The sequence below is a fragment of the Ammospiza caudacuta genome, chromosome 1, assembly GCF_027887145.1.
Source record: "Ammospiza caudacuta isolate bAmmCau1 chromosome 1, bAmmCau1.pri, whole genome shotgun sequence".
Lineage (NCBI taxonomy): Eukaryota > Metazoa > Chordata > Aves > Passeriformes > Passerellidae > Ammospiza > Ammospiza caudacuta.
In genome coordinates this window covers 90005-229459 of record NC_080593.1, presented here as the reverse complement: position 1 = coordinate 229459, position 139455 = coordinate 90005, and the positions used below count along the sequence as shown (strand labels likewise).

Here is a 139455-nt window from a genome sequence, read left to right as displayed (position 1 = left end):
CCGCTCTCCCGCCGCTCCCGCCCCGCGGCCCGGCCGAGGCAGGCGGAGTTTGACTGCAGCCCGGGAACGCTGCGGACCGGGGCTGGGACAGAGTCGGTTCGGCGCTCAGAGCCGGGCCGGGAGCGCCGCCGAGGGCAGGTCCCGCCGGCTGCCCCGCCGTCCTGCCCGCCGCGCCCGGCCCCAGCGCTCGGCTCCGCGGCTGCCGTCCTGCCGAGCTCCGGTGCCGCCGGGACGGCGGAGAGGAGCCGGCAGCTCTCCCCGGGCTGCGGGTGAGGCGGGGCGGGCGCTCCCCGCCGGGCAGGACGGGCCCGCGCCGCTCTTACCTGCCAGGCCGGGGAAGGGCTCCGGGAAGTGCAGCGGCGGCTCGGGCGGGCCCTTGTCGCGGCCCGGGGGCAGCTCCTCCGCGTCCAGCCCGTCGGTGCCGCGCCGGCAGCCCGCGTCGGGGGCGGCGCGCGGCGGGGGCAGCTCCTGCGGGGGGTAGAAGCCGTCGGGGGGCTCGGAGAAACTGGGCAGGGCGGTGGTGAGCGCCACCATGGAGGGCACGGCCTGGCCCAGGCTGGCGCAGAAGGTGTTGGTGAGGCGGCCGGCGAAGGAAGCGAGCGGGGCCAGCGGCGGCAGCCCCGACTGCAGCGGGGCGTGGGACAGCGCCTGCGGGAGCACCAGCGGCCGGTACGGCATGAACATGGGGTACCCGGTGTAGAGCAGGTGCCCGGAGCGCGGCGGCGGCGTCCCGATGAGCGAGTCGATGGAGAAGGCGGTCCCCTGGCCGCCGGGTCTCTGCATGGCGAGCGGGCGCCTCCGGCTCAGCCGGCACCAACTTTCCGGCGAGCTCGGGCCGCCGCCAACTCGCCGCGATCCCGCCGCCGCCGGGCCCCGCCGCCGCCGCCGCCGCGGCCCCGGCCCCGGCCCGCGCCCTCCGGCTCCCGTGGGCTCCGGCGCCCGGCGAGAGCTGCCGCCCGCTCGCTGTCTCGGCGCGGCGGAGTGGATGGAGGCGCGCTCGGAGCCGCCCGCCCGCCCCGCCGCGGGGGGGCCGGGCCGGGCCGCCGAGGGGAGGGAAGGGAGGAGGGGAGGGGAGGCGGGCGGGGGTGTCGCCCTCTGCTCTCATCCATCTTCTGCACATCACGGTCGAGTTCCTCCTTCAGCGCCCGCTCCGGCGGGGCAAGGCGCCCCGCTCCCCCGGCGCGGCCGGCCCCTGGGAAGGCGCCTCCCCCTCCCGCCTCATCAGCTGTTATTAATGGTGATTGATGATTAGCAATTACGGGGCCAGGACAAGGGTGCTTTTGTGGGGACGGGACGGGGCCGCGCTCTCCGCACGGCCCTCTCCGGGCCCACGGACGGGGCGGACCGGCTCCGCTCTGCCTGCACCACCGGGGCTCCCGCAACCGGAGCCGAGCGGGCCCTCCCGGCAGCTCCAGATGGCCGAGCCCGCGGGGACGGGTCCGGGGGCAGCAGCGAAGGGCGGGCTCCAGCGCCCCGACGGACCGGCCCTGGCCAGGCACCGGTAGCGCCGTTCCGTGCCGTTCCGTGCCATGCCGTGCCGTGCCCGCAGACCGCCCGAACAGGGCGCGGAGAGAGCAGCCCCGGGGCAGGGTCAGGAGTGCGCCCTTCTCGTCCCTGGAGCGCTGTCGGCTCGGAGCGGGGTCTCGGTGAGACCGGCGGGCTCGGGCGTCGCGGGGCCGGGCAGACAGCGGGGCCGCCCGCAGCCGCACCGGCGTCGGGGTGGGATTGGGGGTGTATCTGCAGTGCCCCCTCTCGCTGCTCCCCCGCGGCACCGGCACCGCTCGCCCCCGCGCTCCGGGTGCTGGACGCGTCCCCCGGTGGAGGCCCCGGTGCGATCGTTCCATCCGCAGAGCGGGCGGGAGCCGTGCGAGCCGAAAGCTCCCGAGCCGCGTGCTCGCTGTGTCCGGAGGAACATCGCCTGCCCCTTGTGGGGAGTCCCCACGCTAAAACAGAGAACTTTCTGCCCACAGCTCGGCATTCGGGCTGTCCTGTCTATAGAGAGCTGCTCACCAGACCTGCAGGAGGCAAACTGAAGCCCGGCTTCAGAAGAGGATCAGGATTTTTAAAGTGCTTGGAAGCCAAGAAATGCAAGCTGGAGTCATGTCTATGCTCACTCCAGCTGTAGTTTCAGTGGCACAGTGACACTCCAGAACTCTAGCTCTCACCTATGGATATTCCTCTTCTCAAGTGCCCTGTGTGCTCCTGCCTGCATCTCCCCTTTGACCACGGATGCAGCACCCCTGGCTGCTTAGCTACCCAGGCTCCTGGTGGCATCAATATCTGTGTAAATACATGGATTTCTCTACCTTCACCTTCTGCTTTGTCCCTGAGGATGTCTGGAATACCACTCGGAAGTGTGTGTTTTCTGTGGGACATGACAGTCCAGCCACGGAGTTGGACGCTTGGACCCTGTGTGGAGCATTTAAGTGAGGCAAAAATGGGCCCGCTGTGCTCAAAGCGGGATACTCAGCCTTCCTCCACTAAACAGGCACAATCTGAATCCCCAGGGCCCAGATATGACATCACACAGCCTCCTCTTTCTTTCTTGTCTTCTGTGCCTTTTTTCTGTGGCACATCCTTGTGGTCTCAAAGAGTCATCTTTCCACAGCAAGAAAAGCCCTGCTCCAAGTCAGGGTGTGGAGAAGGTAATGGTAAAATAATCATCCAGGCTCAGATATTGAATCATAAAACTGAGGCCAGGCATAGGGAATCCCTGTCTCTGATGCAGACACCCCCTGCCCTTGGATTGCTGAGAGAGTGAGAGATGCTCATCTTTGCAGGTCATTGACCAGCTGTGGCCCCCAGTCCAGGATTAGGGCCCAGATTCCATGGTGGGAAGGAATATGGCAGTGACAGGCATTTGGGTGAATCCCGCCGCAGAGACCAGCAGTGACACCATGAGGGACGTGGCTCCAGAACTGTGACACAATGAGGGACATGGCTCCAGGTCTGTGACACAATGGGGGACATGGCTCCAGAACTGTGACACCATGAGGGACGTGGCTCCAGGTCTGTGACACAATGAGGGACATGGCTCCAGGTCTGTGACACAATGAGGGACATGGCTCCTGGTCTATGAAACCATGAGGGACATGGCTCCAGGTCTGTGACACAATGAGGGACATGGCTCCAGGCCTGTGACACAATAGGGGACATGGCTCCAGGTCTGTGACACAATAAAGGATATGGCTCCAGGTCTGTGACACAATGGGGGACATGGCTCCAGGTCTGTGACACAATGAGGGACATGGCTCCAGAACTGTGACAAAATGAAGGACATGGCTCCAGGTCTGTGACACAATAAAGGACATGGCTCCTGGTCTATGAAACCATGAGGGACATGGCTCCAGGTCTGTGACACAATGAGGGACATGGCTCCAGGTCTGTGACACAATGAAGGATATGGCTCCAGGTCTGTGACACAATAAGGGACGTGGCTCCAGGTCTGTGACACGATAGGGGACATGGCTCCAGATCTGTGACACAATGAGAGACACAGCTCCAGATCTGTGACACAATAAAGGACATGGCTCCAGGTTTTTGTCACAATGAGGGACATGGCTCCAGGCCTGTGACACCATAAGCAACCTGGCTCCAGGCCTGTGACACAATAGGGGACATGGCTCCAGGTCTGTGACACAATAAAGGATACGGCTCCAGATATGTGACACAATGAGGGACATGGCTCCTGTGACACCATAAGGGACACACCTCCAGATCTGCTGGTCAGCATCCAAGTTCTGTCTGTCCTTGCCCCATCTCTCCTGCCTCATCCACGAGATGTCTATGGTAAAGGAACCTCCAGGTTGGAGTCACCTTCAATGCACATAGCTTGGGTCCATTCCCTGCCATGAAAGCACCTTAGACCATGGAGAAAGTGAAAGCACAGCCCTGTGTCACTGGATCTCGCGGCTGCGCTCCAAAGGGCCCAGACCAGGCTGTGCAAGCAGCTTTCTGACTCCTGAGCAAATACAACTTGATCACTTGTTCAATGGGTCTTTTCTGTGTAACCAACCCACAGCCCACACCTGCAGACAGGTTAGCAAGGTGTTTGAGAGCAATGGGAAGCTGCTCTCTTTAGTGACCTTGCTGGAGACCTGAATGAGCTGGGGGTGGGCTGTGTCTCGCAGGGAGGGAGGATGGCAGCCTGTGCCCCATGTAGCAGCAGGTCCTGCCTGGAGTCCACAGAGCAGGCTCAGTTCTGCCCTCTGCACAGCAGAGCTGCACCCTGCCAGTCCCTACTGGTGTCTCCGAGGTTAAGGTTCTGCTTCCCTGGTCATACACTGGCATCCTGCAGCCCCATCTCCCTTCAAACACTGAGTCTGTTCCATGCTGGGAGCAGCAAGGAAAGGCTGATTCCAGAGAGGGGGAAGCCAGGCAGGAAGGGCTGTAGCAAGGCAGGGGCCTCAGTGACCAGGGTGCATTCCCACAGGACCTGAGGAAGGTGAGCAGAGCAGATCTGATGAGAGATGGCTTCATCATATGAGTTGGCCCTGACCCTGGAGAGTCAAACCTCCCCCAAGGAGGGGGGATGCACTCAGGGCCCCAGCAATTTACTCCACTTTGGTTTACTTTGTCTCATGAGACTTTGTAGTAGAGGTAGAAACTCATGTGCACATCATGAAACAAAGATTCAGAGAAGGATATGTTGAAGGATTACAGAAAAAAAAAAAAGGTTGTAAGAATAATAAAGCAAAGATGTGCTGCTATACTCTCATGTGTACATCAGATGGGACAGAGCTCCCTCATCCACCATCCTCACAGGGTGAGCCAGCTTGGAATGAGGGTCTAGGCTGCACGTCCACCCAGTGGACTTCCATGGGCTTTCCCAGTTTCAGTTGTGTGACCTATGTTGAATCTCCCACAGCTTCTTGCTGCCTAGTGAAATGCAGTTTCCATGGCTTCCACTTGAGGCTCAGACCTCCGCTGCTCAGAGGGTTCCTGGGCATCTTTCCCTCTCCACTCACCTCTGCAGAAAGCCCCTCGACTCCAGTTTAAAGGGCTCCGTGCCTCCCTCTCAAGGAATCAGTGTATTTCCTTAATGTTCCTGAAGACAGAGTGTCCAACACACCAGGTACAGCAGAAATATTAATTGTGTGTGCAGCTTGTAAAGCCCCATGTCTCATTGCACTTTCAGCTGTTGATGGAGATCCCTCAGGACCTTGACAGGTACATTACCAGACACTGAGTTTAAACAGTCTCAGGAGGAGACCTGCTCTCTCCTGTTTTGAGGTCACTGTGCCATGGCTCGTGTTTTTCAGTCTCAGCAGGTGATCCTGAGTCTCACCAAGCTGGGCCCTGAGTGCTGAATTCAAGTCCAGCCTCTGCCTTCAGCAATCACAGACCAGCCTGGCCCATCTCTTCATCCTCAGTCTGCCTTTGCTTACCACCTCTCCTCTCTGTTTTCTGCATTAGAACTTTAGAACTGCTCAAGCTTCTTCCTCCTCCTCATTCCTTGCTGCAGACATGTGAACATGGACAAGTCTTTTTGCCTGCTTTTCTGGAGTCAGCAGGAAAGCCTGGGGAGTGTCCTGCTCAACACTTGGCATGTGGAACAGTGTCTGTAGTGAAGGCAGTGCATGACCTGTCTGATCAGCACAGAGAACTCCAGGAGAAAACCTTCAGCCTTTAGAAATGTCCTTGCTCAGAACCTGCACAGTGGGATCCTCAGAGGCTGTTCATTAAGGAAAATTCGGTCCCCTGCTACTGGGCAGGAAAAGAACCACCCAGGCCATCTCTCCCCTCTGAGGTGGAGAGTCTGGACTGTGTTCCTGATGCACCAGCTGCTGGCCAAAACTGGCCAATTAATTTTTGCTATATCTGTAATGGGTAAAGTTCTGAGTAACACAGCACAGCAACCACAACTGCAACAGTTAAAGCGTAATGACAGACTGGGAAATGAAAGCAGGTCTTCCTAATGGAAACTGCTATGCAGTCTTAACTTTATGCCTCTACCTGCTCCACTTACTATCTCTGCATGGAATCTAGCACAACAGGACTAAATCTAGTCACAGCCTCTAGGCATTCCTGCAAAATAGCTGCTAAACATATTAAAATCAAGGGTAACGTTGTAAAATTATTTACTCCAAGTTTGGGGAGTCTAGAGAGCAGGCTGTCTGTGGCCATGGTGCTGTTTGACCGAAGCTGGGCTCCCTCCAGGCACAGACCCTGCTACTGGGGGTGCCCTTGGCATGGTCCCTCAGGCTCTGCAGCCCCACACTTCCCGAGGTGGGCAACACCTCCTGGGCATGGGGCACCCAGGAGGCCCCCGCTGCCTTGTACAGGGTCCCTCAGGCTCCCCCTGGCTGCAGAGCTGCCCCGTGTCCTTCTGTCCTCAGCTTCTGGCAGTGAAACCTGTCTGTGTGTCCCTGCCTGGGGAAGGGACCTCAGAGCTACCCCTGGCAGGGCCGGAGCTGGGGCAAGGAGAGTTCAGGATCCTCGGTAACAGCAGCAAGAGCATCCCCAGGTGCATGGGTTGGTTTGCTGCTGACAAGATCTCAGACCAGAATTTTTTGTTTCTGTAGTCCTGGACAAGGCTCACATATTCCTTTCACATATTTCTCTGAGGATTGTTCTGCTTAGAAGAGCCAAGCCCTCCCTCACTCCCGTGTTTGGATGCTGCTCAGGGAGAGCGATGTTAAACAATTCTTTAGATAATTTATGGGGCTTCCAAGGCACAGGGCTGGTACCTCTTGCATGTTTAGCCCAGAAGCAGCTCTCTCCACGTGCACTGCTCTGCCCCAGCAGTTATGTGAGCATGGCACTCCAGAACTGTTCATTCAGGAGACATCCATCATCTGCAGGTCACCATGCAGACATACATCTCATGGCTCTGTGAGAGCCTATAAGCAAAGCTGGTGTTCTCAGAGTGCAGGATGCAGGATTCAGAACAAAATGGGTTATGCAACACCATGCATGAACATGAACATCGTTTCTGCAGCTGGGAGCACAGCCCAGTCAAAGGCACCTCTGAGAACACCCTGCCTCCATCACCTTCGTGTCCTCCCCTCAGGTATTTATTTATCCACACTGATGACATCCCTGGTGCCTTCCCTTCTCTGGGCTGAACTGTTCCAGCTCCCTCAGCCTTTCCTCAGAGGAGAGGTGCTCAGGTAATTTCTCCATGTTGAGATATTGTTATTTTGTCACTGCTCAGGTTCTGTCTTTGAGGTGGCTTTTGTTGTCTTCTGACCATTCTTGCTGTCTTCTGCTGCTACTGCAAAGTTATACCAGACCAGCTTTTGTTGAAACCTTTGCTGGGGATTCTTTTAGTGACCTGAAGCACCCAGCCCTTGTAAGCAGCTGCAGGTGACTCTGCTGAGGTGGGGAATGAGCCAGAGAACAGAGGGGGCTGACAGCCAGAGAGCACCAGCGTGCAAAAGGGGTCTGCTCCCTGGGGTTCCCCTGTGCAGCATGGCACCTCAGGAGATCAGCATGGAAATATCTGCATGGAAACAGAGGTGCAGGAAGTGGGAGAGCTGCTGTGGGGGCACAGCCCCCAGCATGGCCCAGCAAGGCTCAGCTCAGGGGCACTGTGCTGCTGCTCTGGTGGGGGGGCACAGCCCCCAGCAAGGCCCAGCTCAGAGGGGCTGTGCTGCTGCTCTGGGGACCACGGCCCCAGCAAGGCCCAGCAAGGCCCAGCTCAGGGGGCTGTGCTGCTATAGGGGAGGGGGGCACAGCCCCAGCAAGGCCCAGCAAGGCTCAGCTCAGGGGCACTGTGCTGCTGCTCTGGTGGGGGGGCACAGCCCCCAGCAAGGCCCAGCTCAGAGGGGCTGTGCTGCTGCTCTGGGGACCACGGCCCCAGCAAGGCCCAGCAAGGCCCAGCTCAGGGGGCTGTGCTGCTATAGGGGAGGGGGGCACAGCCCCAGCAAGGCCCAGCAAGGCTCAGCTCAGGGGCACTGTGCTGCTGCTCTGGTGGGGGGGCACAGCCCCCAGCAAGGCCCAGCTCAGAGGGGCTGTGCTGCTGCTCTGGGGACCACGGCCCCAGCAAGGCCCAGCAAGGCCCAGCTCAGGGGGCTGTGCTGCTATAGGGGAGGGGGGCACAGCCCCAGCAAGGCCCAGCATGGCCCAGCTCACGGGACTGTGCTGCTGCTCTGGGAGGCACGGCCCCAGCAAGGCCCAGCAAGACCCAGCTCAAAGGGGCTGTGCTGCTGTATGGGCACAGCTTGAGAAGGGCACTGAGGCTCCCACTGCCCCAGGTCAGGGCACTTTGCAGGGCCTCCTCAGGGGGATCACAGCCAGGGCTGCCCCCGAGGTGCTCCTGTGATGGGGAAGGGATGGGGTTTGCTTCTGTGGGTCACACCCAGTCCTGGGGTCCTTCATAACTCCTGAGCACTGTCCATCTCACACAAGTGAAACATGCTTGGTACTGCCAAAAAGCTGAGACGTCAAAGATAAAGCTTGTGAGAGAAGTGGTGTAAGACCAAATATTTAAATAACTTAATAAAAGCCGTATCCCCATTTATTTCAGACTTTCTCAGAAACCGCTGCAGCCAGCACATTCAGAGCAAGGAATCTGATAGAACCAGTACAGACCAGTGGGGTCAAAATGAAGGAAACAGGTTAAGTCAGAGCTGTCCATGAGGTGTGAGTGGAGTTAGCAGAAACTAGAACTTATTGTCCTGGAGCCAAACACAGTCCCAGTGGTGACAGCAGCTTGTGGCAGCCAAGTGAAGGTTGAGAGATCTGTAATTAATCGGCCTGATCTCTTTGGGACTGGGCTGAGCTCCATGCAGATGAACCCTGGTCTGGGTTAGGGCAGATCCCCATGCGATTTAAAAACAACCCCTGAGAAAAGAAATCTACATCAACCATGATAACCTATTCTAAGATGCAATTAACTAGAAGATTAATTGTCCTTGCTATTAAAATTGTCTCATTTTTAGTATGTGTTTGCCCAGCTTCAGTTTCCAGCCCCTGTATCTGGTTTTACCTCCAAATGCCCCTAGGAAGGCCTGACAGTGCTGAAGGAGCCCTCAGGGAGGCTGAGCAAGGGGGCACAGTGGGGTCCACAGTGGGCGTCAGGGGACAATGAAGGGGTCCCTGGCACTCTTTGGGGGGTGGCTCTCAGCCCCTCCTGCCCTGTGACCCCTGTAATGGCGAACAGGCACCCACAGCTGCACACAGGGCTGAGGAGCAGCTCTGGTGTGTCCAACCCCCTCAGCTGCACAGGACCCACTGCAGCAGCCCCTGCAGCCTATCTCCCTGCAGCCCATCTGCCTGCAGCCCAGCTCCCTGCAGCCCAGCTCCCTCTCCCGGTGCTGCTCTGACCCTCCTCTCTCTCAGCCTTTCTGAAATCCCCACCCCTGAGCAGAGAAGAGAGACCTGCAGCACTGGGCACCTGCCCCAGGTGTCTGTGTGCAGCACACATTCTGCATAATGAAATCCAGTAACTCAGTAAATATTTCTGCTCTGCATTTGAAACAACTGTGTGCAGTATTCATATTTTACAGTGGTAATGAAATACTTTCTATTCCATCAGTAATTAAGGAAGATGCTAAACTGTGTAAGTAACAATTTTTATAATGTGCAGAAGAAGAGCTTACATCCAAGAGTATTTAATTGGCTAATGAGTTCACTGAACCATTTATTTTTTTTCTTTATAACAAATCATGGCACACTGGGGAACTTAAGATTACTACGGGGAAAAATACCAATGTCTTGTCAGTATTTAAATGTGTTCACATGGATATCCAAGAAACTACAAAGCAGTTAGTTCAACATACCTCCCAAGCAATCACAGACAAGCATTCAAAGGATGTCCTGGGTAAGTCAGTGAAAACTAGAATCCAATTTAATGTAATTTGAAGGAGGTACTTTCAAATTATTTTACGTAACTTTTTTTATAAGCGTACAAGTTTGATAGAGCAAATGAGAGAGATGGGGCATGCTTAGAAATCTGTAAGTCATTTGACTAAGTTCTGCATGGCATTCTAATAAGAAAAATTAGCTGTATGCTGCAGTTGGTGTCCTCAGTATGAACAGATCCAAAAGAACTGGGTGGCTGAGGAGACTTATCTTGCACAGCCTTTGACAGGTGTCTCTCTAGTGCTATTCTCTGCACATATCAGTGCTGTATGCTATCAGCAATCAGGGAGAAATAAAAAACAATTGCTGATAAAATTATTGGAATGGATAAAAGTGAATTGTTGGGATGGTAAAAGTAAGAGGTGCACTTGCTCAAGAGAACCTGATCTGGGTTGCTGCAAACACCAGGCTGGGGAACAGCCGGGTTGGTTGCGTTGCAGTGTAAGGTGCAGTATGTACATAGGAATGGGGCTTCACTGTAATTCAGGGACAGTATCAGGGGTGTAACAGGTCTAAGCAACATCAGAGGCTGCAACATCTGCCATGGAGCACACACTGGCTGGAGGGCATCGCTGCCCAGGCCTCCAGCTGGGCTGTGAAATGGGCAAATCCCATCAAATATGGGCAAATCCCATCAAATACGGGCAAACCCCATCAAATACGGACCCAGGGCTCCTGAGCATTTGTGTGATCTCAAGTGCCCAGCAGAACGGCCCCCACACAAACACTGTGCACAGCTGTGCACAGCTGTCCTCCCTCCATCTCAGGGGATGCAATGCAACAAGGAAAGCCCAGGGAACCCCTGTGTGTGGAGTCAGGGCTGGGTGACAGCTTCCACACAGGAACAGCTCAGCTGAACACAATTCCAGCCCAAATAAGGGGAGAAATAGCACAGATCTGTGTAGTTTTAAGTTGTATGATGAAGAGAAACAGAAAATTGTTGCCCATATGTTCTTACATGGCATCAAATGAAACATAACAGTGACAGCAGAAAGATAAAGAGAGGGAGGTGATCAATGCACTGTGCAATTCTTCTCTCCTTCCCATAAGGACATCAGAATGATCAAAGCTCCAAAAAGTGACTGGTCAAATTTGTGGCAGAAAAAAAAAATCTCTCCACAGCCAAAAATTACAGAGATGCTTCTTGGACTCAAAACTACCTAAGAAGCAGGTTACAACTCAGGGTGAGTACAGACATGCTGGGAAAGAGCTTTTCTCTGCTGGCTTTGCCTGTAAGTACCTTACTGTTAGCCCTCATGACGGCCTCTCATGCTCTTTACTGAGGAACAGGAAAAACTGAGTGAGAGTCAAGCAGGTGCTTGAGGCTGGGCAGCCTGCAGTGTGCTGGCTGTCTGTCAGAAGGGATCCCAGGGATGGGCAGGGCTTTGGCTGCACAGGGAGGGTCACAGCAGGACCCAGTGGCTGCAGCTGGGTTGGAAACTCCTGTCTGGAGCTGGGATGGCTCTTTCCAGAGCACACCACTGGAATCGCTGCGCTGAAAATGCAGCAGTGGACTCACATCTCCCCAGCCACTCCTAAGGGTCCATCCTGCCATGACTGCTCCGCTGACAAACCCGGGTGGATGCTGGAGCAGGAGCACCAGCCTGTGCCCAAGAGACATTTCTAGCAAACCCAGGGCACAGAAGGGACTGGCAGCTGCCCGTGCCTGCAGCACACTGATAAAAACACACCAGAACCATGTGTCCCTGTGCTAACAACCCCCTAGGTTCAGTGTGCTCAGCAGACACCACAGCCCTCCCACTCAGGATGGTTAAATTTCCTTGGCAAAATTGTCCCCTCGAGTACATCCAAAGCTGCATTAGGAATTTCCCCTTCAGAAACCTGAGAAAATAGCAAAGCTTGTTGAGTTGCCAGAATGTGCTCTGGAACATTAAATCTTTTTAAATCTGTTATTGTAAATGTTTTTGAAAATCAATTGCTAATCAATTAGCATAACTGAGTTGAAGTCAGAGCATTTGCAGTCAGCCTGCATCTTAGCTTGAACCTTTCTGATTGTTTCCATTTGCCAAAGGGCTGGAGTTCCCAGAAGCTTTTCTGGTGGATTGGTTTGATTCAGTTCAGTTTTTTCCCACCAGTTGCATTGGTCATGCGGTAAAAGGTTCTCCCTTTTTCCTACCAGCCTCACATTCCTTGAAGAATGTTATCCAGGAGTATCCTTATGCATAATGAACTCAGGCCCCTTTCAATTTTGGTAGGAGCACAGACAAACCTCAGTTTCTGGAGATATGTGGCCAGGGATGGCCTATTCCTCTCTCCACCCACCTGACCTCAGCCCTCCCAGGCACACCAGCATGCTCTGTCTGCAAATCTGATGGCTCTGGAAGGAGGAGGAGCCCTGGAAATGTACCTGCAGCCCCACGGTGTGTCCTCCATTGCAGCAGGTGCCTGTCTGGGCCACCTCCATGCAGGAAGGACCAGGGAGTGCCAGAGCTCCGTCTGCCCCTGCCTTTGCAGAAACCAGACCCTGTGTGTTCACCTCTTCCCACTGGAGGAGCTGGAGCTGCCTCCATCAGCCTCAAAACTGGCAAAGCAACCAGCGAGACCCAGGAAGCAGCTGTAAGCCTGACAGCCACAAGTAACAACTGCAAAATAAAGCCAACTGTGAAATTCAACTCTTCCCTGTTCTGAGGAGGTAGTACTATGGCTGAGCATGCATTACTGAGCACAAGTTGATGCAGGCATAGGGACAGTGTTGGAGAGAGGGGTGGTGTACCTGTCCAGGTGTGCAGGCTGCCTTCAGAGCAGGACACCAGGCCAGGCTGAGGCAATCCCAAATTGTGCTGCCACCAGAAAGGGCAGACCTTCCTGTTTCTGTTCGTCCTTTGCTCACAGACATCATCTGGCTAAAAATGAACTCTCTAAAGTGGTGATTAGACTTTGGGAACAAGATCTCCAACCCTGATCACATAAACAGATGACCTGAGCAGACAAGCAGGTTCAGCCAGTAGGAAGGAGGTAACTTCAGACTCCCTCCCCACACTGGTGCAAGGGAGATGCACCACTGGCCCATGGTGAGAGGGCAGGCCATCATCCACGTATTTCAGAAACTTTGGCTCCCCTGTACATTTCATGCCAGTTTTGCAGATGGTTGTGGTCACCCCAAGCCAACACCTCACCTCTCTGACCCTGTGTGTCATAAAGCACATATCCTGAGATAAACCATCTCTATGCTGCAATAGCACCTACATAAAGGCAGGCACAAGTGCTTCCAGGCACCTTGTGTGCACCTGTAGCACATGAACACATCCCTGTTGGCATTCCTGCTGTGACACACCAGCAGTGCAGGCACATTAGGAACAGCAGGATCAACCTCTCAGTGTGGTTTGGGGCTCACATCACCAGAGCAGCAGGGCTGAGGGCACAGAGCTACAGCCCCTGTGCCCAGAGAGGCAGGAGCAGAGAGCACCTCTGGGTCTGTCACACAGCTTTCCCCTCAGAGCAGCATGTTGCAGAGTCCTGCTGTGGCCGTGGCCGTGGAGAGAGGCCCGGCAGAGCAAGTGCAGCAGGAGGAGGGACCCACTGCCCTGCACACCTGTGCCAGCCACAGCCCTGGTGCTCGGGCATTCCTTGAGCCAGAGGCAGTAATGCAGCTTACAGCAGATCTTAAAGGAGGGATAGTGCCTCCTTTTCTTCATAACTGTGTCTTATGTCTTATGGCGCAGGACAAAACATTTCCCTTCACCTTGTCGAGGGAGTGGTGCAGCCCAGGCAGTGTGACCCTGCACAGTGTGACCATGCACTGTGCCCTGGCTGGGAGCAGCAGTCCCAGGACACATTCCTTCCCACCACCAGCAAGGTCCTCAGTGCTGCACAAGCACAGCCACCCTGCCCCAAGCTCCTGAGCCAGGTAACCCAGACATTGCACCTTCATGAAAGGGGCTTGACTGAACACCCACCACACATTTCCCTCTGAGAAGCAGGTGGGTGCACAGCTCTGAGTGCACATGCCACCCCCCCTTGGCATGTCAGGTGAGCTCTGTCAGGACAATCTTAAAATAAATGAATTCATGCTCAGGTTGGTTTGGTATAAAGAACAGGATTTATTCCAAACACCTTTGGTTACAGACCAAGCAACTTGACTAAAGACAGGACCACAGCAATCATCCAGGGCACCAGAGTTGCCTAGTACAGTCTAGGGTATTTGGATTTGGGATAGGGAATCTGGAAACCTGCTACTAAGCCTGTGATCCTTGCAGTGTCTTTGCTCCTTGTACCACAAAATTCCCTGATTCCCATACCTCCTTTTGTTAGTCTGGAGTCTGTCTGGATTAGCATGGACAAACAGAACACTCCCAAATAGGTGCATGATGCCGAGCACAAGGCTGGCTGGGACTGGGACCCAGCAGCAGGCCTGGCACAGGGTGCTGATGTGGCCAGGCAGGATGGATTGAGGGGAAGGGGGGAGCTGCAAAAGCACAGACTGCACTGGCAGGTGGAACATGTGCACAGAAAGGCACAGCAGGACTGGAATTGCCACCCCTAGTAGAGAACATCCTCGAAGCCGAGCAGCAGGAACTGGTGCAAGGCACTGGGCAGATGCAGCTGGGACAGGACCAGCAGCAGCCGGCCCTCCAGGAGGCTCCTGAGCGCGCAGCGAGCCAGGTGCTGCAGGGAGCGAGGTCTGTGCCCCAGGGAGAAAAGGGACTGGTAGAAACATGGGTATTTCTACAGAGAGAAAAAAGAAGCAGAGGCATGCACTGCTGAAGATATCACCCTGGGAGCAGAGGTAGAACCAGACATCCACTTGCCTCACTATGGAGCATCCTCCCCATCGCCAACAGCCCCATCCCTGTGCCTGCAACCCCCCTGGCCAGCCCCAGCTCCACCCAACCCTCCCTGGCAGAACCCACCAGGGCCTGGACACGCGTTCCTCAGCAGCAGCCAGCACTGGGTCCCTTACCTGCACCACCTCTGCTGGAACTGCTGCCAGCCAGTCCTCGGAGACGCGCACATGGCTGTAGCTGTTCACCAGGGCCTCGATGACACGCGGGCAGCTGTGGCAGCACCGCAGCACCTGGCATGGACAGACAGACGCCTTGAGAGGCCACCTGGAACAGGGGCTGGACAGTGCTCAAGGAATATAGCAGGGATTGATTAAAAGGCCTTCAAAGGATGCACCTTGGGCAGTACAAGAGCCTGCCTGAGCCTACACCCAAGATGGACTCCGAGTCACAGGTTGTCATATTTTTATAAGTTTTGGTCCATTTACATATTGGGGTTAATTGTCCAATTCCAGCTCTAGGTTATGCAGCCCCATCCTCCCAGTTTGCTCTCCTCAATTCACTGTTGTTTACAGGTTTTGGGCCTGAAGCTGGAATGGTATCCTTGGTTCTGGGGCTGGAAAGGGATTGTTTTGTCTGACTAAGCTGTGAAGAGAGCTTGCTAACACTTTATGTAAAGTTCAGAGTTATACACTAATGCAGTACAGAGTCTGGAAAATATGAAAGCTAAAACTTAAGGCATCAAGAGCAGGTGATCATCATCATTTGGCAAGATCCTGCAAGTCCCACTCACCTCCTAAAGTACTGCTCAACCAGATATAGTAAATCTGGTGAACTCCTGTCCTTCCCTCATTGTGACCCAGGAGAGAAAAACCAGTGCAGGTATGGAGCACCAGAGCATCCCTCCTTGCAAAGAGGAGGGCTGAGCCATCACTCAACATGCACAGCACGGCTGCCTTCAGCACAACCCACAGCTCCTCCTGAGACACAGAGACCATCGTGCATGGCTGGGGTGATGAACCCCACCAGCTTCACTGCTGCAAGGAGCTCATAAACACCAACACTGCTTTGAACCAGACTCCTTACCTCACACTGCAGTAGTTAGAGCATGAGCCATTCCAGGGCAGGGACGGGCATTCACTTTGTGATCAGACAGAGCACAGCACACCATGCCTCTTTTGAGGGCCACACCAGGGCTCAGGGATGCAGGATTGTGCCTCTTTGGCTGCAGAGACATCTGTACCTGTGTCTAGAGCAGTGCTGGGCCCACGTCAAGGGTGGCACAGAACCGCAGAGGACTTCACAGGTATTTGTACATCATCTCTGGTGTGTTCCACACTGGTGTAGGTGCAGGTGACACACCAGTGCCGTGTACCTAGCAACATTTCAGCCTTTGGAGAGCACCCCACCCAGGCAAAGCTGCACAGAGGCAGATTTCCCTGGCTCCGGGCTGCCACTCCCCATGGCCCAGGCCAGCAGTAGCTGTCAGAGTCTATTCTGGCTGTACCAGTGATCCTCATTATCTGGCGTTAATAGGAGATTAATTAGTGTTAATTGTTGATTTTCCTGTATTTTCCCAAAGGGGAGAGCAATCTGCTGATCTCCGGGCTGGGTAATTATGCAGTGCTCAGGAATTAAGACAGGAAATTAACCCTTTGTCTGCGGGTGTTTTGCAGAGACAGCAGGAGCTGGAGGGTGTGCCCCCGAGAAGAAACGCCTCCAGAGGAAAAGGACCAACAATTTCTAGAGCAAGTAATTATGGAAACTGGGGTGAGTGCTGTCTACACAGCTTAGCAGACAAGCAGGAGAGTAATACAGCAAAACACACCCCAGGAGAAAGCATCAGGGATTCCCATGCCAATACCGGCAGTTCTCCCGGACAGGGCAGGGCAGCGAACAGGCTGCCTTGGAACAAGCCCGGCTGTGACAGGAGGGCCCAGGGGGCCCTGGTGCTGCTCACAGCCTTCCCCTCCCGCCCAGTCCCCGCACCTTGAGGAGGGAGCCCGGCCAGACGCGCACGGCGCCGTGGTTGAGCAGCGCTCGCACCACGAGCTCCGGGCGGTGCTCCCGCCGGTAGGCAGCCACCTGCAGGATGTTGTGCAGGGCCGTGTTGCCGCCGTAGTTCATGACATTGACATTGGCACCACGGGCCAGCAGTAGCTCCGCGATTTGAGCGTTGGCATTCTTGCAGGCCAGGTGCAGCGGGTGCTGCCGGTCGCGGTCCTCGGCGTTGACACTGGCACCGCTCTCCACCAGCAGCTGGCACACGCGGTAGTAGCGGTCCATGTCCTGGGGCTGGTGCTGCTGGGCACAGGCAGCATTCAGCGGCGTTTGCCCCTCCTTGTTCCTCAGCTCCAGCTGAGCCCCGTGGCGCAGGAGCAGCTGGACGTGCTCTGCCAGGCCGTGCCGCGATGCCACATGCAGCGCTGTGTCCTGCTCCTCCTCCGTCTGGCTGTTCACACTGGCACCGTGCTGCAGCAGTTCCTGGACACACCTGTGTGGGCCAAGGCGACTTGCTGGCCATTCCTCATCTCCACCTCCCAGCAGCTCCCACAGCTGTACCATCCCAGCTTTTCCCCAGAGTCCGAAAATCCCTGCTCCTCGTGCCCTGGAGCAGTGTTTTTAAGCCGGGATGACTGGTGAGCAGAGATGCTGCCCACCCTGTGCAGCTAACTTTGCACAGACCTCCCAAGTGTTGTCACACCTGTGCCTGCTCACACGCACAGCGGATCTGCGCAGGAACACCCTGAACATTACAGTGAGACCACTGGCTCCTCAGCTGCGCCCGCTAGGGACATGAGCTTGCAGTCACCTGCTGGAGCTCAGGGCCGATCCCGCTGCAGGAGCAGGCACCAGGGCCAGCCCGCTCTGCACCCACCAGCCCACCCTTAGGGGTGAGGAGGGACCCTCCCACACGGGACTAGCCTTGAGGGGCGGGAGGCTGGCTGTTCCCCGGCAGGCAGGACTCACCCGATGGAGCCGGAGCTCTTGCAGAGGTGCAGGGGCCGGTGGCCCTGCTCAGACACGGCCTCGGGGTCGGCCCCGGCGCGGAGCAGCAGCCGCGCGCAGGCCGCGCTGGCGGCCGCGCAGGCCTCGTGCAGGGCCGTCCTGCCGCCCGGGGCCAGGTCCACGGCGGCGCCGCGCAGCAGCAGCAGCCGCAGGCACTCCGTGTAGCCCCGGCCCGCCGTGATGTGCAGCGGCGTGGTCAGCTCCTGCTCGTAGCTCAGCGACCACAGTCCTGCGGGGAAACAGAGCTCAGGCAGCCACGTCCAGCCGCGGTGCACAAACACGTGCCCTTTTCCCTGAGGTACATCCCCTGAGAGACGGGTGTTTCCCCTCAGGGAACATCAAGGCCCTTCCCTGCAAGATGCTGCACTGGGACTGGCCCCAAGGCAGAGATCCCTGGAAGGCGCTCAGGCCACACAGCCGTGCAGACAGGGAGCTCCAGGGAGCCGCAGAGGCTGCTCTGGGCAGCGTGCCCTTCACCTGTGCCTCAGGGGGGACACGGGGCTGTTCTTCTCAGGGGTGCAGCAGATGGAGGGTCTGGGGCACGAGCAGGGCTGATGGCAATGAGGTGGCTGGGCCACACACTGTGTGTGAAGCACCACAAGCACAAGGAACCAGGCTGTAGAGATGTGTCAGAGCCAACTACCACACACACAGGGATTCAAACAAGCCCTGAGCAGGGTGCAGACAACAAGCTACAGCAGAGCTGGACATCTAGAGCCTAGGAGAGAGCAAGGGGCTGAAATGTGCCAGCTCTCAAAGATGCTGACCCAGCACAACCCACAGCTGAGCCAGTGCTTTCTGCTGGCTGACAGCCTGCAGATGCTACAGGGAAAATTCTCCTTAAACTGTGCTTCTTACTGCCTACCCAAACTGAGCTGGAGATATCCCAGACTGCATGGTGTGTTCCACACTGCATCCTCTCAGCTCCTTCTTGCAGAGGTAGTACGTCACCTGTGTTTTCCAGGGCCAGGTTCAAACTGCACCGTCTCAAAGGTCTAACTCCTGTTGTGATAGCCATCACAGGCTGTCCTGTTGTGACAGGACCATTTCAAAGGTCTAAACCATGTTGTGTCAGTCTGGCACAACCCGCAGTGGGAGCCCACAGCTCCCAAGCACTCAAGACAATCCCTGTGGCAGGGACCAGGGTTCCTGGATGCACCCTGTGCTCTCAGAAACAGGAACCCCTTTCCACAAGGAACAATGGGGAACCTGACCACACCTCCATGCTCTTGTTCCTGTTCCCACTGCTCTGCAAGCCAAGGAGCACCCGTAACCCAGAACCCCAGCAGCAGTGCCCTGCAGCACACAGCCCAGGCTGAGCCCCACTGCAGCCATGCCCCACTGCACACATCCCAGGCTGAGCCCCACTGCAGCCCTGCCCCACAGCACACAGCTCAGGCTGAGCCCCACAGCCCAGGCTGAGCCCCGCTGCTCCCCGTACTCAGCCCGCGGGGGTTGAAGCGGTAATTCTTCCACTCTTCCAGGTCGCTGCTGTCAAACACAGTGCTGGCGCTCAGGTTGTTCTGAGGATCTCCGAGGATCTCGGCTATGGTGCCCTGATCCCCAGCCAGCAGGGCCTGCCAGAACACCTGGGCAGGGCCATGTGCCTGCCGTGTGCGGATGGGCTCCTGGCTCTTGTCTCTTCTGCCTGTGGTGCTGCCCATAGCACCCGAGCAGGCTCTCCCCAGAGAGCAGGACAGGAGCTGCCGGTGCACCCAGCCAGGCTCTGAGGCACAGCCCCACCGGCAGCCTTGTTTGGGCTGAGAGTCTGCCTGCCTGCCAGACAGCCCAGGGCATTCACAGGGAGGGGAACACATCACACCCCTCTCTGGCTCAGGCTGGGCACAGCTGAAGTCTCAGCTGTTCTATTCCAGGAAACCTTGTGACCAAATGCTGGGGCCAAGAGGCTGATAAAGGCTCTCCACTCAGGCAGCAGTACCTCATCAGTGCCCTGCTGTGAAGGGGAGACCATCAGGGAGGGCAGGGGAGCTTGACGGGTAGAAATGGGGACGAAACATTGCTAAGACGACAGAGATGGAAATGGTTTCATGCCTACTCAGTGTATTGCCCAGTGCTGCCCAGACCACAACAGCATGACCCCAGCAGCTCCATACACATCTCCAAGCCTTTGTTCACCTCTTGGCTCCGCATATGTCTCCAGCACTGCCACCCATCTACCAGTTGCACCTGAGCCATTGGCACTAGGAAGATTTTAAAATAAGCTACAGGACAGCTAGTTTTAATCAAAGCCAAATAAATGGTAGAAATAGGTAAAAGGATGGGAAAAGTTGGAGGTAATTATCTTTTAGACCCTCCCCACTTCCTCCTCTTTCTTGATATCCAGCCTTGCACAGAGCCCCTGCACAGCTTTAGTGCTCCCTTTCAGCCCTCAGACACTCCCCTGGCTTGGCTGCTCACTGCAGTGCTGTCACCTGAGCTGGTGCTTTCCTCTGAGCCCACTCGGCTCGCACAGCCAGCCTGCCCACCCGGCTCACAGCAGAGCGTGCCCTGCTCACTGTCATCAGCACCGTGCACATACCGGCCACACCATGCGATCCAGAGAACATGTCAAACTGCATGCAAGGCTAGTGGAGTTCAGTCTAATTTTGTGTCATGGAACTACTCAGATCATGCAGCTAAACACCAGTTAAGTGACCCCAACAGACCACCAAGCAACAATTACCAAAAGACCAGAGTTGAGTGTAAGACAGGGAACTTTACCCTTCTCAGTAAATGAGCAAGTCCTATGCTGACAGCATCCAGTTTGCTCTGTGTGTGCAAACTTCACCTTGTCTGACTGAAACGTACCTACAAAAAGGTAAAGAAAGGGAAGCACCTGGCAGATGTTCGCACCTGATAGGACCCTCTATTTACACAAGGATATAAGAAGGTATCCCATGGGAGCCTGAGATTCCCAGTCACACACCAGGGAGGCAGCAAGTGGTGTAAGTATCAGTGACACCAGACAGTTTACACTTCCTCTGGGCACCTTAAAATGCCAGCAAGGTGATCTAGGAAGGACAAGGTCACTAGAACCTACCGTTAAGGTCACTGAGTTCTGGGAACCTGTCCCTGCATGGTCAGTGAGATACAGAGACAAGCCTCAGGTAGCATGAAGGTTTGGTTTGGTTTTTGTTATGTATTCTTATCTGACAAATTTGGCAGCACATTTTTGCTCTGTGCTTGAGGAATAATCTTGTTTGGTTGAGTTTTTCACGTCTTGAAACTTTGTTGGTTAGAGAAATTTCTGCATGAGGTTGTTTCATGTTGTTCCATTTTCTCTGGGACACAAACTTTTACCAGCAGAGAGCCTGGCTGCTCCAGTGCCTGCCAGCCTGGCACAAGACAGGAGTTACCACACTCAGTCTGTATTTTACTGACTAATTATCTCACTTACACAAAAGTGATTGTGATTTCAGTGATTTCATTTCTAAATAGACTGTAACAATTCAAAACCCGGGTCTTACAAATCTTGCAACTCAGTCAATAATCTTCCCCACTCTCCAGTAGCAGCATGTGCATTGGCAAGCCCACGCACCCCGTTTGTCTCTTGCTGCAGTGGATCCCCACAGAATGCTGTTGTCTGTCTCAGCACCAGGACATTTGGCCTGCTCCCCTGGGAAAGCAGAGCTTTCATTTCAGCTTTGTCAACAGCTCTTCCATTCTCCTATGGGTGGCTTTTGCCACCAGCCTTCTGTTGAGGAGGCTCTCCACCAGATTTGCCCTAAACCAGGACAAATACAGTTAAAGGCCTTCCCCACTTGACGCTCTTAAATTCTGGGAGTCTGCCTGCACCAGCTCACCAGGTGACAGCAGCAAGAGCAAGGGCACACCCAGGCTGCCCAGCGCACCTCTGCCTTGGACACACACACCAGCTGCACTGCTTACTGAGGAGCTTACAGACCATACTGATGAGAAGGCAAGTAAAAGTAGCCCCAAGATGTGCCTGGACAAGGTAGAGATGGACAAGTGAGATGTACAGATGGAAAGAAACACCAAGAATGATCAGCTCCTGCCTCCTGTCACTGAGGAAAGCTTGCTTCCACCATCTTTCTCATAGACTGGACTTCTGCTCCCCTTGTAAAATCTGTGTCACAGAACAGAGCAGCATTCTGGTGCCTCTCCACCCATGCACACTCCCCACTCACAGGTATTTCACATCCGTCCCAGCAATCTCTAACAGGACAGTCCTGAGGATGCGCTTCTCCAGCAACTCTTCCAGGGGCCCCATTCTCATTATTTCCCAGTAGATCTGCCTCATGCCACCTTCAACAAGCCTGCTACTACCTGTTGTACAGCCTTGGAGACTTCCTTCCTCACACTAAAGCTGTTCTTCTCAAGTCCTTCTTCCACCACTGGGGATTCCTTTCAATATTTTTCTCAGGTGCCTGAGCCCTATCCTTGGACCACATCCTGGGCATTTTCTATCCCCACCATGTCCCAGTCCCTCCTACCCACCACATTTGCTGCTGGTCCAGCGCAGCACATCGCCCCTGGTCTCGATGATGAGATTGATGGCGGAGCTCTTGGTGAAGTACTTCTGCACCATGTCCAGGTCTCCAGTGAAGAGTGCATTCTGGACCAGCAGGTCCTGGCACTGCAGTGGCTCCAGGCGGCCGAGCTGGTGCCCCCAGCCATGTGGGCTCAGGCTGAGCTGGCTGTGCTGGGACCTCACACTGCAGGAATCCTTCCAGGGAGCCGGCTGCAGCCGACGCTGAGGGGCAGGGCGGAGAGGAGAGGTGCAGTCCATCACAGGTAACTCACCAGAGGAGGCTGAGCCACACAGTGAACGAGCTATTACAGCAAAGACCCTCTTGCTCAAGGGTTTGTCCTCTGCAGGCTGCTCCTGGGTTCCAGCTCCCCTGCATCTGGCTGGACTCAGGCAGAGGCCTGAATCACCCAGTATAAATAGCCTGGCTTGGCAGCTCCTCATCACCACCTCCCCTTCTTCCAAGAGCTTATTTTCAGCTGCTGGGTGCAATCACCAGCACGGACTAGGTGCAGAGAGGGGTGGCAGGCAGCCTGGAATGCTCTTTGTGCTTGCTGGCTCTGCAGAGAGCCCCTGCTCCACATAGTGCTCCTACTGAGAGACAGGCAGAGCAAGGTGGGGCAACCATGGCAGGGAGGCAGGTGGGAGAGGGCACTTGGGAAAGGCCTGGATCAGACTCGGGCTCAGAAGTCATAAAGTCCTAAGGACAGAGCTCTTCCCCACAGGGACCAAAAGAGCCTGACCAGTACCACACACCGCTCTGGAATCAGCCCCTTCCTGGGCAGCAAGGCTGGCTGCCCACAGGGCTGGGCAGGATACAGAAGGGCAGAGGGGGGAGCCCTGAGAAAAACGCCTTGTGCAACACTGTCACATTGGTTCCAAACTGTAGCCAAGTTCTTCATGGTGTGGCTGGAGGTGCTGGTCAAACAGGGAGCCAGACTGCTTGTGTTCCTGTTGGCAGCTGTTTCCAGACCAGAGCAAAGAGAGCCTTGAAGCTGAAGAGGGTCCATGAACCAGTCCCAGGACTGGGATCATGCCAAACATTCCCATTGCCACAGCACAGCTGCTCTGTGCCAGTGCAGCATGCCCTGGTGCTGGGCTGGGAGCACATTCTTCTCCTGAAGGACGCAGTGGCTGCATGTCCAGCTCCACTCTGGAACCCACACTCGAGCTTCGGTCTCCTCCAGCCACGTGAGGGCTCATAGCAGCAGCCCTGACTGGGGGAACTCTGAGCACAGGAAGTCTGGATTCCCTAAGACATGAGGAAGAGGACAAACTAAGAACTCCTAGTTCCTCTCCAACTGTCCTTACAACTTGTGCTGTTCCTGGAACCAATGCCATCATTTTCACCCAGCTAGGGGCTTGGGACCAGAATCCCAAACAAGCCCCTCTCACTCAGCACTGTTCCCACACCCAAGGCCATCCAGGAAAGGTCCCTGGGAGGAGCTCCCCCACCCATTACCCCTGCTCACACTCAGCATTTCACACTCCTGGGTCTGCACGTCCTTGACTGCACCAGCTACCCTGGACATTTTCTCCCATTCCCATGGCTAACAACAAAAAAATCCCTAAAACCACTTCAAACAAACCAATCAACACAAAACTACATACAAAAAACTCACACAGAAAGGAAAAAACAAAAAAAAACCACCGAAGCCACAAAACACAAGCAGACTCCTTCAGCATGTCCAAGCCCTGCACCCACAGGTGCCAAGCAGGAAAGTCCACAGGGACACTGAGGCCACTGAGGGTCCTCAGCTGCTGGCAGAGAAAAGGGTGCCAGCAGATCATTTCCAGCAGAGCCATCCATTTCCTAGCGAGAAGAACAGCCAGCTGGGTCACTGAGAAAGAGACAAATGTCAGAATACAACATCTGTAAGTACACCTGGGGCTTTCATCCTCACCCCACTAATGTTTGGTCACAAGGCAGCACTGAGAAAAACCACAGTGGAGACCCTGGCTAGGAGAGTCTGAAGATGGTCAGGAGGAAGAGGATAAGGACTGAATACTGCCCTGTCCTCCCACAGAGGATTTCCATCCTGCATGGCTTGAGGGTGCCCACACAGCAGTCAGAGAGAAACAGAAAGAGCAGCAAGGCCACTCTCCCAGCCAGCACTAACCAGCACCCACAGAACCACTGCTGCTGCTCCATCAGCTCCTTCACACCAGTCCCTCTAGCTCATGCATGGACATTCAGGGACACAGGCTTGTCCTCAGCTTCAGAGCCAGCCCAGGACAGCTGACACAACTCCAACAGTGCCCTGAGCACCCCAGCTGAAAGCCCTGCGGCTTCAGGGTCAGGAACCTGCAGTGACACAAGTCAAGGGCTGGTCAGAAAGCGATCACAGGTGAAGGCCAGGAGCCCTGAACAAGAGTTCCATCACCAGGCATGGCCCACACACCTCCATTCCCATGGACAGCACCCAGGTGCCGTGACCTGGCTGTGCCTCATCCCTCACCCCAGAGGACACCACATCTATCTTGTCACATAAATGTCTCCATAGGGCCAAGCACTGCAGCCATGGTGGAGGAGAGGCATGCAGAGCCTCGGAAGGAGGCTGTGGGGAGGGAGCAGCGTGCGTGGAGACGAGCCTGTAACGAGTTTGTAATATGCATGTGTGGCACGGCCCGCGCAGCGTCATCACAATGGCACAGGCACTTTCCTGCCTCATTGCCTCCCAAATGGATTTTAAATATCATTCCGAGGACACAATTATTTAAAACGCTGAACTAAACACTCACTAATGGGAAAACGGCGTGTGGCCTGCAGCAGCCATTCCTCATGGGGCCACTCTGCCCATGTCATCCTCTCCTCCAGCCCTACACCCGGCATGGGGCCACATGGCAGCTTCCTCCTCCTCTTCCTCAGAGGCCAAACAGGGCACCAGTGGTACCTGTGCTGAGCCCAGGCCAGCCCATTGCTCATGTGAGAGCACACCTGGTGTCCCCATCCCAGTGACCTGCAGCCGCAGAGCAGCTTCCAGGCACCAGGGACACTGTGAGTCACCCCAGGGCTCCAGGTCAGGGTCACCTCACCAGACAGCAGGTCTTCCTGTCTCTGCCCAGTATGGCATCAGGTAAGGCAGGGCTGCACTGGGAGAGGACAAGGATGAGAGCAAGGATGCCTCCTGACCCCCTTTATATGGCCCTGGAAGTTGTGGTTTGTGGTTACAACATAAGATTTACCTTTTCACTTAGTCTGAATACCTCCCACACCCCAGGCACAATCCTGAGCAGGGGAGATGAAGAAAGCAGCATTATTGTGGGAATCCAGAGCACACAGAGCATGAAAAAAAGAAAAATCCCAAGGAAACAAACTTTTTGTAGCAACCCTTGCTGGGGAGAACACAGGTGGAGACAGCTCCAAGGATGCTCGGTGCCCTTACAGCACTGGCAGCATCAGGGGTGACAGAGCTTCAGGCAACAGTGCATTGGTGATGAGGGAGTGCCTGCCTGACCTTGGAGTATGCCCCCTCTCCTTTCCTCTATGCAGGGATTCCAAGGCCACCACAAGCTGCCAGCCCTCAGAGACAGCAGCCAAGCCCAGCCTGAACAGAAGGGAAGTGACCCAGAGCAGCAGCATTCCCAACACAAGCAGCTGAGCACACAGAGGCTGATAGTCCATCCCTGGAACCCCGGCTGTACATCAGAGGTTCATATTTTAACAGCTTTGGCATCACCAGGGCTATCCATCACCAGCTCATTTTCCTCCTGTGCTGTTTGGAGCAGTGTCTGATGAGACACCAGAGCACCACCTGGCAGCACGGCTGCCAAGGGACACTACATGGCAAGGGGAATGCACACAGGTCTGCTCACTGCTGCCAGTGAGCAGTGAAAAAAGCTCCCTCCCCCCAAACCTGCTGCCCTCCTGACAGACCTCAGGGATGCTCTGCCTCCTGCTCCTCCTCTGTGTGAGAGAAAGAGCACATGCTCTTAAGCCACTGCTGTCTCAGAGAACAAAAAACAGAGCACAGGCACTGGGGATATTTTCATGAACACTCATTCAGCACTATAGTGCTCTTTTTGAGAGGTTGAAGAAAGGGACAAAGGAAAAAAAATGTTTCTAGCCCACAGACACGCACAGCTTAGTCAGAACACAGACATGGGGCCAGGGACATGCAACATCAGAGTGATTAAGTGTTGCAGCACTAAAAACTTGCTGTGAGATCTGCGAGGACACAGGCAGATCTGGACAAAGACAGACTCTGTGGAGCAAGGCAGCCCCAGCACACTTTGGAAGAGAACCTGCACAGGCTCCAAGTTTTGTTTGTAGTGTAACCTGAGTACTTCTGAGTTGTTCTCACAGTGACCAGTGCTCTGTCACCGGGCAGCAGAGCCTAAAAGCAGCTTTGCCCACATCTCACGGGAGCCACAAGCCCGGTGTGAAAGCAGCTGAGCTGAGGCATGGCTCTCAGCAAAGCTCATCAGCTAAACACAGGGTGAGGCTTCAGGGAAAGGCAGCCTGTGTGACATCCTGTGCAGCTCCAGGGGGACTAACTGTGGGGAAACGAGCAGGATTCCTGCACAGCAAGAGAGAAACCCCTCACACGGGAAATGTGAAAAGGACAGTGTGGCCAGGTTCAGCGCTGAACTCCCTCATTGCAGGAGCAACCTCCTCCTCCTCCTTCTGCCCCTCCGTGCATCTGCACTCCCTGCCGCATCTCCGAGGAATGCAGGGATCTAGTAAGAGGAACGCGAGCTCAATCTCCAGCTCCATCCTTCAGGTCTTTGTTGGGAGTGGGAGGAAGAGGGGGACGTGACACGAAGCAGGATGCAAAAGTAGAGCACTGGAGAACGAAGCACCTATAGCTTTAAATCCTCACTCCTCCAGGGCTCACCCGGTGCTCGATATTCTATCAGACATCTGCAGGAGACAGCCTCTGACTTCTCATAAACCAGCACCTTATCCACAGAGCCAGCCAGGCACCTGCCGAGCGAGCTGGGCTGCCGGCAGAGGAACGAGCACGGTCCCCGGGCAGTGCTCCGAGCTGGGCTCGGGCAGAGGGACCCGGGGAACCTGCTCCGAGCTGGGCTCGGGCAGTCACAGACAGCCGGGCAGGGCTCCGATCCGGGCTCCCGCTCCCTCGGCAGGGATGGATCCCAGCTCAGGCAGGCAGAGGGACCCATCTCCAGGGCAGGAGCAGAACTGCAGCTCCGGGCTCCTCAGCGCTGCCCGTCCCTCAGAGCGCGGCTGAGCAGCTGCTGCAAAGGGAAAGAAGCTGTAGTGAATGCGTCAAAACTAAGGAATGTTTCTCCGTTGTCTCCTCAAAGGTAAAGGTTTGTAAGTTAAAGTTTTGAACTGCCTCCAATAATGAACAGAAACTGGTTTATTTTAGAAAATGAGGCACCCCCTTTACTGGTCATTAAAAGAGCTTGTAGGTGATACATGAGGCAAGCAAGTAATAGACTTTTCATACATCAGGCAAACTTGGCCAGATGCTAAGGAGCAGCCAAGGACATTTTGGCAAGCAAAGATGAGGATCTCAATATTCCTGCTGTTGATAGGAGGTGGCTGTGACCTTGCACGTTCAACATCCTCTGTAAGCAAGTACCTTACCTGCCACAGGGGCTGCAAAATCTACAAAATGATAAAGTCTTTGCTGTCCTGGCTGCTCGTATGAGGCTTTTCGTGCCTCACCCTGCTGGTCTGGCTCTGCTCCCTCTCTGGCTTGCTTGCCAGCTCTCAGAGGGAACCCAACAGGCAAAGACCCATCACACCAACACAGATCTCCCCCACTGCACTCTATAAGCCAGCTCTGGACCCGTGGTGGTGCTCACCCCTTTCCTGTGCCTTTCAAAATTATTCTTGGGATTTCCTTCTTTTTTTCTTTGCTTTTCTCTTTTATGAAGAAAAAAAAAAGTTGAATTATTGCTTTGCTTACCAACATGTAACCTCATTCATGTTTTAATCTCACTTTCAGGTATGTTTAGAGCCCAGTTCCTTTCCACAATTATGGATCAAGGCAAAACTTGCCTGTCCTCACCTTAGGCCTCCCACTCTTGGGCTGGACTCTCACAGGCCTGCCTCCAAGCCACGCATGCAGCTGAGCATCCCCACAGCTCTCTGCCCCTGGTGCCAGCACGCAGCCTCTCCCACAGCACAGCCACCGCCAGGGCTGGAGGGAGGAAAACAGATCCCTCTCCACTGCTGTCCTGCAGCCAAAAGGAAGCAGAGCCCCCAGCAGAGCCCTTGGCTCTCTCGCAGCCAGCCCCACTCCGCAGCAGCAGGGTCAGAGCTGCAGGGAGATGCTCAGTGCTGCTGCTGCCTCCTGTGCCCTCCCCAGAAGCATCATGCACACCCAGGCTGGCCCCCACCAGAGATCAGCATCTGTCACAGGTCATGAGACCCAGCAGCACCTCACAGGCTGGGGAAATCCAGGATTGCCCCATTTGCTGTCACCTTGACACTTCACACAGCTCTGGTTCCTCCTGGTACTCCCACCCTGATAGTGGCTGTGAAGATAGGACATTAGAACCAGGCATCCAGTCCCACCCTGGAGCTGACAAAGGTCACTGCAGCAGGTTGTCTAGAGAAGTTATGGATGCCCAAGCCTCCAAAGCCAGGCCGGACAGGCTTGGAGCAACTTGGTCTAGCAGAAGGTGTCCCTGCCTGTGGCAGGGAGGGGGACCTGGAGGGGCTTTAAGGGCCCTTTCAACTGAAACTATTGCATGATCTGCACCCAGAACATGGAGCACGCCTTTTCTTCACTGCAGCACAGACCCTGAGGCAGCAGCTCTGTGTGGGAATCCCCACACACCCCAGGAAGGTGCTGTGCTTACAGGGCAGCCAAGCAGCCACCACAGGGCAATGGCCCTGGACACAGCACTCAGCCCTGTGGGCTCCATGTGGACAGACAGAAGTGCGCCCATGCTCCCTTCAGGGCCCTGCATCCCTCCTGTGAGAAGCACTTGGGGATCAAGGAAAGGCAGTGAGGGTCAGTCATGATATGATGGTCCAAGGCAGAACACAGGACACCCAGCCCTAGCTCAGTTTAGAGCCCTGCAAGATAAAGCTCTCTTAAAAGGCACTGGAAGCAAGTAGAGATGATGGCCACATGTCTAGAAAGAAAAGTGTGTTTTTTTCCTGTCAGTGAGCTCATTTTTCTTCAGTTCTGCCTATGCCAGAAAATGAGAAAGTTTTCACCAGAAGGAAAAAAAAAAAAAACCCAACAAAAGCCCCCACAAAACCAGCAAAACTCAAACTAAACAACAGCAATAACAATACACAAAAACAGCTAACAAGGAACAATTCTCATTTGCACAACCCACCAGAAAAAAAAAAACCCAGACAAAGGACAACAGCTTTGAAAATAGTTTATAAACATTAGAAGAACCCTTTATCCAGTGGTAATTTGATCCTATTGACCCAGAGAGATTTAGCATCTATTCTGACCGGTATAAACTGATAACTTGGGCAGAAAGACCCACCACAGTTAGGAAGCAGTTGAAGAACAGCGGGACAGTCAAAGGCAGCAGAGGTTTTTAGCAGTCAGGAATCTGAAAGCCATAGTAAGGATTTTGGAGAACTGCAGAGAACCCACTATGCTTCCCACAACGACCCCAGCTTTGCCCAGGCACACCCTGTGGTCCCTGCTCCTGGTTGCACATGGTTGTTGTCAAACAGCAGCTGCTCTTCCAGCCCTCCCAAGCAATCCCCACGGCCACAGTTTAAAGTGTCTCACAATTTGTGATGCCAAGATTAAAGCCACGCCCTGTATTTCTATGCATTTTTTATTTGCAGGCAGACAACGCGAGGTTCCTCTTTCTGAGCTGAGAAAGAGCCAAGGCCTTTCCCGCAGGAGGCGGCGCGCCTGGGGTCACTGGCCGCTGGTGTACTTGGTGACGGCCTTGGTGCCCTCGGACACGGCGTGCCGGGCCAGCTCCCCGGGCAGCAGCAGGCGCGCGGCCGCCTGCACCTCGCGGCTGCTGAGGGTGGCACGGCGCCCACACTGCGCCAGGCGCGCCGCCTCCGCCGCCAGCCGCTCCAGCATGTCGCTCACAAACGAGTTCATGATGCTCATGGCCTTGGACGAGATGGCCAGGTCGGGGTGCACCTGTGGGACACAAACCGCGGCTCAGGGTCCCCCCCAGCACCTGCAGGGAGCGGCAGCTCCGTCCCCTTTGCTCCAACTCCAAAGGCACCCGCAGCTGCCACCCCGAGGGTTTCAAACCGTGGGCCACTACAAACTCAGGACAGGCTCCCATAGTGCTGTAGGAGTTTGGGGATTGCACTGGAAGGAGCCTTCTTACAATCCCTGTGAAAAACATGGCTGTGAGGGATGGAAATACTCCCACCTACAAGTCCTGTCTACAGGCTCATGCTGACAACTGTGGCCTAGAAAACCCATGGCCACTTCCAAACATGCTCTCATATCCCCATCAAGAATCACCAGACATGTACTCACAGGGCCAGAAGCAGCTATTTCTACAGTACTGACTTTCATGAAATTACTTCTTCAGGCAGAGCTAAGCACCAGAGCTCATTCCCCCTAGGAAACAATTTCTGCTCTGGATCCACCTCTACTACCCCTAGAATCCACCCCCTCAAATTCTAAGCTTCAGCTGGGCCTCTCCTGTATCTGCAACCACACTGTTTTTTCTTTCCCCATCTCTCTAGAAACCCAGATTTTTCTTTTCCATGCTCTTTATGGCACTAACATACAAGAGGCAGAAGTTACCTTATGTACAAGGTAATTTCTAGCAGAAAACAAACATTTACTCACCTGCTTCAGTACTTTGTAAATGTAGACTGAAAATGCTTCCTTTCTCTTTGGCTTCCTCTTAGATCTTTTTTCCCCAGAGGCAGCAGCACGACCACGTTTCTTCAAAGGTTCTGGGCTCATCTTAATCCCCAACAGAACAGCCAGCAAGTGCTGTGGGGCTGGTTATATAGCACAGGACTTACCCTGCCTCAGTTGCAGCCCCCAAGAAACAGAACAGGTACACACCTGCGGCTGATGATTCCACTTTGCACTAAATGAAAAGCAGCTGGCCTGAGAGGAGCTTGGAAGTGACAGATTCAGCTAAACTTTCAGACCTGAGAAGTTTGAGTGTAACCGGGGCAAAGAGGGGCAAGAGGAGAAGCATCTGATTTACAGGGGACAGCATTACCAGAGAAGAGCCATGCCCAGGTAAAAAAGGAGCTTGGTGAAAGGAGGGATCTTGCTTTGGTGCAAGACTGTGAATTGGAGTACTCAAGGTACTCCAGAATCAAATGGAATCACATCTGTTCTATGGAACAAGTAATGCCATCAGGGGAAACGCAGTAACTGCAGGGAGCATAGGTCCAGAGATTAAAGGATGGCACTGTAAACATCCTCCCAGCCCAATTTCCCCTGCTACCTAGCCTGCTCTTGGGATCCCACCTGCTGCACACAACAGGCAATGTCAGGAGGGGGGCGGTGGAGGGCTGACACCCCAGGTGTGGATTGATCTGTCTTGGAAACCAATGATTACACTACTGAGGGTAAATGTGACACAGGATTTAGGCATTGCCAGGAAAAACGTGCAGCAGCATAGCAGGGACATGAACAAAACAGGGTTTTCTGTACGTTGGAGAGAAAAGGAAGCCTTTCAGCAGACACTACTGCAGCCATTTCATAAAGGGATGACACCAGTATGCTTGTGTGGTGGGGGAACACACTTTGTTTGGTGGGAGTCTCTGTGCTGGCAGGTGGAATCTCCTGCTCAGGTACACACATCATACTGGCACAGCCTGAGCAAACCACATCTGCCAAAGAGTGAGCCTGGGGGCCTAGTCATCAGTCAGTGCTCCTGCTGCTGCTTGTGCAGCCCACAGTGTTCCACTGAATCCCTTTACTCCCCCCTGTCCTCATGGGGAGGCACCTGATCACCCTCCCCTGGTGCGCGTGACTGTCACAGTGACAAGGGGGGCAGTGCCACAGTGGGGTTCTTGCTCCCAGACACTGAAACCTTAGTGATCAGGCAGTGCAGGCTGCAATGGTCGTGTCAGTGCATCTGTGAAGGAGAATGGGCTTGTGGAGATCTGGCATCCTCTTGAAACAGGAGTGACTAGTACTGGCAGTGAGGAGCAGGGGACATCACCACCTGTGCTTCCTAAGGGGCCCTGTGTTGTCAGGAGCAGTACAGGGCCCACCCTGGGAGGGACATTCCACCACTCCTTGCAATGGGAGCTGTGTTTCCTTGGCCACAGCACACAGGGAGGGACTCCTGTGCTGAAGGAGCTTGGGGCTGTTGTATCCCTCCCCAGCTACCGCCCTGTCTGTGACACACAGCCTTACACAGTGATAAACACACAGCTGTCTTTTCTGAAAAAAACCCATTTAGCTGGAAGGAGCCCGTGGGTGGAGGAACAGCACCTGGTCACTCAGCATTAGGCACAGGATGTCTTCACACATCAAGGGTGGAGGTGGTCCACAGAGCAGTACAGCCAGCCTCGGACCCTCAGGTTTGGGAATTACCCTCTGTTTCCCTGGACTGCATGGGCTGGAGGCTGTACAGGCTGCTGTGCTGGGCCTGCCTCATGCTGCTGCTGCTGGTTTATGGGATATGGATCCACCTGCAGCACACACACAAGGGAATCCCACAAGCCTGCACCTGCCCCCTCTGGCTGTGCTAGAGCCAACCTTGCTTGTGGACAAGAGGCAAGTGTGATTGTGCAGGCACTGGGTCACTTCTTTTACAGAAACGACCATCCTAGCACCTGAGGAGCAACTCTTGTAATTTATCAACAGTTTTTCTTTTCTGTAAAACCAGCAAATTCTCAGCTGAAACAGCCTGAAGTGGCACTGCCTCAGCTTATTGCTGTCTCTGAGATCAGCGCTCCAGGACATGTCACCCGCAGCTGCTCCAGCACAGCCCAACACACTATCACCACACAACAAAATGAGGTTAAACCAAGGCTGCTAAAGCACATTTATGGATTCCATTTCACAAGTCCTGCCCTACTGTCACCCCTAGTGCAGCTACAGCTGCTTTTGTTTCCAACATGTATCTGTGGCCCTTGTTTATACATCAGAGACGTGTAAGTTCCTCTCTTAGCAGCAGCAGAGAGGTGACAGAGCTCTTCCTGGCTCCATGAGCTACAACAATGCTCCAACTACTGCCCCTGTCATCCCAGCATCCCCCAGCCATTCTCAGGATTTACCATTCCCAAAGAACTCAGTGTAAGATTGTATTTTCCATTTATTACTACAGATCTGAAATGTACTGAAATTTATTGTTGCCAAATCTTCGGTAAGAAAAAGAAGTTCAGGACAAATAGCTCTAGCCTCAGTGAGGACTCTGACCTCACCATTCTCAGAGCTACTTCACAACCATTTCCAACTCACCAGCACCTCCTACAACCTAGAGAGGAGCACAAACAGACCTGTATTAATCTATTATTGTTAAACTTTGTGGCCCATCAGTCTTTTGAGTAATCACTTCTGTGAGTTTTCACACCCTCACTCTACCTGAAAACTTCCAAGTCCTCCACTGTGAGATATTAATCCAGGTGACATTTACTACCATCTAGACTTTTCTGCAGAACTAACTTGGAAGCGCTTATACTAACTGGCATTATTTTCCCAGAAAACATATTATTTTTGTCCTCTCAGGTCATTGCTAGAACCAGTAAAAACCTGAAGGGTGCTTTTTGATCTACTAGAAGCAGCTCACATTTGTCCTATGGATGACACTCAGTGCTTCCACAGCAGCAGTCACAACTTGGATGGGCCCTTTGGGAAAGAAAAATAAGGAAAGACTTATAAGTCAAAGTCAGTCAGTTGGCACCAAAGAATGCTCTGCATGGAAGCACAACTCCTTCATTTGTCCTGTCCTTCCACTCACCCAGGCTCTGGTGCTGCCACATGGGCTGCTGGGCTACACGAGCCTCTCCTGGGACCAGGGCTGTCACTCTCATGGGTCAGAAGTAATTCAAATGATGACCCATGATCAAAACCTATTAGGTTCAATTTGCTACCTACCTTTCTCTTTAGTACTTTTTATTCTAGTACTAAATTAAAAATGTGTTTTATTCAAGCTTCTGTGGCTCAGGGTGAGGTTTGAACACCAACTTTTCCAAAAATCTGTTACTGACACCAAAAATTACAATTAAACAATTAAACTTCAGCTGATTAGTCTTTAGTTAAACCTGCAAGGAATGAGGAACTAGTTCAGAGTCCAAAATCCCTACATTATTTAGTCTTATTATTAGACAATTCAAGGTGAAGCAAAACGCCACACCTGAGCCAGTGGTGTTCTGCCTCTAACAATGATCTGTGGAACACTTTTGGGTTGTGTCTGTCACTGTCCGTGACAGAGGCATCCGTGGCCTGTTCAGGGACTCACTGGAAATGCAGCGTTCAGTGTGAGAACCCTGTTCAGTGCCTGCACAGCTCAGGACTCCCCACCCACATCTCTCAGGTTCTGGCCACAGCTTTGGTTCCACTGAGGAACTGAGCACTTTCAGGCAGAGCTGCTCCCACTCAAAGCTCAGGACTTGCTCACTCACCCCAGCACAACCCAACTACCATGGCTCACAAAACAAGACAAGACTGTTTTTCTCTCTTTATTGACTGATGGATTCTCAGGCAGATCTGTTAATTACACTGTTAAATAATAGTTAAAAACAAACCAAGGCCAGAGGAGTTTGAAGTGAAGTATCTAAACTGAAGCAGAAATTGGGAAGGAAAAGGCAGGAGAAGCTGGGCTGGGGTCTCCACTTGTGTATCACTGCAGCTCGGACACCCCAATGGCCACTGTTGTGACCCCAAGCCAACAGATTCCAAGGCCTGGCTCAGATGGGACGTTGTCTAGGTAAGGAAACAGTTGCCCAAATGTAGCCAGACCAGAAGAGAACAGCTCTGTCCAGACATAGAGGTGCAAGGCAAGTCGAGGGGAAGCAGTATTGCAGCAATCCTAGAACACAGCCAGAGGGAGCAGCAGCTGTGCCCCGCCGTGGCCAGGCCTGGGGCTCCTCAGCTCACACGTTGTGGGTCCGTTTGGTGAGCTGCGGGTCCTCATCCACCAGCTTCGACTTGAGATGCTCCTTGTAGGCAAGGATGTCCCCTTGCCACTTGGTGATTGTCTGCTTCTCACAGACCCAGATCTCCTGTGCCACCTGACAGACAACACACCATGATGAGGAGAGAGGTTTGCAGTACAAATTTTTATAATCTTACCAAAAGTATAAAGTTAACTAAAAACTACTCTCTGAAGTCTTGCAAGAAAAGTTTGTTAACTTTCACATGTAGACTATCAAAGAAAAGTATCTACAGGGAAATATTTTCCCTGGTGTTTTCTGCATAATTTGTACAAGATTTTAGAACTGAAAGTCCCAGGCCCCTCTGTATTTCTGGTTTTGTTCATGGACTAAGATGAAAAGCCTTTCTTGCTAAATTGGTATTGAAACAAAAGTAGTTCTTGACCTGAACTACTTGGATCTATCACAGTGAAAAATAAAATCATATCTGAACATGCAGCCAAAGCTATAGGGGATCGATCAGCACTTCACATTTGTGGTGGTTTTTATTTTATTTTAAGTACCTAATGTTTTCCTGGGCTAGCTCAGCAATTGTTTAACATTGCAGTAAGGGAGTCACGATTTCTTTTTCACCCACCCATCTTTTTGGGATGAGTAAGAGCCAGCCAGTTGAAAACACCTTGTTTTCATGACTAAAATGTTAGAAAGGTGCTCTGACAAAACTCACAACTGTCCTTACCTGTTGGATGAGTCTGAAGTCATGGCTGACAAGCATCATTCCTCCCTCGAACTCATTGATAGCATCTGCCAGTGCATCTATGGTTTCTATGTCCAGGTGGTTGGTGGGCTCGTCCAGGAAGAGCATGTGAGGGTTCTGCCAGGCCAGCCAGGCAAAGCATACACGGCACTTCTGCCCATCAGAAAGGTTCCTGATGGGGCTCACCTGCCCAACACACACATGGCTTGCAGCTCTGCAGGGACCTGACAGCTTGCCACCCTGCCCCAAACCACCTGGGTCTCACCTTGGGCTCCCAGCAGCTCCACGACACAAGAGTTAGCCTTATACCTGCATCAACCTCAGTTAGCCTTATACTCACACCAGCCTCAGCCTTACAGCTACACCAACCTCAGTCTTATACCCACACCAGCCCCAGCCTTACACCTGCACCAGCCTCAGCCTTACACCTGCACCAGCCTCAGCCTTACACCTGCACCAGCCTCAGTTAGCCTTATACCCACACCAGCCTCAGTTAGCCTTATACCCACACCAGCTTCAGTTAGCCTTATAGCTACACCAACCTTCTCCCACCCTGGGAAAAAGGGAATTCCAGGGGTTTCTGAAGGACTGTACACAGCAAGACCCAGCTTGTGCCAAAGGTGTGTAAGGACAGTTAATTGGTATGACTGGTATTCACCGACACAACAATCAAACTACTCTCAACTTCTGCAGTGATAAATGGGCAAAACCAATGTAAAAATCAATGCTGAGCTGCAGCAGCAGTGTGGACAACTGTCACACATAGGACGTGTCATGTACAGGAGCGTGTCATGCTGGGCCTTGGAGCACCATAGGGGAGCCCACCCTCTTGCCTGAGCCAAGTGGACCCTACAAACAGCTGAGAATCTTCTAGCACTTCTGCCTGGCATTCATCTCGGAAATAAGAGAAGCAAAATAGTTCAAATTATAATTAAACATGCTCAGATCTAGCAATATACCAGAACTTGCTTTCTTTTCACCTGGAGTGTGAGGGAGTCACCCCTTCCAACCCACACACTGCTGTGATCCAAAGAAAGTTTCCATAAGCTGTGAGTTAATTTTTTCTGTAATTTCAAAGGCAGAGATGGAAAAAGCATTTTGATGCTGTGGTGTGGCATACTGCATACTGAATCACACTGTCAGGTATCAGTAAAGTAACAGAAAACACAGAACCTCTGCTCCCCTAATGAACAAAAAGCAAACCTCAACAGCTAATACTCACCTGCTGCTTCCCTGTCAAACCATATCTGCCAATGATTTTCCTCATCTCCTCCTTCTCCTTGATCTCTGGGTAGCATTTCAGCATGTACTCCAATGGTGAGAGGTCTAAGTCCAACTGCTCTTGCAAGTGCTGACAGAAAGGAAAAGTCAGCTTCAGGCTGTGCAGGCCAACCACTCCATGGCCCTAAGCACTCCCCCCCTGCACCCCTCTGGTACCAGGTGAGCAGCTGAAGGCATGAGCCAATAATCCCACCCACAGCCTCTGTGCCCAACTACTAGGGAATAATTTAATAACTGCCATTTGAGGAACAGGAGTCTGCTCCAGAACAGGAGGCTTGTTCACCACCAAACCCAAGGCACCACCTCTGCTGCAGCAGGTGGGAGACTGAACAGGAAGGACCACAGCCAGGCTCTCTGCAGGGTGAGAACACGAGCTGGAGCCCATTCCATGGAACAGCTCCTTCCCCCATCTCCAGACACAGAAAGGCAGCACTGGGAGAGGCCTTAGAAGCAGAACTGGAGGGACAAGGTTCCTCATTCCTGACAGCTTTTTCCTCAGGATTCCCTGTCCCCTGGGGCTGCTGTAGGGAGTACCTGGTGGTATCTACCGATCTTCACATGTGAGTGCTTGCGAATCATCCCATCTGTGGGCAGCAGCTAGAAGGGGAAGATAAAATCATTTCAGCAGGAAAGCCCTTCTCTTGTAATATGCCAGAAATACAGAATCCAGCCATCTCCAGTCTGGCACAGGGGAGACAGTCCGAACAGGTAATATGAGAGAAAAAGCTCTATGTTTCACAAGACCACAGGACTTCTAAGGCCTGACCAGGGTGTTCTGGCAAACAAGTGCACTTTGCTGAAGACTCTTCCAAAAGCAAAGGCCCAGAGCAGGGTAGACAATGCACAGAGCAAACCTCTCCTGTGAGCAGCTTCAGCAGTGTTGACTTTCCAGCTCCATTGGGTCCAACAAGAGCTACACGAGTATCCAGGTCAATCCCAAACTCCAGGTTATTATAGATCCACGGCTGCGAACCACAAAAACCACAAAACATTTTCAGTGCTCTCCAGAATGTCCCCGCTGCACCTGTAATGCTCTGTCCCCCAGCAGGCCCAGCATTAGCACTGCCAAGATCTTTGCTCCACTAGCCATATACTGCAGCCCCCTCAGGAAGCTCAGCCAAAAGTCTCCCACTCCCAAAGAAGCAGGAATACAAGTGATCTCTGTATGCATAGTCCCATACTCACCCCATCCTTGGTGTATCTGAAGCTGACATTCTGCACCATGATGACGGGAGGGGGAATTTTCCCACAGGGTGGAAAGTAGAATGACAAAGTCTGTTAACACAGAATATCCACCTGTGAGACACCCACATCATGGGACAGCCCACTCATTCCAGTATAACCATGCCTCACTACCAACATCAGCTGTAGACAAAGGCACCAGATTGTGACTTTTTATAAGCCCTTCTTGCAACTCAGATTTATTCTGATGAGCTGCCTGCAAGCTCATCTGCTGGCCAATAAACCCCTATTTCTTTTCCTTTGAAACAAATGTGGGTCTGCATTCTTAACACAAGTAAAAGGTGCACTGAGCATCCTCTTCTATATCCTATGAGCCCTAGGCATTCCTTTCTGATTTTTGCAAAACAGCCTTATTAATAAGACAACTCCACTTCCCTCCCCTAGAAAACTCCTCCTTCTCATTGTTCAGCATTACTCCATGCTGAGTACAGCGATACTTGGCATCAAGGAGGGGTATCTTGTTCTTGCTACCAGCTCTGTCAGCCCTTCCCGCTGTCTGCTGAAGACCCTTCTCCTCCTGTAGTCTTTCAAATACAGATCTCTAGATGCAATTCCACGTCTGATCCTACCTTATCATTCACAACTCTCTCTGTCAAGCCAGAAGCCATCATTTTTTGAAGGGTCTTCTCCTTGCTCTGAGCTTGCCTGGCCAGCTTTGCGCTACCATGGCCAAACCGTGCAATGTAATTCTGCAAAAAGAGTCAGCCAAAAGGCACAGTGATAAGGCTGATGAGGGGCAGGAATGCCCACTGAAAGGGTAGGAGGGTGCTCGTGCAGCTAGGCAGGTACCTTCATATGAGCAATCTGGTCTTGCTCCCAGTGGAATCGCTTCATTTGATTTTCCTCTAGCTCTAAGCGGGTCTTTACATACTGATCATAATTTCCCTGGAAAGAGAGCATGGCACATCAGGTGTGTCCAGAGAACAGCCCCTGTTCCTGCTCTGGTTACGTGGGGCTCTGTTCACTCACCGTGTAGTACTTGAGTTTGCGGTTGTGCATGTGGATGATGTTGGTGCAGACGCCATTCAGGAAGTCCTGGGAGTGGGATATCAGCACAAGAATCCGCTTGAACCTGTGGCACCACGTAAGTTATTACAGACTCAATTAGGAAAAGAAATTCCGTTTGTTGGCCCTGATGGTGACAAAGGCTTTATATGCATGCTCTGGTAAATAGCAGTGAAGCAGCTACAACCAATTGCAGTGAGTAAATCCTGCCAACAGTTTTCACTGTAGTAAAACACCCCGGACCATTACATAGTCTTTGCCTGTTACCACAAGAAGTCCAGAGCTGATTGCCTTTGAGGCAAGTGACTTGTGTCACTGATGCAGCTGCCTCCACTGGCATCACATTTCTAAGAGGTTTCAACCCTGGCTGCTCACTGTCCCCTCAGTACAGACTCCCATCCACATGCACACCGCAGGTGGTTCTGCTCCAAATCCGTACAACGAAGCGTTAAAGCCTCACCAAAAGAGGTTCAAAGTTCTTTTCTAAAGCACCTCACTTCTAAAGCAAGGACACAAAAGGTTCAACTGACAGAGCTGATGGGAAAACCTCTGCAAAGGCAAAGCCCTTCTCACAATACAGTTCTTTTAATGCACACCCCATAACCTGAGCATCCTAACTGTTCTAAGCTTTTTGCCTTACACCTTAACATTTTACCTTTGTTATGAAAAGCAGGCACCTCACACACTAGCAAAAGATGAAACCAACACACTCAGATACTACAGTTCTGTGAAAACAGAGAAATGGTGGGGAGGAAGATGAGCTGAGAGCCAGGTCTGGAAAGGTCATTATGTACTAGTACAGTACATAATGCTGGTACACAGGCTGCCAAGGCCTGCTCCTGGCTTTCAAGGAAGCACCTTTAACCTGGGAGTACAAATCAGCATTTCTCATTTCTTCAGTGCCAGGGAGATAGGGAGTTGAACTGAATTCTTTATCCTTGTGTCAAAGAATCTCACACAGCAGCAAGCGGGTGTCACTGGTACTGCAACACAGTTTTGCACCCACAAGAACTATACAGTTACTCCTGCAGAACTTGCTTAGTGCTGACAAGATGTTAAAGCTCACACGCTGACAAGCAGAAAAGCACAACCCACAGAAGCACCCAACTCCTCCATGCTTACGTTTTCAGCTCTTCCTCCAACCACACACAGGCATCCAGGTCAAGGTGGTTTGTGGGCTCATCGAGCAGCAGCATGAAAGGCCGAATGAAGAGTGCTCTGCAAGGACAGGGGAGAGACAGCATAACATAAGTGCAGGGAACCCAAAGCCTCTCAACCTGCTCTGAGTCCTTACAACTGCCTGTGACTCTGCAGTCACAAGCAGGCACGCACTCTCACTCACCTGGCAAGTGCCACCCTCATTCGCCAGCCACCACTGAAGTCCTTCAGCTTCTTCCTCTGCATGGCTGGTGTGAACCCCAAGCCGTGAAGGATACGTGAGGCTCGTGCTTCTGCCTTATCAGCATCCAGCTCCTCCAGGCGTTCATATAACTCCAGGAGTTTCTCACACTCCGCTGAAAGAGAGCCTGCCAGTCTGCACCCCTGCCCACAGAGGGCTCTCAGCTGCACAGCTGGGAAACCTCACAGCCCCTCTGCTCTGCTCCTACTAAGCCCCCTCCACGGCAAAGCCTGAAACACTTCTTAAGACCGCACGGAATAATTCATCCAAAGAAGTGTCATCTGTGCCTATTAGTACAGGGCAGCTGGGGGAAACAGGTACCACAACATGTGAAATCTTTCCAAGGAACCCCAATTTCTTTGGTAGGGAAGGAAAGGGAGGAAATGTCTTTTGGGACTATGAGAAGCTTTACCGTCTTCATGAGCTAAACGCTCTGCTTCTCGCTCCAGCATGGCCCTCTCTGTATCCACCTCCATCACACACTGCAGAGGGGTCTTGTCACTGGGAGGCATCTCTCGGGTCAGGTGATAGATGTCAATGTGCTCTGGGATGGGCACTTCTCGCTTCCCAATAGCTGACAAAAGCATGGATTTCCCTGTGTGCAGATAATCACAATTAATTGCTCAGTCAGTGAGATACAATGTCAGTGAGAGTCAGTGAGATACAACGTCACAGTGAAACAGATGAGATACACTCATTTCCCACTGTGATTCCTTCTCTTTCCAACCTCAGAAAATCCTGGGGAATTTTTTTCCCAAGAGGCCAGAAGAACTGGAGGCACAGTAGAGCCCACTGTCTCGGTAGGACAGGCTGTCCTCCTCGCTAAGGCTCACCACCCCAAAGACAGAACTGAGACATGAAGAAGCTTTTTGGAAACCACTGCACTTCAGCCCTTACCCAGATTTTGGAAACTTTATCTCTGTTGTAGTTTCTGCTGTCTAACCAGGTCTGACAGCTGGTATCACAATCCCAGATTCCAGAGACTTCTAACACAGAGGAAAGTAATGCACTCATCCCTAAACAACCTGGGTTTTCCTGAAACTTAAACCAGATGGTCACTCTTACTAGCACTTCCCTAATCACAGCCATATTCTGCATCTCTCAGTGTAGCATCACTTTCGCCATGGACTGTACAGTTATTTCCCTAGTCAGGCCAAACCACACGTTTTCTACTTCTCCATACGGTACACCAACAGCACTGGGTTTACTGGCTCTACTAGGCTAATCAGGCAAACAGGAATCAGGCACATTAACAGCTCCCAGACAACTCTCCCAACTCTCCACAGAAACAAGATCAAAAGCACAGTCCAAATCTAGAATGCAATCTCAGACATCTATCAGCAATCCTAGTAATTCCCCCCCTGGGTGGAGATATGGGAGAACAGAAACTGCTGGGTCCCATCCATATATGCCTAACAGCCCTCCTTCTGGTTTCCAGCATGTCCCACCTGCACCTGCCCAGCTTCTCAGCAGAGACCTATGCTGAATTCCAGGGAGCCACGGTGCCTGCCCTCGGCTTACCAATGCCATTGAGTCCAATGAGGCCATAGCGTCTCCCAGAGTTCAGCTCCAGCTTGGTGTCACTCAGCAGCTCCTGGCCATGAAAGGTCAGGGAGAGGTTGATGATATGCACATCAGTGCTGTTGGGGTGGGAGGCCAGCACTCCTGTCACGGCTCGAGCAGCAGCTTTCTTTAACTCAAAATCCTCCAGCTCCTTCGTAAGAGCATCCACCTCTGTAAAGAAGACCAGAAGTGTTACTGATTTACAAACACAAGGGAAGCCATAAGCCCCTGCATCAAAAGGCCCAGGACCACGAAAACAACTCCCATTTCTACAGAAGAGCTAAGGAGACCAGGATGCAATGACACTCAGCTTTTCAGCTTAGCAGGAGGATATATACAGTCTAGTAGGAACTTTCACCAGCTAAATATCTAAATGTCATCTAAACAAAACCGGACCATCAGAACTAAGCGAGCAGACACAACAGTGAGCCGTTTTCTGAATGTGATGGGACTAACCCCAACTTGCAGGAAAGACTAGACTAGGAATAGAGTGTACAAAGTTTTGCCTGCAAGTGTAAGAAAAGGCTTGGACAAAAAATGAATTGACTAGAAAATAAACAAAGGGAAAGCTAAGAACAGAGAAGCAGCAGTGGAACAGTCCCTACTAATTTTCTGAGAAGCTACAATGCTCATCTGCATGTTCCCCCTTCCTTTCCTCCTACAGTACAAGAAAATCATAGAATCAAAGAATCCCAAAATGGTTTGGGTTACATCTTCCAGAGCATTTAATTCTAAACCTGCTGCCATGGAGAGGGACACCTTTTACTAGAGCAGGTTGCTCCAAGACCCGTTCAGCCTGGCCTTGGACACTTCTGCGGATGGGGCAGCCACAACTTCTCTGGGCCGCCTGTGCCAGAGGCTCGCTGCCATCCTTCCTGTCATGCTGACCTTCTGTCACAGGCCAACTTCATCCAGTGAGAGATGCTGCCCTTTGAAGCAGCCAATGGCACTGGGGATCCTGGCAGGCAGACCTGATTTCTGATTGTGCCAGCACAGAATGACACCCTGCCTGTCAGCATCCAGCACTCCGGGCGAAATCACCCACTCCGCAAAACCACTATTAACACCGTGGCAAACGTGCCTTAGCCAACGAGCAAAAAATATCACTGGCACTGATACAGGACTCCCTTGGGCAATGCCACAGAGCAGTGACCACAAAGAATGAAACAGGTGAGTGAAAATGGGTAGGGGAGTGTTACCCCGATGCATCAATAGCTCAGCAAGAAACACGCCGGTATTGATCCGCATAGAATCACATGATCTCCTGGGCCGGAAGGGACCCACAGGACCATGGAGCCCCAGTCCCGGCCCTGCAAGGACACCCCAGCACCGCACCCGTACCCGGGAGCGCCGTGCCAGGCCCCGAGCTCGGGCCCGCTCCCGGAGGGGCCGCCGGGGCAGCGAAGCCTTCCCGGGACCAGCGGGCCCCGCCCCGCCCGCGCTGCACCAATAGCAGCGCGCTATGCAAATGACCCGGCGGAGGCGGCGATTGGGCGGCTCGGGCCGGGCGGCCCCCGCGCGCCGGGGCCTCACGGAGCTCCGGCCCGCGCTGGGACCCGCGGCCCGCACCGGCCCCGCCGTTTGGCACGGCGCACCGCGGGTGAGCCCCACAGAACCCTGCGGGCTGCCAGCTGAGCTAAAGGAAGGCCTAAAAATGAACTCTTTGTAAGCGTTTCCAGCCCTATTTCCTTTAGGACCAACAGCTCCCTGCGGCAAAGCCTCTCTCTTTAACAGGCACCAAGCCTCTTTTAGAGGCAGGCTCTTAGTTTTGCAAACCAGGTACTTCTCAGAGAAACAGGTGAGCAGAGAGTCACAGCAAATAGCAGTAAGAGAATTGATTTAGACGCTACAGTGGTTTCCGCAGCAGGAAAGAAAACTCCAAACGAAACGAAAACCCGAGAAACCCCACACAGGTCTGGGCATCAAGTAGCAGAAGGTAGGGACAGTGACTGAGAGGGGGAAAACACCATCAGCCCCCTCCATCTTCACACTGCCGTGCCTCAAGCGAGGGCATCCTTCACACACACGGCCCATGCGGAGCCCCCGGGCCCGCGGCTGTCCTTCTGCCTCAGGGCAGAGCGGTCCCGACGGCAGCTACTGCAGCCGCCGGTTCCACGCAACCCACGCCGAGGCGTCTCATCAGAACATCACTGTCGCGGTTCGCCCACCCGGGACACAGCCGAGCGCACACGGTCCGCCGGAACGGCGCCGGCCAGGCCCCCGCCCTGCGATACGCGGGGCAGACACAGCACCGGCCGGCTTCTCACCTGGCAGCACCGTCCCGTTGGCCTCCGGGGGCCGGACTTCCTGCGGCTCCGGCCCGGCATCACCGTTCTCGTCCGGGACCCGGCGCGGCCGCTGCCGGGCCTTGGCCGCCTCCTTCTTCTTGGCCGCCTTCTTCTTGGCCAGGTCGGAGGGCATGGCACGGGTGGGAGCTACGCCAGAGGGGGCGACAGGCGCCGTTAGGCCGCGTCGATCCGGCCCGGCCCGGGTCGCCCCGCCTCTGCTCCCCGGCCCGGAGCACACGGCGCCGCCGGCTCCTGCCGAGGGCTCCTGCCCGCCTGCCGGGCTGCCCGCGCCGCGCTGCGCCGCCCACCCCGGCCCGGCCCTGCCCCGCTACTCCCCGCTCTCGGCTCCCCGGGCCCGCCCGCACCGGCCGCTCGCGCTTTCCTTCTGTCGCAACAGCCCCGCCGCGACCGCGTGCGAGCGCCCCGCCCCCTCGGCGCACCGGCCAATCGCAGCGCGGACCGTCACCGGCGCCGGGCGGCGCGCGGCCCTGGGCAGCGCCGTCCGCACGCCGCCGCGCCTCCCGGCATGCCGCGCGCCGGCCCGGCCCCGCCTCCGCAGGTACCATAGAGGCGCCGGCGGGGCGGGCCAGAGCGGCCCGCAGGCAGCAGCGAGGGCGGAAGCGGAAGCGCGCGGGGCGATGTGGCCGGTGAGGTGGCAGCGGCGGAGCGCGGCCCGGCCGAGGCCGCCGTCACTCCCCAAGCTCCCGTCCCGGAGCTGTGGCCCGCTCTCTGTCCTGTCACCGGCCTGCCGGTAACAGAGCCCGGGGGGCGCCGTCCCGCGGGACCGCTGCCGCCCGAGCGCCCCGCGCCCGCCATGTCCTGCGGCTGCCCCGGGAGCTCGGCCCGGCCGTAGCCGCCGCGATGCGCCTGGGCGCGGTGCTGGGCGCGCTGCGGCCCGCGCTGCCGCTCCTGCTCGGGCTGTCCCTGGGCTGCAGCCTGAGCCTCCTACGCGCCTCCTGGAGCCACGGCGCGGCTGAGGAGCGCTGCCTGGCGCCGGGCCCGCCCGCGCCGCCCGCTCTCGGCGATCCGCCCGAGGCGGCGGAGGGGAGGCCGGGCCCGGGCCACGAGGACTTCAGGCCGCGGATTGTGCCGTACTACAGAGACCCCAACAAGCCTTACAAAAAAGTGCTCAGGTAAGGCATGCTTTTTCTGGCCTGGATTTTCTTCAAGCAAAGTATTCTCGTTGGGAACTTTTAAGTCTGCGTGTAATTGAGCAGGTTCAAGGTGAAATCTGATGTTTGAAATGAGTTGTGTAGTGACGGTGTGGTGCACCAAGGTAACGGCCAAGGTTGTTGCCATAAGGGGTGTAAGAGATGCGTTCAGGAAATTATCCTGAGGGGAAAAAAAGGCCACAAAACTGCCTAAGAAGTGTAAGAATATTTCTTCTCAGTACAGGGAGGCTGATTCTGCCCTGCTCGGGTCAGACCCCACCTGCAATGCAGCATCTAGTCCTGGGGTCTCCAACACAAAAAGGACCTCAACCTGTTGGAGTGAATCCAGAGGAAGCCACCAAGATGATTGGAGGAGTGGAGGAAAGGCTGAGAGAATTTGAATTGTTCAGTCTGGAGAAAAGAAGCTTCACAGTGATCTAGCTGCAGCCTTACAGTACTGCAAAGGGAACAGCCAAGAAGGGTGGAGAGAGACTGCTTAACAAGGACATGGAGTGATGGGACAAGGGGGGATGACTTCACACTGAAGGGAAGTAGGTATAGATTAGATATTAGGGGGAAAGTCTTTCCTTTGAGGATGGCAAAGCACTGGCACAGGTTGCCCAGAGAAGCTGTGGCTGTCCCATCCCTGGAAGTGTCCCTGGCTGGGTTGGACAGGGCTTGGAGCATCTAGTGGAAGATGTCCCTGCCTGTGGCAGGATGTTGGGAGTAGATGATGTTAAAGATCTCTTCTGCCCCAAACCACTCTGGGATTTGGGGATTGTCTTGTTACTTGTGTTTAATAGAACACGTTAAATTATTCTTTAAAATTTGTTTTAACTGGTCTACTCATTAGGAAAATACTGGTCAATTAATCATAGTGTATGTGTTAAGGAAGTTTTCCTGCCTGACCATCCAGGAGCCACTCTGGGTATCATACTGCCCCTGTGCCCCCGGGACTGCCCCTGCCAGGACCAAGGCTCCTTTGCAGATACAGCTCTGGTGACCCAAGAGGTGCCCTGCTCAGCTCCTTCCACACACCACGCTCATACTGCCAGACAAGTTTCCTTGGCCCCAGGTTTCCTATAGCAGAGTCCCTGGTTTCTCTTAGTATTTCACTAATGGTGTAGCAACACCATAACAGCTCAGGCTGGTGCCTCTGCAGAGGGGCCCTGAGCAAAGGGACCCCTGGACTTTTGTACCCTCACAGTCTGTGTATTCTTTGCATGTTTCCTCATGTGCCCCTTGGTGCAGTGGTGGTTTTTGGTCTGGAATCCCCTCACTGTTCACTGGGTCCTGCAGGGCTTTGTGCAGGGGTTTGTGAGGCCAAAGAGCAGCACCCATTGCTGGCTCATGGCCTGGGTCTTCAGTGATCTCCCAGCACCCAGGGCCCCATGTGCAGCTGGTGTACCCCAGCACACCTCAGCCACCAGCACTAGAGACTCCTCAACAATCATTCCCGTGTTTTTGTTGAGCATACCTGCTAAGCTGCACCATGTACTAAGCTCCAAGTGGTTAGCTCTGTGCTATTTTAATTTTAATTGCAGTGGTACAGTTTTCTAGCTCAGATAGATAATGTGCGATTGTAGCTACCTTGAAAGAAGCAAGTGTTTTTACAAAACGGGATTTTCACTAGTGAGTCTTCTCTTCAACCTCTATGACCAGGCTTGACTTTTTCGCCCTGGGTAGATTCCAGCATTTAATGACGTGTACCAGGTTACCATAATTGTTTGATTTTTTTTCTCCTCCAGCTGTTTGTCACGTAGGTATGTACTTCCTTTACAGAACTCGCTACATTCAGACAGAATTGGGATTCCACGAGAGGCTGTTTGTGGCCGTGCTGACCTCCAAGGCCACACTGAACACACTGGCCGTGGCAGTGAACAAGACCGTGGCCCACCACTTCCCTCGCCTGCTGTACTTCACGGGGCTGCGCAGTGCCAAGGTGCCCCATGGCATGGTGCTGGTGGCCCACGGCGACGAGAGGCCCATTTGGCTCATGTATGAGACCATGAACTATATCCACCAGCATTTTGGTTCTGACTATGACTGGTTCTACATCATGCAGGATGACACCTATGCCCAAGCTGAGCAGGTCAAGGCTCTGGTGACACACCTGAGCATTAACCAAGATGTGTACCTGGGCCGAGCAGAGGAGTTCATTGGGGGAGACGAGCAGGCCCGGTACTGTCACGGGGGCTTTGGCTACCTGCTGTCCCGCAGTCTCCTGCTAAAGCTGCACCCACACCTGGACAGCTGCCGCAATGAGATCCTCAGTGTGCGCCCAGATGAGTGGCTAGGTCGTTGCATCATTGATTTCCTTGGCATCACTTGTGTTTCCCAGCTCCAGGTACTGCCTCCCTGCTCAAATTTTGTGTTAGCTGAGCCTGACAAAGCCCAGAATCTGATTTGTTCTCTACTGCATAGCCAAGAGGCTTTTTTGTGGGCTGCTGCTGTGAGTTCCAGAGGAAGGTAGGGCTCTGTGCTATGGCAGTGTTGGTGGGGGGGCCAGAATCACAGCTGGGATGTTGAGGAAGAGAGCACACACGGGATTTAATTTTCAGCCTTACTGGCAGGGCTGATTCACAGGTTTTTGAAGGCATGATAAAAGGTATGTTGGTACTGAAGCAAGTGCGAATGCAGTGCAGGGTGGGATGGACAACTTAGCCCTTTTTTTTTTGGGTATTGCAGTCAGTATGGAAAGAGGGGCAGGCGTGTGTATGGGGTGAGGAAAAGCTGCTCTATGAACTCAAGTTCCATGCCAGTCTTTCTGGCTTTTGTCTGCTTCAGGGCCAGCATTACCGCACTTATGAGCTAGCTAAGAATACTGAGCCGGAGAAGGAGGAGGAGGAGGACTTCCAAGCAGCTCTTGCCGTGCACCCTGTTTCTGACATGACTCTGATGTACCGGCTGCACAAGCAGTTCAGCAGGATCCAGCTGGACAGAGTCTATCAGGAGATCCAGGACCTCCAGGTATGTGGGGAGGGCTACCTGCAAAAACTCCTTGACCCAACGGAGGATTTCCTTCATTTTCAGCACTCTGGAGGAAGATCATTGTTTCTGTTTGTGGGCAACTGTCAATCAGACACAAGCTGTAGTCCCTTGTCTCAGAAACAGAACTTCTGATCCCACGTTACCCAAAACTCCTGGTGTGGCACTACCCATGTACAGTTGTAGGTGGGGAGGAGCTGGCCTAGATCTCTTTGAGAACATAGTGGCGATCAGTTTGTGCTCTCTCTTTGCACAGATGCAGATCAGGAACCTCACAGCATTGACCCCTGCCGGTGAGGCAGGTGTGACCTGGCCTGTGGGCATTAATGCCCCGTTCCTTCCAAAGTCTCGTTTTGAGGTGATCAGCTGGGACTACTTCACAGAACAGCACCTGTTCTCCTGTCCTGACGGCTCCCCAAAGTGTGAGCTCTCTGGAGCCAGTAAGGCAGATGTCAGTGAAATCATCGAGTCTGCGGTGGAGCAGCTGAACCGTCTCTATCAGCCCCTGCTCCGCTTCAGCAAGCGGCAGCTGCTGAACGGCTACCGGCGCTTCGACCCCACACGGGGCATGGAATACACCCTGGACCTGCTCCTGGAGGCTGCCACCCAGAAGGGTCACAGTCATGTTCTGGCCAAGCGAGTCAGCTTGGTCCGACCCTTAAGCAAGGTGGAAATTATTCCCATGCCATATGTGACAGAGGCCACACGAGTGCAATTGGTGCTTCCCTTGACAGTGCAGGACCTGGATTTTGTAGCAAACTTCCTGGATATGTTTGCTATGAACACACTGGACACACATGATAATGCCTTGCTGACTTTGCTTTTTATCTACCATCCCTATGATGCCCAGAGAGTTGGTCAGATGGATGTTTTTGCTGGAGTCAAAGCCATGGTAGGGGAGCTAGAGAAACGCTATGCAGACGTTAAAATCCCGTGGATTAGTGTTAAAACAGAGGTGCCATCGCAAGTGAAGCTCATGGATATAGTCTCAAAGAAGCACCCTGTGGACACTCTGTTTTTCTTGGCCAGTGTCTGGACCGAAATCAACATGGAGTTTCTGAACCGCTGCCGCATGAATACCATCAGCAATTGGCAAGTCTTCTTCCCTGTGCATTTCCAGGAGTTCAACCCTGCGCTGGTGTACCGTGGTGAGCAGACAGCATCCTCCAACACTGACTTCCTGAGAGACGGGCATTTTGACAGACATTCCTTTGCTGAGGCCTGCTTTTATAATTCTGACTATATGACAGCACGTACAAAGCTCGCAGCTGATATCCTGGACCGAGATGAGGTGCTGGAGAGCATGGAGGTATTTGATGTCTTCCTGCACTATTCTGGCCTGCACCTGTTCAGGGCTGTGGAGCCAGGGCTAGTGCAGAAATACACACTGAGAAGCTGCAATCCCCGGCTCAGCGAGGAGCTGTACCACCGCTGTGTGCTCAGTAACTTGGAAGGACTCGCATCCCGCTCACATTTAGCCATGGCCCTCTTTGAGCAGGAACAGGCCAACAGCACTTGAGAGATGAGAAACATCAAGAGCTTCTCAGCACCTTAACACTCGCCACTTTCCATCCCCTTCCCAGCCTTGCCATGGGTGAAGGGTATGTGAGGTCAAGGGAGGAGGAAGGCTTTCCCAGATCCTGAGGCACATGGGCTATGGAATGAGGCTTGGTTTGGGGGTTTGGTTTGTTTTGGGGTTTTTAAAAATAAATTTAATTTCCTTTCCAGGCAGAGTAATGTCATCACTTCTAAACTTTGCAGCCTCTGGGATGAGGGATGTAAACAAGCAGTAGAATGGACCTTACTTAAAGCTATGTAGTTCTGCTGAGCAGTGCAGGGAGAGAATGAGTATTAGCTGTGTACTTGGACAAAGTTACCTTGACTGTGCTGTTTTCAGGGCTGTTGCTGCACCCTCCTTTGTATTTATGCATTTCACTTTTTCAAGGGGTGTAAACACAGCTTGTCTGTGTTAACTGAACAAAGCTATTCAACCACTTTCACTTTGGTGGTTTTGGCTCTTCCAAAGGTACAGAGTGGTTCCAGTTTAAATATCTTGGGGATGGGGACTCCCAGCAGTAGAGTGGATTCACAGTAGAGTAACATTTACAGCTCAAAACTTCTTTCTCCTGTTTAAATGAAATTTTTTGCATTTTAATTTGTGCCCATTGCTTCTCTCAGCATCATAGGATGCCACTGAGCAGCAGCTGTTTGTGTCTTCCTTATACTTTCCCATTACTGACACACACACAGATGACAGATGTTTTGAGGCTGTTCCTCAGACAAAACAGTCCCAGTTCCCATTACTTAACATTTCCCTGTCCCTTTACTGGACTAACTCCAGTATGCCCATGTATGTCTTGTATTGGGAAGCCCAGACTGGACTCAGCACTCCTGGCATGTCTCACTTGTGCTGACGAGATGGGTCATTGTCCTTGACCTGCGTGCCGCAGTCCTGCTGCCGTGGCCCAGGGTGCTGTTGGCCACCTTTGTTCCGAGGGAATGCTGCTGGCTTATGTTTAGCTTGGTATCCACCAGGACCCCACTAATCCTTTTACTTTTCCAGCTTTCCAGCATCATTTCTCCAGCCAGCATCCCAGAAATCAAAGCCCTGATGTGAGCTTGTGAGTTTATGTAATAAGCTGGCAAGTGTGACTGACCCTGTTCAGCGCTGCAGGGTCACTGCTGAAGGAGAGAGGTTGTACGTGCTACACTCATCTCATGAGGTGAGCAAGGTGAACATCTGGTGTGGACAACAAAAGAGACGCTGAAAAATTAGAAAAGCTTGAAAGAAGTATTCAAAGTCAGGAACATTGGTTAAAATTGGGTAGAATTTTCAGATTTTCTTATTTAAGTAAGGCACGTCTCAGCTACATTTACATGGGAAGATCACAGATGTTTGCAGTGCCTTATGGGGATGAGTGTTTGTTGCTAAGCAAATGAAGCAGAGCAATGCAGAGTCTCCAGGCACGTGCAAAGGAGAGCCCTTTATTGCAAAAAAACAGGCCTTTTAAAGTAGTTAGGCTGTTATCAGTTACATTCCATTTTAGCATGCCAAATGTAATTCAGCTAACCAGCATTCACCACAATGTGAGCACGTAATGGTTATATAACTTGTTTTTCTATCTCCAGTTCAGATGAGTCACTTTCCCATAGTCCTCTTCTACTTAGCCAAAGTAGCAGGCCTGAGCCATGATTTTACAAGGTTAACAAGGCCCTTATTTTATAAAGCTTTACCTATATGCAACATGTAAGCACACATTCACAGAATGAGGACAAGGGCAATTTTCTGGGAAACCTTCTATTAATATAAGGGTTGTTCTGGATGAGGAGGTCCTGATCCATTATTATCCAAGTAGGAAAGGGACTTGGGCTGTGTAGGGTGCTATTTAAAATATAATGTGTTAGAGCAAACATGAAAGAATAGTGTACATTATCTCACATGCTTTAGATGTGGGAATCCCCAAGTGGGCCTCTGATCCACACCCAACATGCCCTGCAGACCCCACCTGCAGAGCTGGTTCTCTCTTTTTTGCAATTAGAGCCATTATAAGAGTGCAAGAAAACAACTCTTCCTCATTCCTGCTGTCACACAGAAAGGATGTGTGAATGAGAATTTCTTGCCTCACTGTTAGACAAAAGCCAGGCCATGTGAGTGGCAGAATGGCTGGGCATGACCAAGAGCTGCCCACGGGCATTTCTGTATGATGAGCTGGCTGAGACTGTCTTGTGGGCAAGGGGTTTGTGCAGCAAAGCCAGGTCTGACTTGCCCTGTGAGCAGCATGGGCCTGTGTGTGCTGAGGTTAATGTTCTCAATGGGATGCAGCGACTGCCAGGTGGGATCACGTGCCACAGCACAGATGGACAGAGTGGAAACTCCAGTGCTGCTCACCTTGGGGATGGTGTGCTCATCTTGAATGCAAAAGAGATTCTGGTGCATGAAAAATAACTTCCCAGTGTCACAAGGATACCGAGCTTGTAATTGCAGATTTCAGTGCAGTGTAATATTCAAGAATTCCTTGGATCATTGTTCTCCATAACACATCTGGAAGCACTGGCAGAGGACACGGTGCTGTAAGAAACTAAGCAAGCAGCAGATTTCTGCACTGGGACACAGCTGGTGCCATGTCACCAAGCTGAGCATTAACCTGGGAGAGATGCAGGAACTGGCTGTCAGGAATTGCTGACTGAGAGCTGTAGGGGATGTGACAGGTGGGGATGTCTGGGATGTAAAACAAGCTGCTAAAGGAAAGGATTTAAAATGACATGGGGCAAGCAAGAATCGTTAGTGAGTCCTCATTAGAGAAGAAACAGAATCATGGAAAACAGGATAGTGAGATTTGATGGATGTAACCCAAAAGCCAGGAATGTTGTTGCCAACTTGTTGTTGTAAGTCCCTACCTGTGTTCAGGGTATATCAGATGATGGTGCAATGCTACACAAAACTTAAAATTCTTAAGAGCATCTTGTATCTTGGGAGAAAGCTGAGGGAAGCTGGAAGCTGATTTTTCTATTTTTTACAATCCAGCTCCATGGGAAAGACAGGAAATACTGCCAGAAAACTGCCCAATCCATAAGCTGGGGATTCTGGTTTTTATCTGCGGGACAGTTCTCCAGCCAGTTGTTTTATACTTAATTGATTATTTGGAAACAAATGTACGATCTCTACAAATAAAATCAGCAGATACGTAAAAATATGCAAAAAAGTAATGAAGAGAGGATAATAGTGAAAAGAGTGTATAGCCGAGTAAGGCCCTTCATATAGACTTTTATCTTAGAACAGTCAAATGCAAACTTAAGCGTTTGGGGAAGATGGTGTATCACTCTTCCAGAGAGACTCCATGTTAAAAAAAGGTAAGTCTGTAAAGAAATTGACTGTATTAAAGTGTATATTAAGTGTATATTATTTTTCTTGGACCCTCTGTTTCAGACACTAATACCCAGGCTCTGTCCCAGCCCTATAAAGTATAGATTTAAGACATAACAGATCTTTACAGGTAGACAATCTGGGGGAAACAGATGCTGTTGATGTGAGACAGCAAGAAGGGCCCTGGTGGCATATAGTACACAGCCTATTTTTAGGGCTTCTGGGGAACAAAGAAGAATGTTTGAGGTTCACAAAACGTACTTCAAGATTGTAAGAAGTATTTTACAATGTGAGATGCAGAACTCTTGTAAGACAAGGGGTAATGACTTTAAACTAGGTTTAATTTTAAAATTTTAAATTAATTTTAAAATAAAAGAGGGTGGATGCAGACTAGATAAGAGACCATTTTTAAAATGAGGCTGGAAAGCGCTGGCGTAGATTGCCCAAAGAACCTCATCCATGGAGGTCTCCGAGGCTGGTTGGACAGGACGTGGAGTGACCTGATTATGAGTTGGAAATGTCCCTGTCCATGGCCGGGTCCCTAGAGGGCCCTTGAAAGTCCTTCCCAACCCAAAGCTTCCTATGAGTCTATGGACTCTTAGAAGGTTTGTGAGTGATCTGATCAGGGTGTGTGAGTACATGTACAAAGAGAAAACACTGAATACTAAAGCAGTTTTTAGTTGTCCAGGGATAAGGCATGACTGCAGCAGATTGAATTCCAAAGGAAAACAGGCACATGCTTTCAGTGCTGAAAGTGAGTAGCTAGTGGAATTACAGTGGTAACTTTTCCCATGTGCTGCAGTTTACTTGGTCTGTGTCACAGAGATCATTGGAGGCTAGTGTGAAATTACTTGTCAAATATAAGTGGGTAGAGTAAGTCCTTCATGGCCATAAATTTCATGACTGTCACTATACAGTAGATGAAATTTGCAAAAGAGAAATCTATCAAAGGCTGTTATAACCCAAAGCCAAAGCCTCTGGCACAGCAGGTCTCTGAATTACAAATCTGTAAGCATTAGGGGAGCTGCCAGGAAGGGAGCACTTTGTCTACCCTGTTTTAGTGATTTTTTTCTAAGCAGACAGTGTCAGGGAGAGGGCAAATCAGTCAGGTGTGCTTATGATTTGACTCTGTGCCACCATTTTTTCTCTTGTGCTACAAAAGACTAGATTTTTTTAGAGGATGCACTTTATTTCAGCCAGAAATCATGCCCTATGTGGGGATCATGATACTGAGACTGTGTACTGCAGTGGGGTCATGTACTGGCCAGGAAGATAAATTACCATAATTGTCAGGTTTGATTCTGTAGCCCTGAAGAAATGCACACCCTTATGTGATGTCTCTGCTTTTCCCAACATGCACTGCATGTATTTACTTTTGTGTATACTTCATTTTCTTTGGGGTCCACAGCAATGGATATTTTTCTTCCTTGTCTTCAGTTGTGAGGATAATTTCATCCACTGCATGTTTTAGACTGGCTGACATACCCTGTTGGAATAATGTGTTGATCCTACAGAAGGATGTGTAGTATATGTAACGAACAAAGAAGCTTCGGTCCCAGCTGCATTTTTAACCTCAAGAAACAGGTAAAAATAGATTCTCCACCTTTTCATCTGTGACAGAGCTGCTACTCTATCCCAAATTAATACGTTAAAAAAAAAAAAAAAACCACAAACCAAAATGAAACAAACAAAAAAAACCAAAAACAAACACCCAAACCCAGATGCTGTGAACTCTGATATTGTATCTAATCAGAGTGTTCATCAGTCTTCTCCAAGACCAGAATATAAATGCTGTGCCTCTGCCATGTGACCTGGACGAGTAGTCCATCTCCCTCGGGGGCTGTGCCCAGGGTGCCCTCCCCTCTGCTCACACCTGAGCAGCAGTTCAGCTCTGTCTGGGCAGGTCCTCCACTCAGGCACAGCTCACAAGCTGCTTCACCCTAAAGTGCTGCAGAGACAATTCCCAGCATGCTGGAGAGTGCAACGCAGGTCTTGCAGATGGTCTAAAGTGCTTCACAGAAGTTCTGGAATTGCTGTTGGTCAGATGAGCAGCGAGAGGACAAGATGCTCTCATTAACACGTTTCCCCAGCTACAGCAAGGTATTCTTGCCCATACTCCTCCGTTCCCCAGCACAGAGTTCCTTTCATAGGAGCTCGCTGTCTTCTGTTTGGCTTGGAGCATTGCCTTGTCACACATGCCTTGTGAAATATTCTGTACAGCACAGCAGAGCATATGCAGGTGCTAGCTGCCAGCTCGGTCTCAAGCCAGGGGTCTGGCCTGAACCCCACTATCCCAGATGCTTTCATGCCCCCCTGTCCCCTGCATGTACTTGGCACTCACCTTATCTCCCCAGCATGCATGCTGAACCATTGCTCATGGAGTCTCAAAGGGGGCCATTTTCTGGTGACAGGTACCACAGAAGCTCATTTTGCATTTGCAACAGTGTTTTGCTGGTACATATAACCATAGGAAAAAGCTTGAAAATATGACACAGAAAATGTAGTGGAAAATCCAAATGCATATGTACAGTCCCTCCTTAAAAACACCCACTAAGACTTAATTCCACCTTGTGATCTTTAAAATATTTTACTTCATCTTTTAGACTTGCACTGTTTTTGAGCATGTGAAGCTGTCAGGTTTGCTTGGCTCCTTGCAGGTGGAGCTCAGCCCTTTCACCGCTTCCTCACAGCTCCTTGGAGCATTACTCCAAAGCATTCATTGTCAGTGCTCATTCTGTCCGAACTTCCCTCATCCCCATGAGCTGCAGGGCTTTGGCAAGTTACACTGAGGGTTCCTTCTAATCGCTCTGTCAAAGTGCACGTCGCAGAGATCTCCCCCTGGGGGTTTAAGAAGCAATTTTCCTTTTCCTGTTACAATTGACACCGCACCTCAGACCCGTAGCCCGCCAGGCCCAGGACGCTCATCTCCACCTTCCCGGGAGCCACCAGCTCCTGACTACAAGGCAAAGCGTGCGGATGGTGAACCGCAGCTCTGGGCCGGTTCTGAGTTTGAAGGACTGGACGTGCCTCGGAGCTCCCCTGGCCTATTTGCTCTCTCATTCTGCTGCTCCCGTCCCCATCGCCACTGGAATTCTCATTGCCTCCCGGTGAACCCCGGCACGGTCGCTGTGGGTGCGAGCCCCGCTCGGAAGCGGTCGGAAGCGCTCCGGGCCGTGCTGGGGCCGGGCCGTGCTGGGCCGGGCGGGGCGGGGGCGCTGCGTCGGGCCCCGCGGCCCGGGGGTGATGCGGAGCGCGGCCGGCAGGCGGCGCTGGGGAGCGCGCGGAGGCTGCGGCGGCGGCCGGAGCGCTGCGAGAGCGCCGGGGCTGCGGCGGCGGGGGCGGCAGGGGGCGGCGGTGAGTGCGGGGCGCGGGGTGCGGGGCTGGGGGCGCCCACAGTCAGGGGGCTCCGGCGCTGCTGGGGAGAGAAGGGGGTGCCTGTGGCGGCGGAAGCAGGGGCGGCGGGGCTGGGGATCCTGCCGCCGGCGGCGGCGCACCTAAAGCCGCTCCGTCCCTCTCTCGAGCTCCGTCGAGGCGGCAGAGCCGGAGCGGCCCGCGGGGCTGGGAGGGCGTGGGCGCCGCACCCACTTGTCCCCGGGAGGAGCTCCGTGCCGCGCCGCCCCCGCGGGGCTGGGAGCGGGGCAGGGGCCGCGGCTGCGCCGCCCTCCCGCCGCGGCGGCGCGGTCGGCGCCGGGCTCCCGGTGCGCGACCCTCAGCCCCGGCGCGGCGGGCGCGACGCACTTTACCGACGGTCCCTGGCCGCTCTCCGCAGCGCCGCGCAGGCGCTCCGCACGCGGACGGCCGCGGCGGGAGCGGAGCATGGACGGGACGGTGAGCGCCCCTCGGGCCCCTGCCCCGGCCCGGCCCCGGGCAGCTGCGGGGCGCCCCCGCCTCCGGTGCCCCAGGGCCGGGCACGGACCCCGGACAGCGCCGCCGCTGCTCCTGCCCGGGCTCTGTCCGCAGGGCTCGCCCGCTCGGAGCCTGGTGAGTCCGGGCGGACCCTGCGCCGCCGGTGCCGCCCTCCGGTGCCGCCTTCCTCCGCCGGCGCTCGCTCGTGGAGCCGCGGCCGGAGCAGCCTGGCCCTGCCGCGCTCTCTGACCTCGCCCGCGGACTCGGCTTTGGGCGGTGCGGCCCCGCCGGCCCCTGCCGAGCCCCCGGCTTCGCCTCCTGGCAGGAGCTCGGCGCGCTCGGAGGCAGGCAGGAAGGGGGAGCCCGGTGCTCGTTCACCGCTCCCGAACGTGGGCTGCAGGCCCCCTCGGGAGGGTCTCCTTTACCGAGGGAGACACCATCACTCTTCTGGATTTGTCCATCCTGCCCTGACATGGTCCATCCATCCTCTGGAGAGAAGGGTCCTCTTCTTAACACCCTGTCCCTGGTGACAGCCCAGCGCTGCCCTGCATCTAACTGACTGCTGTCTCTGGTGCTCCAGCAACAACCAGCCTTCACACAGGAGATGGCAGCTTTTGAGAGAGAGTATTTGATTTGCTGCCTCTAAGATGCCTCTCAGTTCTTTCTTCAGAGGGAGATACATGGTCCAAGATACTCTCTCAGGACTAACACATTTTTGTCTGTGGGAGACTGATGCTCTGCGTGGCCTTCTGGAATATCTCCTGACTTCCCACACATGCAAACCATCTCACTTTGGCACCAGGAGTTTGCTGCTGGAGATTGCTGCTCCTTCCCTCCCTCCTGTTCCCTGAACCCTGAACTCTTCTCTGTTCCCTCCAACACCATGGCCTGTGGAAGATCCCTGTGTGCAAGTTGCTGCAGGGAGAAACTGAGGTAGAATTGAAATGGGGGACTGAGGAACAAGCAACGTCATTCGCCAGTTAGCATGATCTGGGAGAGTGTGCACTAACTATCCTTGCCTGGTGCCGTCAGCACTGCCCTTCTTGGAGACTTCACCCTACCACCCATCCAAGGAAGTCCTGCAGCTTCTGAAGATAACCAGTTCCTTGGTGTTGTCTCAGGAGCAATGAACAATCTGCTGTTTTCCACGGGGACACCACCAACCAAACGAGCTGAGCTCTCTGTGAGGAGGAACTTGCAGCTTGGCCTTGCCCCTAAGGCAGGGTGAGGACGCTCAGCCTTCGCTCTTCTCCTCAGCACTGCAGTAACGTTCCTCTCTGTACCTCCTGCACTCTCCCCTCTCACTTGCACTGCAGTGTTTGCCTCAGCCCCTGCCTGCCTCAGCTCTGTCCTTCCTTGACTACAGCTCTGTTTCAGCAGAATTTACCGTTATCTTCTTTTTTCCCTTTGTTCTTCCCTTTTCTTGACACCGCTAGATCCAGAGCCCTGGTCCTGTCCCTGGTGGAGTTCTCCACTCTGCTCATGCTGCCTGGCACTGCCCAGGCTGGCACTAAAATGCCCATACTTCCCTTTCTTTCCTATCCCTTCTTTGAGCAGTGGTTTCTATTTGCATGTCTAGGTGTGAGCTTATGCTTGAGAATGCTTTGTGCGCTGGTGCTCACACCTGTTCTGCTGTTAATGCTGCTTTTCTTCATCAGCTACAGTACAGAGCTGCCAGGAGCTGCTGTGCAGGGCTTTGTATGTGCAGGTGCAGCTGCCTCAGCTCTTCCCATGGAACAGGTCCCTGTTCCTTCTTAGCCTGGTTTGTCTTCTTTGGGAGCTGTCATAGCATGCAGACACTGAAGCTGCCTGACTATGCCCTAAATCTGTAGGATCATTAATTATTCCAGTGTGCCACACTCTCCTTAACCTACTTGGGCAGCTAATGGTGCCTGATAAAATGGTGGAGTGTTCTGGTAGGAGTGGATTTTTAGTTCTTTAGGGAATTGGTTTTTTTAAGGATGAAAGCAAACTGACTTGGTTAATGTTCTTAGACTGGCCTGCTTTCCCAAGGTTGAGAACCTCTGTGTGAGACAATACCCTTGCTTCCTGGGACAGGCAAATTCCAGGGGTCCACTGCAATCCTACCCACCCCGTGGTTCTTACCAGAGCCTGCTCAATAGGCTGATGGGTTATAGGCAAGCTGTAACCTTTGTGTTCTTTCCAGACTCCACAAATACAAGGTGGGTCCTGTGGGGAAACTGAAGAGCCTACGTGGATGGGCCAGTGCCTGGGCAGAACTGTTGTCCTGGCAGCCTGGCCATGCACCTATGTGCACAATCTCCAGACAAGTCCCAAACTGCTATGTCAGTCTCATCCTCTCTTTCTTGCTCTTCTCCCCCCTCTCTTTTTCCGCAAGTTGTGCTGCTTATGAAGTGTCACATGGGTTTATGCTGTTCTAGGGAATGTTATTTTTATTGTATGTTATTTCCCTCTCACACAGTATGTACTTTCTCTTTTCAGAGCTGGATCCAAATGCATCCTCAGCCTGCTGTCTTAGAGCTGTTCCTGCTTAAGGTCAATGAGAACATCTCCTGCTAATTCATCATGACATAATATCTGGTCTCCTGCTTCATCCACAGGATAAGTTTCTTGCTTCCTCTTGGTGTACACAGATGTGACTCCAGGTGTTGAGCTGCCCTGTCCGATACAGGTAGGTTTTAGCTCTTTGAAAAGTGACCTGTTTTAGTCAGGAAGGACGTGTCTGTGCTTTGGACTGGGGATGGAAAATGTTTGCCTTTGGGCATATGGGAAATACTGTGTTGTGAAATAAATGCTAAGACGCCAGCTTGCTGCTGCTGCCATAAACTGGTCATTTGAATAGCCAATTACTCGTGTGATAGTTTGTGCTGGTGTTGGCAGGAAGATGCTGGTCTGGCAGAGTGGACTGGCTCGGAGGAAGTGACATTGGAGGATGCAGTTGCTATGAGGAGGAGGGGGAGGAGTAGCAGGAATTCTTTGTGGTAATTCATTACTCCATTTGCCACAAATAAACATGATTAGTTCTTGGGTTATTGATCTGTGGGGTTCCCATGCTTCTCAGTGCAGGTTTAAATTAGCTCTTCCCAGCTAGGAGGACTTCTTCAGTACCTGCTGTTGCTGGATGGGCACTGGTCATCTCCATGATAAGGTGCCCAAATCTGCCACTCACATCCTCATTTTCTACCATTACTTACATTCTTCTTGTTGCTTCCACTGTGAATATCCACCTGTAGCTACCTGTCTGTTTTCCCAGCCAGTGCACAGCAAGGCTGCAGGAGACTTTTGTTTTTGCCACTCCTGCATTGGTGACTTCTCACCTTTCACAGCCTACACAGGTCACCTCACTGGTAGTGGAAATGCTGTGGTAGAAGAAATGCATACTGTTTTGCTTTGGAAATAAACAGCCTAGGGTATAACAATTCTCACTGGAATTGGAAGGGCTTATGTATGAAAACTCCTTCAGTTTTTTGATGAAGATGTTAATGTTAACATTCTGTTCTCTTTATCACCCAGCACCATCTCCTTGCCCAGTGCTGCCACTGTAGTTTCCAAGCAGAGTGCTTGGGCTGACACCTAGAATTTGGTGGTGTCTCCTTGGATTGAACAGCATTCCAGAAGCTTATGTTTTCTGGAAAGATGCAGCTGGAGGAATTGAGTGGTTCTTAATTTAAACTGTAAAGGAATAGGAGTTCGGGTGTTATACCAGGGGAGTTATCCAGGTTTTGCATTTATATAGAAATGTCCTGGATACATGGAACCAAGCAGGTATCTACAATTTATGTGCCTTTATATCTAGCTCACAAGGTTGCACTGTGCACACTCTCCACAGTGTTTTCATAATGCAAACACTGGCTAATAGGTCTTGTTCTGGAATGTTCCTTGAGGTCATCAAGTGAGGTGTGAATTGACAGCCTGAGGTGCCCTTGTCAGTTGTTTCCAATATTCACTGAGTAGATGTGGAAGTGACAATGACACTGTCATTTCTGTACTGGCAACTTTGTGGACAAGAACCTCATGAATTTTATAGAAAGCTGTTTTAGTCTTCCTTTAATTTTTTTTAAAAGCTCTGCATTCTCAGGTTTCAGAGTTTGAGAGACAAACTTCCTATCCTTTCCCTTCTGGCCTCTTAGAGTCCTGCAGCCTTCTCTGTTTTCTGTACTGGTTGGAACAATGCCCAAAGCAAGGGATAGAAGCATTTCTCCCTGAACAGAACTAGCCTTAGCTAGCTTGAAGGCCTTAGCTAGACTGAAGAATTTGCCTGCTCCAAGAATGTCAGTGTAAGATTCTATTCAACATAGTATTTTTTACCTTTTTACCCCCAAATTTGGCACACTTACTCTCTGCCTGTGAATAAATTTCTTAAAATTACTTGTTTAAAGGTAGTTCAGCTCCTTTCAAGATCCTAAATGCAGAGAAGAAAACACAATTTACCAGTTATATATATTTTATATTTACAGGTGCAATATGCACAGCTATTGCATTGAAGTGGGAAATCATGTAAACTTACCTTTTCAGCATGTGGCCTTTGATTTGCAAGTATGCTTTTGATGGGCTGCTCCCCTCTGGAGACAGGCTCCCTTTCTCCCCTGTGGAGAAAGCTGGGGCTGTTCGGTCTGGAGAAGGAAGGTTGTGTGGAAGTGTCTGCAGGGCTGCAGGGGAGCTGGAGAGGGATCTTTGTCAGTGACTGCTGTAACAGGAAAAGGAGTAATGGGGACAGACTGAAAGAGGGGAAATTCAGGTTAGATTTTGGGAGGAAACGTTTCCTGTGAAGGCAGTTGGACGCTGGCACGCTGCCCACGAGGGCTGTGGGTGCCCCTGGCAGGGCTCAGAGCCAGCTGGGTCAGGCCTGGGGTGACCTCGGCCAGGGGAGCTGTCCCTGCCCAGGGCAGAGGGCTTGGGACTGGATCATCTGTTAGCCCACTCCAACCCCTTAATGTTCTATGAGTCTATGATGTGAAAGAAATTTGACTTCGCTTGGTGAAATTGCAAGGCTCAACAAAGTATGATATTGAAAATTTATAAATGTATTAATTTAAAGAATTAAACAAGTAATTTTCCCCTGGCAAATACTATGATTCATGGCAATGGCAGAATTTCCAGTTAAAAGGTGGTGTCTACATGGAACAGAAGAGCTGTGTTTGCAGCTGTGAGACCAGTGAGGAATGATTTTAAAATGTTAATTGCAGATTTTTAAGCTTTCCATTTTCATGATAGAGAGAGGACACAGTGGAAGGTTACTTGAGAGGTTTTATTCTTGTTTGTTCCTTGAGATCATAGGGGTAACCACACAGTAATTGAATGGGCTGGCAGTTTGATCACTCAGTGTGGACAGGAGCCAATCTTAGCAGTTGCAGGAGAAAGTGCAAAGCTCATTCACTGTGGGATAGAATGGTACGGGTTGGAAGGGACCTGCACAGATCACCTAGCTGTGTTCCAACATTTACCTCCCTCATTGTAAAAGATGTCTTCCTTAGGTCTAATCTAAAATTGCCCTCTTTAGAACAGCAGTTTAAAAGTGTTGTCCCTTGTCCTGTCTTACAGGCCTTGGTAAAAGGTAAAAGGTCTCTCTCTCTCTTTCTACAAGCCCCCTTTAAGTACTGGAAGGCCACAAGAAAATCTCTCTGGAGCCTCTTCTTCTCTCTTGTCTCTCTCAGCCCATCTCCAGAGCAGAGGGGCTTCAGCCCTCAGAGCACCCCTGTGGCCTCCTCTGGGCTTGCTCCAACAGGTCCATGTTTGTCTTGTACTGTGGGCCACAGGTGAGGTCTGACAAGTGCAAACAGGAATAATCCCCCCATGCCTGCTGTCTGTGCCCCTCTGTTCGTTCTCTTAATACTTTACATTCTTGTATGAACCAAAGTCTCTAGTCCAACGGTATCTGTATGTGGTTTGTAAGTAATTCTTGTGCCACTTTCGTGCTTGGTAGTCCAGACCTATCTTAGTAAGGAAGTGAACCAGTGTGGACTGCTAAGAGCAGCACAGATCTAGATCCATGCCTAGATCTCCCTGGGATGTGCACAGACCAGCCAGGGCACCTGAGAAGAATCTGCTGTCATAGCTTTGCTCTGGACTGTCTGGTGCTTTCAGTCTCCACCATCCTCTGAAGTAAATGGTGGCGTGTGTCTTATGGACATTTGGCACATACAGGCTTTGCCAAGTGGTTTACAAATTTGAGAAAACTGGATGCTTCTTACCTACTTACTGTTTTTTGCATCTTCAGTGTCTCTTGGCAAGTCCTACGTCAGTTAGTGCCCCAGGCTGCCTATCTTACATGGAAAACATTTAATTCATTTTGAACTTAGTCCTCCATTTTTGTTGGTGATCCTCAAGTTCTTTTGTTACAAGATAATGTGCTCCTTTCATCACAGTGACAATTTTTATTCTTTATATTTTCCCCCTCCTCTGCAATATAAACGGGCACTCTGCCTCAGCTCCTCTCCATAAGAGGATTACTTTGTATGTAGTCTTTCTATATCTGCATGGTTATAATTCTGCTGGATGCTTTTAGAGTTGTGGCCAGCACTGGCTGCAGTGTGATAAAAAGCCAGTACTGACTGATACTGTGTTCTGTAATGTCTTCTGTCCAGCTCTTCATAACTCCGTCAAATTTTATTTTCTGACTGAATGCTTCTGTCAAGTGCTGCAGCCATCCTCACCTGTTAATATCTGTAACAATGTAAATTGCACACAAAGTTGTAATTAGTGGAGTCCTGGTTTTTGTTTGAAGACTTGATGTGTAAGTGTGGCACTGCAGGTAAGGAGTCACCGTGTGTTCTGTAGAGACAAACACATGTGCCCCATGGGTCTGTTATGTTCCTATTCTGTTCTCCATTGTGTCCCTGTTTTATTAGGATTAGAATTCTTTTATAGGTCATGTGAATAAAAGTGGGCTTGTCAGCATATTGCATTTCAGTGTTTTGAAAATGGCTCTCAGCCAGGTTTCCAAAGAATATAAAAGCTAACAAGGGAAATAGATAGTCAATAAAGAAAACTCCTTGTAAACAGTAAGAAAAAGCAGTGACTCATACAATGGTTGAGGTTGGAAGGGCTCTCTGGAGGTCATCAAGCAGAACTGGTTGCCCAGGACCATGTCCAGACAGCCTTTCAATATCTCCAAGCTGGGAGACTCTGCAACCTGTCTGGGCAACCTGTCACCCCCACCGTAAAACACTATTTGTTGGTGTGCCAAGGGAACCTCTTGTGCTTCAGTTTGTGCCTGTGGCATCAGATCCTGTCACTGGGCACACCGAAAGGAGCATGGATGCATCCCCTTTGCATGGTCCCATCAGGAATTTATATCCGTTAACGAGCCTTCTCCAGACTGAGCAGTGCCAGCACTCGTGGCCTTTCCTCACAGGAGAGATGCTCCAGTCCCTTTGTCAGGTTCAGGGCTGCTCTGTGCCCTCCCCAGTGCGTCCGTGTCTCTCTGGCTGGGCACAGCACTCAGCTGTGGTGCTGCAGTGAGGGGCAGGATCCCCTCCTGGCGCTGTGGCCAGGGCAGCCCAGGTGCCCTGCGCCTTCCCCTGGGGTCTTTGTCTGACAAACTGCTCCTGGGCACGTCCTGGTGCCTGGGGCTGTCCTTCCCCAGGGCAGCCACTGGCACTTCTGCTGGATTTTGCCAGGAATGTAAGGGTGCTGCAAGGTGAGGGTTCGGTGAGGGCTAACTCACCCAACCATTTGTCCTCAAAAAAGGACACAAATGAGCCCCAACACCTCTTCCTCTTTAAGGTCAGGCAGTCAAGGAGGTTCTCCATGCAAAGCGGATAATAAGTAAATGGGAAAGTGCTACGGAAAAAGAGAGACCCTGTTAGGCTGTTAGTCGAGGGATAATGGCGACAAAGCCCAAGAGCAGAGCTGCACTGACTGATGAGCCTTTAGGAAACTGCAGGCATGGCTTTCAAGAGATCTCAGATGGATGACAGCAATCCCTGGGACACCAGGAGCTGCTGATGGTAGTGGCTGAAGAAGGATGAATAAATGTTGTGTTTCTGTGCTTTTTTGGTTCCCCATTGGTGCTCAGTGTATGATGAATGATTTCCAAAGTCTAAGTAATGAAGCAACAAAATTAGATGATAATGCAACATTATTTGGTGCAGCAGAACCTAAATCTGTCTCTTAGGATTAGGGAAGAGTGTTTCAAAACTGGATGATAATATGGCAGAATAAATTTATATGTAAAGTGCATAAAGAAAATAAACCTGCTAATGTAGCCACATCATTGCTAAAATGATCTCTTTCAGCTCAGGAAAGAAATCTTGGTATCTTTATGGAGAGTTCTCTGTAAACCCGAGCTTACAGTAGCGATTAAAATGGAAACTTTGATGTTAGATATTACAGGAAATGAATTAACAAAGCTGAAGTTACTGTTGTAATATTGTATAAATCTGTGCCTCTCCTGTGTTGTGAAGAGAAAATGGAGTTTCGCATCCCTTAAGATGCAGTGACTAGTAGAACAAGAGGAATTCCACAAAAAGTGATTAGGATCACTAATCACTGAGAGGTGGAGAGATTTCCATCAGAGGAGGCATGTGAGAATTCTTTAGAGAAGTGAAATATGAAGGTACAAGTGCTAGAGATCATCAGCCACAACTGAGGAAAGGTAAAGCACAAATGGACTTAGAATTTATAGAAGATACAGGCATGTGATGAAATTATGAAGCAACAGGCGTAAAGCTAGCACAAAGTATTCTGGGTGTTGGGGTTTTTTTTCAGTTGAAGGCAAGCCCGGATGGCCCCAGGTGGGCAGGAGCCAATGGCACCTGGCTTGTACCTGCAGGGTGTGGGCACAGCCCCAGGGCAGGGCTGGTGCCTGTGCTGGCCCTGCTGAGCCACCTTCAGTGCTGGGGGCAGCTCTGGGCCCTCGAGACAAGGACATGGAGGGGCTGGAGTGTGCCCAGGGAGCGGGGCTGGGAGGGGAATGGAGCCCCAGGAGGGGCTGAGGGAGCTGGGAGGGGAATGGAGCCTGTCCAGGGAATGGAGCTGGGATGGGACTGGAGCCCTAGGAGGGGCTGAGGGAGCTGGGAAGGGGCTTAGCCTGGAGAATGGGTTCAAGTTGTTGGGAAATACTTATTTAGTGAAAGGGTTCTGAAGCCCAACACAGGCTTCTCAAGGAAGTATCGGGGTTGCCGTTCCTGGAGGGAAGATAAACGACATATAGACATGACACTTGTGGACATGGCTTAGTGGTGGACTTGGCAGTGCTGGAGTGTGTTGTATTTGATGATCTTGAAGGTCTTTTCCAACCTAAATGGTTCTGTACTTGTACTCTGTGATTAAGTGAGTGCAGCATGTTCCCCTTCGCTCTCGGGGCACTGCAGTACCTTCAGTCAGTAAATTGAGGCATAGGGGTGGAAGAGGGGTCCCTCTGCTGCCAGGAACGCTAAGCCACCAGACTTCCCCATTATGAGGCAAGCTGAGCACTGATCCTTGAGCTCAGATCCCAGCAGGGTCTCCTTCCCACATCAGGGATGTGGAGCAGGAGGTCCCTGTTTTGGCTGACACTCCTCCTCAAGTCGCAAATCTTAACTATCAGTGCAGTCTTTTCAGAAGGATGGGGAAAAGGCTTGGGTGAGGGAGGAGAGAGAATGTGAAACGGGATTGGGTGGCACCAGCAGTGCATCCTGCAGCCCAGGGAACTGCCTTGCTCCTCCTGCATGGCTGCAATGCAGTGCCACCTCCACGCAGGTCCCGTGCTGCAGGAGCTCCCCCCGGTGAGCTGGCCAAGGCGGCCGCAGCGGGGCAGTGCGGACCTGCCAGGACCGTGTCCGAGCTGAGCCGGGCTGAGCCGGGCTGTACGGACCTGCCAGGACCGTGTCCGAGCTGAGCCGGGCTGAGCCGGGCTGTACGGACCTGCCAGGACCGTGTCCGAGCTGAGCCTGCGGCGGGCGCTGCTCCCGCCCCGGCTGGCAGCCTCTGCCCTGTGCTGCCGCTGCCGCTGCTGGTGCTGCCGCTGCCGCTGCTGCCGCTGCTGCCGCTGCTGCTGCTGCTGCTGCTGCTGCTGCTGCTGCTGCCGCTGCTGCCGCTGCTGCTGCTGCTGCTGCTGCCGCTGCTGCCGGGGGCCCCCGGCGCACAGAGCCGGCTGATTTTACAGACGTGTGCTGGCTAAAACTGGTGGCAAAGACAGAGCAGAGATGCATGCTGCCATTGGCCAGGCAGCTTTCCTGGAAGTGCAGTTCTAGACCACAGGAAGCCTGTGGAGAGGAAGGGATCAGTTTTATTGCACATTAGATCAGTGAGAGTGGATTGAAAGAGCAGCAGGACAGCAGGAGAAAAGACAGGCATGCAGAGGTGTGTAGGTTGACAATGTCATTTTAAGTGTTGATATCAAAACCAGATATTAGGGATAATCTGACATATTATAGCAAATCGCTTAAAACATATTCTGAAAACAGGAATGGAAGAATGATTGATGTGCTTAACTGGGGGAGGTGATTATGGCTGTGTAAAACTCCCTATGATCTAAAAGATGCTGAAATGCTTTGGGCACAGTCTCCAAGAGCAGTGGCTGTCTCCTTGGCAACAGGAAGGCATCCATCTGTTGCCATGGCAACGGACGGAGGGGTGCTCAGGAGGGCTGTGCAGAGTCCTCAGCGCAGGCGCCCAGCTCGTGTTGCTCCTCCCTGGAGCAGAGGCTGTGGGCGCATTCAGGTGCTCTGATCCTGCAGCTGACCGGGAGGAGTGAACTGCAAGTGTTCCTGCTCCCTGTGTAAAACTGATGAATTGCGCAGTATTGTTTCATCTGGGGAGTTCCTTGCTAATTGCCAGCATTAAAGAGCTCTTTGCAGCTCCCCATAAGGAAAGTGTGATTTTTGCTATCCAGAGAGGCATCAGAGAGTGTTTGATGTTGATTCTTTCAAAGCCGTGCACAGACAGATCTGAAAAAACACAAAACAACGTATATGCAAAGAGTCTGCATCTCAGCAGCCCTTTCTGGTGTCTGAAAGTAGAATTGTGCAGAGACACTGACAGGCCTATCTGCACTGGATCCACCACATAAGAACTGCTAATAAAGTAAGCACATTATGTATAACAGGCACCACTTCTTCTAAACCCACTGTGATTCTTTTCTAAGGGAGCCAACTCATATTTGGCACCAGAAGTAGGATTGAAGCGTGGTTTGATGTTTTCATCTTTTTTAAATATGAGGCATGGGATGCAGAAGCACTAATGGAACAGTGGCTGGCTTCATCTGCAGACTGTCAAGGTCAGAGACGACATTGTTCTTAGCTGAACCTCCTTGCACTCTCAGGCACCAGAAACTAGGGAGCCCAAGAATGGGAAGGACTGTGGCATGTGACAGAGAATGTGACACAAAGTACAACACTCAGCTCTTCTCCCTCTGACAGTTCATGGCCCTGCACAAACACATCCCTCTCCTGGAAGTTCTCCAAAGTAAACTCTGTTTTGAAAAGCACTGAATTATCACTGGAACAGTGATAATTTCAAAGTGGTCAACTGAGAAAACTATTTTAGAAGCAGCATTTTGAATGCATTTCTATGTATTGTGTGTAGGTATTACTAAGCAGTGTTTAGTTTTTTTCATCAACAGCCTGCTTTTCATTCCAGTAGCTTCCTTCTAGTCCTGCATTAAAGGATAGCAAAACAGAAATGCATTACTTACCTTCATTAGCATACTGTTTTGCTCCCTAATACGTACCTTTTAAGGCAAAAGCCACTTTCAATCGCTGCTGCTGGACTAGCATATATGCTTGCAGGTAAAGGCACTCCAGGTGTTTTGTCCTTGCCTTGTTTCAGCTCCAGTCTCCAGGCTGTGGTTCCTCATACAAATTCACCACATGTTGATTGGCCAAGTTGATTGAGTTGCTTGTCATGCTTAACTCTTTCCTGAGTAGAATCATAAAATCACAGAATGGTTGAAGTTTAAAAGGACCTCTTGAGATTGTGTGCTCCAACCTCCTATCTCAGAGCTGGGTCAGCTTGAGCAATTTGCTGACTACCAAGTTCAGTGATCTTCTGAATATCTACAGTGATGGAGCGAACTTGCTCTTGGGGCAATCTTTTCTAAGTAAAAACCTGTTCACCTGTTGTGTATGTCCACCTGGTTCAAACATTCCCTAATCTTGTCTTCCTTCATTGACATCAAGTCTTCCTTGCTCCAGACTGGTCTTAGGAGCCTGGAATTCCTGACAGCCAATCTTGCCAATAAAGAAAGATGCAAAGAGATACTTCAACTTATTCTGTGTTCATTCTCAGCAAATCCCCTCCCACATAAGGCTACATTCTCACATATCTGTCTTTGACTGCTGAAATATTTGTAAAAACCTTTCTGTCCTCCCTTCATGTTCCTCCCTAGATTCAACTCCAGGTGGGCTTTTGTTATCTTGATGGCATCCCTGCATGCTTGGACACCGTCTCTGTATTCCTCCTGGGTCATCTGTCCCTGCCTCTGCCTCTTGCAATGCTTCAGCTCAGTCAGGAGCTCCTTGTTCATGCATGCAGGCTTCCTGCTGCTTTTGATTCATTTCCTGCCTGTGGGATGAACCAGTCTTGAATTTGGAGGATCTTTGAAAATCCACCAGATCTCCTGGAACTCTCTTCCTTCCAATTCATTGATTGCTTTCTACCCTGGTCCATCCTCTCATGTTCCTGAAATACCATCTCATGGTCTAGCCAAGGCTGCTCTGACCTTCACATTCCCAACCAGTTCTTCCATGCCCAGCAGAAGACCTCTCTGTGTCTGCTCCTCACTTGCCCATGTTAGGAGTTTATGGTCAGTGTGACCAGAAGCCTCATGGATTGATTGTGCCATGCTCTGCTATGCCCTCAGCAGACACTGGGGTGGTTGAAGTCTTCCAGGAAGACCAGAGGCTGTGGACATGGGGATTTTTCCTGCTGTCTGTGGTCTCACTATTTCTCCCTCAGCAGGTGGTGTGCAGCAGACACCTACCATGGCACCACATGCTGGTCCACCTGAGAACTCTGATCCTAACTCTGGTCTGCAGGCTCTCAGCTTGTGCTCTGTCCATCCCCAGAGGGAGCTCTGTGTGCTCCAGCCACACACTGAGGGGCTGAAGGGCTGAAGGGCAGCTCTTCCTCCTCACCCCCAGCCTGCCCTTGCTGAAGGGTCCGAAAGGCTGCAGCCATCAGCACTCCCGTCCTGTGGGGTGTCAGCTACCCTGAATCCAGTGCATGGTCAGGGTGAAAAGGGACCAGAGAGAGCATCTCCAACATGCGGGTGTTCAGAAGCTTTCTGGAGGAGGCAGAGGAGGCTGTCAGCCTGGGAGCAGATACGGCACCGTTGCTGCAGGAATCAGGAGAATGTGTCACAGCTTCATCAGTCTGAAGATAGGGACTGAGGGCCCTGTGCCCTCCAGCCACAGGCAAATGGCAGAGAAAGCATTTCACATGTTCCTGCTCCCTCAGATGCTTTGCTACAGGGAGACTGCAACAGGATCAGGAACTGAAATATTAGTTATTGGAGTTGTATGTCATCCATTCTTCACCAGCTGCCAGACAGAACAGTAATTTTCTGGGGGTGTTCTTCAGGGCTTTGTCTGGTTTGAAATGTCAGAGACCTTTTGTTTCTGCAGGCAGGCAAGAGATTTTTTTCTTTTTGATAGACAAATGGAGTTGAAGTGTAAGGGAAGATCATAAGCCTTACAATAAGACCATAACAGGAGAGAGATGCAGGTCTGGAACTGATTTTGATTAAATAATTTCTTACAAGGAGCTGTTGACTCCTTGCAGCACTGTGGAAGAGAAAAGGCATCCTGGGGTTGCATGGCAAAGTGGACGCAGGGCAGGGTAAAATCAGCAAATGCACAAGGCTGATGGGATGCAGAGGGATGCAGAATTGGGCCCTGATCTATATGCAGTATCTGTACTGCAAATAGACAATTTCAGAGCAAATTTTTGCCTGTGGCATTCCAAGAGGATTTAATCAGAGTGAAAAAAAAAAATATTTGCAAAGTTCAGAAGAGACAGAATTGCAGTTTTGTGATGTGCAACAGCAGCAGCTTGAACTGGGGAGAGGAAGGTTTGACTCGAATATAAGGAGGTGGAGAAACAGAAGATAAGAAAAAATTAGTAACTGTTAAAATAAAATCAGCCAAGTAGAAGAGTTGCTAAAGATCAAATGTAGCAGAAAAGGAGTAAGTTATGTGATAGACAGAAAAAAGAGTAGCAGAAAAGGAGTAAGTTATGTGATAGACAGACTTTTCTGAAGAACAGAAATACAACAAGATTTTTTGTGTTGGAATATTTCTTAGCTCCCTGTATTTCTTATTATTGCAATATTAGTGATTAACTTTCCATTACATAAACTTTTCACTAATTTTTTAGGTTTGTTTCATTCTTGTTTAGATTAGGTGAATACCCTACTGGAGATTAATGTCCAAGATCTGAACTAAAAGTATTTAAAGAAATAATGTTTTAATTTTCATGGTATCTCAGACTTACAATAACAATTTAGAAAGCCTTTCTCTCTATAACCTTAGCAGATATTTCTGTATTATTATTTGGCATAATATGTATAGTTAGCATTTAGTGTTGCTGTATCATACGTGTATATACCAGCTGGGCTGTGTATTCTGATCTATGTATCAGAACACTGGGGAATCTCTTTAAAGAAGGAAGCATAGTTACTGCCCAAGAGACAATAAGGTAGTCGAAATCTCCCACAAGTGTGTTATTTTTATGGTTTCAAGTTGCAGGCAGAGTATAAATTGATCTGAAAGCAGGTGTCGAGGATGGGTGCAGAGGGTAGGAATTCAGTGGCTGTTCCAAACAAGGGTAGCCAGACAGCTGGCATGCCTGTCGGGATGACTGGTGTTCTCCATTCCACTGTGCTCCTTCTATTTCCATCCGCTGGCTTCATCTGCAGACTGTCAAGGTCAGAGACGACATTGTTCTTAACTGAATCTCCTTGCACTCTCAGGCACCAGAAACTAGGGAGCCCGAGGATGGGAAGGACTGTGGTGTGTAACAGAGAATGTGACACAAAGTACAACACTCAGCTCTTCTCCCTCTGACAGTTCATGGCCCTGCACAAACACATCCCTCTCCTGGAAGTTCTCCAAAGTAAACTCTGTTTTGAAAAGCACTGAATGCCAGAATGATTCAACTGAGCCTCTTGTGCACGTTTTGAAGCTGATTTAACAAGTAGCTTGTGGCAGCACTCGTGTGCCTGGTGGCTCAGAGGTGCTTTCTGTGGGGACAGCTGCCATGCGCTGGGTGACCCCAGCCAAAGGCAGATTGTGCCTCTGAGCTGGAATTTGGGAGCTGCCAGCCTGCTGTGCCCAAAGGCAGCTTGGAGCTGGGAGCTGGGAGCTGCCAGCCTGCCGTGCCCAAAGGCAGCTTGGAGCTGGGAGCTGCCAGCCTGCCGTGCCCAAAGGCAGCTTGTGCCTATGAGCTGGGAGCTGCCAGCCTGCTGTGCCCAAAGGCAGCTTGTGCATGGGAGCTGGGAGCTGCCAGCCTGCCGTGCCCAAAGGCAGCTTGGAGCTGCCAGCCTGCTGTGCCCAAAGGCAGCTTGGAGCTGCCAGCCTGCTGTGCCCAAAGGCAGCTGGGAGCTGCCAGCCTGCTGTGCCCAAAGGCAGCTCGTGCCTATGAGCTGGGAGCTGGGAGCTGCCAGCCTGCCGTGCCCAAAGGCAGCTTGTGCCTATGAGCTGGGAGCTGCCAGCCTGCCGTGCCCAAAGGCAGCTTGTGCATGGGAGGTGGGAGCTGCCAGCCTGCCGTGCCCAAAGGCAGCTTGGAGCTGGGAGCTGGGAGCTGCCAGCCTGCCGTGCCCAAAGGCAGCTTGTGCATGGGAGGTGGGAGCTGCCAGCCTGCCGTGCCCAAAGGCAGCTTGGAGCTGGGAGCTGGGAGCTGCCAGCCTGCCGTGCCCAAAGGCAGCTTGTGCATGGGAGCTGGGAGCTGCCAGCCTGCCGTGCCCAAAGGCAGCTTGGAGCTGCCAGCCTGCTGTGCCCAAAGGCAGCTTGGAGCTGCCAGCCTGCTGTGCCCAAAGGCAGCTCGTGCCTATGAGCTGGGAGCTGGGAGCTGCCAGCCTGCTGTGCCCAAAGGCAGCTTGGAGCTGGGAGCTGCCAGCCTGCCGTGCCCAAAGGCAGCTTGTGCCTATGAGCTGGGAGCTGCCAGCCTGCCGTGCCCAAAGGCAGCTTGTGCATGGGAGGTGGGAGCTGCCAGCCTGCCGTGCCCAAAGGCAGCTTGGAGCTGGGAGCTGGGAGCTGCCAGCCTGCCGTGCCCAAAGGCAGCTTGTGCATGGGAGCTGGGAGCTGCCAGCCTGCCATGCCCAAAGGCAGCTTGGAGCTGCCAGCCTGCTGTGCCCAAAGGCAGCTTGGAGCTGCCAGCCTGCTGTGCCCAAAGGCAGCTGGGAGCTGCCAGCCTGCTGTGCCCAAAGGCAGCTCGTGCCTATGAGCTGGGAGCTGGGAGCTGCCAGCCTGCCGTGCCCAAAGGCAGCTCGTGCCTATGAGCTGGGAGCTGGGAGCTGCCAGCCTGCCGTGCCCAAAGGCAGCTGGGAGCTGGGAGCTGCCAGCCTGCTGCGCCCGTGCTCTGCTGGCGGACAGGAGCACAGAAACCACTGTGCTGTGCTGCAGCCAGGCCGCTTCCACTCCTGCCATGCTCAGTTGCTCAGATGAGCCTTAGCCAAAGCCCATTGTCCAGCTGGAGCCCAAGGGCTGTAATCGTGTCGCTGTGCCACAAGCTGCTGTGCTCAGGGTCTTGTGATTCCATACACGGATTTATGTTCTGGGTGAGTCGGCGCTGAAAGCGTTAGCAAACCATCCTACCTGCCCTACACACACAGCACAGTTCTTCCACCTCAGGATTTATCTTCCACCAGCTTGATCTTTTCCAGCTTAAATCTCCTGTCTAACATTTTAGGCCGAGTTGAGTTTTTTATCCTTTCTCCTGATTGGCTGTGAAACTTTTCCAAAATCTTCTTGTGTGAGAATTTAATCTACAAATATTTTGCTTCTCTCTTTTAGATCTTTGAAGGAGGTAAAAAAATCTGTGTGTAAAACCCACCTCAGAGTCCATGGTAGTAATTTTCCTTCCACTTGTTTTTATTACTTGTTTATAACTTTTCAGTAATGTTACATACAAATTATGTTTCTATTAAGAATTTCAGGCATATAATGTTTTACTACATTGCCTCTAAGACACATTTGCCATTTCCCGCTGGCTGCCATTGGTTTTTTCCCAAAGCCATTGTTTGCTGTAATGATGTACTGTTTGAGATTAACTCTGACTTTTTGGAGTAATCTGTAACTGCTGTAATTATTCTGCCAAATAAAATAATTTTAAAAGACATTTTGCCTTGTCTGGCAATGCAGTTTTTGTTATGATCACCACTATTGCTCGCTCTCAGTTCCATCATGTTCTAAGGCTGACATGATTGTATTCCCCTGTTAATTGTCCTTCCAGTTCAGCTGAAGGGGGACCTGGATTTATGAGACAGTCCATGCCAAGACTACTCTGTTTTCCTTCTTTAGTTCTGTCCTTTCTCCAGGCAAATTTTTAAGCAGCTTTGCCTATGAATACATCCTTCAGTCCTTATTTACTTACTATTGATTTGCTTAAACTATAGACACTTTTCAAATGACTTTCAGTGAGAATAGGGCATAATTCTTAGCATTGCTAGTATTGATCAAAATGAACTGTAATGGACTCCTGACAAACAAATAGGAAATCCTGTAGGTTTTCTGACAGTGCAGAAGGGCGAGAGTACTCTAGGCAGATGCATTATCTTCATCCTAAGTCCATGCAAGGCTCAAGAATTATTTTTGAAAGATAAAATAACTGAGCATGAGAAGGGTATGTGTGGTATGAATAAGCAGCCTAAGTTTACTAGCCTACTCTTTCTCAGATAAGTAGATTGATTCCTCACAAAGGAATCAGTGTCCAGACTTGAGTGAAGCCTTTGATACACTGTGATCTGAACATTTGGCTGGAACTCAGAAGACAGGTAAAAGCAGAACTTCAGAGTAGGGAAGGAGCTCAGTAAAGAAGACACAAAAGACATTGCAGTTTCTTCAGGATTTCTCTAGGGACTAGTGCCATTTAATATTTTCACTAATGTCCATAAAAAATAGGCAATGTAATAATGAAATTTGCTGCTGATGCAAATGGGTATTGTTGAAGCAGAAAAGAACAGGTTATGTGGGAAGAACTGCTGACTGTGAACTACACAAACAGAACCAGCTGGTATCTGGTGACAATTCAGTGCACAGCCATGCGCCTGAGGCCTTGTCACAGGAGTAGGCACTTTGTGCCAGAAGTGATCCAATGACAGTGCTTAAGGAGAAACACCCTGGTACTTCAGAGAACCTGGAGAGAACATGGAGCTGTCACTTTTAGGATGTTGTGGAGGGCAGCCATGAGCCTGGCGAGGTTTGACAGATTTCTGCTTGTGTGAAAAGTCTTGACGACACACGAGCATGTGGCCTGGACACTGGAGGTACAGTTCTGTCTGCCCTCATTCCAGCCAGGTTAACTGGGACTGACAGGTCTAGGGGGATACAGTATGGGTAAATAAAGGTGGTGTAGAATGTAATCTTATTCCCTAAAAGAGTTGCAGCTGAACCAGTTACTAAAGGTTAGGAGCAGGCCGGGTGATAACAGGCCACACCTGTAGCAAATAAGAACAGTGTTGTAAAAGAGTGGATTGGTGGGAGCTGGAGTCAGATGGCTGCTGCAAGGGCCTGGAGCAGTCAGTGCTGAGAGGAGCTGCCTACGAGAAACATCGAGGAGGTAGGAAACTGGTGATGTGGAATCCTTGCACCATGAGGATAATAGAACTCTTGATATATAAAACAACAGACAGGAAAGATGGAATGATGAGAAATGGGTACAGAATTTTAAGAAGGCAAATAACAGTTTCACTTGTTTAGTCTGACAAAAGGAAGAGTGTATGTGACAGGTATGTAGGAATGCTTCAAAGCATAAACATTAGACACAAAGGACCATTAAGGACAATGTTGATAAGAGTAAATGAAAATACTCACAAAACTCCAGAACTTGGATTTTTAGCAGCTATCCTGAAGGAATACCAAGATTTAAAGTGTTGTGCAATAAGCTGATAATCTGAAAGGGTTAGCTGTGACATGGTTGCTGTTGATTATACATAGAATCAGAGAATTGTAGAATGGTTTGAGTAGGAAGGGACTCTCCAGCCCAACTAGTAAACCAGGTTGCTCCAAGCCCTGTCCAACCTGGCCTGGAACACTCTTAGGGGCAGGTACAGCTTCTCTGGACAGCCTGTGCCAGGGCCTCACCACCCTCTTTGGGAAGAACCAGTGGTTCCCTCAGCTCTGTTCTGTCAGTGAGTGACAGCAGATGGATATTCTAGATGCTCTTACCAAACACATCCGAAAGCCATCATTCTGATGACCAAATATCATGAAGATACACTTTCTGAACTAGGGGGCAGTTGGTTTGAGGGTAGTTGTTGATAGGTCTTTTTCTCTGCTCCCTCAGGATTACCCACCAAGAATTCCTCTATTTCATTCACTTCTGAAAAATTCAAATCTGTATTCCCAACTCTTCTCCTTTGAGGACCAAAGTCTTACTACTAACCTCTCACACTCTGCAGTTCTGCTCTGGGTTAGAGGATGAGGATTGTGGCTGCTGCTTGCAGTGCTTTGGTTGCTCAGATGCTTGATGTTTGTGCACAGCTATTGCTGCACACAGTGTAGAGAGGGATGGTGATGATGGAAAAGTGGAGGTAAAGGCGTGGTAGAACTAGACAGCTTACCATGAGGTTAAACAGAATTGACTAAAATATTAGTATGGTTGATGATAATTCTGATGACTCATTATTTTGTATCCTATAATATTACATATATATTTGATACATTTCTCTGTCTTTTAGCATCCCTGCTGTTGCCTTTGATTACTTTTAAAATAATCATGAAATAAGATTCTCTTTCTACCTCTTCACAATGATGTTTGGAACTTTCAGAGGCAAACACTTCTCTTTGTCTTATTTCCTTCCTTCCTGCCTCCCTCCCTGCCTCCCTGACAGATTTTAGAAACAAGTACTGGAAAGGCCTAACAGAGAAAGGAACCTCTGTGTTACAGAATTTCAGTTTGTGTATGGAAATAAGGCAAAAGGAATCTCTGGCAGTCAGCTGGTGCTGTGTCCTGTCTGCAGTCAGAATCCACACCACCTACATCACTCTGGATAGATGCTTCTCTAGCACCTGTTCTTGAAAGACCGTTGGCGATGAGGAGTCCCATCCTTGCTGGACAAGCTCTCTCAGAACATCTGCTGTCACTGCTGTGCTTCTCCTTAATATCGAACATAATCCTCCTGGGAGAAATTCAAGCTGTTATTTCCTGTACTCTGTGTATGAGGAGCAGCTCTTCCCTGTATTTGCAGCAGCCTTTTGGCCACCTGATGACTGTTGTTTTTCTCTTTATCTTATTTGGACCCTACAGTTCTTGTCACATTTACTGACCTTCCTTAACCTTCCTGGTTTCTCCCACATTTCCTCTGATGCACAGAGCCCCTGACAGCAAATGAGATGGTCTGGATGAGACACTGACAGTTCATACCACGACAGAATTGCTTTGGAAGAGTTCCTCAGCAATTTTGGCAAAATTTAATTTTTCAACCTTAAGGAAATGTTGAGCTGGAACAGCTTGTGGTCTGGAGAGCTGAGGGGATGGGGAGAAGGAGGAGAGATGGAATGAGGAAAAATGAAGAATCTAGAGTACTGTTGTCAGTGCCTGTGCTGCCACCAAGGGGATGAGAGCAGTGGGGCAGCATTCCTGCAGTCTCCTGATCTCCTGGGATTTATCTGTTTATTTTGTGACAGGGTAGTACTGTTAACTCACATTCAGCTCACGATCTATCATATCCCCAGATGTTTTTTCTGAAAAAAAAAGTCTCTTCAGCCAGTTCTCCATCTCCTGTTTAGATAATTGCTGATTTATATCCTTATGTGGAACCCTGCACTGTTTCTGATTGAATTGTGGTTTGAAAAAAACAGGACATATCTCCAGGTCCTCAGGACTTTAAATTTGATAATCTCTTGTAGCAAACTTGTAACCTCTCCAAACTGTATGTTTCTAGGAAATTGAATAAGCTTGTTCTCTAAGTACATTATCCATATTGTTAATGAGACTACTGAATAATTCTGAACTCGGGAACAAGTGGACATTTCTTTAGATTACCAGAGCCTCTGTCTTGGGGTATTTTTCGGTTCCAGCATGTCTTCTACGCCACACTGCATCAATTCCAAAACTGTTGCAAATATTCAAAGTTTCATTGAAGACAGTGATGCTGACTTAAATGAAACTTGGGTGAGGGAAAGCACACCTGCTTAAGGCAATCAGCACCTTCATTACTTCTATGATTACCTTCAGACCAAAAAATGGCAAGTGGCAGCAAACACATCTCCCTAAAACAACTTGGTTCATCTCTTTTCTAATCGGACCATCTTAATTTAACAGCCTGAAAAGCCCTGAATAGCAGAAGTTAAACCAAAACCACACACACCAAGTGGGCTCCCAGTGCCCCAGGAAGTACCAGGCAAGGAGATCAGCCTTTCTCTGAAATGAAGTGGTCTGGGAATGGGACATGAAGCGAGCTGAAAGTGAGCATGAATGAGGCCCCAGCGTGTGCTCAGCCTTCAAGAATGAGTGGAGGAACGTGAGCCTTGCCCAGAGCCCCGTGGCACAGAGATGTTCCAGGTCAGAGATGGCTGGAAGCTGCCAGGATACCTGCAGCAGTTGGGGATCACTTGGGTTAAATCAGTCACTTTTTAAAAAGAACATTGACAACTATTTTCTACACTTTTATGGAGGAAAAAAAGTTGGAAAAATAGAAAACTAAACAATTTAAAATGAAGTTATATGCTGTTTCTCTTAATATGGGAAATTACATTCTGGCATGGTAACCTTCACCCTTTTGTGCAAATGCCTCACACAGTAGTTTTCCTGGACACTATTGTGAAGGGTTGAAGAATCACAGGAAATGGGTTTCATTCTCAGCTAGGTAATGTTGGGCAAGTCACTTCCATTAATTTGTACCTATTTTCCATTTTCAGAACATAAAAGCTGCATGTACTGATTTTTTTTAAGTGCTTGGAGAACTACCATCATGCTAAGAGCTGAGTTTTTATTATTACAGGATTTTAAAATATTTTTTTTTACATTTACTCAGTCAACGGCTGAAGCGAGGCTGTCATTCCTTAATTTTCAAGTGGCTGGCCTTGGAATTTGATGTTCAAGGAAACCTGGTTTTGGATGCCTGTTAAGAACATCCAGATAGATTACAATATATATGGTATTGTTTTCAGCGTAAATTACTAGCACTTCATAGCAAATGTCCTCCTGCTCCAGAAGGGACTCGGTGGCTATGGATGGAGCTCGGGGCGGCTGCGGTTCCAAGCCGTATCTGCAGCTAAGGGGAAAAATAGGAAACCCCTGACCTGCGCAGCCGAGCGCATGCTCCGGCCGGGGGACAAAGGGCCGGGGCTGCGGCCCGGCCCGCGAACAGCCGGTGCCGCTCGTCGGGCCGCGGGCGGTGCCGGTGCGGGCGCGGCGCGGGAGGGGTTAAAGCGCCCCCGCCCGCGCGTCCCCGCCGGCCCGCGCTGACCTTCACGGGGCCGCGCCGGGCATGCGCGCGCCGCGCCCGGGGCCGCGCTGCGCCCGCCGCGGTTCTGCTCCACCGGCCCGGCCCGGCCGGACCCCGGGCAGGCGGATTGGCCCGGGCCGGTCCTCGCCCGCCCGTGGCGGGGCCGGGACCGTGGCAGGCGCACGCCCTGCCCGTGCCGGGCGCGCCGTTGCCATTCGGTGCCGATGGTGCTGGCGACGGAGCGCGGGGGGACGCGAGGGGGGACCGCGCGCCGCGCCGCAGCCTGGAGCCGCCGCCGCCCCTGCCCGCGCCGGGCCCGTAAGGGCGGCTGCTGGAGGAGCCCTGCCGCCCGGCCTTGGTGCCGTTTCACGCGGCGGGGGCTCACATGGCTCCCCGCCAGGGGGGAAACAGCCGCACGGGCCGGGGCCGGTGCCCTCCACGGTCGGGACTGCTGAGACCGCCGGCCAGTGCGGCACCCACAGCTAGTGCAGACTTTGAGGAAAGTGCACGGTGACTGCCGGCAGCAGGGAAGGGGCTCACATGATGGGACCCAGCATTCCTGTGTGAGTCTGAGGTCTAAAACATGGCAGATACCAGCTACGTGCTGCCTTGCTAGACAAACTGGCATGTAGAATTTAGAGTCGTTTAGATTGGAAAAGGCCCTCCAGATCAAGTTAACCTGACATGACCATGTCCACCAGACATGCAGCAGATGGTTCCAGATTATATGTGCCTTTAGTTCAGCTAGAACTTAGGGAATTTTTCCAGCACAAAACAAGGCAAGGCTATGTTGATTTGTTTGGCATATTCCTTCTGAGAGGCTGAGAGGGGGAGCTGATAATCACACTCACCCTCCTTGAGTTTCGGTGATTCCTCAGGCTGTTGCCACATGCTAGCACTTAAGATTGGGGTGACCCTAAAAATCAATGGAGGTCACTGTCATCACCCCCATGTTCAAGAAGGCCATGTGACCTTCATGGCTTGCCCTTCGCTGCTAGTCAATGTAGTGTCTTTTCTGTGCTTGTTTTTATTGTTGGATGAGGGCAGAATAATTTTGTTTCTGATCTGATCCTGTTGTTTGCAGTCCTGCCAGAAAATTCACAGCCCCTAGACAAGAATTTCAAGCAGAGGAATAGAATAAACCCCTCTTGTAACCTGGCAACATCTCGCCTATTGCTGTGTTGAGGGAGAGCAGGGAAGATGGGCCCTGTGAGCTGCGGGAAGCAGATCGCTGCCCCGGGCCCTCGCTGCGGGCTCGGCCATCATGGAGCAGCCGCCTCTGCTCGTGGAATGGCCGCCGTGCTGCCAGCGTCGCCAGGGGCTGGGCTGCTGCTCTCTTCTCCCTTCCCCCTTGGGCTTCGCGTTCCCAGCAGTGTCCTGAGATGTTACACGCTGTCGTGCAGGGCTTTTTGTGACAAGCAGTGAACTGCTGATGTCTTACAGCAGCTGCGGTGTTAATAATTTGTCTGCGTCTGTCAGTCAGCCTGGGGTCTCTGGAACATCCCGAGCGTGGTCACTGGGGAGAGGTGGCGGGAGTGGGGGTTGGAAACAAGCCGTGGGAGCTGCGCCGCCATGCTGCCCCCCCACCCCCTTCTGCTGATCTCACACGCTTGCTTTCCCCTCGCTTCCACATGTTGTCCCTCCCTGTTCCCAGCTCCGGCCTCCCGCTGCTTCTCTCTTGTCCAGAGGGGTTAGCTCTCGTCTCTCATGCTGGAAATGCTGCCAGCGAATGTTTCTGTGTGCTGCCTGCCAGGTCCCTGGGGAAAGGGCCTGGAAATGCAGTGCAGGAGGAGCAGTGGGAGCAAGGGAAAACCACTGCTCGCCTGATGCATTTTCTAATGGGAAAACAGCCCTGCGAGGTGCTGAGCTCTGTGTCACTGCTGAAGTTGCCCCCTCCCCCTTCCCCTTGCCCCAGAATTTCCCATCCCTGATGCAGAGGAGGAGAGGCTGCAGCACTACCAGGGAAAACTGAGACGTGTTTTTCAGTTTGCCTCCTGCTTATCTCTGCTGTTTGGACAGAGAGGTTTAAAAAGCTGGATTTTCTGTCCCTGCAGAGTAAACAGACAGAGCCCGGCAGCACAAACTATTTCTGGCTTATCAGTGGAGGAATGCAGCAGCTGAGGCTGAGCGCGAGTGGGCCGTCAGGAAGGCCCTGAAGGGGCCCCCTCCCCACTCCGTGCTATTAGAAGTGTGAGAGCCCAGCAGGACTCAGAGGGGAGAGTTGGAGAAAAAGGCAGAAAAGGGAAAGAAAGAGGAAGAGAGAGAGTGAGAGAGGCTGAGCAGACCCTGATGGCTACAGATGAAGTTACAGGAGGGGCTCGCAAAGCTACGAAAAGCAAACTTTTTGAGTTTCTGGTCCATGGGGTGGTGAGTCGGGAAAGTTAGTGAGCTGGCTGGCTCTGAATAGAGGGATGAGTGGAAACTGGAGGTTCTGTGCTGGGCTGGATCAGCTCCTGCAGTGTGCTCCTGGGGCGCTGGTAGCTGCCTCACCAGGAGAACACTGGGGTCTGTAGAACCCCCAGCCTCTGCACTGATTCATTGTTAATACAGGCTTGTGTCTGGGGGGATGTGTGCTGTGCTTTTTGCTGTGATTCTCCATGAATGGTGAATAGCATGCTTTTCAGCCTGATCATGGTGCAGAATCTGCACTGGATCTAACCCATATGGGCTTGTAGGACACTTTGTTCTGTAATCAAACTTGTGTTTTGGAAAACAATTCTGATGAGAGCCTGATGAAGCTTTGGGGTGCTGCCTCTGGTTCTTGTCTCCAGTCTTGGCTCGTTTGTATCCTCTGGCTACTTAACAGGTGACTTTCAGGGGCTTGAAGAGATTAGCTCTGCAGGTCTGTAACAGTCTATGGAAACTTACCCACGAGAGAATTTCAGGGTGCTATGCTTAATTAAAGCAATCCTTCAGGTCTTTAAAAATGTTCCAGCTTTTGTTTAAGAATCAGGTCTTCGATCTCCATTTAAGGGGAAATGCTCACCCTGTTTTGCTGCCATTGGAAACGTTCTTTAAATGACTCTAGTGTCTGAGAGCAGTCACCATTTATAACATTTGGATCTCTAGCATTGATACACATTGAACAGAAATAAGGCTGTTAAAGAGCCCAAAGGAATGTAATATTATTTGGATGCTGATATTCCCAAGTCCTTCTTTCTTGAGGATCCTGGCATCTCCTGTGACACCTTTTTGAAGACATCAGGTGGGGGCTCTTGTACAGAGGTCATAGAAACCTGTGGGGCTCCAGGCAGGCTATTGAGTTGTCTCCTCGATTCAGGCTTACTCCAGATGTGTAGGCTCTTGTGTGTGTCCTTTGGATCCTGGATGTGGTGGGTGTGGCAGGGCCGGGGACTCTGAGGTGGCCTTGTGCAGTGGTGGGAGCTGTGCAGAGGAGCTGTGGTGCCATGCCAGTGAGCAGGCGCAGGCTGGGCGGGATTGGCGGCTGCTCGGGGTGGCGGAGAGCAGCTGTGCAGGTGGTAGCAGTGGTTTAGTTGTGGGTTTGTCAAGGTGGTCTGGATTGTGATGGCTGGATCTGAGCAGAACCAGGAGCAAGTTGGGAGGGTGGCATATGGGATGATTTTGCCTTTTCTAAAGTTTCCCTTGGCATTTGCACACCAGTGCTCCTCCTTAGTATCGAGAAGAGTGGCAAAAATAGTTATGGGAATTTGCTCATTCCACATCTAGCTGGCCTTTGTGTGAAAGCAGCATGCAGGGCTCTTAAGCCTGGGAAAATTTTAATTTATACTGGAATGAATATAGCAGAACTCATTTCCATTACTTATTTGGATGCCAGCAAAAGATGTCTGTTTTTTCTGCCCTGGGAGTTTTGTTGCTAGTGGCATCTTACTTGAATGTATGCATTAGGCTGGATATCTGTATATCTCTTCCTGCTTCTTGTTGCTGAGGCTGGGGCTTCTTGGCTGTTGTCCTGGTGCCTGAGCCCCTCTTGTATCACCCTCTCCTTTCCTTCATTATTATCTCCTTTAGTTCTGCTTTGGTGCCTGGTTTGTTCTTTCCTTTAGTTTTTTCCTCATCTCAGGTTCAGTTGGGGTAGTCACTCTTCCATTACTTTAAAAAGATGAAAAAAGCTATAATTTCATTTTATCTCTCCAGGCCCTGTATCCTGCCAAATAAGAGAATGTGCCATGCCATGCCAGCCATTACCTTGAGTTTGCCTAGCGCTGGCTCCTCTGTTTTATTACTACCCAAAGTGTGTCAACACCTGAATTAATTAATTGAAAAATCAAGTTGCATAGCAGACTTTAGTGGAATTTCTTGGAGTCAGAATCTGCTCTAATTTCAGGGACCAATCTCTTCTCCAAATGCCTATTTTTTTTTATTCTATGATAACATTATTTAATTTGGTTATTGAAAATTATTTTCTCTCCCCCCTCAAAAAATGAGGAGAAGCAAACAGAGGTAGAATGTTGTGAGAAATCTTTTTTTCTTTGTTGACACTTAAATTAACAGAATAATTCTGCAGTATTTCTTATGGGCACTTTGCTCTTGGATTCACTTGATCTTTCTGGAAACATATGTTCCTTGGCTAAGGTCACTTTGTCCTTTGCTCTTTTGCACCTGATTCTGCTTTTGTGCTTTTCCATATTGCCAGCTTAGGTGATGACTTCTTCCTCATTTGTTCCAGGCAGAAGGGATCCCCCTGAAAGGTGAATGAATCAAAGGTTAAAAGTCTCAAGTGGGATGCTTCATTCTCTCCTTCTTGAGACCTTGATAGTTTGTTACACCTCTGGCTAGCAGTTGGGCTTTTAGAAAGGTTAAATCTCTTTCAGTTATTTATTTTTAGTATGCTTTTACTCCTGTTCAGGTTCATCAGCGTCTTGCACATCATTTTTGTGGGAAGAATTCCCCCCCCCCCCCCCCCAAAAAAGCTTCATGCTGTACTTAGTGCTTTTTTGTTGTTCCTCTGTTTTTCTACCATTTGTATGGACAAATATGGCTTTAGTCACCACATTTATGTTTATTATCTTTTTATCAATGCATTCTCTGCTCTCCAGTAATACATTTCAGGCAGTCTTTTTGACATTTCTCTAGCTGTCCAGCTGTTGCTTTATATTTTGTTGAACGAGTTACTAGTCTTGCTGCAGGTCATTACTTTCCTCAGTTTCCTCTATCCTCTAGTCCCTACCATAGGCCTCATTGCTGGCTGGATCCCTTAAATGGTTCCTGCTTGTGTCTCCCTCCCCTGCTTTTTTATTTGTTTCTTTCTGTTTTATCTTTTTCTTACTCAAACAGGTATCTGCCTGTTTAGTCTTGAGAAGGTCCGTCGTGCTGGTCTTGTCAAACCTCTTGTCCAGACATCTGTCCTCTTGTGACTGGATTGGAGGAGCCTTTGCTTGGTGCCTTGTGCTGGTGACCTTGGTTGTGTCATCTGCACACAGGAACCTGCTGAGAGGTTCATTTTCTTCTCCCGTTGTTCTGACCTTTTTCATCTGCTGCTGTGTCCTTTTCCTGTTCCCACTTTATCTTCCTTCCAAAGCCAATCTTCTTGCCTTTTATCCACCAGATACCCCTATAAAGGTCTATGTGCCTTTCTTAACTCTGGAGTCATAGCTGTATTTACAATGTACTTGCTGTCAGTTCAAATCACCTTCTCCCATAGTGATTTTGGTCTTCGTCCTCTCTGCTGTGCTTAGGAAGCTCTCTGTGGCAATATAAGTCCTTATCCATATTTATTTTCTGCTAATAGGTGTTATTTCATAGTTCCTGCTAATCTCTACAGTTTAATATTAGTTCCACTCCGAGATTGCTAATTCATACAAACCTGTATATCGCTGATGTGACTGCTTTCCTTATCCTCAGTCCTCTTTTTGTTTGGCTATCTACTTCTCAAATTTGGTCTTAGGATTTTATGGTGAATACATAAACTCTCTCATATGAAATGGCATTTACAGCTGTGAAAGAAGTGTCAGACCATGCCATCATATAAACAAATATTTAATATATATGATAACTCGTCAGTGTTAGAACAGACTAAACAACAGGTCTGATGGCTATGGTGGATCTATAACACATTTATCAGTGATTGGGGAAAAGGGGTAAACAATGAGTTTCATATATGAGTTTTGCATCTCCTGATACATCTCCTAGGGTGGATTTAAATGAAATGTCACTCTTCAGGAGAAAGGCTTGGATGTCCTGTGAGCTGCCTAGTGTCTAACTAATAAGAAATCACATCAGCTGTTAGCCTGATTGGAAGGTGGGGCAGGGAATAATGCAGAAGCAATTGTAAATCCGTGGCATATACTTACAATAATGTTTTTCTGGTTTTGCAATCTGTATGACTAAAAAGCCAAAATACTGGAAACTCAGAGGGCAGTAGTAGTGGGACACCTCTGAAGGCTTCAGTGAGGGAATAGGGGTATTTTTGGTTTTATTTATAATCTCTAAGTATAGAGACTGATTATGTAAATTGTAAAAATCTTTGTCATTGGAGGCTTTTGGGTACTGGTTAAAGAAGTAAACGTCTATTAAAGATGATGGAGATACTCATAGTACTTCTTCGAGAGGAGGAAGAACTGCATGACCTCAAGGACTCATATTTCAGTATATTATAAAAATTATGGGATGTTATTGGGAGGGGAAAAACTAAAGATATTTTCCCAAAACTGAAAGGTGTTTTTAGTTTGTGTGTTTAGTTTTCTGTTTTAGTTTTAAAACAGAAACTGTTCCTCTCACTCAGTCACAGGGTTGTAGAGATCACTACTGGCAATACTGAGGTGCAGAGATTATGGCCAGCTAACACTGGCATGGCTAGAAAAGAGCCTCATGAACTGTTTGTTTTGGACAGTTTGTTCCACTTTCTACCACAGAGCTCCCTGCATGCTTCTCTCTGCAAGGGCATCCTCAGGGAACGGGGTCTGGAATGGAGGCACTGCTTTGCTGAGCGCATGTTCCCCGCTGTGGCAAACAAGGAGGTACTTGGGGCGAGTAGGGCAGCCTGAAGAAATCAAGGAGTTTGATTGGGAAGGTAATTGCAGGGGACAGCTAGAGTGACAACCTTGTACAACGCTCAACTATGTGAGCAAGCTGCTGGTATAGATTAAAGGTTTGTCCTTTTCTAGCCATGGACTGATTTCAGACTTTCAAGTAGAAAAATGTTGATGCATAACGAAGAGAATAAAATCATTAATGCTAGTCAAGGCTTTAATTGAGATAAATGTGATTTTGTGCAATATGGGCTTGTTAAACAATGTAGGTGTGTGGATACAGTGGATCTGTGAGATGTTTGAATTGCTCTTCTCTTTCTAAAAAAAATAAAATACTGTAGGACTATGAAAATAGCCAGATGATCGTTTAGTTCATTGTCGCGCGTAGAACGGGGGCAGTGAAAGGCAGCATGGAAGTGCAGGAACAAGGCAAAACCTTGGTGATCCTTCATATGAATACTCTGATTTGGAGCTTGGGAGCTTTTTGACCCAGAGCTGCCCTCTGTGTAGTGCCTCTATGTGGATTTTATTTATGGATGTTAGTCTAGTGCCATCTTCCTGAACCCTACTAAGCTTCTAGCAGTCAGTGTTTTGTGTCAGAATTTTTTTCAGCTTATCTTGCATAAGGAATTATCTGATCCTGCCAACTGTTGTTTGATAATTGTAAGGGAAGAGACAACAAGCTCTTGACCAGCTTCTTCTTTCTACAAGCCAGTCATGGTGCTGCAGATGTCTGTTGTTCCTCTCCCTCCCAAAGCCGTACTTTTCAAGAGGCACATTCTGGTAGCTCTTCACACAAAATCCCTTCTATACATTAGTTCACAGCAGTGGTATGATGAGATGAGTGGTGGAACTCAAAGCTGGTTTGTAAGGTTTATTTGTTTCAATTCCAAAGATTTTCTTGGGTTTTTTCTTTTGGTTGCATCCAAGTGCACCACTTGAACTTGGTGGCAGATCATTCTGAACGGTGAACAGACATACATGAAATAGAACTGAACTTAATCTCATGTTCCAATTCACAGTTCTGTAAATGGAATGTTTTCCTGGTTAAAGACTTCTGGATTGTTGTGAATATTATATTAAAGTGTGTGGTACCTGGAACACTTGGACTTGCATACCGAGAGCTTTTGGGAAATGGAGGAAGGTGAATATGGTAGGAAGCAAGAACTGTGATACTGATGTTTCAGCTTACTAAACCTCTGAAAGATGCATAGACATTAAAACGGGGAACTCATGAAGTAACATCTATATTTTTAGGGAGGAGAGAAGCTTTATACCAGTTTTATTTGTTGCACTTTTAAGAGCCCATTTTGAAACAACACGTCCAGTTGGGAAACCATTGTGCAGTCAGAAACTTGTTGCCATCACACTGTATCAATCTAGTCTAAATTTCTTAAGGGTTCCATGTACTTCTAGTTACTCATTTTTACTTCTAGACAGCATCAGATATCTCCTCTTGCTTATGTTTATGCCCTATAGAAGTCATAGAATTATTTGGATTAGAAGGGACCTTAAAGATCTTCTTGTCCCACCCCTCTGCCATGGGCAGGGACACCTTCTGCTAGACCAGATTGCTCCAAGCTCCATCCAGCCTGGCTTTGAACACTTCCAGGGATGGGGCAGCCACAACCTGGGCCTCATGACCCTCATAAGTAAAGAATTTTCTTCTAATCTAAACCTACTGTCTGTCAGTATGAAGCCCTTCTCTCTTGTTCTATCATTCTGGGCCCTTTTAAACAATCTCTCTCCATTTTCCTTGGAGGGTCTTTTTAGTTAAGAAATATGCTTTTTATATACTTGGTGGTGGTGGTTATTCTCAGAATCTGTTAGTGTCTCTGTTAACAGCTGGTGACCATAAGAGCCGCCTGTGTGGTGCTGAGGTGGATGGAGTCTGTCAGGACAGGAGATTGCTGTAGGTGCAGCTCAGCACTCAGCTGCAATGCAGCAACTCCTGGCTCTCTGCTCAGTCTTTCTGAGGCCTCTTGTGGGTGTTCTTGCTTTACTTTTCTTGACACTTTCTTTTTCTTTCACCTGTAAGTTCTCCAGGTTATTTTCCTCTTACTGATATGTCCAGACAGGACTCCTTTTTTCTCCTGTGTTTTGACTGCTGTGATGCACATCCCCTGAGAAACAACTTCACAGTAGAAGAACATAGAAAAACACTGCCTTAATGTTGTCTCATTACTGCTGTCATGTGGGATCTCAGCACCTCAGGACTGATGTGCAGAGTGACCGAGACCACCCTTGGGGGGCTCGGGAGTCCTGGAATGTCGCCAGAAGCGTCTGGTGGCTGGACTTTGATCCTACAAGGGAGACAACACCTGTATGAGGATGGGAGGATTTCACTGGGGTAAATGGTGAAGGGATAAGTTAATTAGAGTGTAAGACACAGGGTTTAGGATTTCTGTACAGGGGGGTCTAAAGAAGTAAGATGGAGGAATTGGGGCGTGTCCTGTTCTTCTTCTTGGCCTCCATCTTCTGTGGTGATGTGGGCACTTTGGGATTGGTTACTACTAAAAGTGCACTGGTTAATAAGGGTAAAAGGTATTGGGGAAAATTGATAAATATTGTATACGTAATTTTGAATGTAAAGATAGGTGACTGCCCCAGGGGCTCGCAGTGTGCTCATGGCTGGTTTGCTGTGCAGACCTCTGTTGGGCTGAGAGAAAATCTTTTAGATAAACAACTAATAAACACCGAGACCGAGAAAAAACCTGAAGCCTCTTCTTGTCCTTTGAAGCGCGGGCTGTCCAAGGCCACCCCGGGCCTTTCCAGGTCATCAAAACAGCCGAGAAACCGACACTGTCAGACAGAAGTTCACTTAAGGATGCCAAAGAGGACAGAGACAGAGCTCTGATGTGAGAGGAAGTTCAGGCAAGAAGGACAGCAGGCAAGCCAAACACTGCTTAGGAAGCTGTCCGTGGACAGCAGTGAAGGGCTGTGGCAGCAGGTGTTGGGGTGGTGTTCTGCTGCACTGATGGCACTCTCAGGTTTGAACAGCTGTAGCCAGAGCACATGTATACAGGCAATTGGCAGAACTCTTGGAGACTAGTATACCTGCATGAAATGTGTGCCTTTGTGTCTTTGCCTTGATGCTGTGCTGCTCTGTTTTCTGCTTCACCTTCTCAGAGCTGTGAGAGTCATCCTTTCAGCTGGGGACAGGCTGTGGTCTTCCTCATTTCCTATGTCCAGCAGTGGCTTTGCCCTCCATCCAGTGAGGTGTTTGTGCAGAATAATACATGCAAATATAATCAATGGAGGTAAAAAGGAGATAGGACTGTGGGTACAAACAGAGATGGGTCAGGGATGGGGCTCTCAGGTAGATGATTTTCCCGGAAGGAGGATGTATCACTGCTGTTTTGCACTGCAGTGTTTCCTATGGATGCTTCTTGTTTATGATAGATTGCATCCTGCTGAGGAAGAGGGGGAGAGACAGATCCTTACCTGTAGATAGATGCACCTTCAAGATCTCTTTCAAAAGTATAAGGGTATTGGAGTACTCTTTAGTATGAAGAGTTTTCTTTTTTAATGTCACTATTGTAAAAAATTTGAAATATTGAAATCACTCTCTTGTATCACACGTGTTTGAGAGCAAAATAAGCTTTTAGGTATGGTGAGATACTGCTTGTATGTTCTTCATTTATCAAAGTTTAAATAGATAAAGCATTTCTGTATCTTGGGAGTCTGGTGGGCTTGCAGCAGGAAGACAGTTGCATAGTGAATAGTACTTTATCTATGAGTGATTTCGGAGGTAGGAACATGAGAACAGGTGAAGGAATGAGGCGGTCAAGGGATGAGATCGAATGTTCTTTTTCTAGAGCTGCCTCTCTTCTCTCATATTTGTCCTTTCTCTGTTTCTCTATTTTAGTGCTTAACGAAGGAAATTGAAGGAAGTTCAAAAACATAAGACCAAGACTGGGAGTAGATTTGGCTTGCTGACCTTGTTCTTCAAGCCCTAAGTTGTCCTTTAGAGCAGCACCAAAGTGGGCCTTCGGTTTTATCCATGTAGCCAGTCAGTCTCCATGAGAGGGCTGTGCTCAGGGTCCGGGCTCTTCTGAACGACTGTCAGCTGTCCCCAGCTGACTGACAGGCAGCAGCTGGCCCTGTGCTCTGCCCTTTGCTGGAAGGAGGCCACAGTGTGTGGCCTGACAGATGACAGATCCTAAATGCAGGCTCAAGAGAGAAGCATTTTCTGCGCTGTTTCTGTCCGCTGACTCTGCCTGGGTCAGAGGGTTGGGGCTCATACACGGGAACAGAGAGCACTGTTCTCTTCCAGCTGTTCTTGGGACTCCAGGCTTATGGCAGAAGGCATTTGGAGTTTTGCACAAAGCTGCAGTTTGGTCTGTCTGCTGCCTGCTGCTCTCTCACACCTGCCATTGCTTTCTTACATGGACACTTGCTGAATTCACCTGCTTGGGTTCTTGTGCTGGTGACTCTCCTCCCTCCTGCCTTGCTTCTCTGTCCGTACCAGTTATAGCCCATATTGGTTCTTTGCTGATCATCCATTCCTCTCCTTTCTCCAGTCTCCTTTATAGGTACAAGCATCAAGAATATCTCAGACTTGTGGTGATCAGGGACGACCCTGAGCTGGGGCTTTGGGAGCTATAGTGGCTTTGGATGGTTAATTTGGAGATGTGGGTCCAAATTATTTTTAGAACTATGTTTTATTATAATACATATATAAATATTTAGAAATCATAGAAATTATGATATAAAGATGATGTAAACTTTTAAAAATAATGATATATGTTGACTGTATACTAAATATTTTCTTCCCAGTGGACTGGTTTGCATGCCCTCAGGGGTGCACAGATCTCATTTTGGAGTCCAGTGGTGTATTTCTCCCAAGTACTTCGCAGTGTGCAGCTATTGAGCCAAGTGTGTCTTCTGTGTTGTTAGCACCCTGTTGGAAGAGGGTTCCACAGGCTGATACCCGCAGTGTGACAAACTCACCCCTCCAGTGGTCTGTGAGCCTGGCCCCTCTGCTGATGGCCAGGGTTTGCTATTTTGGCAGGGGCCGTGATCACTCAATACCTGACTGTGCTCCCCAGGCCACGCATGATTCTGCAGAGCTCTGGCAAATGCCCCTTTGGATCACCTCTTTCCAGATGAAAAGTCACAACGTATTTATTTACCTTTACTTCCCTGGATGCAGTTCCATATGCTAAGAATTTCTGTGCCATTCGCTGTCCTTGTTTCAGCTCTGCTCTGCTATCACTGAGCTTCAGGAGCCAGGGCTGCCCACAGACCTTCATTTGTGGACACACCATGGCCATGGCGCACTGATATCCCCTGTTCCCTCCACTCTTATTTCTTTTCTTTGTGATTTTTTTGACCTCTAGTAACCAGTGAACCAATATTTTCTGGAAGTGTCTGTTTAAACAAGGTTCTGCTGGACAGCAGCTTAGGGCCCATTGCTTTTTCTGTGATTCTTGGATTGTTTTTTCCCCTTTTGTAATTCAGTTCAATATGCCTTGAACTACATTTGCATCTTCCTTTTAAGCCTTCATTCTATCTCATAAAGTCCTTCTGCAGTTCTTGAAGCTGGCCTTCGTCCTTGTCAACATGAATAACTTAGCATTACCAACAAACTTCTTTGATTCATTGGTTTTTCCTGGCTTTTTTGGTTCTTTTTTCCACAGGTTGTTTTAAATATGCTGAAAAGGAGACATCCCAGTAGAAGTTTACATGTGCCTTTCTTTTGTTTTCAGAACCAATCACTTTTGCCTCATTTCTGTCCTTTAATCAATTGTTTATCCATAATGGATGTCAGTGCCTCTTGGTTTCCTTAAAAGACTTTGTAGAGGGACTTGGCTTTCAGAGGACTTTTGCTGTATAGTTATTCTTATTTTCATCCTGGTTCAAATGCCTAGAGAGTATGTGTGTCTATATTTTTGTGTATATGTGGACATATATATATATTGATAATTCTCAGATGAGACTAATCTCATCTCTCTGTTTTGAATTGCATTTTACAGGCAGTCATTATTTTACTGGTGGTTTTCTTTGATGGCTATAAGCTTTTAGAATGCAGAATTGGATTTACTGGGTGTCTTGTGCAGCATTAAGCTTGTGATTTGACCCAGTGTCTCTCAAGAGCATGCAGAAGACAACATAAATGCCAGGGCTTTAGAATGCCTACAGGGGCTGTTGACAAACTACCACATCCATTTCTTTTTTTTTTTTCTTTTAAAGGCTTGATCAGAGACATGACCTTTTTTATAAAGGATTTGTGTTGCATTATGAGCTTACACTGCTCTCTGGTGTGGGCGAAGTAGAAGGCTCTCAATGGGAAATGTTTATCCTGGTGCTTTGCCTGTGCTGGTTTCTGTCTGCCACTGCTCAGATCTGCCTGCTCGGCAGTGCAGCACATGCAGCAGGAGCATGCTCGCAGCAGCAGTGAGCTGCACCACTGTGGTGCTGCTCGGCAGTGCAGCGCATGCAGCTGAGTGTGCTCGCAGCAGCAGTGAGCTGCACCAGTGCTGACTGCGTGGCACTGCCATGGGCTGTTCCCATCCAGGCTGAAGGTAGAGCTTTCAGGTGTAACCTGGTCTGGATATGCTATTGACCACTGAGTGTTTTCCCAAGCCTAGTATTTTGCCTCCCTGTTTCCTGTCTACTTTATCCCTGAATACCTCTTCATGATATCCAAGATACACCAGTCACAGAGCTCGCGTGCCTTGTATTGCTGCTTGGTGCTCATCGGGGTGGTCAGACGGGGAATCTGCTGGGGCCTGTGTTGCATCGTGTACAAATGTCTTGGCAGCTGCAGAAAGGGGAACCAAGCTGGCTTTTCTTTGTGTTTTGCTTTTCCTCCAGCGCCCTGGGATGCCATCAGGAGCTCGAATGCCCCATCAGGGGGCTCCCATGGGTCCTCCAGGCCCCCCGTATGTCGGAAGCCCCTCGGTGCGACCTGGGATGCCCCAGACTGTGATGGAAACAACAAGAAAACGCACTGCACCACAGCAGGTCCAGCAGCAGCAGGTGCAGCAGCAGGTGCAGCAGCAAGCTACTCAGAACCGGGCTAGGAGGTGAGTGTTCTGGAAAGAAAACACAGCAGGACAATTTGAAGAGACAAAGATGGTACCTGTTTAGCAGTAGATATGACTTTTAAGAACAAATAAGACAGAAGATCTATGTACTGACAGTTTTTTTAAGCAGGAAAAACATTAGTAAGTTTTACCTTTTTTTTGTTTGTGAATGGTCTTCAACAAACCAACCTTTAATAATGTCTGGTTTTGTAGCTATTCTGCTTTTATTTCGCAGGTTTGAATTCAGGCCATGAATTTGTTGAGTATGTTTAGCCTTTAGAATTAAAGAACAGTTCTTTTCTAATATAGTACAATTACTGTATTATTTGTTGCCTGTTCTGTATAGTTGCTCTGATTTCTGACTAACCTAATAGTTTGTAAATGACACAAGTAGAAAAAACTTTGGTTTGTCATGTGAATGCTTGTACTATGGTCACTCAGAAGAGAGGTCATAAAACTTGCAGTTTTCCCAAATGTTTTTACATACAAAGTAAATAAATATGCACTGGAAGTATTTCATAAAATTAGAGGGATTTCTGTGTGGAACTTTCTTTTTGAAATATGCCCACCTTGCACATTGTTGAATACATTCTCTCTTAAGTAGGTTAACTAATTTCTTTTTGCAGCACATTAGACCTCTTCAGTTTTGAGTGTTGAGTGGGGTCCACACGCACATAGGGTGTAGTCATCTGTGTGGGCTACCTTTTGCAGAATCACTATAGATGTATATACAGCTTCAGGCAGTGTGCTGGTGGTGTCAGGGAATCCAGCTGTAGGTAAAACATGACTCCCTGAGCTGAGTTCCTCAGGAGCCCTGCTCTGTCCAGGTTATATACCTTGGATCAGCAAGCCAGATTTGGGAATGCTTGTGTCTGGGATGCATCTGGAAAGGACGCTGATCTTGAGACTATTAACACATTACAATTGAAAAAGGTTGAACACAGAAGGAATGTGTGTGAGTGCAGCACATGAGCACAAGCAGTGCATGTACTTCTTGGAGACCTTTCCCAGCAGCAGCCAAAATGCACATTCTGTAGCACCTCCCAGGAGGTTCTCCAAGAAACTGCATGAAATAATGCCCATGCTTCAGGTCCTAGGGTGGATATAACCTGACAAATTGCCCCTGCTGGATAATTAAGGTAAACTTTAGTCACTAACTAGTTGCCAGGCAGCATTAGAGGGCCGTATTTGATAAAAGTTGGTGGCTTGACTCACAGAAAAAAGTTCCCCTCCCCTGTTCTTAACTTCAGTGTTTCTAGTTTGAGAGCCAGCAGTGATCTCCACTGCCTTGAGTCCAGTTCACAGCAGTGCTGCCTGGGTATTCGGAGAGTTTCTCTGTTTCTTCTGCTGTGCCTTCCCTTCAACTAATGTGTTGATTGTTTTCCCTTTTTTCATTTCCACCTCCCTGTGGTTTTCCATTATGTGTTTTTCAGGCACACTTTTCTGGCACCTTGGGTCCAATTCTGGGGGGAAAATCAGTTCCGTGTTTTCTAGCACGGGCCAAGAAAGTTGCCCTTGTCCTTTCTTGGCAGGTTCGGTGGAGACAAAAATCTCATTTCTGTAAGAGATTATTGAATAACTGGTTGAGATCCAGATTCTTAGGGGATGTTGCTTTGTTTTTTTCTTGTTTTTTATTTGCAAGCCTATGGGGTTGTTGCAGGTTCATGCATATCCCAATCCCTTTGGGAGGCTGGGGCTTGCTCAGCCTTTGCTTCCAGATTCAGTGAAGTGTTTCAGTGCAGATTTCTTTCTGTGAGCGGTGGAAGGTGTTGGAGTTTCACACCATGTGACATTCCATTCCCATTATTCCTACCCTTGTAAAAGGGACGTTGTACACCTGTTGGGTGTAACTGAACTTTCTGTCCACTGTACCTCCAGGCACAAAGAGTTCCTCAGCCTTGGCTTATGTGGGCATGGGGAAGAGTCTCAAGAATCTGGTGTTTCAGCCCTGGCTCATTATTAACAAATGTAGGAAGAGACCATGCCACATCAATGTGTGGAAACTGCTTTTACGTGGACACGGCTGATGACAGACTTGCAGTGTGAAAAGGAGGGGGGGGTCCTTGTGAAATGGCAGAGTGGCAGCAGCTGGTTTGCTTTCTCTCATTTGTCCCTCGCAGAGGGAGTGATTAATCTCCTGCTTAAGATAAAGGCCTTGCAAGTTAAAGAGATGGGACCTGAATTCCCTCTTGGCCCCTGTTAGAGGAAGCTGGGTGGCAGGTTTGGTGGGCGTGATCAGTTCTTAGAATCTGAAGACAGTCTTCCTGACAGCAGCATTTCTCAGGCACACACAAATTTGTGTTTATGTACACGAGTACAAGTCTATTTTTAAAAGCATAGCTATAGAAATGTGCCTATGTATGGGTATGGACACAGTATGTATACACACTGCAGGCACACATACATCTTCCCACATCTGTGTTCATAAAGATGAAGAAATGTGGCAATGTAAGGTCTTCCACCTTTATCCATCACTCATGCATATATGATAAGTAAAACAAGTGTGTATGTACATATGAAGGAAGGATGTGAATATGCGTGTGTTTTCATACATCATATGAAATACACACACATGTATGTGTCTTCTTCAGCACTTAATTTTGGGCATGATGGAATAAATGCGTGTTGTCCGTTTGAACAAGTTGATGTGCCATTTGCAGGCTCTCAGCCACTCAGATGTGCACACCGTAGGTGTGTCTGTGCACGCCACATGTGAGACTATGCTCTGCACGCTTATTTGTGCCCAGGAGCAGTGTGTGCACATGCACTTGCATGTGTTGCTGCCCTGCACCACACAAGATGCTGTGATCAAAGAACTTACAGACTTCTTTCCAGGATGCATAACAGACAGCCCTGATTTGTTCTTACCTAACTGCCTCCCCAGGCTGCTGAGAGAAGGGGTACAAGGTCCTGGGCATGGGTGAGACCCTTTTGCTGATGCATGCACAGCTGTGCACCAGCATGTGGAGATGTCAGGATAATTTAGCAGGTGGCCTCGTTACTCCTAGATCTGTCACCATGGTAACGTGTTTTTTTCTTTAAAAAATGTACAGTGCCAAGAGGAGGAAGATGGCTGACAAAATTCTCCCTCAGAGGGTGAGTCGCTTTCATTTCCTATTCCCTTCACAATCAGTTCAGCATCTTAGTGTAATTAGAGGAATTTTAGAAAATTCTTTCACTTTTTGTTTAAAAATCTAATTAAAAAGTAAGTAGGCAGTGGGTGCAAGTGGAGAGCAGGCTGGGCTGGGGGCTGGGAGCGGAGCTGCCCGGCCTGCGCGGCCTCGCGCCTGGGTTAGCCGAGCCAGCACTGCCGCTTGCTGGAGGCTCCGCGGCGCTGGGCTGCCAGCGCGGCCCTCGGGGCTCCGCACGGCTCCTGCTCCTTGCTGAGCCTGCCCAAAACCCGCTCCAAGTGTGGCTGTACCTCCGGGGCTGGGCGCACGCTCAGGTCTCTGGCCCAGTGCAGCTGCCAGGTTATGATTTTTATGGTTGTGTCACCATAGGGCTGAAGTGAACCTGTGTAAACAACAGAGTCCGAGGGGTCGGTATTGTCTGAAGAGTTACTAATTCTTTTATCCCTGGGGATATGTCTGGCTTTTGGTGTCTGCCTATGTTTGATCCTCAGTGCTTACATCTTCTACTTCCTTTCTAAACATTGGGATTTCTCTCTGCTCTCCTCTCTCATTTTTCCCATACTTTTCTTTTTCTTTGTCCTCTTCAGTACAGTTCACAAGAAACTGCTTGGTCCCTAAAGGCTTCAAAATACATAGCCTTGTCACATCCTAATCTAAGTTGCTTTGACTTCTGGTGCTTTTTCTGGGCTCAGAATCCCTTGGACAGGTGTGTCCTTTTCCTCCATATCCTTTTCAAGTTTTCAAGCTCCACTGCTAAAGTGAGCCCGCTTGCTGGCACGCTCCAAAGTCACTTCTGTGACATTTCACAGGTGCCTACTACCAGCCATCCAAAGAGGTGAGCCCACTTTGGTACTCCTGATGTTATGCTATCACTTCTTGTCTTGTTACTCCTGCCACTTTCTGAAAGCAGAGCCTTTCATATGTAAGCCATTAGATCTCTTATGTTGCTGTCTTGAAGGGACTAAGCTACCATTAAACCCAGACCTTTGAACCACTTGCAGCCTCCCTGCTAATTATGTTGAAGCCTCATTCCTGCTCTGCTGGTGGTCTGTACCTTTTTTATAATGAAAGCTAAGTTTCTTGTACTGTCAGGTTTGTCTGTCCCACACAAACTGTTTTCACAGACAATGATACATCCTGTATAGTGACACTGTTGCTGGAAATATATGTCCATTTCAAGATGCTTTTAGTTTTGTTTTGGGTTGGTTGGTTGTAGGAGTGTTTATATTTTTGGTTTTTATTTTGTGTGTTGCCTTTATAAGATTAAAGGTGTGAGAGGCAATCATACTTTTTTGCCAGCAGAGATCACTGACTCTGTTTACCAAGTCCATGATAATACTTTAATAGGTGGAAACTTACATAGGTGTGTCAGAAATCTCTACAGATGCTTTCAGAACCATGCTGTCACCAAATATTCTTGCTTTTCAGTATCTTTGTTGCTGCCAGCCAAAAGCTTTAACTGATGGAGTAATAAGGCATTTGCTAGAAGTCTCTTCTGCAGTGGGGTTTTTATGAGTGCAGCTGCAGTAGTGGTATCAATGATGTGACCTCTGTCTGGGTTAAGGTACTCTGTTAGGCTGCAGTTAGTGTGTCAGAAATCCCTTACTCCATCTGTGGGATGAAGAAAAGCTGTGCACATCATTGTCCTGTCAAGTGGAAGGTGGGCACTGGTGGCTGTGGAATGCATGTGAAACATGGGTAAAACTTCCAGCTTTGTGGAACTACCTCTGGAATGTTTTCCAGCCAGTCAGCATCCCACAGATTTTTTGCAGAGTCTTGCTTGTGTTTTCTGGGAAATTTGAAGAGAAGAGGGGAAGATATTAAATACATTTGACTCTTGAAAATGATCTTATGTAGTAGTGGAAAGGAGGTGGGTTCCCACTGTTCCTTGGTATGACAATGACTCAGCAGTTGGCACAGGTAACCTCTTGTTGGATTTCCAGGCTCTCTGGTCAAGCCTGTGCCGCAGTCCTGGAGCATTGTGCTGGTTGGGTAGGATCCCTGAGCCACTCCAGGTCAACTATTTGAGAAGGATTTAATTTTGCAGGAGTATAATTGTATGAAAAATTCAACCCAGCAAACTGTGCACGTAGGAAGATTGGATTAGGCAACAGCATGGGACATCCTGGCACTTCCAGTCTAGTTCCCTCTGGCTTGGAAGCCATGACACAACTGCCACTGCAAAACTAGTTAGATTCCTTACCTGAAACATTCTTTTGGCCTGGCAGCTTGGGTTTTTTTTTTTTTGTTTTGCTAGGCTCGGCAAGGGAAGTAGTTTGCTAAGTTAGAGAGGCTCCCCTCTTGAAATCCTCTTAGTCATTTGTTTTCTCTGATCCTGGTTAAATTAATGTTTTTCAAACTTTTTTAAATCTACCTCTCAAAAAAACAGAACTATACATAGTATTACAGATTGCCAGTATCCATCATGCTTGGATGCTGTTCCTGCATTTTTAGCTCTATTGGAAATAGCACTACAAATTAGGATTGCTGTGTTTATTTGGGTTTTTTGGGTGTTTGGGGTTTTTTGTTTTGTTTTTGGTTTTTTTTCTGTTTGTTTGTTTGGGTCTCTTGTTTTTTTTTTTTTTAATTGGCCTTTCCACATTGATACAGCCTCTGGTCATTCTGTGATTGGCTAATACAAGTATTTCTGCTTTCTGTCATATGCAACTGATGAATTCCCATATTAGAGCAGGATTTAGACTCTGAGGCATGATCCTATGTGTTGTAATGCTATATATGATCCCATCTCCATTATACGGTTCTGAGCTTCCTTACATTCTCTGTACTATCCTCTTCCTTGCAATGACAGTGACACCCAAATTTATCATTACTAAGTTTTCTTAGCGTACTTCTCCTTTTTTGTACAAGAACACTTTTTTCCTACACCAGGTCTTGCTCCAACCCGCATTTTTCAGTCTTTAGGAGTGGTTCCCTTTATGACTGTATGTCAAATACTTTACTTAAATGCAGGTTGATTGTATTGACAGCATATATTTTGTCTAAAATGCAGTTTTAACACAAGGACTTTGGTTACACTCACATTGACATACTGTAACATAACAAGGCTTAGTTTTTTTATAGTGTATTTAACATTGACTCTAGGTCTGTCCAGCAGGCTCTTTCCTGCCCTGTTTTCCTCACTTCTGGATCTTTCCCTTGTTCACACTTGGCTGTCGCTGAAACCCTCATTCAGTTTTGGAGAAGTTCACAGGCATCTTCATTCATGGCTGGGTTCCTAAATCTCTGGAGCTGATGTTACCTTTGTGACCCGGGTTTCACAGCTGTGCCTCAATTTCAACCTCAGACCACAAACTGTCTGTAGGGACACATGACTGCACCTCAGATTGTACCTCTTTCTCCAGGCCTTGCCTCCTCATTACTTCTGGTCAGTCTTATTTTCTCTTAGTATTGAGTCATTACATTTTTTCCCAGGGAGATGTGAATGTGATCCACCATTCTGATTTTTTGTCTTCCTTGCCTACCCATTCTGATGCAGGAATCTCAGCTGAAAACCATTCTAGCTCCATATAGCTGTGCCCATCTCTGCTTTTCCTTGTTTAACTTGCAGAGTGGAGTTCAACTTTGAAACAGCAAACTGCCCCTCCTTCTGTGGCATGCTCGTCTCTTAGTATTGGCTGCTGTTCTTCTCACTCAGCCCCAGATTCCTGAGGACTTTTTGTCTAGCTGTGCTGACAAGGTTTTTTACACCTGTCCTCTCCTTTTCATCTTCTCTACTTCATTTTCCTTTACACAAATATTTAGTCAATTTTTGCTGCTGCTGTTCACTGACCACCATATGGAATTCTCTGCACAGATCCCATGCCATAATAGCTGTCCTGCTGTGGGTTGGTCACTGCATGGCTGTTGTCCACCTCTTTCTTCATCTGAGCCAGCCAGAGGTGAGGAACACCAGGATCTGCCATTCTTTCATGTAAGAAAGAAGAGGTTAGGGGTGTGATAGTCAGTGGTAGCCTTGGATAAAGCAACTGTGAAATAGAGAAATTAAAGATCTTGCCAGGGATGAGGAAGGAGAGTAGTCAAGTACAAACCCTGGACTTTGGATAAGCAGAGTTTGCCTTATTCAGGGGACTGGTAGGTGTGATTCCTTGAGAAGCAGCTTTGAGGGGCAAAATGTGTCAAGGAATCTGGGAGGTCTTTAAGGACCTTTAAGAGCAGCCTGCTTTAAATGCAGGAAAATGAGCAGATTTATGAGGAGCCCAGAATTAGGTAATCACAGTGCTGGTCCCAACGTCAAAAGGCAATGTACAAGAAGTGAAGCAGGGACAAGGTTACAAAGGAGGAGTTTAGAACAATTGCCTGGGCGTTGCAGGGAATGGTATCAGCAAAGTCAAAGCTCAGCTGTAGTTGAGATTTTCAAGGGACATCAAGGAGAAGAAAAGCTTCTTCTATTGTGCTAGTAATAAAGGCTGACCAAGGAGAATGTGTGCTCCATGCTGAGCGGGCTGGGTGATCCAGTGATGACACAGACAATAAGTCTGAAGCACTCAAAGCCTTCTTTGTTCAGTCTGCACTAATGATGCCTCCCGTGCCCTGTGATCCGTGAACACATCCAAGAGGAACAGGCCACAGTGGACAGGGATAGGGCCAGGGATTCGTTGAGGAAACTTGACCCGTACAACTCCATGATAACCAACAGGCTACATCTGAGGGAGCTGAGAGAACTGGCCAATGTCCTTTCAAGGCCACTCTCTCATACGTAATAGTTTTGTGTTCAGGTTGGGACATTTTGGTCTGAATGGGCTGACAGCCATGTGGGTGCATGATGAGGCTGAGAAGGTGGCTAATGGTTGCTCAGAGTGCTGCAGGGATGTGTCATAGCAGCTGATCAGTCCAGCATCCTTGCCACTGGAGGAGGCAGTGCCATGCTGGCTTATGAAATCTACAGGTGGACCAATCTCTGTGTGGGGAAACCAGTTGATATGCTTGTGGACATGCTGGAGGAATGAACCAACAAGAACTTTCTGAAAGTCAACTAAGTCAAATGTTCTTCCTTGAGAAAGAGGAGGGCTGCCTGGCTGAGAAGCAGCACTGCTGGAAAGGCCCTGGAGGCACTGGTGGACAGCGAGCTGAGTGTGAGCAGGAGGTATGTCTTGTCAGCAGAGATGACTAACAGTGTCCAGAGCTCTGTGTCCAGGAGCACAGCCAAGAGATTGAGGCACTTGATTACCCTTCTTTGCTCCATACTCAATAGCTCAGTGCTAGAGCACTGTGTCTAGTTTTAGGATCCTGAATTCAAGAAAAACATTGGCAAACTGGACTAAGGTCAGTGGATGATTGTCAGGTCGATTGAATGACTGGATCAGCACATGAGGAAAGACTGAGACAACTGGCCTTGTTCAGCCTGAAGGATGCCTCTGAGGGGACCTAGCAATATCAATGGCTTGCCATGTCTTAAGAGAGGAGGACCAAGAACATGGATTGCTTTTGCCGTTTTACTGGACTGTGTTACCAGCCCTGTAGTAGTCAGTCGGAAATCCTCCTCAAATCACTCTCTCTTAGGGGTTGTAGGGTGGCACAGTTACGATTTATAAGGAATGTCAGCCCTTAGCTGTCTTTGTTTGACCATAGAAGCCTCAGTGGTAGAGATACTTGTGTCAATAAGCTATAGTCTAAAGATTCTCAGCAGGGAAACTGTCCAGTAGCTGCCAAGTCAGACTTCAGTCACTGCCACTTAAGATAAAAATTCTGGTTCTCAGCAATACATGTGAAATGCATGGGTTATGTCCATCTGCCATAGGTAGTAAAAAAGGCCAAGGATCAAACTGAACTTGTCAAACTTGGGGGAGGAAGAGGTTTTGGATTTTGTTATCTGTCTCAAAGACAGAAATTCTTGGGTAGCCTAATTCTCAAGATGCTGCCAAATCTCTATTTATTAGTGTTTTGTTTGTTTGGTTTTTTTAATCAAGATTACTGAAACTGTTTTGTTTGTCCTGCTTAAGCAGTGAAGAATGCAGCTCCAGTTGTTCCTGCCTGCAATAGATCCAGTTTTATTTACTGGGCTTTTTCTGAGATCCTGGAGGTGCACAACAATGGGACCTGTGAAAGATTTACTGGCCAGCTGTTGTATAAAACAGGTTCAAATTACATCGGCTTGCTCAGGACCTTGTCCATATGGGTTCTGAATACCTCCAGCCAAGGATGGACACTCCAGAGCATTTCTTGGCAGCCTGTTCCAAGGTTTTAATACCATAATGTGTTTTGTTTGTTCTGTCAGAGGTTTTTTTTTCTAAACCACTTCCTTATAGGGAGTGAATTGCCCATGCTGCAGTGAGTTTCTGCTGCCTCTCACCCTAATCTCATGCACCTCCAAGGGGAGGCTGGCCCTGTCTGTGCTTCACCAGTCCCCATGGCCATCACGCTCTCCCGGGCAACCTCCTTTTCCTTTTTCTTCTCCAGGCTAGGGAAGCTTTTGCAGCTTCTCCTGGCAGGTCTGTGCTCCAGCCCCCAACGTGCTCTGCAGGCCTTGCTCCAAGATGTCACATCTTTGTGGTCCTGTGCCCACCAGTCCAGATCCAGTTCCAACAGCATGGAGTCGGAAGGAAGAGCCTCTTTCCTGGGCTTGATGGCAAAACCTGTGCTAATGCAGCCCCTTTTGCAGCTGACCTTTGCTATGGCTGCCTTGCCCCTCAGAGTCCTTCTGCCCTTGTGTGTGTCCCTCAGGGCCCCCAGGTGCTCTCCTGCCAGTGTGTTTTGTACCGCAGCAATGCCCCCTGTGCCCCTGCCCGGTGTGACTCCATGCCAGGAGCAGAGCTTTCCCTGTGCCCACCTTCACTGTGCTGAGGAGCCGTCCTGTCTGTGCAGCCTGTCAGGGTCCCTGTGCACAGCCCTGCCGCCCCCCTGCCCTGGGCTCGGAGCTCTGGGGGCCTGAGGGCCGCGCTCAGCCCGGAGCAATGGAGCCAGAGACAGCGCGGAGCCTTCTCTGTGGCTTTGGACGTGAGCAGCAGAACCAGACCCGCTCCTGGCTTGTTCTTTAGCTGCTCATGCTGCTCGTCTTCTTGCAGAAGGCTTCCTCATTGCTTTCCCCAGCCTCCCGACTGCTGTCGTTGCCTTCCAAGCTGTCGTTCTGTGACAGCCATAGAAGCTATCCAAAGATGTTTGTATCCCAGAATTTGTAGTGTTGCAGCTGTTCCTTGGTCTCTGATTCTCTCTCACCAGCCTTGCACATCTGTTTACAGGCAGGTGTGGCAGGGCCCCCACACTGTCTGCCATCATGTCGTTCCTTCCACACTGTCCTCATTGCCCCCACCTGCAAGTTGGCCATTTTTTTGTCATCACTGATAAAAAATCTTGTGGAAATCATAGATAAAAATGCATAATTTCATGGCAATTGCTTTTTAGTAATTTATAAAAGTTTGAAATGTTTGAATTTTCATAATAGAAAGATAACTGCGGCCGCAAGAAGGACACTGTCTTACTAATGTTAATAGTAATCTCTTCCAGTTATTCATGGAATTCTAAGATAAAGTATAACTACATATGTTCAAAACCTTGGCTGATCAGATGCTGGTTCTGCTAGGTGCTTTCTGGAGTTTTGTCAACTAGATCAAGGCCAGAATGGAGAATTGAAGTATTGAAACACTCTTTTTGCATTTCTAGTTAAAACTTTAGTAGGAGAGTGTAGACCTGCACGGAGCTATGAACTGTTCTGTTAGGGCAAACCATGCAAGGGAAGGAATTAGGCAGGCTGCACAGATCTTTGTCCCATAGGCATTGTTATGCCTCCAAAAGATTATTCCAGTAGTAGGGTGAGAAAGCAAAAGACTGAGAGCTCACAAAACTGGCCTGAGTAAGCCTTTGATCTTGCCCAAATCCCATCTTTGCTGTGACCATAACACATCCCTAGAGAAGAATACAAACACAGCAAGTACAATTCCTCTCTCAAACGCTCTCCCAACTGTGGCCATTTGCAGTTCAAGGAATTAGATGCACTTTTGTCTTTGGCTGATTTTAAAGTGTTTGTGCTTTTTAGCATCTTGTAATATTTAGCATCCAGTTTGGTTAAAAGAATGGAATAGGAGATAACCATTTCACTTTCATGTGATAAAAGATGTAAAAGCATAGAATAAAAATATTTATTGAAGGTTTCTGCTGTTTCTACAAACGTCCTAGAAATTTGATTAGATCCTGGTCTAGTACCTGTTGAACCAGCCAGAAAGGCTGTATCACCTGTGCTGCATAGGCTCTGTCCTAAGGACTCTGTAGGCCATGCTTCAGCCTGTGCCCAGGGCATTCACAGACTGACTCTGATGGCACTTGGCATTAGAGGTCTGAAACTACTCTCCCGGTCCAGAATTTTTAATTGACTGTAGCACACTATCATTAATTTCTTCAGGCAAGGAACTGAGAAATCTTTTCATGTGTGCAGAACAGGAAAAAAACACTGGGGTGTTTTGTTGTGTCAAAAGATCTGCACTCAATGCCTCGCTGCCCTTGCTCTGCAAGCTGTCTGTCAATTCCCTGATGTTTCCAGGATAGTGCTTGCTCTTCATGCTCATGTTTCTTTTATCATGCAGCTGATACTAACATTTTGAGAAAGCATATAACCAGTTAAAGCTATAAGGGTTTGTCTAAAGCTGAACAGAGTTTTTACTCTGGTTTCTACTTTTCCAAAGTATCTGTGATTTCTGCTTTTCCAAAGTTTTAGTCTTGCTGTAAGTAGAGCAGGTATTCTACCATCTCAAAACAAAAAGAGTCAGTTGAAAGATACATTTATTTAATAACTTTAATCTGTCTAAATACAGCAAGGAGAAATTGTTTGTTGTCAGGCTGGAAAAGAAAATCATTAAGAAAGGGATGGCAAAAACCTGTAAAACATATAGCACAGGTGCCTAGGGAATGTCTTCCCACTGCTGCTCCAGCAGTGGAGGGAAATAGCATCAAATGAAACTCACTCGTGGCAGGTTCCAAAGGAGGAAAAGGAGGTTCTTCCTCCTACATTGCCTGGTGAGGTTCTGGAACGCTCTGCCTTGGACTGTTGCGGATATGAAAGGCAGAAACTTTGAACCCTTGTCAGAGACACAATACTAGGAGAGCCAGCTGTTGGCATGACCTCTGCAATTGTTCTCATGTCCTTGTTCCACAGGGAACAGATGCATGCCTGGTGTCTCTCACATAGGTGTTTGTGCCTTACACCAGATATAAACTGTAAATTTAACTGCAACTAATTCTGTTTCTAAAGCAAAACATGAATACCAACTCACTTTTAATTCCTGTGGAAATATAGGAGTGAATATTGAGTGAATGTTGTAGAAATAGAAAAGGTTGTCTAGTAGATCTATTTTAGTTACTTACAGTACCTTTTTATTATTTTCCTGCATGAATTATTCCAAATTAAGAAGCAACATTTTAATTTAAGGGTATACTTACCCATTTCTAAGCTCAGTTCATTAGGTCATACTCCAACCTACTTCATATCCCCTCCTCTGCCAACTTCCCTGTAAAAGAGAATATAAAAAGGGGGTTTGTCAATAGAACTAATGTAGTTAACTAATGTATTAAAATAGCAATAAAAGATGTCAGGATTGTAAGTTGACACCTGATGGCTGGTCATGTTGAGACTTTGACATGGAGGTCAATTTCGTCAATTTCACCAGCACAGGAAGATGTGTTGACAAAGGCAGGCATCCTACCTGGCATTTTTACTTACAAAGGGTGACACTTGTTTTTGAAACACCGACATGAACACACCTCACCCCCCCTCCCCCTTTAGTTTGGGGGATGCTGCACTTTTCTAGAGTTTTTTAGAATTCTAGGACAAATTCACTGTAGTTTGGATTGCCAAAGGTAGTCTCCCTGGCTGCTGGTAGCTAAGCCTCTCTGGAAGAACGCAGCCATGGTTCAGGCTCTGTGGATTCAGGCGGGGGCTTCCAGAGTGCATTAGCCTCAGTTCTGTGCTCCTGCTCTTCAGTCTGTGCTTGTCCCATGCCTCTGGGAGCTGCTGTCGCAGGGAGAGCCCCTCTGGGCACTCCTGTCCAAGGGCTGGGAATGCGTCAGTGTGGCTGTTCTGCAGCATGGCAGATTTGTGCTCCCGGTGTTGAGGAATCCCGTGCTTCCTTCTCAGATCCGGGAGCTGGTTCCTGAGTCGCAGGCCTACATGGATCTCTTGGCCTTTGAGCGCAAGCTGGACCAGACCATCATGCGGAAGCGTGTGGACATTCAGGAGGCACTGAAGAGACCAATGAAGGTATGTTGTGGAAACCTTGGAGATTGTATCAGGGGAGGCAAATAATTCTTGTAGTAAATGGTGGAAATACCTTTCAAGCTAAAGTCTCATTAGCAGAAATGCTTTGGAATGGGTTAGACAAAGCTCCTAAGAGTAAACAGCTGGGAATCAGCATGCATGGGAAAGTGGTAGAGAAAATTCAGTGGCTATTACCAGCTCTAGCTTCTGAAAATCTTTAATAAGGGGAATAATAGCCTAGGGATAAATAAAGGATCGATAAACATTGGTTTAACTTGGTATTAAAATGGTAAAAAATGAGAAAATAAGCGATTAGAGGGATGTGCTGAAGGTATGTGTTATGTTTTCAATTCAAATTTGGTCAAAAGTGGATCTTGTGGAATAACAGAGCATACAATGGGAAGAATTACTTACAGAAATTATTAGTTGTGTAAAAAAAGAATGGGTGACATTTTCTGCAGTTTCTATTAGATAAAGTCCAGCACTTTGCTCTTCCTAATATCCCACTGAAAAGGTTTTTTCTAAGTTTTCTGAGTCTATTCATTGGAATCATGGAAGAGTTTAGATTGGAGGAAACTGGAAGTTATTTAGTTCAACCTTCTGCTAAAAACAGGGTTGTCAAGGCCTTGTTGAGTTTGAAAATCTGTAAGGATGGAGGTTTCACAGCCTTGTTAGGCAGTCTGTTACATTTTTTGCCCATTCTCATTGCGAAGAATTTCTTTTCATGTCTCATTTAAGTTCTTGTAACTGTATTGGGTAGCTCATACTCTATTCCTCAAATAATTCCCATAGAATGAAGAGTTTTGTAGCCATGTGTCTGCTGTGACATAAAGCTGTCATTCTTGTCTGTACCACTGTGATGGGGGTCAGCCCAACAAAGATCAATATTCTGTTGCTTTTGTCACTGTACAGGCACCTGATAAAACATGGAAGGCTTTTACCTCTTGGTGTTTTTCCAGTTGATATATGTGAAACGAACAAAGCAACAACAAAAAACAAACAAACAAAAAAACCCCATAAAACCCAAACAAAAAACCAACCAACCAAAAAAAAACCACCAAAAACCAAACAAAAACAAACCAAAAAAAGAAACAATTAAGTTATTAAGTTCCATTAACACCTCCTAGACAGAAAGGAAACTGAATTGTGGATGGTCTAAATCATGAGTTCATTCTTAAAAAGTGTTGCACATAATATATTTTACTCTCAGAAGAAGTAGTTTGTCTTACCTTCTTGATATGGGTAGAACACCATTCTCTTAAACTAGTTAGGAATCTGGCCATATTTAAAGGTTTGACTTAAATTCATAAATCAGCAGGAAGTTATTTATTCTGTGGCAAAGTCTTTAATAAGGGAATCAACAAGTGCACAAGGTCCTAGCTGTAAGCTGTGCTATGGAGATATTCAGTGTCTGGGATAGAGAAGAGTGTAGGAGGCACAACACTCTACAGAAACTGTAGACAGAAAATTCTGTTTCTGTCTAGGGCTCAGCAAACACATTTTAAATATCACTTACTGTACTCAGTTAATATCTAGAGAATGATCAAATAGATGTTTTCCAAATTCATGTGTAGGTAGTCCTAGCATATAGGTATCAGAACTGTCAAAATAGGGCTAAACCTAGATAAACTTCGGTTTTTCTTAATGTTAAGTATTTCCATTTTATTATAGTTGCAGAATTGGTAACAGCAGTAGAAGTTATTTCTGCATTTCCATCTCTTATCAAAGCTCTTGTAATTTTTAAATACTTGTCTTAGAACGGGGATTCTCAAACTGGGATTGTAATCCTATGCGAAATATGAATTTGTCTAAAGTATGTGAAATTATGTGGGTAATAAGCAGGATTTCTCAGAGTTACCAGCTGTAGCTGCAGTTACAGTGTTTGTCGCGGTGATTGAGCTGCAGATAGAAACAGCTAGAATCTGTGGTTGTAGGGAGCCACAGATTTATGGTCTAGTGTTGCTCAGGTTGGGTTTTTTTTCTGTCTGAAGACTATTCTGGGGAAATTTTAGGCATAAGGGCATAAGTGGTTAAAGCTTTTTTTTTTTTTTTTTTTTTTTTTTTTTTTTTGTCAGGACAGTGCATAAAATATGTTTGGCTTGTTGATCCTCCTTGGATCTCCTGAGAGCAGGTGCACTCTTGAAGCAGATGAAAGCAGATGACAGCTGTGGTATGGCTGAAGAAGTGAGGAGACCTGGGGTTTGGCCGGCTGTTGAAGGGGAAAATGTCCTTCCCCACCTGTCAGCTCCTTTGACTGCTGTCAGCAGCCCTCTTCAGCTGCCTTGGCAGTTTCTGCTGGTTGGGCACTGCTGTGTACTCTCCTCTTCTTCAGCCAGTCCTGCATTCCTGGATTGCATCTGTCATGAGAGTCTCAGAATTCATTGTCTGCAGAGCAGCATTAGCAAGAGTCCTTGTACAGACTTCATGGAAGACCCACATGGTCAGAATTCCAGAAAGAACTTTTAGGAGGTAGTCAGGCAGACAGGGCTGCTTGACAGATATAGCAAGGTCCATGACCTGAAGGAAACAGAAACTGTACACTCAACAGATCAGTAGATGTCATTAAAGAATTAATCACTGAAAATCTATGCAGCTCTAAGGCCATGGTGGACTTTGGGAGTGGGATTTATTTGGCTAAGTATAGACATAGCCATTTCATTCATTTATATCTGAGCTAGTCACTCTCAGCTCCCTTCATAGTTGAGAGATTAAGTTGGTGTAGACAGTGGTGTTCAGGGCACAATTCTTCTCAAACAGAAGTGGATGTTTAAAATAGTATAGATAGATAACACCTTAAAAATGCTTATTTGTCTCCACTGTGTAACCCTGAGATAGACAGTTGTCGCCATGAACATAATTTTAAGACTGAGATGATTTTCATCCCAAAGCCTGAACCAGGGTCTTCTGACTGAAAGTGGGATGTGACTGTGACATGGGCAGGGCTCCTACTCCAAGTGCTGGCACCACAGACAGTGCTTTCATCTCACCCAAACCACAGACTGTCATCCAGAGACTGTCCCTCTTTTGCAGCGAACTGGTGTGAGACATTCCGTTTACCAGATATGCGTATAGTTGCAGTTCCCAAACTAAATTATCTGCTTCCAGGTTCTCCATTTTTAGGTGAAAAACAAGTAGTAGCATCAGAACACCATCACAGTGTCTCTCTCCCTAGTTTCGTGAATTGAGATACTTTTTTCCCCACTTTCAGGTTTTAAGATGACTGAGGAATTGATAGTGGATTGTTGGCAGAAAGCAATTAGGTTTTTTTTCTGAAACACTTGTCTTGTGGCATAATTCTGTGTTCTGCTTTTTGCGTTATGAGATAAGGAAAATGGAAACACCTTATCTCCTTTAATCAGTTAGTGTTTTAAATATGTCTTTCAGGTTCTTTAATGTTCTCTTTTCTCGGGTAAAAAATTCATTCCTCCCAATCCCTGTAGAAAAATAATTTTTCAGTGCATCTGACTTCTTATTGCCTGTCACTATACAACTCCTCATTCTCTCCTGAGAAAGTAGAATATGCAACTATGAAATAAGCTGCTACAGCTGATTTTGTAGACTACTGTGCATACTAATTTCCATTTTATTCCTCTATAGCATTTGCTTCACCTTTTTCTTAGTTTTGTTTTTGTTGTTTATGCTTTTATAGAACTGTTTATAAGTGTTTTTCATGTGTCAGTGCAATTTTGAACTCAGTAAATACTGTCTCATTTCTTTTATTATTCATTATACTTGTGTAGTCTACCAAGTCATTGGTTTTTCTGCTTTGTGTTGGCCATTTTTAAGTTCATGTCCATTTTCTTTTCAGGAGTTACCTAACTAATTTTGTTTCCTCTACACATTTTGACATATCTTGCTGCTGCTCTGAGCAAGATGCCTCTATATTCCAGCTCTGATATGGACATTCTTCATTTAATTTGGGTATTTTATAATGATCAGACAGCGGTCATTGTTTTTTCTGTTTCCTGATTTTTAGTTTCCATGCTACCACTGTTCATTTTGCTTTCTAAAAAGCTTTTTTTTCTGTGAGACCAGAAAACAGTTACTGTATATGCAAAAGCAAAAACACAGATTTTAATCTTTTCTGTGCTTTGTGCTTGAGGTTTTTATGCTATATTGAGGTTCGTAGAAATTCACCCTTAAGATATACTTAGGGAGCTTTTAACACAATACTACTTACAAGACTTGCAGTCAGATTTTCTTGAGTCAGTCAGCGGTAGACTGTCTGCTAATAACTTTGTTTGTTTGTTTGTTTGAAATCCCAAGCACAACTTCCCTGGAAGGGCCTGGGAGGTTTTGGGTCCAGGCTGAGAGTTCATTGAAGGAAACTAACTTCAGCAGTTGATGGAGATTTATCTGGGGGATAACACACAGATCCTGGGATCATCAGATACTTGCTTTCTGATTTGACTTGTTAGGGATTCAATACTAATGGAAACTGAAAAAAAAAAAAAAAGTAACACTGTAAACCAGGGAAGGTTTTCTGGAGGATTTGACAGATCTCCAGCATTTCACCCATTTAAAGCTGTATTCATTACTTAAAGCCGTATTCATTTGTGTGAGGATGACATCAGAGAACTTGGAGAAAGAGCAAGCTTTAAGTGTGCTGCTCCACTGTTCCTGTCAGACTCCCATTCAGATCTGCTTGATTTCATGTGAGCTCACCCAGCAGCTGTGCTGAGACCTTTGCAGGAGTTCATTGCTGACATTACCACTCATCTGTTACCTATGATTACTTCTTTCCTTTTAGTTTTCTCAAAGAGAAATTGTAAGTGAAATACAATGGGTTTAGGGGTAGACTTTTCATTTTAATATGACTGCTCTTTAAAGTTTCTTTTGCTGAAGCTGAGTCAAAGATCAGTGTCTTACTGTAAGAGAACAAGGAGCTGAAGCGTTTACTGATTTTTGGACAAGAGATTATTTGAATCACAAAGTTGATCAAGTCTCTGTGAAGTTCCTCCTGCTTAGCCTTGCCTTTTTGGGTAGTGAAGTTCTGGTGTGACTGAAGAGATGAAATGTGATGCTTACTTTTTGCCCTAGAGCTGTAAGTCTTCTCTTTAGTTTTTGCTCCTAGCTACTGAGAGTCCTTCAGTTGCTTGCTCTTCTGTTCTCTGAGAATCCACTGTACAGAGAGGAGAACAGATTCTAGGTCTGTGTGATAAAGCACATGGCTGAGAAATTTACAGAATTTATTGAAGGGCTGTCACTTCTTGCCACCACTTTATTTAAGCTGCAAAGCAATCAAGTTGCTCATAAATGTTATCATTTCCTCCGTGGATGAGGTGGAGTTGCTCAACTGGAGACGGAAGAAGGTGTTCCTTCTCTCATTCTGAGAGCCTTCTGGATATGAACTTGACATTCTTGTGGAACATAGGGATACTGCGAGTGAACCAAATACAGTGATTTTTGGTGTGTATCAGCAACTGAAGAGACTTCATGGCCTGTACTTTAAAACCCTACCCAGCACCATGTTAGTGTCTTTCTTTCTTGAGCTCAGTTTTAACTGTATCTCATCTCTAAGCTGGCATCTTCCAAGACTGGACATCCTTATGACAGCAGTATGGCTGTGCATGCTGGAGTTGTTACTAGATAGATCCCTTCAGGTGGGATTCATACTGTACTCTTGGGTCCCTGCTAAGGGTCTTATTGCTCACTGGTAGTTTGAATCAGCTGCCAGGAGAATAGTCACGGTAGGAGAGAAAGAACTTAAGGGTCCAAAGTAACTGTTCCTGGCTCTAAAGCCACAGTTCTGAAATCTTGCTAGGGATTTCTAAATTTATTTTCTTTAAATTCTACTGCATGAAGTATGTATTACCACTGTTGGTAATAAGGGCTTGTAGGGCAAGTTCAAAAGCCATTGTCTAGTTCCTGGACCTGGAAGAGGAGACAGCCTGCCAAAATGTCTGGGAGCAGAACCTTTCCCAGGTAGCTCTTACAAGGAGTCAGTGGTGCTGCTGACACTAGATGTCTATTAAGTAAAAGCCTGCTTGTGTATGTAGGTACAGTTCTGCAAGTAATCCAGGTGGGGATAAAATTTAGGAATGGCGCATAAAATGTCCAGGGTTATTTGAAGAGTTTTGAGTTTAGAAAGGTGAAATCCTTCACAAATCCACCACACTAAATAGAGATTTGGGGTCATTAAAATAATTATATTATGAAACAGCACAGAAATCCTGTGGGAAAAGGTGGAAAAAACATGGATTCACAAGAATATTTTTCTGCTAATCTGCTGTTTTTACCTGTGTAAATCTGTCATTTTCTGCACTGATGGCACTTCGGAAAATCCTGTTCCCTGTCAGAGCATACTGTAGACACTGCATTTCTATCAAACCTCTCTGTTACTGTCTTCTCCAGATTTGGCAGAATGTAGTAATTTTCCTGTTCCTCTTCAGCCATACATCTCTGCCTTCCCCATTCCTCTATGCCAGGTTATGCTGTATAATCTGCTGCATGTAGCTTCGTTCTCTCCTATGTGTGTATAAGCTTTACAAGATTGAGCCTTTCTTATGTTGTTTTGTCGGCATGAACTTGGCAACTGTAGCCTTTTTGACATTGTCATCTACATAGGTATTGGAGATTAGAGTCCCAAAGTAATTTTTGGTAACAATCTTTTCTGGAATCCATGCATCAGACTTAATAGCTGGGTTTTCCACGTGATGCATGGAAGGAAAGGCATGAGAGATGACACAGCCGTAAGCCACTACAGTGACTGGGAAGCTTCAGGTGGTCTGTAAAAATGACAATGTATTAGCATGATTGTATCTCTGGCAGACTTCAGCACCTGGGTTAGGGATGAGGCAGGGTGCCTTCCTTCACACAAGTCTCCCAGCAAGCTGGAGCTGCAGCATGTTTGCTCAGGGTGAAGAGGAGAGCGAGGCAGTGGTGTATGTGTTGGTGTGTTCAGGTGTGTCTGCAGGAGGAGTATTAGCAGGTGCTACAGGATGGCACGACGCAGATGGGCAGGATGTGCCCAGCAGGTAGTTCGCAGCATGAGCTGTATTTGTGACTGCCATATACAAATCTGAGCTATGCAACTATGAAAGACATTTGTGTTGCAATAGTGTTGCAGCTGAATTTTAGCAATCTAGCTAGGTCGAAGCCAGAAAGGACATAATATCATGCTTTACCCACAGTGATTTCTCAGGTATCTAATCTAGAAGTATAGGATGTATCACTTCTTAGGCATGGCAACCTTCTGTCTTCCTCCATTTACAGTGAATTTCAGCATGTTTGTATAGCCAGGAGTTTTTGAAAGGAATTTTTAGTTTCAGTTCTTCAATGTATTTTCGTACATGTAAAGAATCTTAAATTCTAATACAACTGATGCAGCTGTACAAAACATGGAGATTCCCTATTATATGTGTAATTGTCACCTTTCCTGCAGCTTCCTCAGATCCTGAACTTAAACTGGATATGTACTTTTCCCTTGTCTATGTGCATAACAGCAAAAGCGGAAACTGAGACTTTACATCTCCAACACATTTAATCCTGCAAAATCAGACGCTGATGACTCTGATGGCAGCATTGCTTCGTGGGAGCTGCGTGTGGAGGGGAAGCTCCTGGATGATGTATGACTTATCTCTGCTTCACTGGGGCTGGCAGGGTCTAAAGATTGTCTTTTGGAGTGGTAGGTTGTACTGGGAACATCAGCTGAGACAAGCCATGTCTGAATGGCAGTGTTGGCTTGCTGCTGCTGGGAAGGCATTGTGCCCAGCCCAAGTGAGGGATAGGGCCCTAATGGGAATATTAGCGAGTGCAGCAGAAAATGAGGCAGACATAAGGATGGGATAGGTGGGAGGAAGTGGAGAGAAGAGGGCTGAGACTAATCCTTTTAAAGAGATGGCAGGGTTCAGGTTACAGCAGGTGTGGTAATTGTGGCCTACAGTGGGCATTGCATGTTGTGAAGAGCAGGATAACAAGGAGAAGGCAGTACTTCATATTCTTAGGGGGTTCCACACAATGTATGAATAGTTAGAGCAAGGATGGAAGAAACATTTTACTATTATGAAGTCCTCAGAAACCTCAGTGGTGGATTTAGCTGTCTTGGGGAAGGCTGGACTTTGCTAATAAAGGCGTCCATCTATTTGAAATTACTTCACAAGTAAGTGTTTATAGGCTAAACAGACTGAGAACATGCATGCATGGAGAGGGCAAGGCTTTCAGTCTGTCTGGAGGTACCTGTACATGAATCAGAGTCTTGCTGGAGGAAGAAGTGGTGACAAAGTGCAGCATCCGGGAATTGAAGTTAGATTCAGTTTAGAAATTAGAGCATAAATGTCAATAAAGAAAGAGATTCTTTATTGGAAGAACATAGCTTTTTAATTACCAGCATTTTTTAATAAAATGTTATCTGCATTAAACACAAAGAAATAAATTGGAATCCTGTGGTCTGTATTCTGTGGAGAGTCAGGTAATCACAGACCTTCTAATTTTTAATATAGACAACATGAGCTGTGCACTAAACAACAAATACTGATAATTAAATGAAAACAAAAAACTTAAAAGGAAATAGTTTTGCTTAGTGTATGACAGTCTGCAAAATTTACTGTAATCTGATAAATCAGACCAAGAAATTAGCATTCATCAAAAAAATCCCAGGCTGTTAAAAAGAAAGGTATACAGCAGACTTGTGATCATAGAAGGGTTTGGGTTGGAAGGGACCTTCAGGACCATCTCATTCCATCCCACTGCCCTGGACAGGGACCCCTTCCACTGGTCTGTGTTGCTGAAAGCCCCTTCCAGCCTGGCCTGGAACACTTTCAGGGATAGGGCAGCCGCAGCTTCTGTGGGCAACCTGTGCCTCACCACCCTCTGAGTAAAAAATGCCCTTCTTGAGACCAGTCCAACCCTGTAATTACAGATCTTGGTAAAAAGTTGCCCTTGATCTTTCTTACAAGCTCCCTTTAAATATTCCCTGCAACCTATGTTTCTCTCGGCTGAACAGCCCCAACTCTCTCAGCCTGTTCTCACAGGAGAGGTGCTCCAGTCCTGAGATAATTTTCATGGCCATTTTCTGGACCTTTCTCACGGATGCCATGTTCACCATACAAGCCAGTGCTTTTCAATAACATTAAGAGTCAAGGAAATCTTCCCTAAAATGTACACTGTTCCACTACTGTTGAGATTTTTTCATCTTACCCTGTTTTTGTCAAAGGGAGAACTCAATTAGATTGATCACACTTGTGGTTTACATGGGATTTAATGTTCAAGGCAGACTGAGAAGTCTAGGACACAAGCTAATAAATGCAGCCTTATACACCTCTGGTTCTTCTGCTTGTACAGCTCAGCAAACAGAAACGGAAGTTTTCATCTTTTTTTAAGAGTTTGGTTATTGAACTGGACAAAGATCTTTATGGACCTGACAATCATCTTGTGGAGGTGAGAAAGCTGTGCACCCTTTGTGTAGAAACTATTTACTGGCACACATAAACACCTGGCGCCTGTTGCTTCCCTTGTTTAAGGGACTTTGCATTCATTATCTCATTTAAAGTACTTTCAAAGTTTTTAAAATTCCATTATTCTTAGGAATGTTTGCTAGAGGAATCTACTATAAAAACATAGATGATTTAGTGCTGCAGTGCTCATCTTAGAACAGAATGTATGTAAAGATGAAAATATTGTACACATTTCTCCTAACAAGTAAAGTATGTTAAAGGCAGAGCAGATTCTGCACTAAAGCTGAATTGAAATGACTGGGGGGTGGAGGTGGGGGGCTGTTGTGGATTGGTTTTGTTGTTATCTTTTTTAGATTATTTTTTAGATTGCCAGATCTTCAGAAAGCATGCACTTGTCTAATTCTGGTATGGTATGCTGTGCAAGATGCACCTCCATGGACATCAGTGAAAAAAGACCAACAATTTTGTTTTTCCCTTTGTTAGTGGCACAGAACTCCCACAACCCAGGAGACAGATGGCTTCCAGGTGAAGAGGCCTGGGGATGTCAGTGTGCGGTGCACATTACTCCTCATGTTAGACTACCAGGTCAGTGCACTGCTTTAGCCTGCAACACACAGCCACTGGGACCTAGTGCAACAGAGCAAATCCATCTTGTCACACAGCTCTAAACCCAATATACTTGTACTTGCAGTGTCACATGGTCCATTGAAGTTAGAATTATACCAAACAGAAGGATTATTTAAAATTTAAAGGGGACAAATTAAGTGAATTTCTAATATAGTCTAGCAAAATATTGGTCTTGGTGTTATGATAATTAGTATTTTTATTGCCCAGTTGCAGAAAAAATATGTATTTCCTCCTCTAGCTTCTTAGAGAATAGTCAGAGAAGTTGCACGCATGTTACGCATGTGGTTCTTTAAAAAAAATACAGAGGAGAAGCTTTTGCTAGTGATACCTGAACTAGCTGGGTAGCTGTGGCAGTCTTACCTTGGCACAAACAATGGACACAGCAGTTGGGGAGCTCACCAATCTGACTGAAACCGTCCCTGGAAGAAACATTGCTGTCTTAAGGGAGCTGTTAACTGTTAAACTCGCTCTGCTGCGAGTGGATGGGATCCCCCTTTTCAATGACAGCTCAGGCTCAGATGCATTTTGAGGGTGTACCTTTAAGAACTTGTTCTCTGCCACTTTGTTTTGCCTCCAGGCAAATAGCATCTATTCAGGATATAGGCACTCCATTTTATGTTAGCAGAGAGAAAATTGTATTAATTTTAGGGAGCATATGGGCTAACTGAAATACTGATATAGGCAGTGAGTATTTTTGCTATTAAGACAATATAATGATGTTTGTTATGCTCACCATTATTATAAATTTATGCTTTAAAATAGATGTTCTTTTGTTCTTAGGTCCAGATTTGTTATAAAGCTAGCTTGGGGTGACCTGCCACCCATCAGAGTAATCCTTGCTTATTAATGTGGTGAACACTAAACCTGAGTATGAGTACACACTTGAAGAAGCATCCAATTCCAGATTATCCAAGGAGTTTTTGTTACAAGAGATGGAGAACAAGGAAATTGAATTATATCACTGAGATCAGGAAAAGAAATAAAATCTACTGACTGGTTGTAGTTGGGTACATTTTTTGGTGTGCACCAGAACGGTTCATGCCTGAACAGACTTCCAAGACAGTGTGTTGGTGTGAGACAGCAGTTATTAGCAGCTGTGGAAGCATCATCCTGCCTTCCTTCTCTCTCTCTGTGGTTAACTTCCAGTAGTTCAGAGGAAGGGCTGTTCTTTTTCTTCTCTCATTCTCAAAAGTCAAATTTTGCATCAGTGTTGGAAGGGAAAATTAATTCTGAGTCTTTGTGCAAGTTTTTATTATTTGAAGCATGTGCTACGGGTAGTCTGTGTGCATGGCACAGGTACAAGGTCCTTCTTCCTAAGCACCCATGGTGAGACACAAAAATACAAACTGCGTTTTTGCAATCTCTGCCGCTGAATGGGATACTTCTCCCAAAGAACAGAGTCCCCCAAGAATTAAAACTGAAACTGCCTACTTGTGTATCTGTCTGCTTTCTTCTGTGCTGCCACCTCCTTGGCTCTCTGTTGCAGCCCCCCCAGTTCAAGCTGGACCCGCGGCTGGCCCGCCTGCTGGGCATCCACACGCAGACACGCTCAGCCATCATCCAGGCTCTCTGGCAGTACATCAAAACAAACAAGCTGCAGGACTCCCACGACAAGGAATACATTAACTGTGACAAGTACTTCCAGCAGGTAACTCTTGTTTGGACACAGTAGCTCTTCAGAAGCAAACTCTAACATCCAGACACAAATTTGGGATGAATGAAAAGGAATGATTTTTTTTTCCCTTGATGATTTCCAGTATCCTCAGCACTGAATGGCTTTCAGCAGCCACTACAGCTAATATCATTAACACCCTCTCCATGTGCCAGTGTTGTCAAAACCAAGGCCACATAAAAGCATCTCCACCCTTTCTGTAAATATGATTATGGGGTTTTTTTGAAAGGTAATGTTAACTGAGCTCTCACTGGCTTACCTAGCTTTGTTTTTCAGGCTCACTTGACTTACTTTGAAAGTAATTGAAAGTGGGGTTTGTGGTATACTTCTGTGCAAGGAAAATACTGGCAGTTGAATGAATAATGTTTTAGCAACCAACGAAAGTAAATGTTGTGATGAAACTTGTGTCCTGGTTTTCTTTTTAATTTTTTTTTTCTGTTATTAATTTGCCCTACAATAGTGTTTTTCTGTCTGAAAAAAAATTCAGTCATCTTCTTTACAATATGCTGCTGTAAACCCTTAGTAAGAGAGGGAGTATTTGCTTCTCTCCCATCATGGATACAGTTGATCCTCATGTCCCGGTGAAGGGTCCTGTTCCCTCCAGCAGCTAAACCAAAAGTGAGACACCTGAAATTGTCATGGCCTGATGGGTATGTCTGGAAGCCCAGATGAAAGTGGAGGGACCAAAAATTTAATCTGCAAGGAACCTGAATTACAGCTTTCAAAACCACCTTCTGTATTTGCCTCAGTTCCTTATGAGCTGCAGATTCCTTACTTTCTCATTTAACTGCAAGATAGCCTTTGGACAAACCAAATTTGTTGTTTATTGTGTTCCAGATCTTTGACTGTCCACGGTTAAAGTTTTCTGAGATTCCCCAGAGACTCACTAACCTGCTGCTGCCACCAGACCCAATAGTGATAAACCACGTCATCAGGTAAGTTTGATCAGCTCAGCACTGTCCTGTGCCAGACACTCACTAGGTAAAGTACAGCTGCAGTAGCTGTAGGGACCAAAATCCAAGTTTTATAACTTTGGCATGAACACCTTGGACTTCGTTGTGTGTTTGTTCTATGTGTCATTCTAGTTTGTATAATTCTGAATTATTTTCACTAGCACAGCGTCAATTTTCTAGGAGTATGAAAAGCAGCTTTTATATTTACTAGAATGCCATTGGTTGGGCTTTTTCCTAAGGAGAAAGGAATGAAAGTTTGAACCCACAAAAAGAGATAAAAAAGAAATTGAAATGAGGTATTGTCCATCATGGGCAATCATTCCAATCACTGATATATTATGTAAAATGTACAGCAGCATTACGATTTCAAGTGCAGGGCCAGTCCATGCATGCTTTGTTGGGAGTGGGTCAGCTCCTTGACTGTTAGTCTTATCCTGAGAATGCTAAGAAGTCAAGAGATCTCCAGAGATTAACAGCAAAGAGTGTCTGGATTCAGAGGAGGTTGTTGTGACCAAGATGCTGAGCTCTCGTATCCTTGTCAGAACAGATGTCTTCCTGGAATAGCAGACGAAACACAACTTTCAGCTCTCTCGGGCTCTTCCAGCATGTGCCTTTTTAAGTGACAGCTGTGTACATGGAGGAGGGGGATAAAGAGTCTTCTGGGGATTGCAACTTTGCTGTTCAGATATTTCAATCCTTTCCAAGTTTCTTTGTCAGGGTCAAAACTCTGATTCCGGATGTTTAAAAGTTATTATTACTTAGGTTACTGATTTGATTTCCTACAGAATATATACAATATATTTTTAAGCAAACGTTTCTGAATTTGCTTAAAATTGGGCTCTTTATTTTAAATTTGTAACATACGTGATAAGAAGAATAATATGTTAAATATTACATAGGCTATGAAAATAAAGTTTGCTTTTTGATTCATTTGAATGTATCAAACAGAGTAATGAAACAGCAGCTTGGTGGCCATCCAGACTGAGAGCTGTGTATGTACTGTCATTGGGCACAGCTCAGTACCCTGTCTGATGGACCACAAAAAAGCTGAGGTCCTCAGAGAGAGATAGTCATTGCTTAGATAAAAAGGACAAGGAACTGATGATTATGTTTCTGGGGCAGAGAGATGACCAAAAGGTACTGTAGGGAGTGGTTTTTGTCAGATACCAGCAAAAGAACAGGTGTGTGTCACAAAGCTACAGCTTTGTGTCTGCCAACGTTCTCTGATACGCTGTGTGCACCACACAGCTCCTGACAGCCTTAAATGGTGCTGACATAATGGTGTGGACAAAGGAAGAACTCATTTCCTGGGAACAGGCAGTACTTTTGCAGGGAAGTCTTTACAGTGTTGGGCTAAGCTAAAGTAAATCTGGAAGTCTGACACTGAATTTAAAGAAAGTAAGTAATTTTTAGACTCATACAGTCACAGAATAGTGTACAGTCAAAGGGATTACTGGTGGTCATTGAGAGCTCCTCCATCCAAACTCAAATCAGGTTCTAAGTCTGTCCAGGATATTTAAGGGCCTGGTCCAACCAAGCTTAAAACAGGGTCTCACAAATGCTCTGCCCTGTCACCCTGCATTCAGTTTTTTAGAGTGAGTGTAATCAGCCACTGAAACAGTATGCCAGCTGCCTGTCCTGGTTTAATCCAATCTTAATCCATCCACTTGTTCTGTCTCCAGCAGGGCAGGGGGAAGGATTGAAAACGTAAAAGGGAGAGAAAGACAGTGTGGTGATGATGATTATGATGATGGTGATGAACAAATCTAACACTACAAGTGATACAGATGAAAACTATTGCTTACCACCAACTGAGTGATGCCCAGCAAGACCCTGAGCAGTGAACACCTGCCCCAGTTTACTGCTCAGTGTGGTGCCACGTGGTTTGGAATATCCCTTTGGTCAGTTGGGGTGAGCTGTCCCAGCTCCTTGTGCACCCCAGCCTCCTCACTTGGGGGAAATGTCAGGAGCTGAAAAGGTCTCAAGAGGCTGCAAGCAATGATCAGCAATAAATGTCTCTCGAAAATATCTCTCTGTTACCAGCCATTTCCAGCACAAATTCACAAAACAGCTATGATGGAGAAAATTAACTCTATCCCAGCCAAAACCAGCACATTACTTCAGGGAATTTCTCACCGCTAGTGATTGTAAATGGATGGGCTTGTAATTCAGATAAATCCTCAGGCCTGCCTTTTACAGGAAGATCACGTATATCACAATTATTCATTCTAGTTTTAGAGGATATGCACAGGAACAAAAATGTGGAATATTCTAAATTCATTCTAGAAATTATAATAGTATTGTAGAATCACTCTCTGGGTACCAACAACCTTCCTTTTTGAAGACAAAGAAGAAATAATGCAATGGGGTTGAAGTGAAAATAAAGTAGAGATTCTCATAGAAGTCAAATCTTACCTGAGCTCAAGCTAGAAGTGGAGATTTTCTTGAGTTGCACCCCTAATTGCAGCTGACACACCTGAAATCAGAGGTAAAAAGAATAACCTCTGTGGGATTACCATTTCTGCAAAGAAGCGAGACATCTTCCACACATCCACGCACATTAAAGAACGCAAGTAGACTGCAAAGCATAGCTCTCCAATATTCTTCTAGTACAAACAGATTATCTCTGGCACCCCCCTTTTTGACTACCATCGTGATTTTCTAGAAACCACTTCCTTATAGGGAGTGAATTGCCCATGCTGCAGTGAGTTTCTGCTGCCTCTCACCCTAATCTCATGCACCTCCAAGGGGAGGCTGGCCCTGTCTGTGCTTCACCAGTCCCCATGGCCATCACGCTCTCCCGGGCAACCTCCTTTTCCTTTTTCTTCTCCAGGCTAGGGAAGCTTTTGCAGCTTCTCCTGGCAGGTCTGTGCTCCAGCCCCCAACGTGCTCTGCAGGCCTTGCTCCAAGATGTCACATCTTTGTGGTCCTGTGCCCACCAGTCCAGATCCAGTTCCACCAGCGTGGAGTAGGAAGGAAGAGCCTCTTTCCTGGGCTTGATGGCAAAACCTGTGCTAATGCAGCCCCTTTTGCAGCTGACCTTTGCTATGGCTGCCTTGCCCCTCAGAGTCCTTCTGCCCTTGTTGTGTGTCCCTCAGGGCCCCCAGGTGCTCTCCTGCCAGTGTGTTTTGTACCGCAGCAATGCCCCCTGTGCCCCTGCCCGGTGTGACTCCATGCCAGGAGCAGAGCTTTCCCTGTGCCCACCTTCACCGTGCTAAGGAGCCGTCCTGTCTGTGCAGCCTGTCAGGGTCCCTGTGCACAGCCCTGCCGCCCCCCTGCCCCGGGCTCGGGGCTCTGGGGGCCTGAGGGCCACGCTCAGCCCGGAGCAATGGAGCCAGAGACAGCGCGGAGCCTTCTCTGTGGCTTTGGACGTGAGCAGCAGAACCAGACCCGCTCCTGGCTTGTTCTTTAGCTGCTCATGCTGCTCATCTTCTTGCTGGCAAACACAGCATCACAGATTCTCAGAATGTTTGTGGCTGGAAGGGACTTCTGGAAATCATCTGGTCAAATGCCCTTCTCTGCTCAAGCACAGTCACCTGTAGCAGTTTGGCCACAGCCATATCCAGATGGCTTTGGAGTGTCTCCAACATGGGAGGCTCTGGGCTGTGGGAAAGGCAGATGGGCTTTGAGGGTCTTACTGCAACTTGTGCTATTGCTTGGTCACCCTTATAGTAAAAATGTGTTTCCTGGTGTTCAGAAGGAGCTTCCTGTGTCTCAGTTTGCACCAACTGCCTCTTGTCCTGTCACTGGGTACCACTGAAAAGATCCTGGCTCTATCTTCTTTAAACTCTTCCTTCAAGTTTTGGTAATTTCCCTTCCCACCAGCCTTCTGTTTTCTAGGCTGAGTAGTCCCAGACCTCTCAGCCTTTCCTCAGCTGTGAGGTGCTTTAATGCCTTAATAATCTTCACGGACCTTTTGAAAATTCTCTCCAGGAGCTCCCTGTATCTCTTGCACTGGGGAGTGCAGCACTGAGCACAGTACTAGAGGTGTGTCCTTGTCGGTCTTGAGAATAGAGAAGGATCATTTTCCTCTACCTGCTCACAACACTCCTAATGCAATTCCATCCCTGGAAGTTCTTCTGCTCCCCCAAGTCTGTCAAGCACAATTAGATCCTGAGGAATTTTGTTTTGCTACCTACTGCAGATGCACACAACCCGCATATTTGATAGGCGGAGTTGAGAAGCCAGAATCCTTATATTGCAAGTGACAGTGACTGAAGTCTGATTTACCAACTACTGCGCTGAAGACCATTTTCTTGTTAAGAAACTTTAGTCTAACAATAAAGTAAGTGTTAAGTCTAAAAGTTGGCAAACTAAAGATAAATTTAGGACAGGGCAAGCCAAAGAAGGATACTGATATTTAGTGTAACAGGTCTCAGGAGGATGTTAGAAATTAAATTTGATGGTCTGGGCAAAAGCTCCAGCTCAAAAGTCTTTGAAATCTAACTGACAAAAGATGAGAGAATATACTAGAATAGGAAAATATATAAAGATACCCTGTTCTTACACTTTTTTTACAGCATCTGCAACAAGCTTTATTGAAGAGTGAATTCTGGGCTGGCTGGAAATTAATTCTGATTCATTATGGCAGTTCTCATGATCTTGTGTTATACTCTCCATAGTGTTGACCCCAACGATCAGAAGAAGACGGCTTGTTATGACATAGATGTAGAAGTTGAAGACCCATTAAAGGGCCAGATGAGTAGTTTTCTTCTCTCAACAGCTAACCAACAGGAGATAACAGCATTGGATAACAAGGTATTAGCCCAAGAGTAAAGTATCCCACGGTACACGTACTCATTGTGTAGCTTCACATGTGTTTGGTGTCATGTGTCAAACAGTAATGTTGTGAGATGGGAACTTGTTAAGGGCATGTGCTTTCAAGGGATGAATAAGCCAGATGCAGTGGGAATACATCAGGGTGAACGGCATTCCCACTTAGGATTTGATCCAAGGCCTAACATGGTTGTGGAGGCGATAGTTTCACAGGTAGTGTACCAAGTCCCCTGATGCTTGAGAATCAGCTGAACTGTATGATTAACTTTTTATTGAGAGGTCATGATATCTTATTAAATTGCTAAGGCAAAGCTAGGAGAATCTCATACTGAGGTGTGAGTTCATAACTGCAGAATGGCTTTCTGCATTAGGTGGAAATATGGAACATGCGTGGCAGGAAAATCACTTGGAAACACTTTGGGAGTTCTGAGTGTCAGTGGAAAAGGATCATGTACACTTCAAATAATAATATCCACCTTAAGGCAGTGGTGGGTTTTGCATACTGTTTTAGGGATTCGTGTCCATGGGGCTGTCATCCAGTTCTGGCATTTGTCAGTGGCCCATTTGGATTGGTAAGGGATAAACAAAAATGCCTTCTCAGAGCAAGGCCCAGGTTCTCTTTATTTACTGCTAATACAACCAAATGTGCTAAACTCTGGTTTTCATGCAGTTTGAAAGGGAGTCTGGGTAGCAGCAATGCAATGGATTCTGGCAACTGTTGCAGTGTCTTTGCTGTCATGCCTCTTGAGGATGGTCCTTTTCAGCTGCTCAGTCAGTTGGTTCCCAGCCCATATAAGCTTGCCAGCAGCATGCACAGGGTTATTCTGTTTCCAGTCGCGCTCCCCTTTTCCTCTGTCTGTGTCGCCTCTTTTTTGAATATTTGCTACAGCACGGGCAAGCTGTGATCGGTGAAGTTGCTGAAGTCCCTACTGGGTGAATGGGCACGGGCTGCTCCTGTGTCCCTCTGAGCACAGCATTGCTGTGCTGCCATGGAGTCTCCTCCTGGGAATTCGGCACATGCCAGTGGACTTCACTCCACACAACTGCAGCGTTTTCCCAAAGAAGGAATCAGTTTAAGTTAACAGCAGCTCTCTTCTCTTAACATACCATGTAGTAGCTACACTAGTGGCCTTGATGGCATAACCAGATCAGGGGATGATAATTTTCTCCCATGTGCTCGGTCGCCTTAGCTGTTTTGGCAAAAGAGATGAATGCATGAAACTAAACAAGATAAGTTTACTATTTCGAACTAGAATGCTAGAGGAACAGGGCAGCAGAAGTTGGCTTTTGTGTGTGTCTGTGTGCAAATGGTTCATGAGATGTCCTCCCCTTCATACTTGATGATTATCCATTATAGGACCTCGACTCTTCTTCAGTCTTCATTCTTCCCCACTAGTTAATATTTCTGCCATAATATCTCTAAAGATATTAATTTTCTATAAACCTTCCATACTCGTGATTTGTCATTGTTCACGCTTTTCTTTTTGCAGCCATGACTTTTACAGGCTTTCTCTTAAGAAAAATCTAGAAGTCATGGCTATTCATTTGACATGGACTTGATCAAGAAACTGCTAGAGTTTTTAAGGATATTGAAGATGTGATCATGATGGTAACCAGGGGGATAACTGCTTTCTTGCACTGGGCACTGCTTAACTGCATATTTATTTAACACCTTTCCTCAAAGATCCCAGTCTTGGCAGACAGAGTGATTCTACACAGGAAACTATTACATTGTGCAGTGACATGGCTTAGTTCTGCATGCCATGCAGGAGTTCCGTGCAGGAAGTGAAGGAGAATCCTGTACATATTTGTATTGCAGAAGTGCAAGTGAAACCAGAATGTAGTGGCAGGATTGCAGTTAAGTTGCTGCTTTTTGAACTGAAAAAGACCTAGGAAGGGCTGCACAAGTCTGTGGTGTAGAATTGTCACCTTTGTACATTACCAGGAGTACAAAGACAGTAACAGAGCTGACCTGATGGTCACTGGAGCATGGGAGAAATTAAAGAATATCTGCTTTGGTTTTTTTTTCTGTCAGATTCATGAGACAATTGAATCCATAAATCAGCTAAAAATACAACGTGATTTTATGCTGAGTTTCTCCAAGGATCCCAAAGGATACATCCAAGACCTTCTCCGGTCCCAAAGCAGGGATCTTAAGGTGAGATAAGATTTGAAAAAGAATGAATAGTGTAACCAGAATGGAAGAATTTTATCTAAATGTGCATAGAGTGTATAGCCAAACAGCTAGGATGGATGATTGGTGGAAGATAGACAATGAGTGGAGTGCTGCAATCCCAGAGTAGATAGGAAAGATCATTTAGGTTGGAGGAAAGATAGTTTAGGTTGTATTCCAGTTCCAGTGGAACAGTGGTGTTTCATGGGAGTGTTTCATACGTCAATTTGTGGCCAGATAGTAAGTTTGAAATGCAGGGCTTTGATGATATATTCTGTAAATTCAAAGCTGTGCAAAACTCAGCAGGAGCATCGTATAGTACAAGAACACAATTTGGGTGTTGGTTCATAATTTAATCTTATCGGCTGTCCTTGAGCTTATCTTTGAGATGTACAAGAAATCAAAATGTAAAGAAGTTCAGTTGTTTGCCAGCAAAAATTAATAATTTGTTCCTCATAGTGTCACATTTTCTGTCTTTAACTGACATGCCTCAAAATCAGTTGTATTATTGAATCCATGAAATTATTTTAATAAAATCATTGTGTCTTTCCTATACAAATGCCTATTGCTAACTGAATAGTCTTCCCAAAATCTACTCTTAAGGTTATGGTTATTCCTATTTATATTGTATTCAAAGGGGACAGGAATCTGATAGCATGTTTAAACAAGCCTGACCTCTACTTGAGGGACTTACAAACAGAGGTGTTGTGGAGCTTCTCTACCTAGATACATGGAATAGTTGTTCAGTTTTCCCTGACTGAGAACTAGTCCCATAAGAGCCTTTTCTATTAAGATTCTGCCCTGCTGGCATCAGAGTTGTGATTCCACAACATTGCTTTGCAAAATATACCAATGACTATATTTACCTGTGATTCTGTGATGCTGGAGACAAAGTCATCAAATTCTATTTTTTTGTAGAATGTTTCCAACCCTCTGCTGCCCTATCCCTGGAGGCAGATTGGACAGGGCTTGGAGCACCTGGTCTAGTGGAAGGTGTCCCTGCCCCTAGCAGTGGGGGTGGAATGAGATGAGCTTAAAGGTCCCTTCTAACACAAACCATTTGAGCATTCTGTGACCCTGTTTTGGCAGTAAGCATGCATTGTCCATTTGCTTTGGGCTTTGAGAACAGTTCTGACCATTTTGATGTGTAATGTAGATAAATTTTCACTCTGGGTAAATCTGAAAGTTTCTCTGTGTGGTGGAAGAGCTATGGTGAAAAATGGCTTTATTTTTGTCACAGGTGATGACTGATGTGGTTGGAAACCCAGAGGAAGAGCGCAGAGCTGAATTTTATCACGAGCCATGGTCTCAAGAAGCTGTGAGCAGATATTTCTACTGCAAGGTATGAAGGAAATATCCACACTGCTGACTTACAGATGCATCTCTTGCCACTGAGCAATTTAATGTGCTAAACTGTACAGTGTGTCTTTTTCTTGCAGATCCAGCAGCGCCGACAGGAATTGGAGCAATCTTTGGGAGTGCGTAACACATAAGTACTGCTCACAAGATTCCATTGGCATCGCGACCACCAAACCAGTGGACTTCTCAGTGTTACTTAGCTCACTGTTACACATGGACCTGCTTCCTGACTGGATGAGAACGTGCCGGCAGCACACCAGTCAGAACACCAGCTTTAGAGTGACCCTTGGAAATCTTGCCCAGGACAGGTGTCTCAAACCATTCCAAGCCAGAGACAGCGCCATACAAGTGTCAGTGTGAAAGAAGACTAAAGGTTCACTCATCAACGCACATTGTTCAGTTTTAGTGGAAAGTTAGACACTACACAGCAAATCCTTATGGGCTATGCTTAGAATCATGGGTGGCACCGATGGTGGAGGTTGAGATAGGTGTTCTAGGAGACTACAGATTTAGAGAAATAAATGCAGCTCTTACCCTATGGTACCCAAGAGTCTCAAACAGTAACTTATCTGGAATTAGACAAGATAGTCTTTCTTATAGCTGTGGGATGCTTTATATTCCTGAGTAGAGGTTTTTTTTTCATCCAGACCAATGCAAGAAGCTTTCTCACCATCTGAAAGAACAAACTAGGAGCATTTGCATCCTGGAGTGCAGAGCCCGTCTGGAAGAAAGACGTATAGTCAGGCCATCTCTTCTGCAGGTGCAAATAATTTCTCTTCCCCCTGTCCGGGCAGTGAAAGGTGGATTGAATCACATATCACTAGATGGGTGTGATCTGTACACTGTACTGAGAGAAAGAGAATATTTCCTGGGATAAGAGTTTCTTATGCATCCTTAATATCAGTGGTATTAGTGGTATTAGGTATTTCTCAGAGGCGTTCTGAGAAAACTAAAATAATGTAATGGTGCTTTGCTGATGCCTACCTTTAACACAGCAGATATTAACAACAAGTATATATGTAAAATACCAGATTATTTAAATGTGTCTCTGTGTGCCTGTAGGGTTCATCACTGAAAATAACTTCCTGATTCTTGCTGTAGAATCCAAGAAGCTTAACTTAATGTCACATGGTAGTTTTTTCTTCAAGATGTTAACAGAGTCCCTAGATTGGTCTCACATTTTGGTCATAGGTGAACTGCCTCTTACTATGAATTATTTGGCTCTCCCATACATGATACGTGCTGGTTATTTTGGATGCTGTTGAGTTATAAAGCGTATCAGCCTTAAATAGCACAGAGTACTTATCCCTTGGAAATCATCTTCTTTGTAAATGTATGACAATTTCAGATAATAGGAATTTATAGAACAATTACTTGGAAGCAGGGACGTCTTCCTTAAATCCTTCCCCTCCTCATTTTTTGTAGTGCACAGACGAGCTATAATCAAGGCCCAATATAATTTCTAGTCCAAAAAGCAGCTGCCAAAGTATAACTGTCCATTTGATGTGGCACTCAAAATCCTCTTCTAGGTTACTCCTTTTCACCTCCATTCTTACACTTCATTGGAAAGAGAATCAAAGTCACGTGAGATATGGAAGGAAGGCAGCTCTTCTGAATAAATGCATTTTTTCTCTAGTGTTGTGTTTTCTGCTGTCTTTGCCAATTTCTCTCTTAGTTTAACTTAAAAGTTTCTTCTCTTCAGTCACAGAAGAGATAGTCTTCTCTTTATCCCTTTATTTAATATCTTTGTTTTCACATTAATAGTGCCATAGCTTTTAGTCCATCCATTGTGTTCAGAGATGTCTTGGAAAATTTACTTGTGAGTGAATTTATGTGATGAAGTACTCTCCCACAAAACCTGTTGGCGTGAGAAAAAGTACCTCATTGTCTGAGGCCTTTTACTGGGAATGGCTTGATTTGGCATTTTTCCCTTTTGTGCTAATGCCTCTTTTCACAGTAAAATGTGAAATCCTGCAGTCTTAAACTGGTTATACTGAGGGACTGTGAGGCTGCCACAGTGATGGACTTGAAAGGTTACTTAATTTAGGACTCCACTAATTGGACTACAAGCAAGCATTACGAGGAGAAAACAGTGGGGATCATCTGCTGCTGTGCTTCCATATTTGTTATGCTGCTGTGTCCGTTGTGTGCATGCTGCTCAGTGTACAAAACTCCTGTCTGTGTGTGGCAAACAGAGCAGCTACAATCAGGGGTATGCTCAGTCTGCAGGAATAAGAAATGCAAAGGAAAATGCCCAAGGATATAAGAAGGGCACGGGACTGAGATAGATGCCTGCAGAATGTCTGCCAGGGAATTCTGGGGTTTGAGAGCCTTCCTGCTGAAGGCAAAGGTATTTGAGAGCAATACCAGCCATTTGCCACAGCTGACAACACATTGGAGTCCAGCCTGGGTTTAGAGCCTCTGTAGAATTAATTGAATGGATCTGGTTTCAAGTCTCTTTCAGAGTAAATTAACAAAACTAATGTGGTGTTGGTGCCAATGTTCACAACTGCATCACGGGAAGCTGAAGCTCTGTCAAGCAGCTGCATTATACTGAAATGGGTGTGTGCATGCATCAGCCACTGATGATGGCACTGGAGATTGCAGTCTAAATTCTTACATTTCACTGTCTATAAAAAAAGACTGGTCACTACCAGCTAGTCCTAAGACTAGCTGTCACATATCTTTCCGTTGGTTAAACTGAGGTTTGAGATTTTGGTGCCTTTTTCCTTTGTTCAGGTGCTGGTCAGATCTTTTACTGAATCAGAGAGAGAAAAATTTTGTCCTTTATTCTGTAGGTGAAATTAAGAGCTTGCTTGTTTGTGAAACAAAGAAAAACTATTTGAAGATAAATAATGGTGCAATACTGGAAGCAACTAGACTAAGTGTTGCTTGAGCATTGAAAATGAAAGGTAGTGGCACTGAAGAGGCAGGTAATTATGGCAGACTGTGAATGAGGAATTTATTTTAAGTTCAGGATGATTGTCTTTTTGTGTGTATAAAAGGTGACAGGAAGACGTATTGCGGTCTTCAGTTGCCACCGTACAATATAAATCTATGCATACTGCAAAAAACCATTCTGTGCATAGAAGTAGTTCATCTATAGATGATAATTTAGATTGTTAGAAAATATAGCATCAAACTAGGAAAGGGTTCAATGGAATTCTGGAGTACCAGTAGGAGGGAAATGTATCTTGGAGCAGAATAGAAACAGTTTGTTTTAGTCTTCTGGGTTGTTGGCCATGAGGCAGGAATCAGATCAAATGTTTCTTCGAGATGGAAGGGGAAGCAAATGTTCAGTTGTGGAATAAAGAGAAGAATACAACAGTGGGAAAGGAAATAAAAAACGGAGCAGAGTAGCACTGAAGCACCAGAAAGACACAGCACAAGATAATGTGCAAAGTGCTCCTGGAAATAGCACAGCCCGTGTGAGTCTGTGTTCTGTGTATGTGGATACACAGAACTCGTGGGAGAGACAGTCAGTCGGTGTGCAGCCTGGGAACTGGGGGGCAAGCACACAACCAAAAGTTTTGCAAATAACATTGAGACAAGCTGTCAAAGCGTTTTCCCTGTTACCAGCACGGATTCAGTTGTTCCACATAGCAGGGTTGGTAGCTGTAGTGCAGACATCGTCTCTGCTGGCAGGGTTTTACACCACATTGTTTAGAACCTACCCCGTGGAAGCCAGGTGAAAATATTAGTATATAAATCAATATTGGTGTATATCCTAGGGCTGCTAATTTTGCCAAAATGCAAATCAGGTATTTGGGGGTTGTTGGTCTGGTTTCGTCTGGAGAACTCTTTTAAGGCAATGCAAAGAGATGAGGAGGGAAAGAAGGCTCTTTTTCCTAAAGAAAGCAGTCTCCTTTCTGTAACTGCTCTGTTATTTAATAGGATGTATCTGTTCTGCCAGATCCTGTGTCATAAACATTTTTTCCAACTCACTGAAGAGAGGAACTCCATTTTAAAAATACAACAGTGGGTTTGTGAGAGTGAACAAATGTGTGTGTAAAGAATAGGGGGAAGGGGGAGAGAGACTCCCTCTACTCTGTAGCCACCATACCCATTGTGTGATGCCGAGTGATTCGTAGAAGAGCTTTTAAGAATAAATACTTTGTTTCTTTGTATCTCATGCACTAACCTTATGTGTTGTAATGAAGATCGGTACCTGTTTTCTTTCTGCTCCTGCTAATGATCTCTGGTGTTTGGATTTCTCTTCACTTGTGAGTGCACACAGACATGCAAACATGGTGAATTCCTTTTTTCACTAGATTCCACCTTCAGCCATTTCCATACTCAGTAAGTGAGAAATCCTTTCCATTGGAGGGATCTGGCTCCTCTCCTGGACAGCCTAGAGCTAAAGCTTGGATAGTGAGAGGTGGTGTAGGAATTACAGAGTCGCCATCTCCACTGTGGGAGCAAACAGGTGGATACCACTTCTACAACACTTCTCCCTAGGTTCTGCTTAAATTAAAAAAATCAAATGGAGTTTCTTCTACTATGTGTAATACATCATTGTAGTTCCAGATCAGGCCAGGAGCTTCTGAAGAGGAGACCCCTGCCCCCTGTCCATTGTCAGTTTGGCAGGGAATATTGTTTTGTTTCAGAGTGACTGGATGGAGCACAGGGGATAGTTGTGGGTGTCAGCTTTGGAGTTTGATTGCAAAAGTCGCCAAAAAAAAAGAATGACAATGAGATTTGTTAAACTGGTGCTTTCAGACCTCACTTGACATCTTTGCTTTGTGTTGGAGGTTGTTGTGTATTTGCACTACAGGGAATGAATGTCCCCTCCCAAATTCAGCCCAGAAGGTCCCAAGGGCTCTTACTGGGAATATTTCTTCTTTACTTTCTTTCATTTGTGATAACATAATCTGCAAGCTGCCAGGAGAAATTCCTTAATTTCAGAGCTTTGGGGCTGGGGTCCAAAAGGAAGGAAGATGAAACTGCTTCTTCTGGTAAATCCCTAAGTATGGGAGGCCATACGAAGCTCACTGCCGTAAGCAGCCAGTAACTTCCACAGATATTTTAACTGTTAAAAAATGGTGACTTGTATTTCCTCTGGGCACAAATGACTTGGCTGTCCCATGTAGAATCCCCTGAGGCTGTGAATTGCAATCCAGAGCATCTTCAGGCTTCTGGTGCTCGGGATTGTGGCGTTTGTTGTGCAGAAAACATCCCAGGCCGTCTGCCCCGTCTGGATGTGCATTTCCACAGCTCCTCAGAGTGAGGAAAGCGCAAGAAGCTGCTGGGAAGGGCTTCCTCCCAGGCCTGGGCATCCTCAAGACACCTCAAGTTTTGTTTTTAAATGTTTGTTGTCTTTTGTTAACCAGCCCAGGGCTAAGCTGGAGAAAAGGTGGAGAGAGTGGCAAGTGAGACCTCCCATGTTTCGATCCATCCTTGGATTCCAGGTTCTCCCGGTGGGTCTGTGCTGCCTAAGGGAAGGAAACGTTGGGAGTACCTGTTTGTTCACCTGTGCAGCTTGGAGGAGAGACTGAGCATGGAATTGCAGGGAAGCTGCGCTTGTGTAGTGGCTGGAGGAGAAGCATCTTGCCCCACGTGTCTCTGTATGCCTCTGTTCTTACCGTGTGTTTGGCACTCTGTCCTTTTCTGTGTTCTTCCCCATGCCTCACTCATGTTCCTTGTTATTCTCTGAGGTGCTGCCCGTGCCATTGTTCCTCAGAGGATCCTTGTGTCCCATTCCCTGTTCCTGTTTTTAAAGCCTCTCTGCCGTGCTGCCCTTCCCAATTTGGGGGTTTTTTTGGTTTTTTGGAATTTTTTGTTTGTTTGTTTGTTTGTTTGTTGTTGAGGTGGGTTTTTTTGTTTTTTGGGGTGTTTTTCAATTTCATCCTGCACCCAATTCTTCCTTTTCTTTCTGTGTCCTCTCTGCTTCCACTCCCTCTCGCTGCCCCTGGCCCGGGACAGCGAGGCTGGGGAGGAACCTCAACCCTTCTGGGGGCCGCCCCCCTTTCTTGCTGCAGCAGAATCCCTTTCTGCGGGGATGGACGCGTGCAAAGGGCTTGGAGGAAGCGCCGCGCTGCTGTCCGGGGCGGTCGGACTCGCTCTGTGCCTTCCTTGGGGCTCAGGGAAAGGGGATGAAGACTCGGGGCTCTGATGCCGTTGGGGCACCCCGCGGTCCCCAGGAGCGGGAGCCCCACTGCGGTGCAGGAGCAGGCGGGGGGCGGGCGAGGGGCGTCACGCTGGGGGCCGTCCCCCGGAGGGACCCAAAGCTGCCCCCAAATTCACAGGGACGGGTGGGTGTAGAATGCTAAAAGCTGTCCAGGTATTCGTTTTTATAGGTCTTGGTAAAGAGTAGAAATTTGTCTCTAAATTCATTTGGGGAGAAACCCTCTCTATCCACACATTTGTTTACAGGCATGTAGGAAACTCCGAGTGGAGACGGGTAGCAGTTTTGAAGATATTGCCCTAGCGTTTTTGTCTAGGAATGGACCGAGCTGTGCCCCGAAAGCATCAGAACAGCTGCAGGGGCTGGAGGCAATAGAAAGGGCTCTCTGGCACCTTTGCCGCCGTTCTCTGCCAGTCCCCAAATCGTGTCGCAGTCCCGGAAGAGGTGCTTGTCATCCAGAGAGCCAGAATAAAGACCTGTAAATTCCCAGCTCTGCCTTGTGTTTCACGTGTTTTTTTTTACTTCATATTACATTTTTTTTTTACTTCATATTACAGAGAGCAAGGAAAGAAGAAATGTGACTGGTTCCCACTATTGTTGTGTGAATGCCTATTTTAAAGGCATTCATTTATTTTTCCACTCCAAGCTTGACTTTCCCCCTCGTTTTTCGAGGTCTGCTGCATTGGGTGTCCCAAGGAGGGCTGGGTTACTTAGCATGGGTCGTAGGAGTTGGCGCTGATTCTGCTTTTTCTGAGGGTGTATCAAAGTGTGCTAGCAGAATGACAGTTTGCAGCACTGGAAAGCTTTCCCTCAATGCCAGCAGTGCACGTACGTGTTTGAGTTCTGGAACCAGACGGGCTAAGGAAAGCCAACACCCGTAGCGGATTTCTGTTTGCTCGGTGTCTGTGAGAAGCGGGCTGTGTGCTGGACAGGGAGAGGCGCTGTTGGAGAGTGGCAGCGGCGCCAGGTGTGAGTGTGAGGATGATGGGGGCTCGGAGCAGCCCAGGTGTGAGTGTGAGGATGATGGGGGCTCGGAGCAGTCCAGGTGTGAGTGTGAGGATGATGGGGGCTCGGATCAGCACCAGGTGTGAGTGTGAGGATGGTGGGGGCTCGGATCAGCACCAGGTGTGAGTGTGAGGATGATGGGGGCTCGGATCAGCACCAGGTGTGAGTGTGAGGATGGTGGGGGCTCGGAGCAGCCCAGGTGTGAGCTGTGAGGATGATGAGGGGCCGGCTCCTGCCGGGGCCAGGCTGCTTTAGGGGGAGGCTTTGCCTCGGCTCCCTTTTGCACGGAGCTGCTGAGTGGAGGGGTTTATGGGGCGCTGCCGGCGCTGTCTCGTGGAAGGGCTGCGGGAGCTTCTCACAGGGTCGGGGGGACACCTGGATCCGCGCTTGGGTACGCGGAGCATCGCTTAAAGGAGGCGCCGAGGGACGAATCTTTGTGCCGGGGAGCAGCAGCCGAACAGGTGAGCCCGTGTGGGTTTGGAGCGGGGAATTTTCTCCTTCCCCTTTGCAATTTCATCTTGCCCGTCCCTCCCCGGTTCCCCAGGAACAAAAATGGAGCTTATGAGGACAAAAGGGATTAAGGAGAAGGAAACAGCTCCTCTTCTTTTATTGTCTGCGTTTGAACTGAGGGGATCCCTCTTGACTTGTGGTTTTAAGGGTGTTGATTGCGGGAAAAGCTGCCTTTTCCAGGCTGTTAGGGGTATCCCGGGGGTGACAGGGAATCCCTGCGTTCTATTCTAAGGGGAATGGGAAAAGTATTCTTGTGGTATTCTGGGTTTGATTTGAAGGCAGCCCACCCCATTTTCATCACCCTCGGGTTTAAATGGAGGGGGCAGCCCTGGTGTCCCTCCTTTTGAAGGGTTTGAATGGAGGTCGAAATCGCCCTTTCCCATCAGTCGAAGGCTTTCATTTGGGGAGCGCCCCTTCTTTTCTGCTCTCCTAGGGGGTGAAATTGGAGGGGAGAACACATTTCTTTGCCCTTGTTGGAGTGAGGTGCGCCCCGCCTGCGGCGTCGGTTTCGGGGTTGGCTTGCGGGGAGCCGCAGCTCCGGCAGCGTTTGCAGGGCTGCAATGGGGCTGTGCCGCTGCATCGGAGGGCGCTCGTCGTGCCCGCGGCCCGGCCCGGCCCGGAACGTTCCCGCTCGGGAGCGCTGCCGGCACGGCCCGGGCGGCTGCCGGGGCGCACGGGGGATTCGGCGCGGCCGGGCCGGCCGAGGGCGGCGGTGGCGGAGCCGCGCCGGTGCGAGCCGAGGGGAGCCGGGCCGGGCCGGCCGAGGGCGGCGGAGGCGGCGCGGGCGCTGCTGCGCCGGCCCGGGCGGTGCCGGCCGCTCCGTCCGCTCCGGGCGCGGGGCCGGGGCGCCGCCGGGAGCCCCGGGCCCGGTGCCGGCCCCGCCGGGCAGGGGCAGCGGGCGGGGCTCCCCGGGACGGCGCCGGCCCCGCGTGCCGGAGCAGCCGCCGCAGGAGCCGCTTCCCTGCCGGGAGCCGCGCTCCGTCCGGGGCCGGCAGCGAGCGCGGGGTTCGGCCGCTCAAAGCTCGGCGGTGCCGCGGCTCGGAGGCGCTTTGGAGGCGTTGATTGCGTGGCTGTGTTCGGTTTGCAGCGGGCGTACGCTAAGGGATGCGGTGTTCTTCCCGAGCGGCACGGTTCTCGGTGCCGGTAGGGCTGGTAAAGGTTTGTTTTGGATTGGGTTTTGTAGTCGGATTTTTTTTTTTTCCTGGGTATTATGTTTAGAAGGGCGCGCAATGGTTTTTACGGGTCGTAGCGCGAAGCAGCGGTTCGCATTTTAATTCTGTTGCGGCGGCTTTTATTAGCGTGAGTGTGTAGTGTTTGTTTTGGGGGGCTTGGGGTAGCGTCGTGTCGTTCATAGCCGCGGGTTTTTAATCTCGGTAATTGCATGTGTGTTTATCGTCTTCCAGGGCTTTTGTTTGTTTGGTTTGTTCGATTGTAGTGTATGTTTTATGGTTACGGGTAATTTGGGGGACATGGTTTATGGTTACGTTTGTCTTTAGTCTTTGTGTTTGTTTCTAGGTGGTATTTTTATTTTGATCGCTTGAGGCACTATGGGTTTATTCAGTTGGGAATAATTTTTTTGTTGCAGATTTAAGTTTATGTGTTTTTTGGTATTATTCTTGTTGTTGGTTTCTTTATTTTCTTTTGTTGTTGTCTTTTAATGTATTTGAGTATTGTTTATCGGGTTTTTTTTGGGAACATGGGTATTTATATGGTGGGTTTTTAAAGTATTTCTTTATTTGGGCAGTTAATTTCTTAGTTTTTAGTGGTTGAGATGTTTTTCCATTTTGTTAATTAGTTCAGGTTTTAACGTTATTTTTACAGAGGATTGTTTATTCTTTGAGTTAGTGTAGAGGTAGAATTTTGGAGAATTTTGGGGTTTTTTTTGTTTTTTTTTTTTTTAGTAACGTTGAGGATGAGTGGCACTGTCTTGAGTTTAGTAGATTGGTTTGACTTTTTTTAAGTACTTTTTGTAATTTGCTGTGTGTGTTTCTATAGGATTTTGTTTTATTTTGGTTCCATTTTTCTGTCGTGATGAGAATTGTTATTGTAAAGAGTGTTCTTTGTTTTTTCACTGACACTTGTTTGGCTGTTGGAGATTCCTTGATGTTTTTGGAAGATATTGGTGGGAATTTGGTGCTGTTTGTTCTGTCATTTCATTTAGGAATTGGATTTTAAATATACAATTATGACTCTAACTCTCTTGAAACAAAAGAAATAGATGTGTAGCAATGGGAATGAGCCAATTTTATTTTTATATATTCGATCAATTTTAAAATTTAACATGTAACTTAAGTCATTATATGTTTCAATAAGTTATTCTAATTTTAATAGAGTATTGTGTATGTTTATAGATATATGAATAGAGAATATAAATGTAAATACGACCCAAACAAAAATACAATAATATAAATGTATTGCAACTATATGCAGATATATAAAAAATTTAATAATAAATTGTAAATGTAAAATAACATAAATTGATACATTATATAATACAAGTAATACTGTATATATCTGATTAAAAATATTATAGGAAATCGATATAAAATAGATATAAATACGGAAGTGATCTATCTATCTATATATATCTATCATTTGTTGTATATTATGATAAATATAAATATTTTAAAAAATTTAGGTAGTTTAAAATAATGAATGGTTTTGCTTTTTCTTTGCCAAAGCAGGGGTTTTAGTATAAAAATTGCAAATACAAATAATATAAAGGCAGAAATATAAGTATAGAAATAAATAGTAAACACATTAAAGATTTATATAAAAATTAGAAATATAAGGGAAAAAAGTTGTAGCAGTAGATATGGTAAATAATTTAAAAAATAATTCCCGTATAGTTTTGAATAAGGTGCATATTATATATAGTTATTAATGTAATGCATCAATATAAACTATAAATATAAATTTGAATATAGTCATGCAAGCTATAACTATAAAAATATTTCAATATAGTGTAAAAGAAAGGTTTTTTTGTATGTATTGAGTTAGAAAGGGATTTTAATTTTAAATAATAAAAGTGTTATAGAAATAGAATTTAAAAAATATAAATATAGAATCAATACATAAAGATATTTATAAAACCACAAAAGATAAATAAATATTATTAGTAGGAATAGACATAATATAGTATAAGGAATAGACGTAATATAGTGTATAAATGACATACTGCATCCATGTCCACTATAAATATGCATGTGAATATAAATACGAAAAATAGAAATATCAAATGTATTTAAATCTAATTTAAAACAACGGGGCTTGTTTGGGTCATGTCGGGTAAGAGGCGGGTTTTTGGCATTTATTTCCGAGCAGTGTTTGTCGGGGGTCGCCCCTGTTGTTTTTTGCCGCCTTCGCTGCCCGCAGCCCCGAGGCGCGCTGCGCCCCCGGCTGGGGCAGGCGGCAGTGCTGCCGCCTTGTGGGCAGAGCGCGGTACTGCAGCCCTGCGCCGAGAGGCCGCCACGTTGGGAGTGGCGAGTCGCGGGTGTCGCGGACTTTTGGTTGACCTTCTCGAGATGGGGGCAGAAATGGCGCGTAAATTGAAGGCCCCAGTCCGTCTTCAGGGCTGCCTGCGTGTAAGACCGAAGCCGGCGCGGCCCCAGTGGGATTTTTTGTGGCGTTTTAGATGTAGCCGAAAGGCGCCGTGGTC

General features: G+C 48.4%; 6 protein-coding genes across 13 annotated transcripts in view; 2 read left to right on the top strand and 4 right to left on the bottom strand.

Annotated features, from left to right (window-relative positions):
- Positions 1-1109, bottom strand: part of GBX1 (gastrulation brain homeobox 1) — a 6704-nt gene extending 5595 nt beyond the window's left edge. The window contains 2 exon segments of the mRNA XM_058817280.1: positions 324-986; positions 989-1109. Of these exon segments, the coding sequence (XP_058673263.1) occupies positions 324-986; positions 989-1109 (784 nt within the window).
- Positions 1110-13861: 12752 nt separating this feature from the next.
- On the bottom strand, positions 13862-22327 carry ASB10 (ankyrin repeat and SOCS box containing 10). Of its 2 annotated transcripts, XM_058815985.1 has the most exons (6): positions 22017-22327; positions 20280-20366; positions 17520-17787; positions 16539-17043; positions 14729-14842; positions 13862-14493 (listed from the first exon to the last, which is right to left on the bottom strand). In XM_058815985.1, exons 1-6 carry the CDS (start codon positions 22306-22308, stop codon positions 14308-14310), a joined length of 1452 nt encoding a protein of 483 aa, XP_058671968.1. In that variant the 5' UTR covers positions 22309-22327; the 3' UTR covers positions 13862-14307. The 2 variants fall into 2 exon arrangements, with proteins under 2 accessions (XP_058671968.1, XP_058671979.1); XM_058815996.1 differs by lacking the exon at positions 20280-20366.
- A 7111-nt stretch (positions 22328-29438) lies between these two features.
- Positions 29439-32553, bottom strand: LOC131564484 (late histone H2B.L4). The gene is made up of 3 exons (XM_058814942.1): positions 32490-32553; positions 30771-30928; positions 29439-30101 (listed from the first exon to the last, which is right to left on the bottom strand). The coding sequence occupies exons 1-3, from the start codon at positions 32551-32553 to the stop codon at positions 29865-29867; spliced, it is 459 nt and encodes a 152-aa protein (XP_058670925.1). The 3' UTR covers positions 29439-29864.
- A 2021-nt stretch (positions 32554-34574) lies between these two features.
- Positions 34575-44947, bottom strand: ABCF2 (ATP binding cassette subfamily F member 2). 2 transcript variants are annotated; one of them, XM_058804509.1, is made up of 15 exons: positions 44894-44947; positions 44508-44675; positions 42199-42411; positions 41090-41272; positions 40621-40792; positions 40401-40496; positions 39243-39345; positions 39063-39158; positions 38843-38962; positions 38217-38306; positions 37886-37996; positions 37566-37628; positions 36973-37101; positions 35733-35936; positions 34575-35131 (listed from the first exon to the last, which is right to left on the bottom strand). In XM_058804509.1, exons 2-15 carry the CDS (start codon positions 44659-44661, stop codon positions 34994-34996), a joined length of 1872 nt encoding a protein of 623 aa, XP_058660492.1. In that variant the 5' UTR covers positions 44662-44675; positions 44894-44947; the 3' UTR covers positions 34575-34993. The 2 variants fall into 2 exon arrangements, with proteins under 2 accessions (XP_058660492.1, XP_058660483.1); XM_058804500.1 differs by lacking the exon at positions 44894-44947 and having other exon boundaries at positions 44508-44831.
- A 243-nt stretch (positions 44948-45190) lies between these two features.
- Positions 45191-50394, top strand: CHPF2 (chondroitin polymerizing factor 2). 4 transcript variants are annotated; one of them, XM_058804709.1, is made up of 4 exons: positions 45191-45661; positions 47462-48148; positions 48442-48649; positions 48924-50394. In XM_058804709.1, the coding sequence occupies exons 1-4, from the start codon at positions 45390-45392 to the stop codon at positions 50184-50186; spliced, it is 2430 nt and encodes an 809-aa protein (XP_058660692.1). In that variant the 5' UTR covers positions 45191-45389; the 3' UTR covers positions 50187-50394. The 4 variants fall into 4 exon arrangements, with proteins under 4 accessions (XP_058660692.1, XP_058660702.1, XP_058660722.1 ...); XM_058804719.1 differs by having other exon boundaries at positions 45193-45661; positions 47462-48026; positions 48467-48649; XM_058804739.1 differs by having other exon boundaries at positions 45478-45661; positions 45924-48148.
- A 6469-nt stretch (positions 50395-56863) lies between these two features.
- On the top strand, positions 56864-132335 carry SMARCD3 (SWI/SNF related, matrix associated, actin dependent regulator of chromatin, subfamily d, member 3). Of its 3 annotated transcripts, none has more exons than XM_058809334.1 (14): positions 56864-56885; positions 59841-60030; positions 93660-93871; positions 96925-96967; positions 107084-107206; positions 114649-114771; positions 116486-116581; positions 117082-117183; positions 118712-118873; positions 119735-119832; positions 124473-124608; positions 126662-126784; positions 128040-128141; positions 128239-132335. In XM_058809334.1, exons 3-14 carry the CDS (start codon positions 93669-93671, stop codon positions 128290-128292), a joined length of 1365 nt encoding a protein of 454 aa, XP_058665317.1. In that variant the 5' UTR covers positions 56864-56885; positions 59841-60030; positions 93660-93668; the 3' UTR covers positions 128293-132335. The 3 variants fall into 3 exon arrangements, with proteins under 3 accessions (XP_058665317.1, XP_058665324.1, XP_058665308.1); XM_058809341.1 differs by lacking the exon at positions 56864-56885 and adding an exon at positions 58539-58601; XM_058809325.1 differs by lacking the exons at positions 56864-56885; positions 59841-60030 and adding an exon at positions 82102-82257.
- Positions 132336-139455: the final 7120 nt, after the last annotated feature.

What these genes read in the sequence shown, in the direction of transcription:
- ASB10 (XM_058815985.1), bottom strand. Translation starts at nt 22,308, where the DNA reads ATGGACTGCACCTCTCCTCTCCGCCCTGCCCCTCAGCGTCGGCTGCAG. An exon ending in CTGGACCAGCAGCAAATGTG is followed by an intron (nt 20,367 to 22,016) that starts GTGGGTAGGAGG and finishes ACCTTTTTGTAG; the next exon opens with GTACGTTTCAGTCAGACAAG. An exon ending in TTGCTCATTTACTGAGAAGG is followed by an intron (nt 17,788 to 20,279) that starts GTAAAGTTCCCT and finishes GTTTCCCCGCAG; the next exon opens with GACTGTGGTCGCTGAGCTAC.
- LOC131564484 (XM_058814942.1), bottom strand. Translation starts at nt 32,553, where the DNA reads ATGAGGCAGGCCCAGCACAGCAGCCTGTACAGCCTCCAGCCCATGCAG. An exon ending in GCAGTCCAGGGAAACAGAGG is followed by an intron (nt 30,929 to 32,489) that starts GTAATTCCCAAA and finishes CTATATAACCAG; the next exon opens with CCCCACAGCACTTGCTGGCT. An exon ending in TTTACAAAGTACTGAAGCAG is followed by an intron (nt 30,102 to 30,770) that starts GTGAGTAAATGT and finishes TGTGTCCCACAG; the next exon opens with GTGCACCCCGACCTGGCCAT.
- ABCF2 (XM_058804509.1), bottom strand. Translation starts at nt 44,661, where the DNA reads ATGCCCTCCGACCTGGCCAAGAAGAAGGCGGCCAAGAAGAAGGAGGCG. An exon ending in TTGGAGGAAGAGCTGAAAAC is followed by an intron (nt 39,346 to 40,400) that starts GTAAGCATGGAG and finishes GTGGTGCCACAG; the next exon opens with GTTCAAGCGGATTCTTGTGC. An exon ending in AGATCGGTAGATACCACCAG is followed by an intron (nt 37,102 to 37,565) that starts GTACTCCCTACA and finishes CCTTTCTGTCAG; the next exon opens with CACTTGCAAGAGCAGTTGGA.
- CHPF2 (XM_058804709.1), top strand. Translation starts at nt 45,390, where the DNA reads ATGCGCCTGGGCGCGGTGCTGGGCGCGCTGCGGCCCGCGCTGCCGCTC. An exon ending in CCTTACAAAAAAGTGCTCAG is followed by an intron (nt 45,662 to 47,461) that starts GTAAGGCATGCT and finishes CTTCCTTTACAG; the next exon opens with AACTCGCTACATTCAGACAG. An exon ending in AGGAGATCCAGGACCTCCAG is followed by an intron (nt 48,650 to 48,923) that starts GTATGTGGGGAG and finishes CTCTTTGCACAG; the next exon opens with ATGCAGATCAGGAACCTCAC.
- SMARCD3 (XM_058809325.1), top strand. Translation starts at nt 82,180, where the DNA reads ATGGCTACAGATGAAGTTACAGGAGGGGCTCGCAAAGCTACGAAAAGC. An exon ending in GTGACAAGTACTTCCAGCAG is followed by an intron (nt 118,874 to 119,734) that starts GTAACTCTTGTT and finishes ATTGTGTTCCAG; the next exon opens with ATCTTTGACTGTCCACGGTT. An exon ending in TAACAGCATTGGATAACAAG is followed by an intron (nt 124,609 to 126,661) that starts GTATTAGCCCAA and finishes TTTTTCTGTCAG; the next exon opens with ATTCATGAGACAATTGAATC.